Source organism: Canis lupus, chromosome 16, assembly GCF_011100685.1.
Source record: "Canis lupus familiaris isolate Mischka breed German Shepherd chromosome 16, alternate assembly UU_Cfam_GSD_1.0, whole genome shotgun sequence".
NCBI classification, from domain to species: domain Eukaryota; kingdom Metazoa; phylum Chordata; class Mammalia; order Carnivora; family Canidae; genus Canis; species Canis lupus.
Window position 1 is genome coordinate 14447173 of NC_049237.1, and position 139875 is coordinate 14587047.

A 139875-nucleotide genomic window follows, 5' to 3' on the forward strand; every position below is an offset into this window, starting at 1 on the left:
GGCTCCGCCCCGGCCCCGCCCTCACTGGCTCCGCCTTGACTCCGCCCCGCCCTCACTGGCTCCGCCCCGGCCCCGCGCTCACTGGCTCCGCCCCGGCCCCGCCCTCACTGGCCCCCGCCCCGGCCCCGCCCTCACTGGCTCCGCCCCCGCGCTCACTGGCTCCGCCCCGCCCCCGCGCTCACTGCCTCCACCCCGGCCCCGCCCCCGCACTCACTGGCTCCATCCCGGCCCCGCCCGGTTCGCCCCGTTCGCCCCGCGCCCGCGCACTTCCCAGTCCCTCCACGAGTCATTTGCATATAAGGCGCGTCCTCCGGCGCTATTTGCATGGAGCCCGGGCGCCGCGCCGACGGGATCCCGGGGAGCGTGGGCGGGCCCGGAGCGGCCTGATTTGCATGGGGGAGGCCTGCTCGCCGGGACCCTCAGGTGCCGCTTCCCCTTCCAGCGGCCTTCGCCGCCTTTCTTCCGATTTCCGCGTGCCTTTTCCGGCGCCTGCCCGCGGCCGAGACAGGATGCTCCCGAAGCGGCGGCGAGCGCAGGTCGGGGCCCCCGGCGACCCTGCCTCCTCCGAGGCGCGCTTCCCCGGCGTCGCCATCTACCTGGCCGAGCCACACATGGGCCGCAGCCGCCGGGCCTTCCTCACGCGCCTGGCGCTCTCCAAGGGCTTCCGGGTCCTGGATGCCTACAGGTGCGCGCTGGAGGAGAACCTTGCGGCCCCGGGGCGGGAGGCGGGCACCTGCCTGGGGCGTCTTCCGCGGGGGGGGGGGCACCTGGGGGCGGCGCTCACGAGGGACTCTGTGGGTGTGGCCTCACCCGCAGGCCCCACACCCTGGCTGTGGGTTTGAGGGCCTCAGTACAAAGTGCCCTGCTCAGAACTTTGCAAGTTACCAGCCACTTTCACAAGTGGTGTTTCTTTTCAGCTCAGACCATTGAAACCCAAAATGACTCACCTGGCAGCTGACCCCCAGGGCAGAGGGGCACCTGAGACTTTGGAGTCCAAGTTAACCTTGGCACTTCATGCTTCTGTGGCTTTTCTCTCAATACCCTCTTCCATAAAAGTGTGCTAGCGCCTCGGCCAGGAGTGCTCTGTAGGACAAGGAGAGAACCTACCAGAAGCTTCCTGAAGACCGAGACGGGTGTGTGCGGTGGCAGAGGGCCCCCTGGCTCACGGCCTTCTGCCCTGGGTGAACCCGTCTTGCTGCCCTGTTAGCCAAACTGCCCTCTCTCCTCCTGGCTGAGACAGTGGTGGGAGTGAGGCTCCAAGATCGGCAAAAATCAGCCACAGAGACACTGCTGAGGTTAAGGAAATGGGTTCCCTTAGGTTTGAAGGTGAAAGAGCAAACAAACCAGGGGCCAGTGCCCCAGCTGCTCACCCTGCCGCTCATTCGTTCTTTCACTCACTCACTCATTCGTTCAACCATTCCCCATGGTTATACCCGCTTTGAAAAGTTTAGTGTGCTGTGTGCTAAGCCCTTTTGTTTATTAGCTTGTTTAATCATTGTAACCATGCTACACAGTAAAGGTGCTGTTAATCTGCTTTAAAAGGGAGCAAATCAGGGCACAGAGAAGTGACCCGCCCAAGGGCTCACCGCATGTATGTGGCAGAGCTGGGGTTCAAACCCAAGTAGTCTGGGTCCAGCACTCAGATGAAGGTCCCTTGGTCCTGCCCCCTAAGGAACTCCTTTCTCGGGGGCCAGGGGAGAGGAGAACAGACAAGTTAGCAGAAGCATGGGCTGGGCCTGTGATCACAGCTAGAGCAGAGAACCGCAGCTCTGTGGGGGCTGGGATTGCAGGGGTGTCCATCTGCGAGAAGGGGTGCCTGCCAGGCAGAGGGGACAGTAAGTGAAGGCCTGGTGGCACGGAGCAGGGTGGACAGGGACCTCTGGTCTTCACTTCTCTCCCTGCCTAGCTCTGAGGTGACACACGTGGTGATGGAACAGACCTCAGCAGAGGAGGCCAGCCACTGGCAGGAGCACAGGGCGGCCACAGCCTCTCCCCAGCGATGCTCCCGCCCGGCACTGCTGGACATAAGCTGGTTCACAGAAAGCATGGCAGCCGGGCAGCCGGTACCCGTGGAGTGCCGGCACCGCCTGGAGGTAAGCTGGGTGGCTGGGTGCAGGCTGTAGCTCGGTGGGACGGGCGACATGTTGGCTTCAGGTAAGGCGAGGGGTAGGGGTAGTGCAGAGACCACAGGGGCCCTGGGAGGCCAGGCCCTCCTGGTTTCTGCTCCTGTCATTGGTGTAAGCTCCTGGGGTCCACTTGTTTTTAGCATTTTCAGGCCTTTCTTGCTCAAGTAGTGAGACAGTAACCCCAGGTGAGAGAGCGCCAGGACCAGCAGGAGGCTGTCCTCGGAGTGCTGTGGGTCTGTGGCCTCTGCCCCCCGGTCAGCGCTTCCTGGGCATGCAGAGCCAGGGGATGCAGGGGTGGGCTCAGAGTAGGGCTGCCCGCGGTGCCGCCCTGGCTCCGCCTGTGGGCCCCCAGCCCATGTCCCTGTCTGTGAGGTGGGGATGACGTGCACTGCTGGTGCATGATTGGCAGGGTTCCGGAGGTGGAGCGCATGCATTGTGCGCAGGGACAGGGACAGTCCTCTGTGAGAGTCCGCAGGCGGCATCTGTACTGCTCTGGGGGAAGAGCCCCTCCTCAGCCAGCTCGGCAGGGCAGGGCTGCCTCTGTGCTTCCTGTCCCTGTCAGAGGCCAGGGTCTGGGGGCAGCCTCTGAGTGGCCTCTGTATGGCCTGTCCACAGGTGGCTGCGCCCAGGAAAGGGCTGCCCTGCCCAGCGAGGATGCTGCCCTATGCCTGCCAGCGGCCCACACCCCTCACACACCACAACAGCAGCCTCTCTGTGAGCCTTGGGTTCCCAGCATCCCTGGGGTGGGAGCAGGCCCGTGCCAGCCTGGGGACAGGTGGCTGAGAGCTAGAGGGTGGGGAGTGAGGCACCCTTGCCCTTCACTAACAGCCTCTCCCTGCAGGAGGCCCTGGAGATGCTGGCGGAGGCCGCAGGCTTTGAGGGCAGCGAGGGCCGCTTCCTCTCCTTCCGTAGGGCAGCTGCAGTGCTCAAGGCCCTTCCAAGCCCGGTCACGGCCCTGAGCCAGCTGCAGGGGCTGCCGCACTTTGGGGAACACTCCCGCAGGGTCGTCCAGGTAGGTGCTCAGTACAGTTAAGGGGTGGATCAGGAATGCAGGCCAGAGGTGGCCTGGGGTCATGACACAGGTGGTCAGAGGCTGAGTGCCCTATGGAGGCTGGCTTCCAGCTGGGGCCAGCCACCCTCCGAGTCCTCCTCTGTAAGTGCAGCCCACACCCGGTGGCTGGGAGGGACCGGCAGGACTGGGCATCGGCCCCGCCGTCTGCAATGGTGGAGGGAAACCCTGCCTTGGAGCATTTCTTTTTAAAATAGGAAGTATTTAAGGATCCAAGATATGACATCCTTGATGTGTCCTGTGAAGCTAGACCAGCTGATGGCACACTTACCACTTGGGGAGTACATGCAGCCCCAAACAGACTCTTGAAGTCAGCTAAGCTTTTGAATGAAGTCCCATTGAATACACCAGCTATGTCTTGAAAAGCCACGGTTTACACGTCCCAGGCCTGGTCATTTGTGTTCCCCGGGACCCCGGGGCTGTGAGGCCAGGAGCATTGCTGCCTCCCGGGACCCTGCGGGGATGCAGCGCCTGGTCCCAGGGGCCCAGCTCTGGTCTGCAGTCAGGCTGAGACCTGTGCCTTGTCCGTAGGAGCTGCTGGAACAGGGAGTGTGTGAGGAGGTAGAGAGAGTCCGGCTCTCGGAGCGGTACCAAACCATGAAGGTATGTGCAGTGGGGAGCCCAGCAGGGACCTGGAGCCCACTAGCCTCCCCCAGATGACAGCACAGTTCCAACCCTATCCAGGAGGTGAGCAGGGGCGCCCAGGGGTCAGAGGAGGTCTCGCCAAGGAGTGGCAGCTAGGCTGACACCCGATATGCGCGAGGCAGCCAAGCCGGGATGGGCAAGGAGAAGCTGGGGTTTAGACAGGGAATTTTGTCGATCGCTCAGAACCATCTGTTCTCATTGGACCATCAGTGGAATATGCTCCAGTGTATCGTATGCTCCGGCACCTTAAACACAGCCTACCGGACGGAACTTAACCTTCTGGAGGGTCATGGAAACACTTGAGTCTATGGGGTGCTCATCCTTGCCCTGCCTCCCTGTGATCTCACACCCTGCTTGTCGCCCTGCCTGTGTCACAGCACACCTTCCACTGTTCCTGCCGCTGCTGACCTGGTGAGCCAGAGTCTCTGGCCACCTCAGTCACACTGCTCTGACACCTGTCTGGTCAGCCCCCATTGAGGGCGTGGGGCTTCCCTGGCAGGGAGGGTCAGCAGGCTCTGGGAGGTGGCCCAGAATGTCGTGAGGGCCAACAGGGGCTTCAGAGAGGGAGCCACATATGAAGGACGGAGGGTCCCAGGTAGGTGCCTAGCGGGTGCCCAGACCCATAGAGAGGAGATTGAGAGTTAGGAGTTTATTGCCGTCAGCAGCGTGGTTAGGTTGTTCTGAGCATGGTTTCTGTCGGGACCCGAGCTCCTGGTTTAGAGGAGGGAGGCGGCGATGGCCAGCATAGCCCAAGATGGGCAGGGCTCGCGGCCCCCAATGCCACCAGGTTCCTCCTCCTATCTGCACGCTGGCTGCCTCCACCCACAGAGACCTGGCCGTAGGAGGCTCCCCTTCCCTGGGTTATGGCCTCCACCACTGCACAGACCTGACCTTCTGTTTTGCTTCCAAAAATTTCCAGGGAGGGGATTGGCTGGGGCAGGTGCCTACCTCTGACCAATAAGCCGTGGCTGGCGAGGAAAGAGGTGACTTGCTGGCACTGAGGTGTGGGCCCACCCTTTGTGGGAGAGCCGTGTGGGGCCAGCCGCCCTGATGAGAGGTAGCTCCCGTGGTGTGGTTCCCTGTGGCCAGGCAGTGACTCCAGCTCCAGCCTGTGCTTCCTCCTGACCATGCTGTGCTCATCCACCAAACAGCTTTTCATGGGGATCTTCGGCGTTGGGGTAAAGACTGCTGACCGGTGGTACCGGGAAGGGCTGCGGACCCTGGACAGCCTCCAGGAGCAGCCCCAGAGGCTGACCCAGCAGCAGAAAGCAGGTGAGCCTCAGAAAGGATGAGGCCCCGGGGCCCTGGTGGTACGCAGGCCCCTCAGCTGGGCTTCCTGGTTCCCACCTAGTGGGGTCAAGATCCATTGCAGCCTTTTCGTAGTGGACAGGGACAGCACCGTGGCTGCTGAGACCTTCTCACCTCCTGGTTGGACTTGGACCAGGGCCAGGCCTGGGCCTTTTACTCCTGATTCCAGGAAGGGAAGGCTGTGTCTGATCGGCCCGTGCTCTGTGGGGCTGGTGTCCTGGCACGCCTACTGATGGCATAGGGACCTGTGTGACGGGAGAGGTTCAGGACGGGGCCTGCTCATAGCAGGTGGCACCTGAGAGCTTGTCAGCTCTGGGTTGAGGCCTGTCTCAGCCACTTACTAGGCAGGTCGACTTCTCTGAGGCTCAGTTCGCTGTGAAGCACGGGGTCTGTGAGTTTCTCCGTGCGAGCCAGCGGGTAGCAGGTGTTATCGCATTCTGTTCTCTCCACGTGGCCGGGGTTGGGGGCCTGCCCAAGGTGTCCCACAGCCCCGCACCCACCACTTCATCGAGCATCTTCCCTCAGGCTGGAGGGGGTTGAGACTCATGGAATCCTGTGTCCAGTGGAACATCGGGCAATGTCACCACTGGTGGTGAAGAGGGAACTGCCAGCAGCACTTACTGAGAGCCCACACTGCCAAGGGCTGCCAAGGGCTGTGGCTCCCCCTCTCGGGCCTCTCCTAAGTGCGGAAGCAGCCACCCTCAGGCAGGTGCTGAGAGGGCCCAGGGCCCAGTGAGGGGGCTCCCTGAGTGCACAGCTGCCACCTCCACGTCTTTATCACTTTCTGGTCCCTTTTATGGATGGGAAACCGAGGCATTCAAAGGGTGCATTGTGGCTGCATCCCTCTCAGCATCCTGCCAGGCCGGGTGCTGCTGGTGGGAGAAGCCGGACAGGGGCACAGGGGGCCTCTGGCTTTCCCCTCGGCTGCTGCACGTGAATCTACAGGCCCCTCCAAGGGAGAGTTTGCTCTGGAAAAGGGAGGAGGGGCGGTGGAGAGCGCGAGCTGGTGGGGCCTGGAAGGTCAGGAGAGCTGTGCTGTCCTCAGGGCTCCAGCACTACCGGGACCTGAGCACCCCAGTCCAGCGGCCCGACGCCGAGGCGCTGCTGCAGTTGGTGAAGGCAGCTGTGGCGCCCATCCTGCCTGGGGCCACCGTGACGCTGGCTGGTGGCTTCCGGAGGTGAGGGATCTGGTGTCCCCAGCCATGGCCCTGGTCCTCCCCCGCAAAGGCACCAGAGGCCAGCCACGGAGGGAGGGCCTTCCCCACCGGCAGGACTCGGGAGGACACTGAAGCTACAGCCCCGGGGTGGCCCGCAGCTCAGACCGGACCCCCTCAGGGGGAAGTTGCAGGGCCACGACGTGGACTTGCTCCTCAGCCACCCCCAGGAGGGCCGGGAGGCGGGGCTGCTGCCCAAAGTGATGCAGTGTCTGGAGAAGCAGGTGAGGGGCTCCCGGGCCTGTCCCGAGTGTGAGGCCTGGCCCTGGCTCCTGGCCCCCAGCCCCATGCCACGGTGGCTGCCATGCCTGCTGTCCCCGCAGGGCCTCGTCCTGTACCAGCAGCACCACCGAGGTGGCTGCGGACACGCCGAGCCCCCGCCCCGCCAGAGCCACCCCATGGATGCCTTTGAGAGGACTTTCTGCATTCTCGGCCTGCCGCAGCCCTCAGGGGTGCCTGTGGGGAGCACCCAGGGGCCCTGCCCCACCCGGAAGGCTGTGCGGGTGGACCTGGTGGCGGTCCCCATCAGCCGGCTCCCCTTCGCCCTGCTGGGCTGGACAGGCTCCAAGGTAGGGTGCATGCTGCGGAGCGGGCCTGGGGCACATGAGCGGCGCTGCCACTCCTGCTCTCCCCACAGCACTTCCAGAGGGAGCTGCGCCGCTTCTGCCGGAAGGAGAGGGGGCTGTGGCTGAACAGCTGCGGGCTTTTTGATCCAGAGCAGGTGTGTTGGGGGTGGGAGGATGCCTGGGGGAGGAGCCTGCTGGGGGGTAGCCTACTGGGGGAGGATGTGGGGGGAGGAGCCTGCTGGGGGGATGCCTGGGGAGGGATGCCTGGGAGAGGAGCCTGCTGGGTTCCACTGCCCTTCCCCTCCCCCTCCCCTCCCCCTTCCCCTACCCCATCCCCCCACCCTTCTCAAGGAAGCCAGCAGAGTGGGGTGGGGGGCTCCCAGGCATTAACACCCCCACTCCTGTTGCAGAAGATGCTTTTCCACGCAGCTTCGGAGGAAGACATATTCAGGCACCTGGGCCTTGAGTACCTTCCCCCGGAGCAGAGAAATGCCTGAACCTACCCACCGGCCCGCTCTGCTCCTCTGCTCCGCTCAGCTCCAGCAAGCCAGGCCCTGTGGGCTCCAGGGAGAAGAGACCCAGGCCCCCCCCCATGCCCTCTGGCCCCTGACTGGGAGCCCCAGCTATGTGGGGTCCTGCTCCCTGACCCAGGCCCCGTGGGCCCCAAGTCCTGCCCACCTTCCCCCCCCCCACCCCCCTCTCCCTTCTCCCCTCTCCCACTTCCAGTCCGATGAAATGAAATGAGCACGTGGAAGCAACCAAGCTGTGTTCTGAATGTGCCACTGGTGCCTGGGAGAGCGCTGGCTGCTTCTGCCAGAGGCCACCTACCAGGGCCCCAGGCCCCCATAAGCCACAGGGTATCACTGGGCACAGAGGGGGCATCATGGCTGTGTGACCCTGGGCCCGTGGGGACGGGAACAGCACCACGTGTGTGGTGGGCAGGCTGCAGGGCCAGAGGTGGCGTATGGTGGCCTCCCGGACCCGAGAAAGGGGCTGGGACCTGGAGCTCTTTCCCACCAGGAGTCCTTGGGGTCACTGCTGGCATCTGCAGACGGATGGCGGGGCACAGAGGTAGGGAGCTAGGGGTGGGGAGAGGGCTTGCCCCACTGCCCCCACCTCCCAGCCTGGCCTCCTGTCTCTGCGTTGGCTCGTCCAAGGTCCCCTTCCCAGAAGGCAGGTCCCCTGTTCTGGGAATGGCGGGTCACTGGCGTCCCTGTCCCTCCCAGCTCCCGGCACTCCAGCAGTTCCCTACCTGCCTCCGGGGCCCCCAGGGGCCTGGCACTCCTGCCTGCCCCCCTCTGCGACCCTGGGGCTCCTCTGCACTCCCAGTGCTCTGAGCGAGCTGATGCCTCCCAGGGAGGGCCCTCTGCTGCTCACCCCCAGGCATGCCCCGGCTGCCCAGACTCCCAGGTCTCCAGCTGAGGCCTTCCCTGGCCACTCACTGCATTTGAATATATTAAAATAACACAGCGAGGTTGACCCTGGGGCATGCAGTTTGTGTCGACCTATTGAGCGCCACCAGGCCAGCCTTGAGAGCAAAACAGCCGGTCATTGTGCCAACAGACTGGGTTTCTTTGGGAATGGTAGGGCCAGGTGGAAACGCAGGAGGGACTGCTCTGCGTGCAAGTGCAAGTACAAGTCCCAAGGAGGAAGTCAGGCGTCGGCTGGTGCGGGGAGGGAGGACACGGACGCCTCGTGTGGGCAGCAGGGCAGGGTCCTCCCCGAGCCCCCTCCCACCTTCCAGACTCTTCTAGGGGGAGTCTCCTTCCTTCAGTGTGCCTGGTCGCCGTCGGGCTGGCCCGGGCCAACCCGTCCCATCGTGGCCTCGTGCTCGCGGGCCGGCGGTCACTGTGGTTTCGCTGCCAGGGTGTGGTGTAGGAGCAGTGGCCTGTGCGGGCCCCTGGGGGGCTGCTAGGCCTCATCCGCCCTGCGCCGTGTTCCGCGCCACACGGAGCACCTGTTGAGAACAGTGGGCTTGTTCCTCCAGACAGTGGAGGGAACCGCTGTGGACTCGGACGTACAGGTTTTCATGGGAACATAGGTCTTCCTTTCTCTAGGGTAAAGGGTGAGATGCAGGGGTTAGTGCGTGTGCCAGGGTCTAAGACTGGCTAGGTGGCCCTCAGCGGCCACGCCGGCCCCGTGTGCCAGCTCACGCTGGTCCACACCTATTGTGTCCCCAGTGTCAGTTTCACTGCTGTACCGTCGGCATCCCCACTCTGGCGATGTGTCCGAGTTTTTTGTCCATTTCTTTTTTTTTTTTTTAAGATTTTATTTTATTTATTCATAGAGGCAGAGAGAGAGAGAGAGGCAGAGACACAGGCAGAGGGAGAAGCAGGCACCACACAGAGAGCCCGACGTGGGATTCGATCCCAGGTCTCCAGGATCACACCCTGGGCTGCAGGGGGCGCTAAACTGCTGCGCCACCGGGGCTGCCCCTGTCCATTTCTTAAAAACATTGTTTTCTTACTATGAATTTGAAGGCTCTTTGTGGTCTTTGTACACAGGACGCTTGCTGCTGCGACGTGTGGCTGTTCCTGCGTGTGCAGCTTGTGCTTTCCTTTCTTACTGGGGATTTCTCAGAGCAGCCGGTCTGGTTTACCAGTTATCAGTGGGCCGTTTCTCGTTTCTTGTGATTTTGGTTATGTCTCTGACCCTCAAGTCACAAACGTCTTCTTTGTTTTCTTGTGTAGTGTACAACTTACGTTATTTTAAAAAGATTTTATTTTTCATGAGAGACACACAGAGAGAGGCAGAGACACAGGTAGAGGGAGACGCAGGCTCCATGCAGGGAGCCCGATGGGGGACTCGATCCCAGAACCCAGGCATCAGGAAGGAGGGTTGGGTTTCGTCAAATGTTTTTTTTTTTTCATCTTTTGAAGTGATCATGTGTTGTTTCTGTCAAAAAAAATTCTATGATATGATATATTTATTGGCTTTCAGATGCAGACCCCTCACTGTAAATTATGTGGTGTATAGTCCATTTTTATTTGTTGCTAGGTTCTGTGCTGAAGCTTTGTGTTTGTGCATTCACAGCAGGTGGCATCTCCGATGTCTGAGGAGTGATGGGATCTGGGTGATGACGGTGTGGAATGGGCGCTTACCTCTCACTTTAACCAGCATGCGTTATTATATTTAGAGCAAGTGCCTCGAAGCCAGCATGGAATTTGGTGATTTTTAAAAGTCCAAACTAAAAAAAAAAAAAAACAAAACAAAACGTCCAAACTATACCTTGTCTTTAATTCAGTGTGTTTGCCTGTGATATTTTGATGCGGTGAGAAATACAGAAGAGCGCCCAGATGGCTCAGTCGGTTAAGCATCTCTTAAAATGAGTGGTAAAAATCACAGAGGGAGACAGGACATGAGCAACCCCTAACTCTGGGACACAAACAAGGGGCAGTTGAAGGGAGGTGGGGGGGGTGTTGGGGTGACTGGGTGACGGGCACTGACCTGACGCGATGAGCACTGGGGGTTAGACTATGTGTTGGCAAATCGAACTCCAATAAAAAATATACCAAAAAAAGCGCATCTGACTCTTGATTTCGACTCAGATCGTGATCTCTGGATCATGATATTGAGCCCTGCGATTGAGCCCCGCCTTGGGCTCTGTGCTGGGTGTGGAGCCCCCTCACTTGCTTTCTCTAAAAACACAAGACAAAAAACATATTTTGGTCTTTCTGTCCACCTCCTGACCAGAGCTCCTAAATCCTATGAAGTGTCTTGGATGAAAGGAGTTTTTTGTTTGTTTGTTTTTTTCCCAGGGAGGGCCTGTGGACTCTGGGATGGCTCTAAGATGGGGATGGGCACCAGAAAGACCAGGCCATGACTAGGAGCCTCATCCTGAGGGCGGGGGGGCGGGGGGGCTCTCCGGAGACAGTTAACAACTAGTCATGGCCGTGTGATGAAGCCACCAGAAAGATCCCAGGAAGGTGGTTTCGGCCCAGCTCCACAGGGTTGAGGATGAGAGGCAGTGGCACTCAGGACCCTTCAGGACCTCGCCCTGGGGGCCTTGTCATCTGGGTTTCATCGAGTTCCCCTGAGTTCTGTGAGTTGTTCTAGCAAATTATCAAACGCAGCGAGGGGGTGGTGGGAGGCCCAGTTTATAGCTGACCTGTCTGGCATCCGAAGCGGGGCAGTTTCGTGGGACAGAGCCCCTCATCCATGGGGCTGACGCGTCTCCAGGGAGATGGTGTCAGAGCCTAGGTGGTTGGACCCCACTTCTCAGTGGGGAAGACTCAGAGCGGCGGGGTGAGCAGGAGTGCACAGGAGCAGAGACAGCCTCCTTTGCTCTGCTCGGTGTGCAGCACACGCCCATCCCAGGCAAGGCCCTGCACCATGGATGGAAGGGCAGCATGATTTGGGGTTAGGCCCAAGACTTTGTCATTTTTTCTGTTTCTCCTTTCCTGCCCTGCTGCTTTCTTCCTAGATTTCTTTGTATACATGGTATTTAGTGGGTGTAGGAATGATATACACACTTTTCATAGCCTGCTTCGACTTAATATCTTAGCACTTCATGTGGAACATAGCAGCCAACCCACCGTGTAGGTCTCCTTACCCCTCAGGCTGTAGGCGGATCACCTCTGCGTACCTCGGAACCCCCAGCAAACTGTATGGTGATAAATTCTGAATTTAAACTAAGAAATAGGGCAGCCCGGGGGGCTCAGTGGTTGAGTGTCTGCCTTTGGCCCAGGGCGTGACCCCGGGGTCCCGGGATCAAGTCCCGTGTCAGGCTCCCTGCATGGAGCCTGCTTCTCCCTCTGCTTGTGTCTCTGCCTCTCTCTCTCTGTATCTCTCATGAATAAATAAATAAAATCCTTTTTAAAAATAAACTAAGAAATATATTAAGTTTACATGACATTACAGATCTATAACTCTAATTTGGCTCTGTGTAAAAAAAAAAAAAAAAATTGGCTCTGTGTAGCTAGCCTTAACAATAAAAACTGCCAGTTGTTTTACCAGGAACAGATGGATTTTTTCAGGAATAAAAGAACTGCAATCTGAGACCCACATGCTGGCAAAACCTGAGGCGGGCGGGCAGGAGGGGGGGTGCAGGGAAGCATCCGTCAGTCTGTCCAGCAGGGCTCCCACCTCCCAGGCTGGGCCCAGGGGAGGCCGAGCTGGGCTCTTCCAGTGGGGTCCGCGGAGGGCCTCACTGGGAGGGCTGCGAGCGTCCCCTGCTGGAAGGTCCCGCTCTGTCTCCGTTACTGATTTTCACTATATATGGAGGGTCCCCCCTCCCCCAACATTTTAAAAAAAGATTCATTTTAGGAAGAAAGCAAGAGCACAAGCAGAAGGGGCAGAAGGAGAGCGGGAGAGAGCATCCCAAGCCCGACACAGGGCTTGAGATCATGACCCGAGCCGAAACCAGAGTCGGATGCCTAACCAACCGTGCTGCCAGGCGCCCCTCTATACGCGTTTTTACAATTTTTGTTGCTCCTCCTATATTCTTGATGTTCTCAGTTTCCCTATGGTACCATTTCTCTTCTGTCTGAAGAATTTCATTAACATTTTCCTCCAGAGCAGCTGCTCGAGGCATGAATTCTCTTACTTTTCCTTCATCTGGGATTATCTTTATTTCACCGGTGTGCCCAAGGGGCATTTTTGCTGGGTATAGAGTATCAGGCTGCACTTCTTTCAGCAGTTTATGAATATTGTTCGGTTCCTTCTGGCCCTTGTGGTTTCTGGTGAGAAACCCACAGCCTTGAAAAGAGTTGCCCTCCTACATGAAATGAATCATTTTCCTTTGGCTGATTTTGGAATTCTTCTTGGTCTTTTAGTTTTCATGAATTTCATTATGCCGGGTCTGCACAAATCTCAATTCTACAATACAGGGTCATCAGCTGCAATCACGATGCTTTACATTAGATCCTTAGACCTTGTTCATCTGACAGCTGAAAGTCTGTGCCATTTTACCGAACTCTCCCTATGTGCCCCACCCCCAGCTCCTGACAATCACTTTTCTACTCTGTGGTTTATAGACTGTACCTTTTTCTTTTTCTTAAGATCCCCATATAAGTCATACCCTGCAGTATTTGTCTTTATTTGGCTAATTGCACCCAGCATAATGCCCTCAAAATTCATCTATGTTGTTGCAGATGGCACGATTTTCCTTCTCATGACTGAATAATATTCCTGAATCTGTATTAAGGATGTCACATATTATAAATATATATGCACATATGTAACTCAAATGGACATATCATATATATACAAACATGAGTTACAAATGTGTATATATACGAAGCCATAAGTAATCAAAACAGTTACTGGTGTAAACACAGACACATAGAAGAGAGAGCCCAGAAATAAACCCACACGTTGTGGTAAATTAGTTTATGACCAAGGACCAGGAATGTACCGTGGGGAAAGGATAGTCTCTTCAATAAATGGTGTTGGGAAAATTGGACAGCCATATGCAGAAGGGTCCTAGGTATTCTCAATAGTATGTTGAGAGCCTGGATCTTGTTGAAATCCTAAGGAGAAGGTTGACTGTATTGTGTTGCAGGCAGTTAGGTCACCTGTCGCGTGCCAGCTGTAGTTCTCGTGGCCTCACCAGGGCAGCGGGGGGCCCACAGTGTACGTGGACGGCCAGACCCCACAACTGCAGCTCAACAGAGCCCAGAAACTACCTGGATGACTCACCTAATCTCCCTCCTCCCCGCACCTGCCCTGACCCTTCACAGCTCCCGGGGTACTTGGATTCCCCTCCCCGTGGCACAGTTCCTACAGCTGCACCCAGGCCTGGGCCGGGGCTGCCAGGGGCAGAGGGAAGGCGGCAGGTGACTGGGGCACGTGCCTCCGGTTGGAGGGTAGCTCCCCTCTCGGGGTCACGGGGGCCTGCCCGGCTGGCGCTGCCATCACTATGCCACCTGCACGTTATCACCTGGAGCTGGGGTGGGGACGCTGCAGGGCCTTCACTGCTGCTTTCAGACCCTAGGGCTTCTCCACAGCCCTTTCTGTCCACCCTGGGTGCACGTCCAGGCTTTGAGCGGGGCAATCCAGGACGGACAAACCGTGAAGTCGTCAGGGTCCTGTGGAACTTCGAACCTCCTCTCCTCACACCACCTCCCGGCTGCTACTTCTCACACACCAAGTTCCCTCTGCACCCACAGGGGAGAGTGGAGGGGGGCGCGCGCTGCCTCCTCTGCGGTCTCATCCCACAACCCAGCAGGTCAGGTGTCAGGCCGTCTGTCTCCCTTCACGGAGGCACAGGCCCCCACGGCCCGGGCCTCACCACCCCTAGTGCCTGAGCCGCCCGGCACAGCAGATGTGCCCAGCAGGTACCGTGGGCGGTCCGTCGTGCTGCCACCAAGGCCGGGGGCGGGGCAGCCCCGAGGCCCAGCCCTCCCCCAGGCAGCAGCCTCCAGCCGCCTCATTGGCACCCAGCCCAGGCCATGCAGCTTCCTCTTCCCCCAACCCATAGTCGCTGCCTCCCCCAGGGCTCCGCCCCCCCTCTGGCCTCACTTCCCCCCCAGAGGCAAGTGACTAAAAACGCAGCTGTGCCTCCAGTGCCCGCGCAGCCCCTGGTGCCCCCTGCTGCACCCGTGGCTGCGCTGCCCCCCAGGGGCCTGTTGACTCGCTGGTCCCTTCGCCTGGAATGCTCTCCCCAGAGCAGAATCCGCTGCTCTTTGGGGCTCCTCCAAGGCTGCCCCTCTCTTCCCTGTCTCCACCTACTTGTTCCTCGTAGCCTGGGGGGATCCGGAGAGCCTGCGGAGTGGCTGGTACCATCCTCGTCTTGCACTGAACTTGGGCTTTCCGCCTGGCTCCCCACTGGCCCCCAGGCCCGGTCAGTGGTTGGGGCGACAGAGCAGCCACCTACAGGAGATGTCGAGCTCGAGCAGCAAGGCCCACGTGTGGCACTGCTAGGCGGGTGGCCTCCACCTGCCAGCCTTGGGGTGGAGTCTCTGTCCGAGGGCCCCAGAGCTGGGAGGGAGAGATGCCAGGGCTTTGCATGCCCAGGCCCAAGGCTCAGCATGGTAGCTGGCGGTCCGCCATCCACCCTTTTCCATTTTCAGATGTGCGACAGGGTGAGGCTGTGGCTGCTGGGGGGGGGGGGCTGGATATAGGTACCCTGGGCGGGCTCCCTCCTGAGGCCGCAGCTCCTGCCCCAGGGGCCTTCATCCCCCCCCAAATGTGAACGTAGAGGTCTTGGGCTGGCCCCCCAACACCAACCACTTGTGGGTGCTCCTGCTGAGCTGGGCACAAACCCCACAACCAGCGCCTCTGGTTCTGGAGGCCCCTGGAGTGCCTGACTAGGGTTTCTCTTTTTTTTTTTTTAAAGATTTATTTATTTATTTATGATAGACACGGGGGGGGGGGGGCAGAGACACAGGAGGAGGGAGAAGCAGGCTCCATGCCAGGAGCCCGAAGTGGGACTCGATCCTGGAACTCCAGGATTGTGCCCTGGGCCAAAGGCAGGCGCTAAACTGCTGAGCCACCCAGGGATCCCTGGGTTTCTCTTTCTTCTTAAAGGTGGTTTCAGCTGGGAGGGGCCAGCCTGGCTTAAGGGACAGATGTGCCAAGAACAGGGGCATCCTCCGCTCCCCTCTGGCCTGACCCCTCCACCTCCCCGGGGTGTCTTGCCAACAGCTCAGCTCAGCCCCCTGCCCACAGCTCTGCCTCACGCCCCCTCCTGCAGGGACGCACTGCCCTCCCCAGGGCTCCGGCCCCAACCTGCTCCACTGGCTCTGCCGCGGCCACCCGGCCCTTGAGGGACCGGCTAGTGGAGAGGATGTCCCAGCCCCTTCCAGCCTGGCCATGGGCAGAGGCCCCCTCAGGACTCACCCTGTGGGCAGGGCAGAGGGAGCTGGGGAGGAGCCGGATTCCTGGGGGAGCCACAGGCAGCCTACCTGTATGCGTGTGCATACAGACACGTGCGCCCGGGCACACACAGGCAAGTGTGCACCCCCCACCTGACTCCCCGCTGCGTCCCTGAGGCCCCAGAGTAAGCTCGGGAAGGTTTTGTCCCTCTGCCTGATGGCCCCCGCCGGCGTCTCCGCCTCTCGTGGCGGCTCCGAGGCCCTGACGTCTGCCCTTCACACCCCGTGCCACCCGGTGGCCGCCACCAGGCTATTTTAGGTGCTCGGGGCCGCCCTCCCCCAGGCTCTGCTACTGGCCACCTGCCGCCGCCTGTCCGCCTGGAATGCCGCCTGGCAGTTGGCCGGGGTGGGGGTGGGGACGGCCGGTTATAAGGCCGGGCGCCCCGGGAAGGCAGCCGTCCCTTCGCAGCCCGCCTCGTCCCGGCACCATGTCCACCCACCGCCTCGTGATGGTTCGGCACGGCGAGAGCACCTGGAACCAGGAGAACCGCTTCTGCGGCTGGTTCGACGCCGAGCTGAGCGAGAAGGGGGCCCAGGAGGCTGCAAGGGGGGCCCAGGCCATCAAGGACGCCAAGATGGAGTTTGACATCTGCTACACGTCCGTGCTGAAGAGGGCCATCCGCACCCTCTGGACCATCCTGGACGGCACGGACCAGATGTGGCTGCCCGTGGTGCGCACCTGGCGCCTCAACGAGCGCCACTACGGGGGCCTCACCGGCCTCAACAAGGCGGAGACGGCCGCCAAGCACGGGGAGGAGCAGGTGAAGATCTGGAGGCGCTCCTTCGACATCCCGCCACCCCCCATGGATGAGAAGCACCCCTACTACGGCTCCATCAGCAAGGTGAGCTGCCCAGGGCTCCAGGGGAGGGTCCAGGGGCAGCGCCCGGGGAAGGGCGCCCAGGGCCGCGGGAGGCACTGGCTATCTGGGGAGGGAACAGCAGTGTGGATGCCCCCAGGAGCGCCGGTACGCGGGCCTGAAGCCCGGGGAGTTGCCCACTTGCGAGAGCCTGAAGGACACCATCGCGCGGGCCCTCCCCTTCTGGAACGAGGAGATCGCCCCCCAGATCAAGGCTGGCAAGCGAGTGCTCATCGCGGCCCATGGGAACAGCCTGCGGGGCATTGTCAAGCACCTGGAAGGTGAGGCCACCCTCCCGCGGGGCGGGGGCGAGCATGCAAATCCTCATTTCAGCCAAGTGCGCCCTGGCCTGCAGCTCTGCAGACACCAGCACGCATGGGAGGGGTTCACACGGTCAGTGGGTAGGACCGAGAGACCATTCTTTAAAAACACTTTGTAAACTTGTTTCGCTTGTGTATGTCCTGGGACACTGGAAAATGAGTGTCGCGCCGAAGGCTGTGGATGAAAGGGCCCAGGCCCTGTGTAGGGCCTGGGAGGCCTGGGAATGGCCTGGCCTCCCGGACACAAGCCTGGGCAAGCCGCGGGAGGGCCCTGCCCAAGGACACCCAGCCCGGGGAAAGGCGGGGCCGTCTGGTCCACATCCATTTGTTGTGTGACCCTGGTCAAGTCACTTCACTTGCTGGGGCTCAAGCACCTTCTATGGGGTGGCGGGACTGCTCCCAGGACTGCCTATGCCCATCCCTAGGACCCCAGCTCACACCCACACCAGGCAAAGGTAAGACCAGTGAAACCTGGAGTGCAGGTGTGGAGCATTCCTGACCCCTGGCCCTCACTGGGTTCCCACTAAGGAGCACTGGGGGGTGGGTGGGGGACTATACCCTCCCAGCACGGCACACTCCTCCTCCGGGCTTCCTGTGAACGCACTCTACATTGCACAGATGCTCAGGACAGTCTAAGCATCGGAAAGGCCTTGCAACTTGTTGGGACTGTGGGAAGTGGAAGGAGGCAGGTAGGGTGGGGAGCACCAAACCTCCTGCTCTAGGGGTCGACAGGTTGCTGGCCAGAGCAGACAGGTGGCTCCCCGCCAACGGCCTGGCCAGCCCCAGTCCACCTCCCCACAACCACCTTGTGGCCGTCCCTTCCAGGGATAGGTCTGGGAGAGAAGCAAAGAGGCCAGCGACAGTCTCCCACTGTCCGCAGACCTGGGGGGTGGGGTGTCGGAACTGCAAAGGTCGAGCTGCTATTCCAGGCCAGGGGCTGCGGAGGCAGGCAGGGTCAGGTTTCCCCAGGAAACCGTGCCCTTTCCACCCACAGGGCCTCCCCTCCTGGCCACAGGAGGCCCTTCTCGGTGTCCCCTCCACAACCAGCTGTCAGGAGCACCCTTGCTCTGGATAGCCAGAACTTAGGAAGCTCTAAATACCCAACATCCATCAATCTGGCCAGAAGAGACTGATGTCAAGCCGAGGGCCCAGGTCCCAGTGGCTCCAGTTTGGGGGCACGAGGTCCTGGTTTACCACAACTTTCTGCAAGCCACTTGGGTCTCTCATTTCTGGCTGGACCTTCTTCAGCCCCATCTGCACTGTGGCCAGCTGCTGGGGGCGGGAGGGCTGCTGCCTGGCGGACTGGGCTCTGTGGCCCAGAAAGGTCACAGGGCCTGCTTCACGTGAGGGCGGGCAGCTGCCTGGCAGACTGAGGACTGTGTTCCCCGGCCCAGGGATGTCCGACCAGGCCATCATGGAGCTGAACCTACCCACGGGGATCCCCATCGTGTATGAGCTGGACCAGGCGCTGAAGCCCACCAAGCCTATGCGGTTCCTGGGTGACGAGGAAACCGTGCGGAAGGCCATGGAGGCTGTGGCCGCCCAGGGCAAGGCTAAGTGAAGGGTGGGCTTCTGGCAATAAAGGCACCTCCTCCTACCACCTGGAGTCCCATGTGACCGACCCCAGCATGCCCAGCTCCCAAAGCTTTGAGCTTGGGGTTCCACAAACCTGGCCCAAGGGTGCTTGGCCCCTGCTGCCCACCTCCATTAGGTGTGAGGGCCCCAGGAACCAAGGGCAGGGGTCTGGTCCCCAATCTGCGCTATCAGGTAAGTTCTGAGAGGCCCTCTATGGTGATGCCAAAAACTGAATGGCCACCTGGTAACCCTGATCTAGAACCAGGGTGCCTGGGGTGACCCAGCTCTGCCCAGGCAGCAGGGACAGCAACCATGGCCAGTTACCCCCAGATGGGGTGTCCTCTGCTGTCCCTGCAGCCCCAGGGTGAGGGGCAGGGTGCAGGGGTACCAAGCACCACCTCCTGAGAACAAGCCCACAGCAGCCTCAAAGCCTGCAACATGGGACCTGAAACCCCCACAGCTTGGGGGTGGTGGGGAGGAAACAAGATGGGCCACCTGCCAGCATCCAGGCCCAGTGGTCATCTTAGAGTGGCCTTCAGCCCAGGTGCTTCCACTTGGCACCTGCCAGGGCACACAAGGAATGGCCCTGCTGACATTCATGGGGTGCCAGGCACCTCACTCGATGCATACAAGTGCTGCCCTGTGTGGGCAGAGGGTCCCCATGGCATTCAGGAGACTGAAATGCAAGAGGCGGACTTCAGTCACATCTTTACTTTTATGCCTCTCCCAGGAGACCACGGTGGGCCCCAGGTCCGAGGGCGCAGCGTGCACACACACACACACCCCAGACACCCGGGAAGGGATTGGTTTCTACACGGGGGTATTCGGGTCACAAGAGGGCAGTGCTCACTCCAAAAGCAGACATGAATGGGCCAGGACAGACAGGGTGAGACAGCAGGCACAGGCTGCTCTGGTTTCTGAGGCAGAGTCAGGGGAGCGCACACACCAGGGCCAGTAGAAGAGGGCGTGCCACATGGAAGGACACGTTTGCTGATCCTATGCACAGATCGGGGCTTAGTTATTTATCCTGTCCGCACTGCTCACTGTCTGCCACGCAGGCAGGGGGACAGAACTGGGAGCACAGGGCAGGGTCCGGAAAGATCACCTACTGCTGCCCAAACTGTCACGACCCACTGAGACTTTGGTCCTAAACTCTCAGTTCACTGAAGCTGAGCCTCGCTAACAGCTGTAGTCAGCACCCTTTAGAGCCAGGAAAAGGAAAAGGCAAATACCCCTGCGCAGACCGCCCGGCGTGGCAGTGCTGTCCCCCTCAGGCAGAGGCCACGGAAGGGCTGGCCATGGGCAGGGTGTGGCTCCATGTCCTCTGTGGGGTCAAAGGCCAGGCTGGGAGAGCCTGGGAGCTGCGAGACCAAGTGTGGGAATCACAGGATATTGCTGCATCTAGGGTGACAAGAGGCTGAGCACCCAAGTCTGAGGGAGCCCAAGGGCTTGTCTTGTTTGGCGGCGGGGGGGGGGGGGGTCCCATTCCTGGAGGAGCACGGTGTGGCTCTTGTGCCGGGCACGCCACCTCTCCCAGAAGTAAGGAAAGCACATCTGGGTGGGGAAAGGAAGGACGGCCTTGCTGCAGCCAGCAGTGGAGGGTCCTCACTCAATGAGCTCCACGTAGTTGGCAGGAAACATGCCAAAGTGGCCATCTGGCCCGTAGCCACGCCACCAGCCCTCATCGATCACCTCGATGCCTGTGATGAGGTTCTCGGGGTCAAAGGAGATCTCAGTGTCGTCGGCTGTGGGAAGGGGAGTCTGCACTGGGGCTGGTGGTCGGGTGCCGGCCACTACCCCTGGGGCCCCCCACTTCCACACGAGCAGCCTGTTTCCTGAGGCTCCACCCAGGACCACTGGGGGCCCCGTGTCCAGGTCACCCACCTCTCTGGTCACTTGCACTTGCAGGCTCTAGCACAATGCTGGCACCTGGGATTCACGCCAACACATGCTGGGTGGCTGCCCAGAGCACCAGGGGGAGGCCTGGGCTGTGCGGGCCGTCCACCCCATCCTCCCCTCCCCTTTCTATCGCCCTGAAGGAGCCTCTGAAGCCTGTCCCTTGACAGTGTAGCGGTCCCTTGACCGCAGCACGTTACCTGCCTGGTAGTCGTACAGGGCCCGGGCACACAGCCCCTTCCCGCGCAGCCCCGGGTAGGAGTCCACATGCTCAGAACCGGCATCCTGCTGCAGCACCTGCCCCCCGAAGGAGAGAAGGGAAATCTGGGGTCCTAGTTACAGGCTCACTGGCTGCTGCTGCCCACCCCCCATGACCTCCCACAGTACTGCAAGGGACTGCCCCAAGTTACACGAGATAATCCGCATGTAGGGAGCTACTGAAAAGTCAGGCATCCCGTGACTAGCGTGGCTGAGAGAGCATTTCTGGGTACGTGACCCCTTCACAGCCAGGCCCTGCTGTGGGGAACTCACCACTGGGGGCTCCTCATAGAGAGTCTCCTGCTCCGGGGGCTCCTCGTACACAGCCTCCTCTTCCGCCTGCACCACACATGGCGGACCGCTGGACACGGGCTCCTCATGGATATCTGCACAGGAGGATGCAGCCCACTCTGAGCCCGGGAAGGGGATCGCACACCCTTCCTCCCTCCCACTTCCCATCCCCAGCCCCCCAGGGGCGGCCAAATGCCTTGCCTGCCCTGGGCCTGGAGGAGGCCTGGGTGGGCTCCGGGCTGCGATGGGTCTCTGGCTGGGTGAGCTGTTTCTGCAGGAAGGGGCTCCGCAGCTTCCCTGCAAACCAAAGGTAAATGCACCTGCACTGGAGGAGGAGAAGATCTGCATCCTGCAGTGGGACAATGGCTGTCGCACAGGAGGATGGGGGGGCACACAGCAGCTGAAGCGCCAGCGGCGTGCACACCTCAGACACCCAGGGCACAGCGTGGGAGAGGGCAGCAGTGTGGTCCTGCGTTGTGCGTGCTGCACCACGGGTTAATAGGGCCGGGCTGGAGGGTCTCCCCTCTGAAGCCACACATGGCCCTTGCTTTCCAGGTCTCTGCAGGATGAGGCTATGGGCAGGAAAGGGACACCTGAGGCCCAGGCTCCCCTCCAGAAGCCACTCTAAGGAGTGCAAGCTCTCCTTGCTCACTTGCCTGTCTGACGTGTCACTACCTCTGGGGGCCCCACACTGGGATCCTAGGCTCTCGCTCGGCCTGCCCCCACCTCACGGTGAGGTGCAGAGGGAAGACTCACCTGGCTGGGGGCTGGAGATAGAAGTGGTGGACATGGCCCTCTCCTTCTGCTTAAAGATCTCCCGCGGGTGTGCTGGCTGACTGACCGGCTCCTGTGGGGAGTGCATGTGGACCCAGCGGTGAGGGGTCCCGGATATGTGGGAGGGGCTCACGGGCCTCGTCCACACTGGCCGCTTCTGCCCTTCACTCTCCACTGCCACCTCCTGTGTACCCACAGGTCCCAGCTGGCTGCAGGACCTTCTCAGCGGCCCCCTCCCTAGGCCTGCTGGGCTGGGGCCCCGGCATATCAGGGACCCCTCAGGGTGGGAGCACCCACATCTCACCTGCTCTATGTTCCTTGAAGCCACTTCCTGCTGCTCACTCCTGCTGGGGGAGCAGAGGGAGGTGCTGCAGCCCAGCTGCAGCCCATGTGAGACCCTCCCTCTGCCCTCCCTCTGGGGCCTCACCTCTGGGGTCCCTCACTGGCCTGTGCCTCTTGATAGCGCTGCTCCCGGAGGGCTGCCTCCCGCAGCTCCCGTTCCCGGCGCTCCTGCTCCAGTCGCTGCCGCTCCTCCTCTGCCCGCCGCTTCTCTTCCAGCCTGCGATTCTCCTCCTCCTTCTGCAGGGAGAGCCGACCCCGCCTGCCCCACTCAGCAGTTGCACAGCAAGCAGGCGAGCCTCCCTTCCTGCCCCCCCACCCCATGCAAGTGTGGCCTGTGCAGAAGCGTGCTCAAGCGCAGCCACTAATGAGGACACGTGTTCTTTATCATGAGAAACACAGGGACGGCAAGGAAGACACCCTGACACCTGGCACGCATGATCTCCTTGAGGGCTGGCTGTGCTCGACGCACCCGCACAGCACTCACCTCTGCTTTGGCCCAGAAGCTGTCTTTGCCGACCCTTTTGATCTCAGAGATGGCGTTGGTCTTCTGGTACACAGAGCCCTGTGGACGACAGAGGATCCGCTACAGGACCGTCTGCGGGAGCACAGAACGTGAACAATAGTTGTGGGGACCGTGCCTAGCAGTGGCAGTGACACCTGGCCCGGGGCCTCTTCACCAAGATGGCCTGAAGGCCCCAGGAACCACTGGGCAATGCCAAGGGGGTTTTTGGCTGCACTAGGCCCCAATGGATAGAAGCCAAGGAGGTTCTGAGGCTGGCTGCTTCTAGGAGCTGGTCCACTAGCCTCAGACAGCTGGTCACCGTGCCAGTGTCCAGGGAGACTCCACAGACTGCAGCGCTGCTTCGGGGAACTGGGCTCCCCATAACCAGGATGTCTGGTGTCTACCCACAGCTGGAAGGGGCCTGACCATCCAGCACTTAAAGCTCCCCCATGGTGCCCACCATCCAGGGCCGTTCAGGACAGGCTGGACTGTCCTGCAGAGCCTCTGACCACACAAAACAGGTGTAAGAGGCTCCAGAATAGCCAGTGGAACCAGCAGGCAGGGTAGAGGGCTGCTCCTCACGCCCACTAGCACCTGCCTACTAGGAGGCAGCTCCGGCTTCTCTCTGGCCTAGGCTCACCATCTGCACCTAGATCTGCCTCCAGGACCGGAAGCCCTTGAGGGATAAGACACGCTTGGCCCTGGGCAGCACTCACCACTGGGGCCTGAGGGCCTATGTCCTGGAAACGACCACTCTCCTTGTGGAAGGCATAGTTGGCTCCTGAGGCCCTGGCCACTTTCTGCATGATGCACTCAGGCTCCACGTCCTCCTCAGCCCTCGCGTTGATGGTTACATGCGCCCCCTGCAGCAGGACAGCACCTAGGTGTTGCAGCTCCAGGAGAGGACAGGACGCAGCCCCAAGTCTGCAGAGCGCAGACAACTGCTGCCTGGGGTTCGAGGTCAGGAGACCCTGCTGGGGCCCTAGGCACGCTCTCCACAAGACCGACAAACTACCTTGAGGCAGAGAGCCTGTTCTCACCCCAGCACCTTGCCCCTTCCCAAGCTGATTCCCCAGGGCTGTGTGTTCGCTGCTGGAGGCCCAGGCAGGAAATAGTCCTGATTAACGAAATCAACAAATTAACGAAAAGCCAACTTAAAAAAGGATCTGGAAATGCAATTTCTGCAAAGAGCAAACCACTTATTTCTTCTTCCTTTTTTTTTTTTTTTGTCTTATTTATTCAAGTAATCTCTACACTCAACCTGGGACTTGAACTCAGGACCCTGAGATCGAGAGTCGCTCACTCCTCACACGGAGCCAGCTGGGCGCCCCAGGCACCAATTTCTTTTCTTTTCTTTTTTTTTTTTTCAGGCACCAATTTCTTATTGAGAAGTCAGACCCATGACCTCACTCCCTGCTGGTAAACATCCAACAGCTTGGGATCCTCTTTCAGCTCCCAGATGGAGAAACTGAGGCATGTCTGAAAAAGCGTCAGCAGACTAGAAATCAAAGTCCTAGATCTTTCTGCCAGTAACCAAAGAAATGCAGGTTATCTGACAAGCAAACAACAAAGGCTTCTGGAACTAAACGAGGTTCCGCTGCGAGGACTGATGTAAATACACACGTAGGTTGGCTACAAACAGGGTACAGGGAAATGTGCCCGCTGAGGGGGCTGGGCACCTGCACCCTTCCTGCTCCTCCAAATCCTGACAACACGGCTGAATAAACCCTCACAAAACCAACGGAACCCAAGACCTCGCTCCAGATTGGCCTTCCCTGTGCTTGAAAAGGACAATCGCCTGTTCCTCCCCGCTGCTAACACCAGCTTGCTGGTCGCTCTGGCCACAGCATGGCCCTCTGGGTGCTGGCCAAGCAGGAGCGCAGCAGCCTCTGCTCATGTCCTCAAGTCCAAAGAGAGCATCGGGGAGTGGGACCCACTTCCGGTTCTGGCTGTGATTCGCGCTCACGCCCGCCCAAGATCGCAGGAGCCTGGAGACCTGTGTGAGGCCTTCAGGGTGCAGCCCTCACCTTCAGAAAGCTGGCCATGGTGCTGACGTGGTTGGCGCACGCTCCCTTCCGCACATCGTTCACACCTTCGCCTGTCTGCAACATGACACACCCGGCGTGACCTGCCAACTTCCCACCGCCCTGCCTCCCTAGGGACCCAGCAGAGGGACAACTGTGACCCTACAGCAGACCATACGGTAAGCCCCACATCCTTCAAGTCAAGGAGGTTCTTGAGTGCAGGATGACTGCCAGCTTCCACTGGTGGGGGTGGGGGGTTGCCTCAGAACCTCCTGGTCTCCCCAGGCCCTTCGCTCCCTCAGGACGACCCCCTGAAGGGGACAAATGTGTGGGTGTCCTGAACTGTACTGCTGGTTGTGGGAGTGGTTCTGGGCTAGCAGTGCTCCCGCTGTCGTCTGGGGCACAAGGACTTCATCCACCACCTCTGAGCTGCCCCAAAGACAGGTCCTCCTCCGCTCCCACCACGGAAGGCAAAGGAGGAAAGCAGGAAAGGGAGCTTTTCGGGGTCACGCCTGGATGAGAACTCAGAGGCCCCCGGGTTCCACATACCCAGTTGATGAGGACAAACTTGGGCAGGCCAGAGTTGGGGTCCTTCACCCTGCAGAAGGCGTACATCACCTTCCCGCTGTTGAGCTCCTCCACCATCTCCTCCAGGCCCCCCTCTGCAGTGGGCACAGGGAGGGTCAGAGGGTCCCACACCTGCTGCCTGCCCTGGCACAGTGCCCCCCAGGAGAGGAAATCCAATCTGCCTCGGAACCAGGGCTCAGTGCTGCCTGCAGAATCAGACTCCTCATCCTGCCCCCACTAAGTTGCTGCACAGGATCTGTGTCTGTAACAAGCACCTCAGGTGAGATGTTCCACATGCCAACCTAAAAACCATTAGTATAAAACCCAGACAGCTTCAGAAACAAAAATGCAACAAATGTTGACAGTCATGCAACAAAGTGGGCATGAAGCTTCCAAACAGAGGGTCTCTGCAACCATCTTCCTGCTGCCTGGACCCCACAAAGGGCCCTGAGCAGATGGGACCAGTCTGCAGTTGTGCTCAGGCTCAGCTCTCAGACCCTCCACGTAAAGATAAGGGAGTGATGGGCGCACAGGAGTGGGCCCTCTTCAGCTGTTCTTATCAGCACCCCCAAACCCACCCAGGCTATAAGGAGCTGGATCGAGTAATGTAGCTGGAGGGCCCCTACGGGCTTGGGGCAGTGCTGAGCCCCTACCCTGGGCTCTCACAGCAGAGCCCTGTGAGTACCCCTGGGGTGCTGGCAAGAAACACAGGGGCCTGAGACCTCCTTCTAAGCAGATGACCAGCAGGGAGTGAGAGGCAGGTTTTCTAGCCCAGTCAGAACCACTGAGCAGCCAGTGGAGGAGGTACTGGTGAGCACTCGCTGAGTAACAGAGCTGCATGTAGCTCCAACACCGACACTGTGGTGGGGAGCGGTCCTAGCAGCCTCGCCACGTGCTGGGACACCTCTGTGCCTGCAGTCTCCTTGCATTAGCTGTGATGGCCAAGGCTGCCAGGGAGCACCAATGCGTACAACCCGCCCCCCGCCGCCTTCACTGGGACATACTCACCCCCTGTGCCAGCCACACGGATGTCATTGCTGTTACCCTCATAGGTAAAGAGAGCCCTGAAACAAAACAAACAAGCTCTGTGGCCTTTGCCACACCTGCCAGGAGCTGAGCGTGACAGCCACATGGGCCCCACCAGACCCCACGGGCCTCCCAGGTACGAGAACTGGAGAAGACAGAGAATTCCCATGCCTTCCGGAACCAAAGCACCCCAGCAGGTGAGGCAGGAAATGGGAGTGCGCACACTGGACATCTGGGAAGGCAGCCCAACACACACCCAACACCACAGCCTGGTGCCTGTGTGCTCTGCCTCCCGAAAGCCTGAGGAGTTGGTGCAGCAGGTCTCTCTGGGCTTGGGACTCTCCTGGAAAACCCAGAAGCCATATGGGCCATGACTCAGCACGAAGTCAGTCTCCTCATGGGACAGACTTCATGGTTGGGAAAACTCTTTCTGGAGGAGCCTTAAGTCTTCACAGGTGACCCTGGGCTGCACCTAAGAACTCTGGGAAAGATTCATGCCTATGAACCGGGCCCGAGGTGTTCAGGAAATACAGCAAATTTTATTACGTCTAGGGCATGGAAAGTTGCTTGACCAGCACAGAGGTGACCCATGGAAAACTTTCTGGAAGAGGTGGCTTATCCACAGTCCACACAGGACCCAACCATCAATAGCCGCAGTTCAGCTCCAGGTGGCGCTGGCAGACGGAGGGTGGAGGGGGTGGGGTGCTGACCCAGCAGACAGCAGGTCAGAGGCAGAACCTGGACTAGCGGGTCATCCCCCCATGCTCTGAGCACAGGCCTGCCCAGGCCGGCCAGACAGGGGCCACGGGGTAAAGAGCGTGATAGGAACCGGGACGCCTGGTTGGCTCTGTTGGTGGAGCGTGCGACGCTTGATCTCGGGTTGTGGCTTTATGCCCCATGTTGGGTGTAGATATCACTTAAAAATAAAACCTTAAAAAAAAAAGAATCTGATAGGAATGAAATCAGCCTCCACTCAGCATCCCCAAGGCCTTGCTAAGGCCACCAGGCAGAGCTCCGAGTGTCAGAAAGTGGGAAGAAAGGAGCCCCAGGCCTAGCCGGTCTGCCTGGCAGGGGGACAGGCCTCCGAGGAGGAGACACACACTAGAAGGAACACGCCAACAGGGAAAAAATATGGGAGGTGCTGGACGTCCAGACTCTGGGGGCCGGAGTCCTGGCCAGCCTTCCTGCTGGAGGAAAGAAGCCTGTATATCTCGAAGCCACCCAGCCCTGGCTGCAGAAGATGGGGACGCTGGACAAGCTGCAGGGAGCAGAGATACTTCCTACTTCCAAGGGGCCCATGCCTGCTGCCTGCCCTCTATCTTCACTCCCCTCCACTCTGGGCTCCAGCCTAACCCACTTTCTGGAATGCTACTGGCTCAGAGGTTCATTCCCACATTCAACAGACTTCCGTCCATCTTTCAAATCACCGTGGACAAGTGGTGTGCTCACCTGGGCACAGCACACGGAGCATGGTGCACCAAGCACCTGGTAACGCAAGCAACCCTTCCTAAAACACGTACTGAGAACCTACCGCTTGCTGGTCCCTGGCATGAGGCTTCCAATAAACCCCAACAGGCCGGGACCATGAAGCTTACTTTCTAACAGGAGACAAAAAAGAAACCCATCCAGACTAACACCCTGTCAGGCAGCAAAGTAGGTGCAGGAGGTAAACTCACATGCCTCAGTCTAGAACAACCTCGGGAACCAAAGCAAAGACCTGTGATGCAGAGCTGATATGCGCTTGTTCCCCACCCTCCCTAGCTTCAGGCCCCCAACCGGCATAACCTGCTCTGCACCCACCAAGCCAGAGCCCACCTTGTCTTGCTGGTATCCTCTGCCCCATGTTCTGTACCCCTCTAGGTCACTGTCCATGCGAGCCCTGAGGGCACACAGCAGCCTTGCGCTGGGGACAGAGAGGGCCCAGCCTGTGGCGAGGAGAGCAGCGTCTGGCATGTATCTAGGGAAAGTCGCACAGGGCGCCAGGAGTCAAGTAAGGCCTCTCCAAGAAGGCAGTGTGGGGAGACCCCCAGGGTGATGTGGAAGGGTGCTCTAGAATGGGGAAGCAGCAAGAGTGAGAGGGCTCTGAGGAGGAAGCAGCTCACAAGTTTGAGGAAGAGAAAGAAGGCCACGGTGGTGGCAAACAGGTGTGGCCCCAGTGTGGTAAGTGGGAGGGGTGGCCAGAGGGGTCAGGAGCTGGCCACACAGCACCTAGGAGCCCAGGCAAGAGGTCTGAGCTTTATTCCACGTGAAAGAGGAAGCCACTGAAATTCAAGCAGTAACCTGTCTATATACTTGTTCAGTGGATAAGTGGGGACAGGCCACACATTCTCTGTTGGGATGTTTAAGGCTGTGATAATGATGAGGGAAGCCAGGGTCTGTGCCACTGCGTGTATGACCTGCAGTGCTGCAGGAGGCTGGCTGGTCAGATGGAGGTGGGGGGCTCTGACTGGGCGAGGGGACAAAGGGAAGGTAGGGTGGCAGCAGATAGCTGTGAGACGCAGCCCAAGGAATAGCTAGAAACGTGGGAGGCCTGGACTGCCCACTGGGCTGTGGGACCTCCTCCCCAAACCAGTGATGGTCCCTAAGAGTGAAGACTCCCGAAGGAAGGCAGTAGGAGGCCTAGGACTCCGTCAGGTAAGTTAGCAATGGCTATGCTGGACAAGAAAGGGGACGTGAAACAGCAACACCCTAAGCGAGCGGGACTGGAGAGGGACAAACAACACTCCCAGGTTCCAAAGTCAGGTGGCCTCACGTGGATGTGAAATGGGGCACCCAGCGCGGCGGTATGGTGGTTTGGAGGAACAGCAGGGTTCTCTGAGAATGGGAGAGGCAGGACGGGGGTGAGGGTGGTGACACTTGGAAACTCATAGAAAAATGAGAGCCTGATGTGTGCGCGAACTCCCTACAGCATCGTGGGAAGGAGGCGGCACTGAAGCCCTTCCCAACGTGTTCCCCACGAGCTGCTGGCTCCCCGGCAACACCGCGCAGAAGGCCCCCCCGGGGTCCCCTGTGTCCGTAGACCCAGCTAGCCGGTGCTGCGGCGAGCGCGTGTCCCCAGGCCTCGGTGCTGGCTGCAGGGCTCCGCGGCTCTGCCACCCTGAGAGGGACCTGCCCCTGCCCCGGGAAGACGCTCCTTCACAGCCGGTCACCCTTGGTCATCACACTCAGCGTCTTTCTTAGGAAATGCTCACAACTGGTCAGCGAAACTGAAGGCCACCGGGAACGCAGCGGAGGGCCCCGCGCAGCCAGCGGGGCCTGCAGGACCCACAGCCGCCCAGGGCCACCGCACACCGACCGCCCGGGAGGGCGCCGGGGTATACGGGGGACGGGGCGGCCGCGCAGGGCTCACGCCGGAAGGGCTGTTCTGGAAGGAGGGAGACTGAAGCCCACAGGCCCGGAAACCCGGAGCCCCACGCACACCCCTGAGCTCCCGGGCGGCCCGGCGCGGCTTCCATCCCTCGCGGAGGGCTGCGCAGAGCCCCTCGGTGCGGGGGTGTCCTGGGCGGGGCCCCCGGCGGGGAGCGCGGCCGGGGCGCGGCGGGGCCGGGGCCGGGGCGCGGCGGGGGCCCCCACCCCCACCCAGCGGACGGCGGGACCGCGGTGCGGCGGCTCACCTGCGGCCCCCGGGCCCCCCCAACCCCCCCGGGGCCCACCAGTCAGTCGGGGACTTCTCGGTGACCACCCTCACGTAGGCCTCCTGCAGCGCCGGCCCGTTCCGGCTCAGGTTCGCAGCCATCGCCGGCCCCGCGCTCCCCTCGCTACCGCCACCGCCGCCGCTTCCGGGCCCCGCCTACCCCCGCGACCGGAAGCGGAAGCAGGGTGGAACGGCCCTAGGGGAGTGGGCGGGGCCCGGCGCTCCGGGTAGGCTGAGCCGAGGAGCGCGGCGCGGCCCGCCGCGAGTTTGCCTAGTGCTGTCGCAGTGGGCGCCGCGGCCTGGGAACGCGGCTCAGCACCCCAGGCCCTCGCTCCGTGAACGAGGCGCGCGCGCACCGGGGGCACCGGCGGGAACGAGCGCCGCGTGCGGGCCACGGCTTCCTGGGCCTCTGAGCCTCCCCCCCGCCCCTCCCCGCAGGCCCGCGCCCTGGCCCCAGGCTGCCCGGTGCGCCCCGGGGGCCCCCACGCAGGACCGCCCAGGACCCCGCAGGCCAGCGCGCCCCCGTTTCTTGCGAGATCAATCAGCGAAGCGGAGCCTCGGGGCGCCTCCGGGCAGGACCTGCCGAGGTCGGGGTGTCGGCGTCCAGCTGTGCAGACGCGGGCCTGTCACCGCCATCTGGGCGCGTGGGTCACGGGCTCTGTGCGCCCTTGACGTTCGACTGACGGACAGTGGGGGCCGGGAACCCTGCACCCTTCAGGCCCTGCCGCCTGCAGCCCCTCCCGCCCGCAGTCCGCCCTGGGTCTGCCCTCCTGCAGGAGCCGGGTCTCCCCCTTCTCCAGGAATTGCAGGCCTCCCAGCTCCCCCCATCTTTCATTTGTTTATTCTTCGCTAACTCGTCCTCTGTTCTAGTTTTTCCCTCAGGACCCCTTCAGGTGACTTTCTGCTCCTTCCCAGCCGCTCCCGCGGCTCCAAATCCAGGGACGTTCAGCCCTCGGCCTTACTGTTCAGTCTTCTTCTTTTTTGGCTCCAGTGCATCTTTGTTTTTTTTCTTCTTTCTCTGGAACTGGTCTCTATTTAATCACTGCCTAGTTACCAGTTGCTTAGTTCCCCTGGCTGCCAGGCCCCAGCCTAGGGACCCTGGACCCCTGGGAGGTCAACATATTAGCCAACTTGGGGAGAACCCACATTGCCTGAATCAGGCTGTGCAGGCCGAAGAGACAGGTCTCTTGGTTCTGGAAATAGATGAGCTGGGTGTGGTAAGCAGGTGCATCCACGATGGTGAGGGAAAAGCAGGGAGACCCAGGCTCCATGTAGAGAAGGCTCTTAGTGGGGTCCCTGGTGTGGGAGGGTGGGGGCACCAGGGTTTTGCTTTCTGCTCCAGGATGTGGGAGCTTGTTTCCACCTAACAGGCCAGAAGAGGTCTCTCTGGACAGGTAAACCTGGAGCAGAGACTGGCTATGGGGTGGGGAGCATGGCTGTGGAAGATCCAGGAAGAAGTGCTTTGGGCGGAGGGAACAAGATGTGTCGGGGCTCTGAGGTGCGGGGGAGCCAGTCTAATGATGGGCTGATGATGGAGAACAGGGAGAGGGAGAGGAGGGAAGCTGGGTCCCAGGGGACCCTGTAAGTCAGGAAAGGACTTTGCATTTTATTCCAGGTATAATAGAATCCCAGGGAGAAGGGGGCTCTAATTAGAGAGCATTGTGATCTGGTGATATTTTAAAGGGGTCCCTCTGGTTGCTCTGTAGATGCTTCCATGCTTGATCCTCCAAGTGTGGCTTGTCTATGTTCCTGTTTCCTCAACCTATCACTCTTTTTGGTCAGCTACTCAGTTTGAGAATGTGAGATGTCCCCAGAGGTCACCCCAGACTCCTCTGTCTTCTCCTTAACTGATTCCCTACTCTCCAATGAGGGTCCACGTGTTCTTCTTGCACGTGGGTGCACACACAGCTGCTTTACTCCTGGTGGGTTCAGATGGCAGATCTTGGGCACAAAACCGGAGCCAGAGCCAGTGTCCTCTGCACTCTAAGGCAGCTGACCATGTCCTAAAGGCATCCAGGCCAAGTGTGGAGGGAGGATCTTGCCAACAGACTCCCTTTGGCGCCTGCCATGTAGATAGAACTAACAGCGTGAAGAAACAGACCACTACTGCTCAGTCATAAAAAAAGAAGGAAATCCTGTGATTTGCAACACCACGGATAGACCTAGAGGGTCAGTGAGTCAGACAGAGAAAGACAAATAATATGATTTTGCTCATATGTGGAATTTAGGAGAATGAACCAACCAACAAAACAAAACAGAGACAGACTCAGAAATAGAGAACAGACTGGTGGTTGCCAGAGGGAAAGGGGTGGAGGGGTGGGCGATTAAACAGGTGAAGGATAGGAAGGGGTACAAACTGCCAGTCGTGAATGTCACGGGGATGAAAAGTACAGCAGAGGGAATATCGTCAATAATGTGTGTGGTCACTTTGTGCGGTAACTCGTGGTGAGCATTGAGTAATGCACAGAATTGTCCAATCACTGTGTTGTACACCTGAAACCAATATCACACTCTAGATGAAGGATAGTTCAGTTAAAAAATATACATTATCCCCTTGTGAGACATATAGTAACACTGTGTATACACAGTTTTCATAGAAACAATGTACTGAATCAAAACAAGAAAAAACCCTGACAAGCACAGTGTTTGCGTCCATGTGGGCTCCTCTCACAGAGCACCACAGTAAACAATGGAAATTTAGTTTTCACAGGACTGGAGGCGAGAAGGCCAAGATGAAAGGGCTAGTAGTTTCGGTGTCTGGTGAGAGCCTGCTCTCTAGTTAATAGATGCCTGTCTTTCGTGGAGTCCTCACCTGGTGGAAGGGGGTGAGGGGGCTCTGTGGGGTCTCGTTCAAAAGGGCACTAATCCCCCTCATGGAAAAAAAAATCTCCTTCACGAGGGCTCCACCCTTCTGACCTAAAAGTCCCAGCTCCTAGTATCATCACTTCAGGGACTGGGATTTCAGTGTTGAAATTTCGGGGGACACAGTCATTCAGGTCATTGCAACCATTAAGTGGGGATTGCTGCTGATGCAAAGCCTTCATCAAAAGGAGTGTCCATTAGCAGAAAAAACATTTTCTGTTAGCCACCGGGATGACATCTTTCCGCTCCAGCAACACATGGCTGCACTCCTACAGAGTTAGAGAAGTGGGACAATTGCTCTTCCTGTCCTAAACAGAAAACCTTACACTACATGGTAAGTGGAACCCAGTAAACAAATACCTGATTAAAACTACACCGCCACCTTCCTAGTGGAGTCCCTATGATGATGTAAGCGGAGAGTAAGAAGTCAATGGCAGGGAGGTGGGCGAGCTGCCTTCCTGACCCTGGCTGGGGACTCTGGCCCTGGGGCAGGGGGGTACCTGCAGGGCATTAAAGTCTCGGCTCTGAGGGGTGGCCCATGGCAAGGACAAAGCATCCTCCTGCAGCAGGAGGATTGCTCTCCTGACACCCCAACTGTTTACAGAGGCCATGCTTGCTGTGAGTGTCTCAGGCTCGCGCAGCCCCACAGCCACCCCAGCAGCCATGCCTCCATCCCCATCCTGGCTTTGGGAGCTGGTGGGCCCTTTGGCCTCTGGTCATTCCTGGCTTTCCTGTGCTCTGGCCAGGCTGCGATTATTCCTGAGAACAAACTCAGAGGCAAGGCTGGTCCAAGCCCCAGAGGGCACTTCTTTCATTTCTTCACATGAATAGAGGGACGGAGGCAGCTGGTGCCTGTGTTTGTGCTACTGAGAGGTCTATGCTCCGATGACAGTGACTGTTTCCCTAGGGGTCCAGGGTGTGAAATGGTCACAAGCTAGCTTACGTGAATTGTGCCGTTCACTTCCCAGGAACACCCATATTCATCTTGCCAGTCCTCAGTGATGCTTCCCTGACTCCATTTACCTCAATGCTCCCTGTGGCTCCCTGACGGCCCCAGGGCCCCAGTTTGGGAACAGCCATGTGAGAGAGCGTCCCCAAGTGCCATGCCAGCAACCAGAATGTGCTGTGAGCCCTCCGGGGCCTAGTGTGGGCAGAGCTGCTCCCTCTGCCTGTGGAGTCTTCCTCCCTGTCCATGCTTCTCCACCCTGTGGCCTCCTCAGTGGGCTACCAGAAGGCACACAGCATGCTTTCTTTTTCTAATTCTCTTTCCCTTCCTTCCACAGCTTGCACACTGTAATCATGGAATCAATGCTTGCCTAAAGCCTTGATAGCATTAGGAAGTGATTAGGAGGGCTAGCCAGCAGTGACAACCTGCTCCTATGAGCAGCCCCAGGCACCATTATGGGGGGGCAGGGGGCAGGCGGGGGCAGCGGAGGTGAAAGGCAGGCTCCGAGGGGCCAGCTCTATCATTGCCCCCCAAAGCGGAGCCCGGCCCAGCCCCTGCATTTGGAAGAAGGCCTGTTGCAGATAGTCTGTGGGCCTCTCTGCGGGGCGTTGAGAGGGGGCCTGGGACAAGCAGGGAGGGTAGGGACGGAAGGAGACATTTTTCAGTGAACTCAAGAAATTGCTGTCTGGTCTGATAGTTTTTATGGATTCTCTATAGCTGTTTGGTTTTGTGACTGATAAAATCTGTCAACAGAGAGAAACTGGTGTGATGGGGATGACGAGGCCAGCAGACTGGCCAAGAAGAATGATAGGTACTTCTGTCACCAGCAGGCAGCACCACCTGGCACTAGGCTGCTGTCCCAGGGAATGGCAGCCATATCCTCCATTTGTCACAGGACCAGCCTTTACTCAGCACTGCTGGGGAGGAAGCATGTGTCACAGTGAGAATGGCCAGTGGAGAACAGAGGCAGAGGACAAGGAGGGGGTGGTGAGGGCCCATGGTGACCTCGAGGCTCTTTCTCAGCACCACCTCTCCCTGGGTACGAGGGACAGACCTCAGGCAGAGAGATCTGCAGACCAGTCCCCCAAGCACGTCTCTGCCCCCTCCTTCTTTTTAAAGATTTTATTTATTCATTTGACACACAGAGAGAGAGAGAGAGAGACAGAGAGAGAAGAGAGGGAGTGCAAGCAGGGGGAATGGCAGGGAACTACAGAGGGAGAAGCAGATTCCCCACTGAGCAGGGAGCCTGACGTGGAACCAGATCCCAGGACCCTGAGATCGTGACCTGAGCCGAAGGCAGACGCCTCACCCACTGAGCCCCCCCCCCCAGGTGCCCCTTGCTGTTTTCTGGCCCCCGAAGAGACTCAGTCTTGACTTGCAAAGACAGAAGCCTGCCCATCCTCGGGCATTTGCAGTGAGGTGGTGTGGAATCCATGGCATTGACATCATGCTCAGCTGTGAGCTGCTAAGACTGCTGGACATGTGCATCCCAGCATTTTGATCCCTTGTCAGGATATTTTGACCCTGTGCCACATTCTTGGAACTCCCGGGTCTTCCCAGAGCCTGACAAAGGACCAGATCTCAGCACCATCCAGCAAACCCAGATACCTGTGGTCGGGGTCAATAGTTATCTGACTGAGCACACACATCATACCCCCAGGTGGGTTTTTGGATCTGCTGTCCAGTTGCTAACCTAGGACTTGCCTTGGAAACACGTGTCTGAGCATGGGTGACACAGGAGCTGCAGGCAGCACAGTGAATTTTAAAATAAGGCTTTGACCTTAGAAACCTGTTCTTGGGGCTGACCTGAGGCCTGGAAGGCATGACATGCAGGCGAGTTCCCTGGGGGAGAGAGTCTGGGGGTGTGCAGAGTCAGGCCTGAGGAGCAGCACCGCAGGGACCCATCCCAGGGGTCTGGTGGGTACGTGGAGGAGTTCAGGCTTCCAAGGTGATAATGCACAGCGTGGCCTCTGAAGGGCTGGCTGCATTCTCTCCGCTCCGTCTCTTCAGCACAGCGTACAGGCTGGGGGACATTTTCAATGGACTCAGAAAGGTCACCAGCCCCCCGGGTCATAAGCTGTAGTGCTTGAAAGGCTCAGCATGGCACCCGCAGTCTCAACGCCAACCTGGGCCTAGATATTCCCTCTCTGAGGGATTTGTCTCTAAAATGTGAAAATGCCCCACCATACTGTGCTTTGTGATGCTTGGCTGCAAGGTATGAGGTGACCACTGTCTGAAGTGGCAAAGCCAAACGCATAAACTTCCCAGGGACTATGGTGATGATGGCATTCTTCCCATCTGGTAAGATTTATCTTCTTGCTTAAGTGAAGACCAAAGGGATAGCAAAACAAAACAAAACAAAACAAAACACAAAAATGTAAAAGCCAATCCTCACCATGGTGAGGAAGAGAATGGGGCCCGTGGAATCCTAATGATAGCCTTCTGGTAACAGAGGGTCCTCCATGGGGACCCCACAAAGGGATCAGACCAAGGCTCACACTGCTGCCAGTTTTGCTAAGAAGTGATGTGAACCTCAGGAAACTCTCTGGAAAGCGTCAGCAGTGAACTTGTGCTATAATTTGAGAGTTTCTGGAGGAAAGCAACCTCCTGTGATCCCCAGGTCCAAGGTCTGGAGGCTTCCTTCCAAACTCTGCAGACCTTTCCTTCTCTGCCCCCTGCCCTTGCTCATCCAGCACGACGTCCATGGCTGTTCTGGGAGTGGACCAGCCTTGGAACCCACTTAGAGAAGACCATTTAGAGACCCTCAATTTTCCTCCATCTGTGAGGGTTCAAGGAGAATAACTCCTCTCTTGCCCTTCTCCCAGGGAACCTGATCTCAAACCTCAGAGCTCGAAGGGCAACCCTGAGAACCTGTTGCATCAGAAACGGAAGAGTGAAGGCCAGTCACTCAGCAGGGATCATGTCACTCATGAAGAACATGTTGAAAGTTTGCTGTTCTGAAAGCTTCCTGGAAGAAAAAAAAGTAGACATAAATGTCAGCTATCGCTTAGGGTGATGAGTGAATTATGTTTTAATTTATCCTTAATAAAAGTCTGCTCTGCTCCGCTCCCTGTGTTCTGGTCTGTGAATGGCTCACACTTGGACCTACTGGAGGTTCCATGTAGGAACACAACCCAAATCTCTCTAGGTTTCACAATTTTGCTCTTGCTTCTAAAAAGACTGTCATCTCTGATGGAGCGTTATGTGTTTTATGTCCTGGCATTCTATTGGCTGCTTCTCAGTGTGAGGGGAGAGCGGCAGCACTCAGGGTTAGAGAGAATGCCCAGTAGGAGCCACAGGGCAAGGCCCCCACTTCCCAGGGAGGCTGAACTGAGAACCCAGGTCCAAGGTCTGGAAGCTTCCTTCCAAACTCTGTAGGCCTGTAAAGGCCCCATCTGGCCTTTGAGTGTAGGCCTTTAGTGTTCCCAATTCCCACGGAGGCTCACGGCCTAAGCCGAGCCTTCCCAAGACGGGGCTCTTCAGCAGATGGGATGGGAGGTAAGCCTGCACAGTCTGCCTTGGACACCCCAAATGCACTGAGTTCTAAAAGGCAAAAAGCTCATGGTGAGGGGCAAGGTTGAGGCTCCTGTCTGGCACAGTAGTGAGTGATGCTACCCTTAGTGAGGCTGGAAAGGGGACACGTGGGGCACTGTACCCCCAGGAGATCGGTAGTGGGTCCAGTGGCGGAGCTGTTTCTGTGAAGCTAGGGAGGCTGGAGATCATAACCGTGTCTGCTGATTTGGCATCAGGAAGCGCAGTGGCTGAGAGTGGCTCAGCATCTGGGGCAGCTTCTCTCTCTCTCTAAATAGGCTTCATGTCTCATGTGGGCTTGAACTTATGACCCTGAGATCAAGGGTCACCTGCTCTACTGACTGAGCCAGCCAGGTGCCCAGGGGCCAGCCTCTCCCGCACAGTGTTTCTGTGCCCATGCTCTCACTAGTCCGTGGTACCCAAAAGGAAAGAGGGGGTGGCACTATTACCCGAACTGTTCACTTCCTTCTTGTGAGAGTGGAGAACACACCGAATGCAGAAGAGATGGTGCTGCTTCTTGTCGAACACTTGGGGCTGATGAGTGAGGGAAATAAAGGGTGGTGGTCATAGTGGAAGTGAGTGTGGCCAGGGGTTTCCTGGTTGCTCAGTTGACTAGCTGCTGTGGGAGCTGCTTCTGTGGCAGAGCTGCTCCCTTCCTCTGGCCCCGATCTATAACATGGGGGCATGGGGCTGGGGACAGGTGCACAGAGACCCCTGGGGGCTAGTTCCAGGCTGTCCAGCACCAGGCCACAGGCTTTGGAGCCTGGCCACTGGGAGTATCCTCGCCACCCTGGGCAGGTGTGGGGCAGGCACTGGCACAGGGCCAGTGAGCCTGGGCATTTATCCTTGTGCTCAGAACAAGACCTGGTGCCAGGAGAATGTAAGTAAAAGAGATTTGTCATCAGAGGAGGCAATGAAGAAAATCATGTTTGGTAGGCCTAAAAAATCTCCTAATAAGTGTTAAATAAATACAAACAGTTTTGTTAAATAAATACAAACAGTTTAAACTCTAGTCAATTAAAATCTCTGTCATTCAGGAAAACTCAGTGAGGGAAATAATGAGATCTATAAAGATTTCAAGAAAAATATGTTGGAAAAACAGCATTTCATTTTAACCTCTTCAGACGGAAGAGAAGAAATAAACCAAGAGATTCAGTGGAGATGTTCTTGGAAAGACCCAGCAATCCCTGCTGGCCCCGGGCCCCATCCACTGAGATGCAGCTCAGCTCCCAGGACCACTGCACCTTTTTCGCCACGGCGTCCATGCAGGTGACCACCTGGGAGGATGAGTCTCTGCCTGTACCTGCGTCACCAACCCTGGCCAGGCCCCACGCTCTAGTGCATGGCGTTGTGCCTGCCAGATGGGCCACAATTCTTTACTTCTGGGTCGGGTGATTGCTGTTTAGAGTATTGGCAGTGAGGCTCTGTCAGTAGCAACAACACACTGCTGACTTCTGAGCCTCAATCAGCAAACCGACCTCAGCGGTGTTTCCTGCCTCCACCGGCCTTGGCCTCACCCTCATATATCTGAGCAGACACAGCCTCATCTCATGCTACTAACCTCAGACTTTAGTCCGGAGTTGTCTTGCCATCATTCTCCTGAGTTCATTCCTGGTTGACCATTGATGCTGGTGGGCTCACAGGCACTACTATTTTAGGGTTCAGTTGCAGCAGCTGGTGAGTTGCCCAGGAGGGCGAGCTGCTTCTACCACCTTCTCCGTCGTCAGAGTAGGAGGATATGTTCACGAGAGGGACGGGGGTCTGAGGGCATGCACACGCTGTGAGAACCTGCTTCATCAAGAAGCGGCACCTTGGGATGGGGCCCCAGGGGCAACCAGATACGACACACACTTCTCTCTGCTGGCCTTGTAGGTGTGACCTCCTCTGGCAGCAGAGGGCCAGTGGGGCTGAGGTCCCAGGGCAGGCAACTGAAGGGTAAGTGCCCTGGGTCAGCTGCAGCCATGAGACTGCCAGGTGGGCCTGGGTCCGGGGAGCCCTCCACGAATAGAGCAAGTCTTCCCTTCAATACCCATCTGAACTGTTCTGCTTGATGTTCCAGGCGTCACAGAAATTTGCTCTGCCCACGGACTGGCTGAGCAGTGCCAGATACGGCTGCTCCAGGGCCTAGTTCCCTGCTCTGCTGAAAGCCACTGTCTTTGGCCACACACCATGCATCTCTGTGGCCTGGTCCTAGGCCCCACTCACCAAGAAGGAAGTGGAAACTTGGAGCATTGCAGTCCAATGCTATCTGTCCAGAGTCACAGGGAGAGAGAAGAGTGCTCAGTGAAGAGCAGGGCGGGCATGCTGCATGCCTCTACCTCTTCTGACACCCTCTGTACCATGGGACGTGCAGCACATCCCTGGGCTCTGAGGGGGAGATAAGGACATCTGAGCCCGTCTTCCGAGGGGAGGGTGAACTCCAGAGTATGAGCTTCATGCACGAACCTGGCTGACTGCATTCCTCCTTCCATGTTTCGGCCTGAAACAGACCTCTCTCATGAGCCCACCTTGTGTCTCTGGGCATGTGGACCATGCTAGTAACCCCCACCTCTCCGGTCATCCCCCAGCACCCCAAATATAGTTAGCCACGGGGAGTGTTTGCACCACAGAAGCCAGCAAGCATGAAACTGAGGGCCACGTTTCACCCCACGGGGTTGGTTTTCAAACACGTACCCCAACTCCACCACGGGGGAGTGCTCGGCATCCAGTGTGTCTAAATGCCTGATGCATGCGTGCTCAGCGCTCAGGAAGCAGCAGTACGGTTGTCAGGGCCACGGTGGACTTGGGGAAGTAAGGTCATGGGAGGTGCCAGAGGACACATTCAGATGTGCAGTGTGCCTCCCGACTCTTGTGCGGGGGTCACATCGTCTGCGATGCCACATGAATGAATGAGCCCCTGGGTGGAAGGTCTGGAGAGGCCGTGGGAAGCACAGGGGGCAGGAGAAGCTGGCAGCACCAGCTGAGTCTCTGACACCCCCGGCCCACTGGGCTTCTCCCCAGCACAGGCTGTCCCCTGGCCTGAGAACACACGTCCCTCTTGATTGGGGTGCTGAATGAGCACTAAGACCGAGCATGCCCTGAAAGGCCAGAAGTGGTCTCCACTGAGACACTCCAACCAAGGAGTTTCAAATGCCAACTGGCATTTCCAAGAAGCACAGTATGATTCGAAAGCAACCATTCCACTCGAGCATTGCACTTCTGTGCCTGCCCAGGGTGGTTGGAAGACAGGTCTGAGTCCCAGTTCTATGACTCGGAGGTCTTTGGGCCTCAGCATAACCATCTGGTTTGTTGTGATGACAGCACTTGCTACATAATTTGCAACATGAAAATGTAGGAGCTCTTGTTCAGTAATTATTAAGAATTTTAGGCTGGTGACTGCACAGCATTAATCCAGGGGCAGGACTCATCACAAGGGCCCATTACCTGTAGTAATGAAATGTATGGGTGTGGCTGTCACAGGGAGGTGGGATACAGCTCAGGCAAGGCACTAATCATTCCCAGCCTCCTGTCCCACAGGTTTGTGTAGAAAGTTAAACGAGATGGTACATGTTTAGCAAGTGCCTGGCATGTTCCAAGCACTCAGTATGAGTTAACTGCCATTGATACTGCAAATTCCTCATAAAGTGAATAAATGCCTGGATGAGCACTGTTGTGCAGTGAGCTTACATTTGATTGCCAGAAATGGAATTACAGGGTCTCTATGGGTATGACTCATTTTTTTTTATAAGTAGTTCTCCAAAAAGGAATGTTTTTGGCAAATTATTCTCTAAAAGGGGTCATCTGTCACCCTAGGACTCCAAAGCAGGTGAGTCACAAGTTGCGATCTGTGTTATAAAAAGTTGTGGCTGCAACGTGGCTGGAGCGGGAGGCCCTGTAGAGCTGGCTCAAGTTAATGCCTCTGTGGGATGGACACGAAAGCAGGAGCAGGACTTGGATGGCAGGGCAGAAGTTAGGACCCATGGGACTTGAGGACTGCACGCCACCCCCACCCCATCCCCCACCCGTGAAAGTAAGAGGGAGGGGCCGCGTGGGCAGCTAGGGGGCGGTGGTGTCATTGCCTAGGGACCCGCACATGGTGCGGCGGTTAGCAGGGCTGATTTGAACTTGCGGTTTGGAACATGCAGGCTGATGAGATCTGTAAACGGGGAACTGGTTGGAATCAGTTTGGACGTGAGGACGACGTGGGACCCGCAGATCCAGGTCGTGGAAGTCACCGGGCCATTGGGAACTTCCCTGAAAGAAAGCCTTAGAGGAAGACACAGAGCTGTCTTTGCGGGGGTGTGCCCTGACCAAGGAAGGCCTCGCTCGGTGACTGCATGTCAGGGTCAAGTAGGCGACCGCTCAGCTCAGGTGCTTTGGAGTGTTAACCCTAGCATTGAGTTACGGGTGCGCCTTCACCACACAGGGAACGGCCACGTTTGACGCTGTGAGAGAAGCGAGATACAGAGTACAGCACAGCTAGTTTTCGGCAGGTGGACGATCTGGACATGCCTCCTTCCACCGTCGTGCAGGCTCCGGACGCTGGCGATCTCACGAGGACTGCCGGCTAACCGCCGTGACCCAGGCCCGCCAACCCGTGCCCATCCCCGGCACCGCCACCCGCCGCCGTCCCTGCTCCGCCCCCAGGGCTGCCCGCGCTGGGGAGCGTGCGAGTCCCTTTCTGCACCGGCAAATTCCCACGTGTCCCCGGGCCCCAGCTCCAATCTCCAGGCCTCTGGCAGCGCTGCAGAGACCTCGACGAGGGCGAGCGCTCCTGGCTCGGGGACTCCCCCCCCACCCCCGGGCCGCCCCGCACTCCTGGGGACTCCTGGGCAGGACCCCAGGCTCCGCAGGCGAGAGGCCCCACCCACCGCCCACCTGCCCCCGCCCCCTGACTCCCGCCTACCAGGCCCCACCCCCGGTTCCCCATCGCCCACCCGCCCCACATGGCCCCGCCTTCTGCCCTCCAGGCCCCGCCCACCTGGCCCGCCTGGCCCCGCCTTCCAGGCCCTCGCCCATCTGACCGCAGGCCCCCCTAGGCCCCGCCCCCACGTGACGCGAGCCCCACGTGACGCCGGCGCTGCGCCTGCCCTTTTAAGGCGGCTCCGCGGCGGCTGCGCGGGGTCCTTCCCGGGTGTCTGCCTGCGGAGTGGCCTGGTGCGCGTGCGCGGCGCGGGGCACCGTGGGGCCGGCGCCGGCGAGCGGGGCGCGACCTGCGGGGGGCGCAGCGGCCGGGGGGCTCCGTCCGCCGCGTGGGGCAGCCCCGAGGGCCGTGCTTCTCGGCGGTGCTCCGTAGGTACTGCGGCCCGCGCGCTCGCCGGCGGCCGTGGGCCTGGGGGCACAGGGCCTGGAGCCCCTGGACCCCAGCTTCGCTCCTGCAGGCGGGCCTCCACCTGCGAGCGGCCTCTCGAGGGCGTGGCCCCCAGCAGCGCGCACCCTTCGCGGAGCTCCTCCGGGACGCCCCACGGCATCCGCCGCCGGCCGGGGCGCTCCGGAATCCAGCGTGCTCCAGCCCGGCCTGCCGTCCGCGGCCCCGCAGCGCCCCGCGACTTTCGTGCCCCGGTCCCTGCCCTGGAGCAGAGCCGTCACCCGGCGCCCCGCAGCGGCCCTCTCGGGCTCATCCCACCGACCACACGGTCCTGAGGGTTCCTAGTCACACATTTGTGTAAGACCAGAACGTCCACCACCTGTCCGAATGGTGAGTTTGCTCATGATCTCAATGCCGAAATTTCAGCAGAGGATTTACATCACTTTGTATAATTGGGAAAAAGAAAAGAAACAGTTGTGTCGAGTAGCAGATGAAGAGAAATCCATGTCTCCCCCTTGTTGGTAATGTAGTGCGCAGGATTCTAGACGCTTTACATAAATTTGTACACATAGTTTTTTATTTTACTGTTTTGTGCATGGTCTTTTTATTTTGATCGTTTTCTGTCTTGTACAGCCTTCGATGTGCACAGGTGTTGCAAATGTAGTGAAAGACTTGATGGATAAGTTGGGCTTCATAAAAATCTAAACTTTTTGTATCGCAAAAAAAAAAAAAACAAACCTTTTGTATCGCAAATAGCATCATCAGACTCAGAAATACCTGAGTCTTTTTCAAGCAAAAAGGCAACCCACAGAATAAGAGAAAATATTTTTGAAGCTCATATTCGATCAGGGTCTAGTATTCAGAACATGTAAGAACTCTTATAACTATAAAAAAGACGAACTAGAGACTGGGCAAAGGATTGTAATACACATTTCCTTGAAGAAAATAAAGAAATGACCGATAAGCACGTACAGCAAAAAAGCTGTGTATCATGAGAGAAATGTAGGGTTGCAGATACAGTGAGTTAGCACCTTCACACCCTCTAGGATGGCTCTGGTCAAAAGAACAGACAGGAACAAATGTTGGAGAGGATGTGGAGAGGTTGGAACCCTCCTACCATCCTGGTAGGAGTGTAAGCTGGTGCTACTGCTTTCGAAAACAGTTTGGCAATTCCTTAAAAAGTTAAACATAGAATTATGATCTAGCAATTCCTTTCTGAGGTGTATATACAGGTTGAATTAAAGGAAATAAGTAATGCCCACGTAGAAACTGTTACACAGATGTTTGTAATAGTATTGTTCACACTAGCCCAAAGGTGAAAACAACCCAAATGTTGAAGGGATAAACAAAATGTGATATATCCACGCCACGGAATACTTTTGGCAATAAAAAGGAATGAAGTACTGTTGTGTGCTACAACGTGGGCATATTAGATTGCCAGGGTTGCTGTGACAAAGCACCACAAACTGGGCAGCTGAACAGAATTTATTGTCTCACAGTTTTGGAGGCGAGGAGTCTAAAACCAAGGCATTGGCAGGGTTGGTTCCTTCTTAGGACTCCTCTAGCTTCTGGTAGCCTCAGGCATTCTTGGCCTCTAGGTGGTATTCTCCTGTGTCTTCACATTGTCTTCCCTCTACCTGAGTCTCTGTGTCCAAATTTCTCCTTCCTAGGAGTCCATTAGCTTAGGGCCCACTCTACAGACCTCATCATACCTTGACATCTGCAGAGACCCAATTTTCAAATAAGTCACATTCACAGGAACTGGGGGTTAGGACTTCCATGTTTTGTGGGGGGATACAATTCAAGACAACAATGGATGAACCTTGGAAACGTGGTAAATGAAAGAGACCATTCACAAGAGACTACCCACTGGACGGTGCCACTACATCAAGTGTCCAGACAGACAGCTCTGTAGAGAAAGCAGATTAGTGGTTGCTCAGGGTTGAGGGAGGGGGAATAGAGAGTGATTGTTAGAATGTATGTAAATTATATGTAGGTGGGTGGTGAATTGTAGGTCTGTAAAGCTGCTTAAAGTACAGTAACAACAATACACAGTTCTTGTATACTCATCCAGCTTCCCTTAATGTTAGCATATTACATAACTAATATTATTCTAATACATTAGCGAATCCAGAAAATTAATATCTGTACAGAACAATTAGCTGATTTACAGACTTCATTCAAATTTCATCTCTTAAAAAAAAAAAAAAAAAAAAAAACAAATTTCATCTCTTGTCTAATATTGTTTGATAGGATAAATGCAACATGACATTTGTTTATTCTGTCTCCTAACCTTCTGCAGAAATTCTAGTCTATTTTTGTCTTCTGATGACCTTCTTATTTTTGAAAACTATAGTAAAGTTATTTTGTAGAATGTCCCTCAGTTTGGATTTTCTGATTGGTAAGATTCAGGTTATACATTTTTGGGAAGACTACTGAAGAAGTGATGCTGTGTCCTCAGTGTGTTATATCAGAGGGTACATAACATTGATAAGTGTTACTACTAATTTAAGTCTGATCAGTTTGTTAGGCTGATATTTTAACTAAAGTTAATTTTTTTTCTTTTTAAATTAACAAGTAGTTTGTGGGGAGAAATGCTGAGACTGTGTGGAAGTATATTTACCTACTTCCATCCACTAATTTTAGATTACAGTCTTGCCTACAGCAGTTATTACTGTGGTGTTTACCTATGCTTTTAGTTCTAGTTCTCTTTCTACATTTATTAAGTGGAATGCTGCTGTAAGGAAGAGCTGTCTTTTCTCCTCCGGTTTTACTATTTATTTACTTATTATTTTCTAAATGCTTTTTTTAATTTTAAAGTAATTCCTACACCCAGCATGGGGCTTAAACTCATGACCCTGAGATCAAGAGTTGTATGCTTCACTGACTGAGCCAGCCAGGCACCCCTTTTGTCCCCAGTGTTTAAATTTATGTTTTCAGATTTTTGTTTATATCAGTATGGACTCATAGATTTTTATTCTATTGGCTTCACCCGTTAGTGTCATTACGTTGCTCAAAATGTCCCTGATTTGGCCATTGAGAGCTTGTTGTAGGGAGTTGGTAAATGGCCCCTAACAAGTCCCACCTCCTGGTATTCAGGCCCGTGTGTAATCTCCTCTCCTTGAGTGTGAGCCAGATTTAGTGATGTTTCTAATGAACAGGAAAGGTGATGGGATGTCATTTCTGAGATTAGGGTAAAAAAAAAAAGACTGGTTTCCATCTTGGGCAACCTCTCTTGCTGTCTCCTCTTGCTTCCTTGCTTCCTCACTCTGACGGAAGTCAGCTGCCATATTGTGCGGTGCCCTATGGACAGGCCCCTGTGCGAAGGAACTGAGAGAGGCCTTTTGGCAACAGCTAGTGAAAAACTAAGCCCCTCAGTCCAGGACCCCCCTCCCCAAGATCATCCTATAACCTCACTACTATCCAATGTTGTACTGGATGTTCTAGCCATTTCTATAAAGGAGGAAAAGAAATAAAATGCAGATGGTGGGGACACCTGGGTAGCACAGTGGTTGAGCATCTGCCTTTGGCTCAGGGCATGATCCTGAGGTTTGGGATTGAGTCCCATGTCGGGTTCCCTGTGGGGTGTCTGCTTCTCAACCTTTGCCTATGTCTCTGTCTCTCTCTGTGTGTCTCTCACGAGTAAATAAATAAAATCTTTAAAAAAATGCAGACAGTGGAAAGAAATGTTTGTATTCACAGATGACATGCTTGTCTGTACAGGAAATCTGAGGGAGATTACAAAAAGCGTCTATTAACACTTTACAGAACTATTTTTACAGTTTACAGAACTGTTAATATTAACACTTCATCTGTTATGGATGCAAAATCATATAAAGACGTTAATTGTATTTCTAAGTGCTAGGAACAAACGATCAGAAATTGAAAAAACCTTTTAATGCCATATACATTAAATGCTTCTAAATAAAATTGAGAAGACATTTGGAAGACTTTTACACTGAAAACTACCAAACATTGCTCAGAGAAATTAAAGATCAAAGTAATGGCAAGATAGACTGTGTTCATGGGTTGGAAGACTTAATGTTGTTAAGATACCAGTTGTTCCTAAGTTAGTATATTCAGTGCAATCAAAATCAAAGTCCTAGCTGGGGCGCCTGGGTGGCTCAATGGGTTAAGTGTCTGCCTTTGGCTCAAGTTGTGATCCCAGGACCCCCACAAAAACCCAGTCATCTATAAATTAGGGAGTGGATTCTAGCAGATACTGAATCTGCTGGTGCCATCATCTTGGACTTCACAACCTCTGGAACTGTGAGAAATAAATCTGTTGTTTATAAGCTCCCCAGTCTATGGTACTCTATTATGGCAACAGAACAAACTAAGATGTGCATCAGACCAATTCAATGGAGAACGGCTGTGGAACAATTAGGTAGCCATATGCGTAAAGAATAACCTCAACTTTACCTCACATAAAAATGGATCATAAACCTAATTATTAAATTAGAACCATAAAACTTGGGATGCCTGGGTGGCTCAGTGGTTGAGTGCCTGCCTTCGGCTCAGGGCGTGATCCCAGAGTCCTGGGAACGAATCCCACATCGGGCTCCCTGCAGGGAGCCTGCTTCTCCCTCTGCCTGTGTCTGCCTCTTTTTCTGTGTCTCTAATGAATAGATAAATTAAATATTAAAAAAATAACTATAAAACTTCTAGAAAAAAGCCAGAAAATCTCTGTGACCTTGGGTTTAACAAAGGTTTTAACTATAACTTAGGTATGAGCTATAAAAAGAAAAAAAAATCATTAAATTGGGCTTTATCAAACCGTAAGAAAACTCTGAAATGTGGAGAGAAGATGGCAGATTTGGGAAGGGATCTTGGGATCTGAAAATGACATGACGGTGAGTTCTCTTTGCTCAATATATCCCAGATTTGGTGCTGGGGAACCCAACAACCTGGAAATACCAGTAATAGGTGGGATGGGGAAGCCCCAACAGAAGCCTGTTCTCTTTCACCCAAGGACCAGAAAAGGGGCAATTTAGCAAGACAGAAAACTCATAGTCAATAACTGCTTTACTATAGCCAAACACCATGGAACAAAATGGGGCCCCATCCCCATTAGCAAAGGTTAGGTGGGGAGACTGGCCTTTGATGATAGCCATGTTGTAAAGAGGCAGTCCTCTTTCCTTCCTGGGGTGATGTCAGAGAAGCCCCGGAGGAGCTGGGATTAACCATCACATTCTTGCAGCCAGAAGGGTGAACTTTCATCTTCACTTGGCTGTAATAAGGTAAGGTCTTCCTTCTTTTGCTTCAGTAATGTTAGAGGAGGCTGGAAATGCAAGATTTAAATAGGACCCAGAGTCTCATAACAGGATACCTAAAATGTCCAGGGTACATTTGAAAATCACTCATCATAGCAAGAACCAAGATTATCTCAATGAGTAAGATAAGACAATTATCAGATTCCAAAGCAGAAATGCCACAGAGGGTGAAGGTATCTGACAGATTTTATTTATTTTTTTGTTTTTATTTTTTTTAAATTTTTATTTATTTATGATAGTCACACAGAGAGAGAGAGAGAGAGAGAGGCAGAGACACAGGCAGAGGGAGAAGCAGGCTCCATGCACCGGGAGCCCGACATGGGATTCAATCCCGGGTCTCCAGGATCACGCCCTGGGCCAAAGGCAGGCACTAAACCACTGCGCCACCCAGGGATCCCCGGTATCTGACAGATTTTATTTTATTTTATTTTATTTTTTTTAATTTTTTTTTTTTATTTATTCATGATAGGCACACAGTGAGAGAGAGAGAGGCAGAGACACAGGCAGAGGGAGAAGCAGGCTCCATTCACCGGGAGCCTGACGTGGGATTCGATCCCGGGTCTCCAGGATCACGCCCTGGGCCAAAGGCAGGCGCCAAACCGCTGCGCCACCCAGGGATCCCTCTGACAGATTTTAAAGCAGGCATCATAAATATACTTTGAGAACAATTAGGAAAATGTTTGAAACAAAGAAAAACTACAAAGTCTTAGCAAAGACATACAAAACATAATGAACAAATGGAAATTTTTGAATGGAAAAACAAAATAAAGGAAATAATAAACTCATTAGATAGACTCAACAGTGGAATGGAGATGATAGAGGAAAGGATCGGTGAAATTAAAGATTAAACAATAGAAATTAACAGCAACGGGGATCCCTGGGTGGCGCAGCGGTTTGGCGCCTGCCTTTGGCCCAGGGCGCGATCCTGGAGAGCCAGGATCGAATCCCACATCAGGCTCCCGGTGCATGGAGCCTGCTTCTCCCTCTGCCTGTGTCTCTGCCTCTCTCTCTCTCTCTCTGTGACTATCATAAATAAATAAAAATTAAAAAAAAAAATTAAAAAAAAAAAGAAATTAACAGCAACAATGAAAAAAAATAGATTGGGGGAAAAATGGAGCCCCAGGGACCTGTGGGACAAATAATCTAACATTGCATTTCATCTGAGTCCCCAAGAGTGACAAGAAAGAAGTTGGAGCTGAAAAAGTATTTGAATAAATAACAGCTGGGAAAAAAAAAAAAAAAAATCCCCCAAATTGGCAAGACATAAACCTAAAGATTCAAGGAACTAAATTAATCCCAAATACGATATACCTCAATAAAGACTATGCCAAGACTCATCATAGTCAAAATTCTGAAAACCAAAGACAAAATATCTTGAAAAAATAATATATGTTACTGTGCGGTAGTGTCTAAGACGGCAGCTGTGGTGGTGGCTGAGGCAGTGACCGAGGAAACAGAAGATAGCAGATTTTTTTAAAGGACTGCTTGTCTACAGCAAAACCAATTTTAGTCGATTTCATGCTGACTCTGTGCAAAGCTTTGAACCGGTGCCCTTCAGTCTACCTGCCCACCCGGGAGTACCCATCTGAACAGATCATCGGGACAGCAAAGACAAATATCCTTTTAGGCCACCTACATTAGCAATGGGACAAAAAGAACGTGGCCAAGAAGAGAGACCAGGAGCACATGGACTTTGAGGGTGAGAGCTCTGCACTCCCCCACCGAAGGTCGCACCGACAGACAGCCCACACGTGCACAAGGACACTTAAGACTCTTACTGCTCCACTGGCACCTCCTGTCTTGTCTGCTCCTCGCCTGCCCACCTTGTGTAAGCGCCCTCCACACTGTACCCACCAGCTCACCCACACAACCATCCATACCACTTCCAACCTCATAGGAGCCACGTATTTATTTCCCTTGAGTTTTTATTTATGCTGTAAAAATGTACCAAGCGATGGTTAAAGGGGATGTCAGACCCAGTCGTGTGATGTTGGTAGATACTTTTTAAAAAACATTGTTATTCACAAACCCCCCCCCCCATCCAGAACCCCTTTACCCCTCCCCCCATACCCCAGTTCTCCTCCAGAAAAAGCAGAGCGTGTCTGCAGGGGTCTAGAGCCCGGGCCTTGATGTGGCCCAGCAGCATGGATGGGAGCCCCTCTCCCTGCTCCTACTCTCCAGTCCGGGCCTTAAAGCCTCCTGGCTTTGCTCTGAATGTGAGCCAGGGGGAGAAGTCGGCATTTCTCGATCTTTCTCTTAAGTCATTTTATCATGGACTAGTGTCTACCCCAATAAAAGGATCTTTCCGAAAAAAAAAAAAAAAAAAAGGAAAGAAAGAAAGAAAAGAATATGTGGAAAACAATCCAAATTACAGCAGAATTATTACCAGAAACAAGGAGGCCAGAAGAAAGTGGCATGGCATTTTCAAGTGTGAAAACAGAACTGTAACTCAGAATTCTCTAGTGAAAATTTTCTTCTGGAATAAAGTAGAAACCAAGACCTTCTCCAATGAAGGAAAGCGAAGATTTGTCACCAGCAGATCTACCCATAAAAAAAAAAGAAAAAAAAAAGAAAAAGCTAAAGGAGTTTTTTTCAGTTGGAAAGGAAATAACAGCGGGAATTTTGAAACATCAGGAAGGGATCTAGAACAATAGAGACAAAATGGAATTTTTTCTCTTGTTGAGTTTTCTAAACTATATTTGATGGTTCAGGCAAAAATTGTAACATTGTCTGATATGGATCTCAAAGCATGCAGGGGGAATCTTTAGGACAACTGACCTTTTTTTTTTTTTTTTTATGATAGTCACACAGAGAGAGAGAGGCAGAGACACAGGCAGAGGGAGAAGCAGGCTCCATGCACCGGGAGCCCGACGTGGGATTCGATCCTGGGTCTCCAAGATCGCGCCCCGGGCCAAAGGCAGGCGCCAAACCGCTGCGCCACCCAGGGATCCCGACAACTGACTTTTAAATGACCGAGGGTAAAGGAACCTAAAGGATTGGAAATTTTTTTTTTTTTTTTTTTTTTTTTTTTTTTTTTTTACATTTCATGGGAACTGGTAAAATGTCAAAATCAGAGTGCTGTGAAAAGTTATGTGTATGTAATATAAAACCTAGAGAGCAATCACTAAATATTTATTGAAAGAGATAACTTCAAAAGCACTACTGATAGAACAAAATGGAATTCTAATGAAGGGTACAAGGAAGGCAGAAAAGGAAAACAGACAAATGAAGAACAGAGGAAAGAAACAAAACAAAATGAAACAAAAACTCCACAGAAGTCCGAGTATGTCAATAATTACATTAAATGTAAAAATATGCCGATTAAAAGAGAGGGGCAGAGTGAATAAAAATACATAGTTCCCATAAGAAAACTCAGTTCAAAAGTAATGGTATAGGTAGGTTGAAAGTGAAAAGGTGGAAAAAGATATGCAACAGACACTAATAATAAGAAGGCAGTAGTATTAATGTCAGGTAGATTCCAGAGCAAAGAAAATTACAGGGACAGAAGAGGAGCATTTCATAATGATAAAAAGGGTCAGGCTATCCAGACATAGCAATCCTAAGTTTGTTTGCACAAAACAACAGAGCTGCAACATATGTAAAGCAAAAATAGAACTGAGAGGAAAAATAGACTAACCGATGATTATATTGGAGACATCCACACCCCTCTTCCACCAATTGATTAAACTACCCAGAAAATCAGCAAGGTACCATCAATCAACAGGATCCAACACACATAATACAATAACAGCAGAATAGGCATTCAAGTTCTCATGGACAGTTTACCAGGACAGACTATTTACCACAATAGGGCCATAAAATAAGCTTCAACATATTGAAAGTAATTGAAATTGTACTGTGTATGTTCTCACCACAATGGAATCAAACTGGAAATCAGTAACAGAAAGATAACAGGAAAACCTTGGAACAATTGGAAACTAAATGACAATTTGCTAACTAATCTGTGGGTTAAAGAAGACGATGTCTCAAAGCATAATAAAAACAATTTATTGGACTGAATGAAAACGAAAGCAAAACATACCAAAATATGTGGGCTATAGCAAATGTAGTGTTATCAGGAGATTTTATAGTGTCAAATTCTTATATTAGAAAAGAGGGAAAGTCTCAGGAAAATAATCTAGCCTTTCAGTTTAAGATCCTATAAAAAGAAGAACAAGATAAATCTAGAGGTTGCAGAAGGAAGATGAGAAGAAATCCGTGAAATTAAAAAGATGAAAACAATAGAAAAAATAAAAGATGGTTCTTTAAAAAAAATCAGTATTGGCAAACCTTTGATAAAGAAAAAAGATGATGCAAATTATCAGTCAGGAATGAAATGAGCTATCACCTCATGGACATCAAAAGTATAATAAGGAAATACAACTATACATATATAAATTTGACAAATGGGGGATCCCTGGGTGGCGCAGCGGTTTGGCGCCTGCCTTTGGCCCAGGGCGCGATCCTGGAGACCCGGGATCAAATCCCACGTCGGGCTCCCGGTGCATGGAGCCTGCTTCTCCCTCTGCCTGTGTCTCTGCCTCATTCTCTCTCTCTCTCTGTGACTATCACAAATAAATAAAAATTAAAAAAAAATAATAAATTTGACAAATGGACTAATTTCTAGAAGTCATCCAATATGAAAGATAATTTGTATAGTTCTGTAAATATTAAAGAAATTGAATTTTTAATATTAAAATGTCCAAACAAGCATCAAATGTTTTCAGTGGAGAATTCCACCAAATATAACAGAGCAAATTCTAAACATCTGACAGAAAAAGGAAAAGGAGGGATTTCCCAACTGATTTTATGAGGCCAGGATTCTACTGATACCCGAACCATACAAAGTCCATCCAAAAAAGGAAAATGGCAAAATAATATAGCTCATGAATTCAGATGCAGAAGTCCTCAGTGAAACATTAGTAAGTGGAATTCAGTGATAGAAAAAGAGTGATGAGATTTGAGGAAGATAACAGAGTAGAAAGCACCAGAAATCTGTCTTCTGCTTAGACAATTGTCTTGGCAGAATCTGATTGATTTAATTATGTTGGAACTCTGTGTAGTTTATTCAAAGACTTGCAACTTCCTGAAGAAGACTTGAATGGGAAAATGCAGTTAGTTTTGGTCAGTTTCAGCAGTGGTTACCTATCCCCCATCTTCAACTCAATGACAGTCAGTTATGCATTTGTTCCAGGAGCAGCTAAAAAGCTAGTTGAGCCAAGGTGAGGAATAAAGACCCTGTTCTCCAAAGATCAGGACTCTGTTTTCTGCTTGCTGCTTCTGAAAGTACAGACACAGGAGCAGCCTCCGTTGGTGCACCTCTCCCATTGTTTCAAGCCCTTTGCCCTACAGCTGAAGTGGCTTCCAGGAGATTTAAGGAGCTGGCACTCCCTTCCCCCTTTATCTCTTTTCCTCATTTTGAGATTCAGACATTTAAGGACTAGGTCATTCAAAAGTGACCACACATACAAGGGAATTTAGAAAGTCATTGTGCGTGCCTAGGGAGCAGCTCAGCCTCAGAAAGACCTGGGAAGACATGAAGTTTACACCTCAGGCTGAGGTCTGGTACAGAGACACTTTATAACAATAAAACAAAGGCAAATACCCCCCCCCCAAAAAAAAAAAAAAAGATAATCTTAGGGAAAGGGGACAATCTGATTTCCAGGCTTAATACATTATTAGATTCAAACATCCAAGTTTTTAGGAAAAAAAATCACAAGACACAAGGAAACAGGAAAGCATGACATACTTTCTTTGAAAGTATTCAAAGAAAAAGACAACAGAAAATGTCCAGTGACAAAGGCCAGATGGCAAATTTTCTAGAAAATGACTTTGTAAAAACTGCCTTAAAGATGTTCAAAAAGCTAAAGGACACAGAGGAAGTCAAGAAAATGATGTATGGGCAAAGTGGAAATATCAACACATCACAAAGAAATTCTGGAGCTGAGAAGTAGAAGAACTTAAGTGAAAAATTTGCTAGAGAGATTCAAAGGCAGATTTGAGCATACAGAAGAATCAGTGAACTAGAAAAGATAATTGGAATGATCAAGTGTGAGGAAAGGAAAGAATAAAGATTGAAGAAAAACAAACAAAGCCAAGGAACCCGTGGGACACCTTCTAGAGGATTAATGTTCATTATAGAAGTTCCAGAAGAAGGGAGGCAGAGAAATTATTTGAAGAAATAATGCCTGAAAACCTCCCAAATTTGAAGAAAGACTTGAATATAAACATCCAAGAACCCTAACAAACTCAAAATAAGATGAATTCAAGGAGATCCACATGGAGGCACATAAATTGTTGAAAACAAAAACACAGAGAATATTGAAAGCAGCAAGAGAGAAGTGACTCATTACCTGAAAGGGATGTTCAATAAGACTCATCAGATTCTTCACCTGAAACTTTGGAGGCCAGAAGTCAGTAGGCTAGCATATTCAAAGTGGTGAAAGAAAAAAAAAATCTGTTAGCCAAGAATGCTATGTTCACCAAAATTGTCCTTCAGAAGTGGAGAAATTAAACCCAAAGCAAGGAGAAAAAAATAGTAAAGATCAGAGATGAACAAAATATAGAATAGAAAACAAGTTTTTGAATTTTTTTCTTGAAAAGACCACCACAACCAAAAGACTAAGGAGGATTCTAGGAAGTTGGTAGAATCAAAAGCATCAGGAATCCGTTTCCTTGTGTGGACAACATACAGTGCAGAATCATGTGATGTAACTATTTTGGAACTGTGGAGTCTGTTGAAAGCTTGCAACTTTCAGGGGAAGGCTTGGCCAGTCAGTTTTACTCGATTTCAATTCTAGGATGGTAGTAGCTATAGATTGCCAACCCCCAGCCACTTGACAGGCAGCCACGTTCCTGGTCCAGCTTGCACACACCTTGTGGGAGCCACGCAGGCAAGGAGGATTCTGTCCTCCGAATATCAGGGATCTTTCCTCTGATCCCTGATTGCTGCTTCTGACCATAGAGGTGCAGAGAGGCAGGGAGCCATCATTATTGCACCTCCCCATTGGGCTCAAGTGTCTTATAGGCTATATTAAAGGGCCAGTGCCCTTTCCTCCTTTTCATCCCTTCATTTTTTGCTGTGTGTGTGTGTGTGTGTGTGTGTGTGTGTGTGTGGAGTGGGGAACTGGGCATTAAAGACTGAGGTATTCAGAAACTCCTGCAGATATAGGGAAAATTTGAAAGTGATTGTGCGTGCCCAGGGAAGAGAAATAAGAAGATGTCAAATCTATACTTGGGCTGATCCTGGGCACAGATTGGGTATAACAATCAAAAAGAAACAAAAACAACAAAACCTAGAAAACCTTGGGGAAGGGGAAGAATCTGACTTTCAGAGTTATCACATTATTAGATTCAAATGTCCAGTGTTCAACAAAATGTCACAAGGCTAAGAGACAGGAAAGTATGGCTCATCCAAAGGAAAAAAATATACAACAGAATCTGTTCCTGTAAAGACTAATTGGATGATATATTAGGCAAAGACTTTAATGGTCTTAAAGATGCTAAAAGGACTAGAGGAAGATGTGGAGAAAGTCAAGGAAACAATGTGAGAACAAAGTGCAGGTATCCATTAAGAGATGGAAAATCTAAAAAGAACCTAAAATGAAATTCTGAAGCTGAAAAGTACAATAACTGAAGTAAAAAAATCACGAGGAGTCAAAGGCAGATTTGAGTTGGCAAAAGGTAAATCAGTACTTTAAGATAAGACGATGGAAATTATTGAGGTTCAGGATCAGAAAAAGATGGAAAATAGCAAATAACAGCCTGTGTCTATGGGAAACCATCCAAAGCACCAACATATGCACTGTGGGAGTCTCAAAGAAGAAAGAAAGGGGCAGAGAGAATATTTGATGAAATGGTGTCTGAAAGCTTCCCAGATTTGAAGAAAGACAGGACTATAAACAGCCAAGAAGCTCAACAAATTCCAAGTAAGATGAACTCAAAAAGACTCACTCCAAGACACATTATAATCAAACTTTCAAAAGCCAAAGAAAAAGCAGCAAGAGAAAAGACAATTGTCACAAACAAGTGATCCTCAGAGATCAGCTGCAGGGTTTTTTTTTTTTTGTTTTTTTTTTGTTTTTTTTTTTTTAAATCAGAAACTTTGGAAGCTAGAAGACAATGGGCAGGTATATTTTAAGTGCTCAAAGGAAAAAAAAAAACCTCTCAACCAAGAATCCTATATTCAGCAAAATGGTCCTTTAAAAGTGAGGGAGAAGTCCAGACATTAGTAGATCAAACAAAAGTTGAGGGAGTTTGTGACCACTAGACCTGCCCTGCAAGAAATGCATGAGAGAGTCCTGCAAAATGAGAGAACACTACACATTTAACCTGAAGTCATGAAGAAACATAAAGATCCCAGTAAAAATAAATACACGGACAATTATAAAAGCTGGGATTATTGTAATAGCTTGTAACTGTAGTTTTTCTTTTCTATGGGATTTATGGTACCAATGCATTTAAATGAAAAAAAAAAAACACAACAAACCCTGATTACTAATGTAATTATTACTGTAACTTTGATTTGTAACTCCAAATCATATTTTCTATATAATTTAAGAGACTAATGCATTTAAAATAGTAATTTATGTTTTGGAGTATACAATGTATAAAGATGTGATTTTGTGAATTTAACAACCAAAAGGGTTGGAGGACATTGTAAAGGAACGGCTGTTTTGTATATTATTGAAATTAAGCTGCTATAAATTCAGTTTAGAATGTTACAACTTTAGGATATTAAGTGTTAATTGCCATGGCAGCCACAAGAAAATAGCTATAGAATATACTCAAAAGGAAAGTAATAAGGAACTTAAACATTTTGCTACCAAAAAAAAAAAAAAAAAAATCAACTGAACACAAAAGATGATAGGATACAGGAAGTGAGGGACAAAAAAGCAATAGGACATAAAGAAAACAACACAATGACATAAGTAAGTCCCTTCATATCAGTAATTACTTTAAATGTAAATGGATTCAACTTTCCAATTAAAAAGCAGAGATTGGCAGAATGGATGAAAGCACATAATCAAACTATATGTCTGTTTACAAGAGACTTACTTGAGATCGAAAGATACAGACCACTTGAAAATGAATATAGATATTCCATGCAAATAAGTAACCAAAAGAGAGCACTATTCTAATTGCAGAAAAAATAGACTTTAAATCAACAAAGCTTACAAGAGAAAAGAAAGACATTACATGTTAACAAACATTTTAACAGCAAGAAGATATAGTGATTATAAACATTTATGCACTAATGACAGACCATCAAAATACATGAAGCAAAAAGTGACAGAATTGAAGGGAGAAATAGTTTTACAATAACAGTGGGAGACTTCAGTACCCTACTTAAAATAATAGAATAATGAGACAGAAGACAAAGGAAAAAAGACTTAATCAATACAATAATCCAACTAGTTCTAATAGACACATACAGAGCACTCCACGTAACTACACAGCATACACCTGCTTCTAAGTGGACATGGGAAATTTTCCAGGATAGACCATATGGATGGCCATAAATTAACTCAAAAGATTTTAAGAGTTAGTTGTAATCCAAAGTGTCTTCTCCGACCACAATGGGTAAAGTTAGAAGCCAATAACAAACTAAAAAACACAAAATTGTGGACACTAAAAAACACTTTTAAACAACAGATGAAGATGAAATCACAAGGGAAATTTGAAAATACTTAGACAAATTAGAACAAAAACACGACATACAAAACTCATGGGGTGCATTGAAAGTGGTGCTAAGAGGGAAATTTATAGCTAAAAAGTCTACATTAGAAACAAGAAAGATCTCAAAACAACAAGGATTTTCAATGTGAGGAACTAGAAAAAGAATATGCTAAAGCCACAGCTAGCAAAAGGAAAGAAATAATAAAGATTAGAGCAGAGGTCAATGAAATAGAGAATAGGAAAATGGCAGAGAAAATGAAACCAAAAGTTGGTTCTTTGAAATGATCAACCAAATAGACAAACTTTTAGTTAGGTGGATTAAGAGAAAAGGAAGTCTCAAGTTACTAAAATTAGAAACGAAGTGAGGACATTAATAGTGATTCTACAGAAATAGAAGATGATTTAAGAGAGCACATGGACAATTGTATGCTGAAAAATTGGATAATCTAGATGAAATGGACAAATTTCTAGAAGCACAAAATCTGCCAAGACTAAATCATAAAGAAATAATCTAAAAAGACCTGTTATTAGTAAGGAGATTGAATCAGTAATAAAAAAATCTAGGGATCCCTGGGTGGCGCGGCAGTTTGGTGCCTGCCTTTGGCCCGGAGCGCGATCCTGGAGACCCGGGGTCGAGTCCCACGTCGGGCTCCCTGCATGGAGCCTGCTTCTCCCTCTGCCTGTGCCTCTGCCTCTCTGTCTCTCTCTGTGTGACTATCATGAATAAATAAATTTTAAAAAATCTTAAAAAAAAAAAAAATCTCCCAGCAAAAAAAAAAAAGTGCTAGTCCTGATGGTTTCACTGGTGAATTCTATCAAAAAATTTAGAAGAATAACTTTTTAAAAAGTTTTTAAAAGATTTTATTTATATATTCATGAGAGACACACAGAGAGAGGCAGAGACACAGGCAGAGGGAGAAACAGGTTTCCTCCTGGGAGCCTGATGCAGGACTGGATCCTAGGACCCCAGGTCATGACCTGAGCTGAGGCAGACATTCAACCACTGAGCCATCCAGGCACCCCAAGAAGAATAACTTTTGAAACATTTCCAAAAAATTGAAGAGAACACTTTGTAACTCATTCTATGAGACTGGCATTACTCTAATGGCCAAACCCTGACAAAAACTACAGAAAATTACAATGTTCCTTTTGAACATTGATGCAGAAATCCTCAACACAATTCTAGTAAACAATTCAGCATTTTAAAAGGATTTTATAATCATGACCAAGAGAGATTAATTCTTGGTATGCACAGTGGTTCAAATTATGCAAATCAATCAATATGGTGCAATACATCAATAAAATGAAGGGAAAAACACATGATCATCTCATTTGATGCAGGGAAGGCATGTGTCAAATTCAACATTCTTGTATGAAAGAAAAACATTCTTGTATGATAAACGCAACAAACTAGAAATAATAGGAAACTACTTCCATGTAATAAAAGCTGTACATGAAAAACATAGCAAACTTAACACTCAATGGTGAAAGACTGAGGCAAGGATGCCCACTGATCTATCTAGAACAGTTAGGCAAGAAAAATAAAGGCATCCAAAGTGGAAAGAAAAAAGTAAAATCTCTGCAGATGATACGATCTTAGATGAAGATCCTAAAGATGCTGCAAAACTATTTAATAAGTGAATTCAGCAAAGGAACAAGATAACAAAATTAATACAGAAACCAGTTGCAATTCCATCCACTAACAATGAGCAAACTGAAAAGGAAATTATGAAAACAGTTCTTGGGGTGCCTGGGTTGCTCAGTTAGTTAGTTAAGCATCTGACTCAGGCCATGATCTCAGGGTTATGAGATACAGCCTGTGTCAGGCTCTGCACTGAGCATGGAGCCTGTTTGGGATTCTCTCTCCCTCTCCCTCTGCCCTTCCCCACCACTCCTGTACTCTCTGAATAAATGAATCAATAAATACAAAAACATTTCTATTTATAATAGCATAAAAAGAATGAAGTATTTAAGAATTAACCAAGAAGATGAAAGACATACAATGAAAACTTCAGAATATTGCTGAAAGAAATAAAAGAAATATAAATAAATGGAAATACATCCCATGTTCGTGGACTGGAAGACAATATCATTAAGATGTATTACCCAAGTGAACTACATATTCAGTGCAATCCTGTCAAAATCCTAGTGATTTTTTTCCCTCAATCCATTCTAAAATTTATACAGAATCTCAGGAACAGTGAATAACTAAAACAATCTTGAAAAAAAGATCAAATCTGGAGGACTTACAGTTCCTGATTTCAAAACTTACTACAAAGCTACTGTAGTCAAAATGGTGTGGTGTTGGTATCTGATAGCCATTTAGACAGATGGAATAGATTAGCTCAGAAATAAACCTGTACATCCCTGATGATAACTGATGATGAATGTCTTTTCATGTGTCTGTTAGCCATCTGTCTATTTCCTTTGAAGAAATGTCTGTTCATATTTTCTGGTTACTTTTAAAATTGGATAATTTGGGGGGGTGTTGAGTTGTGTAAGTTCTTTATATATTGTGGATACTAACCCTTTATTGAAATAAGTCAGTCAGAGAAAGACAAATACCATATGATTCCACTCATATGTGGAATTTAAGGAACAAAGGAGAGAGAGAGAAATCAAGAAATTGACTTTGATATACAGAACAAACTGATGGTTGTCAGAGGGGAAGGGAGTGGGGATGTGTTACATGTGCACTTGAAAGAATGCTTTTTCTATAGATGTTGAGTATAATATTCTATATATGTATGTTAGATCAAGTTCTTTTTTTCATGTATTCTTTATGCTTATAGGTTTTTGTGTGTGTGTGTGTGTGTGTGTGTGTGTGTGTGCTTCTCAAGCATTGGATGATGGCAAAGAAAAATTACAGTTGCAGATGGAATTAAGGTTAGTAATTGGCTGCATTTAATATGAAGTAATTATCTGGATTAGGGGAAGGGGCAATGTCATTACCAGGGTCTGTGAAGGTAGACAGAGGCAGAAGAAAAGATGAGATGAAGGCTGCTGGATTTAAAGAATGAGGAAGGGGCTATGAGATAGGATCAACAGGCCACCTCTAGAAATTGGGAAAGGTAAGGGAACAGTTCTCCCCAGGGGGCTAAGGCAAGGAGAATAGCCTTGCCAACACCTTCTAACCTACAGAACTGGAAGATGGTGAATTTGGGCTGTTTTGCCATGTGACATGACGTATTCATAGGCGATGGGGATTAGGATGTGGGCATCTTTGGGAGACCATTACTTTTCCTACAACTCTTGCTTCAGAGTTGTTTTTATTTTTTATTTATTTTTTTAAAGATTTATTTATTTATTTATTTATTTATTTATTTATTTATTTATTTATTTATTAAACAGAGAGAGAGAGTGAGAGAGAGGCAGAGACACAGGCAGAGGGAGAAGCAGGCTCCATGCAGGAGCCTGACATGGGACTCGATCCCGGGTCTCCAGGATCACGCCCTGGACTGCAGGCAGCGCCAAACCACTGTGCCATCGGGGCTGCCCTTCAAAGTTGTTTTTAATATAACACAATATATTATTGTTTTTAAAGCCAATGTTTGTTTAAATTACTATTTCCTGTGCTCTTGATTACTTCATGCAGCCCTGATCTTCCATCTGCCAATTTCCTCTGCCTAAAGTACATCCTCTTGATTTTATGCATTTCACTCTTATGTAACCAGGTGTGGATTTCTTTTTATTTGTCCCTCTTTTTTAAAAAAAAAAATATTTTATTTATTTATTCATAGAGGCACACACAGAGAGAGAAGCAGAGACACAGGCAGAGGGAGAAGCAGGCTCCATGCAGGGAGCCCGACTTGGGACTTGATCCAGGGTCTTCAGGATCATCCCCTGGATTGAAGGTGGCGCTAAACCGCCGAGCCAACAGGACTGCCCTTATTTGTCCCTCTTGAGATTTGTTTAGCCCTTTGAATCTGTAAGGTTGCATCTTTCATCAGTTCTGGAAAATTCTTAGTTACTATCTTTTCAGATATTGCTTCTCTGTTTTCCCTCTTTTACCATCTGGGTCCTTAATTATATATATGTTAGACCTTCTGATTTTATCTTCTGTGTTTCTTAACCCTTCTTCATATTTTCCTTCTCTTTGACTTTTTGCTCCATTACTGATAATTTTTTCAGTTCTATTTTCCATTTCACTAATATCAGTATGTCTAATTTGCTATTAAATCCATCCATTACATTGTAATTTCAATTCTATTTTATTTAAATTTTGATTGTTTTTCAAAGCGCATCCTCTTTTGTGTATATTTCAAGATTATCTTTTACCTGTTTTAAAGTATTAAACATAGTTATGGTAAAGTCTGTGTCTAATAATTCCATTAATAGAGATTCTTAAAAGTCTGTTCCAGTTTTTTTCTGATTCATGGTGTCTTGTTTCTGTTTGTGTTATTTTTTGACTCAAAATTTATTTGGATTTTTTCTTTGGAATTTTATTTCATAAATTTTCTATGTCCAGAATGAATGTGGATCCTTCCAAAGGAAATTTGTGTTTGTTTCTTCCAGGCTCTGGAAGCACTCCCAACCCAGAATCACTCCAAAGTTGCTTCTCAATTTTCAGATTACCCAGGTGGTGTGAATTCAGGCTGCACAGCCATGTAAGGGCCACTTGTGGTTTCCATATTCTCAGAAGTAATCCTTTCCTAAACCAAATTGGAGACACTCAACTCTCCTCTGGGGTGGAGGCCAATTATTTCTATTTCACTGTTAAAACTGTAGGTATGACCCTTTGGAGTCCCAGCCTTAGGGATGGAGGCTGCTCTTTTACAGTCCCTGCCTTGCATGGGTCCTGAGAGTTGTCTTCTGTTCCTCAGACACCTGAAGCCGTGAAATTCCAAATGCAGATTCTCTGGTCTGGTGAAGGCCTCCAAGAGAAGGAAGCTGTTATCACTTTCTAGGCTCTCCTCTTTGCTTCTGACCTGACCAGAGGATTCACAGCTTTCTTACCAATTCATTTTTTAATTTAAAATTAGAATAATTTTCCAGAGTTTTACATTGTTTTTAGGAAATCTAATCTTTCAGACCTTTCTTTCAACAATATATTTCTTAAATTTCTGAGATTTTCAGATAGATTCTCTTCAGTTTTTTTTTTTTTTTTTGGCAAAATATATACAACATAAAACTTACCATTGTAATCATTTTAAGTGTATGGTTCTGTGGCATTCATTACATTCCCAATGTTGTCCAAACATGACATCACTATTTCTAAAACTTTATCATTCTAGAGACTCTGTAACTACCAGGCAGTAACTCCCATTCCCCCATCTCTGGCCCCTGGCAACCCCTAATTCACTTTCTGTATCTGTTTGTTAGTTTGCTTCTAGGTTCCTCATATAAGTGGAGTCCCACAGTATCCTTTTGTGTCTGACTTATTTCACATAGCTTGTTTTCTAGGTTTATCCATGTTTTAGCATGTATCAGAATTCCACTTCTTATGAATGAATAATATTCCATTTTATGTTAATACCATATTTTGTTTATCCATTCAGTTGTTAGGGGCATTCAGGTTGTTTTCACTCTTTCACCATTGTGAACACCTACTACTGTGAACCATGTATAAGTGTCTGAGTTCCTTCTTTCACTTCTTTGGGATATATACCCAGAAGCAGAATTGCTGGATAATATGCTATTTCTATGTTTAGCATTTTTAGCAACTGTCAAACTGTTTTCCACAGTAGTTGAACTATTTTTCATTCCCACCAACAAAGTACTAGGGTCCCAATTTCTCCACAGCATCATCAACACTTGATATTTTCCATTGTTTGGTGATAGCCATTTTAGTATGTGGGAGGTGGTATTTCACTGTGTTTTTTTTATTTGCATTTCTTTAATGACTAAAGATGTTGAACATATTTCACTTGCCATTAAGTATATCTTCCTTGGAGAAATGTCAATTCAAGCCCTTTGCCTGTTTTTTTAATTGGGTTGTTTGGAGTTTTTTTGTGGTTGAGTTGTAGGGATACCTTATATATTTTGGATATTAATCCCTTATCAGGTATATAATTTGCAAATATCTTCTCCCATTCTATGGGTTATCTTTTCACTCTTTTGATAATGTCCTTTGATGCACAAAAATTTTAAATTTTGATGAAGTCTAGTTGATCAAGGTTTTTCTTTTGTTGCCTGTGCTTTTGATGTCATATCCAAAAGAATTATTGCTAAATACAATGTCATGAAGCTTTGCCCCTTTGTTTTTTCCAAGAGTTTTATTGTTTTAACTTGTATGTTTAGTTTTCTTTTTCTACCAATTCTGAGTAATTTTTTTTTTTTTTTTTTTTATAGAAAGTGATTCTTGCCTTCAGAAAAGGAAGGGTCTGGTACTTTTTTTTTTTTTTTTTAATTTATTTTTATTTATGATAGAGAGAGAGAGAGAAGGGCAGAGGGAGAAGCAGGCTCCATGCAGGGAGCCCGATGTGGAACTTGATCCCCGGACCCTGGGATCATGCTTTGAACCAAAGGCAGACAGTCAATTGCTGAGCCACCCAGGCATCCCAATGTTATATTTTTTAAATGTTTTATAGAATTAACCATTGAAACCATCTGGTCCATGGTTTTCCTTGTTGGGAGGTTTTTTGATTACTACTTCCATGTCTTGTTATAGATATACTCAGATTTTCTATTTCTTCATTATTCAGTTGATCATGTTTCCAGGAAATTAGTTTTTTCATTTAGGTTATACAATTTGTTGGTATACAACCATTTGTAGTATTCTCTTATAATACTTTTGATTTCTGTAAAATCAGTAGTAATGTCTCTACTTTCATTTCTGATTTTAGTGATTTATGTCTTCTCCCCTTTGTGAATTTAGCTAAAAGTTTGTTAATTTTGATCTTTACAAAGAATCAGCTTGTTATTTCATTGGTTTCTATTTTTCTATTATTTTTTCTTTTCTAGTCTTTATTATTTCCTTCTTTTTGCTAAGCTTTGCGGATGGTGTACTCATTTTCCCCTCCTTGATGCATAGTGTTAGGTTACTGATTTGCGATTTTTCTTCTTTCATAACAGATATTTACATGCATAAAATTCCCTCTTAGCACTATTTTTGCTGTATCACATGTTTGGATATGTTGTGTTTTTATTTTTGTCTAGGTATTTCCTAGTTTCCCTTGTGACTTATCATTTGTCAGTTGTTTATGGGTATGTTAATTTCCACATATTTGTGAATTTTCCCATTTTGTACTTTTGATGTTTAGTTTCATCCCACTGTGATAAGAAAAGATATTTTTAATGATGTATTTTTTTAAAAACTTATTAAGACTTGTTTTGTGACCTGACATGTCAGGTCTTTTCTGGAGAATGTTCCACATACACTTGAGAAGAATGTGTGTTATGCTGGCGCTGAATGTGGTGTTCTGTATGTGTCTGTGGGACACAACTGATTTGTATGCTCCAGATCCTCTATATTCTTCTTGATCTTCTCTCTGGTTTTTCTATCTACTGTGGAAAATGACGATTGAAATATCCACGTGTTATTATAGAACTAGTTTTCCCTTCAATTCTGTGATATTTGCTTCATATAATTTGGGGCTCTTTATTTGGTGCATATATGTTTATAATTGTTATGTCTTGGTGAATTGATTATTTTTTAAAATATATAAGATCTTCCTTTATCTTTTATAACAGTTTTTTTTTTAAGATTTATTTATTTATTTATTCAGAGAGAGCGAGAGAGAGGCAGAGACACAGGCAGAGGGAGAAGCAGGCTCCATGCAGGGAGCCCAACGTGGGACTCGATCCCGGGTGTCCAGGATCACACCCCGGGCTACAGGCGGCGCTAAACCGCTGCACCACCGGGGCTGCCCTCTTATAACAGTTTTATTTTTTTTTTTTTAATTTTTTTATTTTTATTTATTTATTTTTTTATTTATTTATGATAGTCTCACAGAGAGAGAGAGAGAGAGGCAGAGACACAGGCAGAGGGAGAAGCAGGCTCCATGCACCGGGAGCCCGACGTGGGATTCGATCCCGGGTCTCCAGGATCGCGCCCTGGGCCAAAGGCAGGCGCCAAACCGCTGCGCCACCCAGGGATCCCTTATAACAGTTTTAATCTAAAGTCTATTTTATCTAAGTAGCTTACCCAACTTTCTTGGTTACTATTTGTATGAACATCTTTTACCATTCTTTCACTTCCAGTCTTTTTCTATCTTGAGACTCAAGGTGAGTCTCTCATACCCAGTATATGTTTGGATTGTTTTTTTTTTTTTTAATCCATTCTGCCAATCTCTGCCTTTTGATTGGACAATTTAATCCATTCACATTTGAAATAATTGCTGATGAGGAATTTACTACTGCCATTTTGTCTTATTTTTATTTATTTATTTTTCATTTTGTCTTTTTAAAAATTATTATTGTTTTGCCTTATAGCTTTGTCTCTCTTCTATTAGTGCCTTATTTCTGGTCAGCTGATTTTTTGTAATGACACGTTTTGATTGCCTTCAGTATATACTCTTCTGTATATTCTATAGATTTTTTCTTGGGGATCCTTGGATGGCTCAGCGGTTTAGTGTTTGCCTTCAGCCCAGGGCGTGATCTTGGGAGTCCCAGGATCGAGTCCCGCATCGGGTTCCCTGCATGGAGCCTGCTTCTACCTCTGCCTGTGTCTCTACCTCTCTCTCTCTCTCTCTCTCTCTGTGTCTCTCATGAATGAATAAATAAAATCTTAAAAAAAAAAAAAAGATATTTTCTTTGTGGATACCATGGGAATTACATAAAACATCCTAAATTTATAAAATCTAATTTTAATGAACACCTCAACTGCATACAAAAACTCTATACTTTACACTTATTTCTCCTTTAAGTTATTAATATCACAAATTACATTTAAAAAATTTTTATTTATTTGATAGAGAGCAGGAGAGATCACAGAGGGAGAGGAAGAAAGAGAAGCAGACTTCCCACTGAGCAGGGAGCCCAACACAGGCCTTGATCCCAGGACCCTGGGATCATGACGTGAGCTGAAGACAGATGCTTTACCGACTGAGCCACACAGGTGCCCCCACAAATTACATTTTTATACACTGTGCCTAGTAACATATAATTATAACAATGATTTTTATGCATGTGTCTTTTAAGTCCTATTGAAAATAAAAAGTGGAGTTACTACCAAAATTAAAATTTTGATTTTTGTATTTGCCTGTAAATTTATCTTTATAAGAGATCTTTACACCTTCATACTGCTGTGAATTATGATTTACCATTCTATCATTTCACTGTGAGGGACTCCCTTTACCATTTGCTCCATGGTAGTATGCAGACCAGGCCCGTCCAAGGCAATAAGTGTGTGGGTACTGGGAAACAGGGATGCTCAAGGCCAAGCCCACTGCTACCTAGGGAAGGAGTGGGAGCAACTACAAAATGAGTTCAGACAGTTTCAGGTTTTCTTCACTTTTCTGTGGAGAAATGAGAGCTTGCAACTTCCTAGTCTGCCATTTTGCCAAAAATACTAGTTTTTAATCTATCAAGTTGGCAACAAGAGAAATTGTTAAATTTATAGAGCAAGTTTTAGGAAACTGGCACTCTCATCAGTGTTGGTGGCCGCTGGGAGAGTAATCTGTGTGTGTCTATGTGCATATAGATGAATGTGTGTACATGTAAGTGTATGTATATTTGTGTATCTGTGTGTATGTATGTGTATTATATATGTATCTGAAAAGACTTAATGCTGATATCATCTGACCTAGAAATTCAACTCCTAGAAACTTGGCTTAAGGAAATAATCATGGGTGGAGATATTTATTGTCCATATTTCTTATACTAATGAATACTGGCAGCAGTATTTATGTTCATGAGTAGGGGTTGGTTAAAACATGATCATTCACCAGGCAGTGAAATGGCACATACTCCCTAAAATTCATGTTGAGGAAGAATATTTCAGTGAACTTATATTTAGTTATTACTTTAGAAAATATATGAATATATAAAAATATTTGTATTTTTATTTTTTTTTAATTTTTTTTTAATTTTTTTATTTATTTATGATAGTCACAGAGAGAGAAATAGAGAGAGGCAGAGACACAGGCAGAGGGAGAAGCAGGCTCCATGCACAGGGGACCCGATGTGGGATTCGATCCCGGGTCTCCAGGATCGCGCCCTGGGCCAAAGGCAGGCGCCAAACCGCTGCGCCACCCAGGGATCCCTGTATTTTTAAATCAAATAAGTTTTTTTAAAAAAAATTATCTGCCCTCCCTCACTACCTTGAATCAGACCATTTAGCAGTTGCCTCCTCCTCAGTCTTTGTAATCCTGGTCTTCTTGGATTTATTCCCAATTTGCGACTCATAGCTCTTATGGCTTTACTTAGCTAACTTTACAGAGCATTAATTACCTTCTAATTTAAGGTAGCAATTTCTTGACCTTCCATCTTTCCTGGGAACAAAGATGCTCAAAACGGATGGATTCTCAGGAAGGGAAAGAGACCATGTACTAGCCAAAGTATTACTCACTTTACAAATTCTAACTCATTCAACCCTCAGAGAGAGGAAGGCCAATTTTTACCCCATTTTTCCAATAAGAAAACTCCAGCCCTGAGAAGGTTCTCTGTTGCTGGGATTGCAGAGTTGCTTATGGGTGGAGTCCAGATTTCAACCCCTGCCTTAGGCTCCTGTCTTTGCTCTTACTCTTATTAGCAGTAGAAATAGAATAATTATTGATGTAGGAAGCAAAGACAGAAGAGAAATTATTAAATTTCCTTACTTCCTGCAGCCCACAGACACATCCTCGAACCAGGCAGAGGGACCTTCCTCTAGGTAATCAGCTGCCTTGATGTGGATACTCTGCTAAGGGCAAAGACAACCTTAGCCCGACCCCAGGACCCTGTGAGTCTCCTCTAACATATAAAAGTTCCTTTAGAAACTTCCTTCATCTCTAAAGCCCCCAAGATACATGTTGGCATCCCCTCCCAAGCATATGGTCCACCATGTCTATCTGAAGGGACTCAGGACTCAGGTTTATTAGATGGTAATAAATGACCTTATCCTAACCACAGCTAGCCCCCTCAGGGTCCTGGAAACTTGGCTTCCAAATTCCTTAGAGGGGCACCTGGGTAGCTCTGGGTGAAGTGGCTACCTTCAGCTCAAGTCAGGACCCTGATCCCAGGATCGTGGGCCAGACTCCCTGCTCCATGGGGACACTGCTTGTCCCTCTTGCTGCTATTCCCCCTTGCTTGTGTTTGCTCACTCTCTGTCAAATAAGTAAATAAAATCTTAAAAAAAAATTCCTTAGAGACTTATGCCATCCCAACTGCCTTCCAACTTGAAAGTATAAAATGGGTCCCTCCTCATGACCCCGAGCCGCTCTTTCTGCCCAGGGTGGCGACCTCGTGATTTAATAAAACTACGCTTTTGTACCAAAAACGGCTCAAGAATTTTGTTGGCCCTGGCTTGGAACTCTCAGGTCTTTCCCACGTCAAATATCAGTAATGTCTACTAGAACACAGAAATGTGGTCAACAGTGGTTGACATTTTCCAAAGCTTTTGTTAAGCGTTTTCACTTACAAGAGCTCATTTATTTCTCAAAATTTTGTGCTGGAACAGGAACTGAGGCTCAAGCACTCCTGGGGTGCCTGTGAAACCCTCTGTAGTATCCTCAGACTCGTGGTTGTTATCGCTTCCTAACACAAGGTAAGGGGATGGTCACAGTGCTCCACAGTCCTTAGGGCTGAACACAAGGGGTAACTGGCTCAGAGAGGCCGACAACTTGTGCAAGACAGCACAGCAAGGGGCAGCCAGGGTGGCTCAGCAGTTTAGTGCCGCCTTCAGCCCAGGGCCTGATCCTGGAGACCCGGTCGAGTCCCACGTCGGGCTCCCTGCATGGAGCCTGCTTCTTCCTCTGCCTGTGCCTCTGCCTGTGCCTCTGCCTCCCTCTCTCTCTCTGTGTCTCTCATGAATAAATAAATAAAATCTTTAAAAAAAAAAGCACAGCAATTAATAGGTTACTGCTTGCTAATAGTCGTAACAGCACCTTGCTCTCCTGGGTGAAGGAAAAGGCTTTTACGGAGGAAATCCAATCCTGTGGTCGGGAGGTGTCCACCTCACCTGGTCCGGCAGTTGCTTCGTGGCCCCGGGGCAGATTTTCGGCAGGTTTGGCCCCGTCTTTCCCCCTCCAGGAATCCTGGCCTGCTGGCACCAGGGCAGGTGGGCGGTGGGCGGGTCAAAGCTGCACCCAGTTGGTCTGGGTGCCAAGTCTGTGCTGCCTACCCCCACCACCAACTTCGGCCTTTGGGGGCGACTGCAGGACCCTCCCATGACCCCCTGCTATCTGAGGCCCCCGCCCCCCACCTCCCACCCCCTGCTGCCCCGAGCCCCCTCCCAGAGGGCCCTTGCCTCCCGTCCCGCCGCCCCGGGTCCCTCCTAGAGCTCCCCCTCCCAGAGCCCCCGGCCCCCTCCCCGCCCCCTTCCCTGCGCCCCCGGCCCCTTCCCCGAGCACGGCACCCCCCAGCACCCCCGGGCCCCCTTCCCAAGCCCCAGGCCCCCTCCCCGCCGGCCCCGTCCCCGTCCCGAGCGCGGCCCCCTCCCCGCGCCCCTGCCCCCCCCCCCACCGCCGCGGGCCCCCTCCCCGCGCCCCCGCAGCCCAGAGCGGCCCGGGCGGGCGGCCGTGGCCGGCGTGAGGCCCCTCCCCGGCGGAGGCGCTCGGGTGGAGGAAGCGGAGGCGGCGGCAGCGCCGAGACCTCGCTGCGCTGATGGCGTCGCCCGGGTGAGTGCGGCGCTCGGGCCCGCCGGAGAGGGGGAGAGGGGGCCGCGGCCGCGGGGAGGGGGCTCCGGTGCAGGTGCGAGCGCCCGCGGCCTTCCGCGGCCTTCCGCGTCCCCCGCCTGCCGGGCCAGCGGCCCTCCCAGGCCCTCCTGCCGACCTTGGGCGGGCGCAGCTGGGCAGGGCAGGGCAGGGGAGGGGGGGGCCGCGGGCCTCCCGGTGGGGGCCCAGGTCGGGGTTGGCGGGGAGGTGGGGAGGACGTGCATGGCCCCGGAGCCTGGGAGTGCCCCCCCACCCCCCCACCCCCGCAGCTGCTTCCCACTGGCTCGGTGGGGGCGGGCGCTGGGCTGGCCCGCGGGGCGCAGCCGAGGGGCCCGAAGGTCGTGGCTGAGTCCCGGGGCGCGGGCGGGCCTTGCGGGCCCTGCTGGGGTGGCAGCCCCTGTTCTGACATCACCGCCTGGCCTTGCCTCCCTGCTAAAACGCTTTTTCTCTCCGGAAACATGGTGACACACACCAACTGTAATTTTTGAAAAAATCCTGACGAAATAAAACCTCAGCCATTAATTACAATTAGTTTCTGCCTCCATAGTCTAACTAGTCGTGAAAGCTGGACACGACAACCCAGTACCTTCACAGAGGAGGAAAATTAGTCTCAAGGTCATTGGTTTAGTTGGTGAAATTCTTAAGGTGACGACTGTCCACATTCAGAGGGTCTTAGGCCCAGTGGCAGTGACAGCAGTCCCTCGGGGGTAGAGGTACTGTCAGGCTGGTGACAGGTGAACTGTCCCTGCCCGAGGCCTGCAGGGAGCCTTGGATTTGCTGGCAGGGCAGCCGAGTCATGGGCACTCTCCAGCTACCTGCTGGCCTTCCTGCTTTGGGGAGCTTTGGTGACACAGTAGCTAGTACTTTGAGCTCATAATAGGCTAAACACCTGGCCCATCCCTCAGAAGGCCGGTTGGATTGAACCAGAGTTCAAGGTCCCACCATGTCCCTGCCCCTCTTGTCAGATAACAGTGAGGTGGGGTGGCCTGCCAGCAGCAGCATGATGTCCAGGCCTGTGTGGGGCTGCCGTGAGGCCTTTCCAACCTGATGGCACATTTGGTGTCCAGACGCACCCCTTTGTAGGCCTGGGTCAGAGGTGGACTTAACTGTGGGCTGGTGTGGTGTCCCTGTGGGGGAGGCAGTAGCATAGATTTGATTCCATACTCTCATGAGTGACCCTATGAGTCTGCAGGGAGCGCTAATCTGTAATGTTCTGATGCATACTCCTCGGAAAGCCAAGGCCCCGAAACTTTCAGCATCCTTTGCTGGATTTCATAGAGAGAGCTACGCACTGTGGCTCGTTAGTATGGTGCATATGCACTGGGAACAGTCCACGCCTCCAGATTAACCTCGAGGTGTCTATTCTACAGGTTTCACTGGTAGGGAGAGTCCACCCAGGAAGACCTGACTTCCGGGGACTTTCTGGCCTGGCTTGGTCAGCTGACCAGCAGAGACCCCGCCTGCTGGACTTGTACCGTGGGAACAAGCCCAGAGCTTCAGGGCCAATGTGGGAAGGGACCTCTTATTCCTCCTGGGCTATGGAATGTATGGAGGGGCCTCTGACTCTGGTGTTCTTTCCTCAGCGAATCACTATAAGACAGCTGGGAAGGAAAGAGGAGGCCCTGATGGATGTGCTGGGGATTATGCAGAAGGGAATGGCCAGAAGCAAGGCAACAGAGGAAAAGACACATTTGGGATGAGCCACAGCCCAGTGAGTTTGGGGCTATGTAGAGACAAGATTGCTGGGTCAGGCTGTGGGACTTGGCCTCATCTGTGGGCTCACTGAGGGGCAGTCCACATGACAGCAGTGTGGAGGGGGCAGGACAGATGGAGCTTGGGGACCTGCCTCCATCCACTCCCTCCTGCGGGCGTCAAGGCTTGTCTCTGCACTCACAGCTGGTGGCTTTGCCATCAGCACCCCTTGGGCTCTGTCCTCCATCTGTGCTGATCCCAGCACGTGTTCTCTGCCAGACAGCATCCCTTCCTGGGGCCTTAGATGTCGTCTAAGTCACAGGTTCTTAGCCTGGGGTCCATGGTTCACTGGTGGGTGTCTGGAGTCCATGTGTTCCCTGAAATCAGTGCGTGCATTGCTGGGACCAGGTCTCTAGCCTCGCTGTCCACAGCCCGTTTCTAAGGGGCTCTACCCCAGCAGCACTATGACCACCTGTCTACACCCACCTGGAGGGCAGCAAGCCTGGATTACTTGGGCTAAATAAATATATGGTTCAGGTTTTTGTTTTTAAAGATTTATTTATTTATTTATTTACTGAGTGAGATATGGGGGGGGGCAAGCAAGGGTGAGGGACAGAGGGAGACGGAGAAGCAGACTCCCCACTGAGCTGGGAGCCCCACACGGGGCTCAATCCGGGGACCCTGAGATCACGCCCTGAGCCAAAGGCAGATGCTGAACCAATTGAGCCACCCAGGTGCCCGCTAGTTTTCAGATTGTTAATGGTAGATAATTCAAAAAACCAAAAATCCTAAAACAAAATGAAAATCAAATGTAATCTGAATTTCCATAGTTCACCACTTTTACAATTTTGGTGTGTTTTTAATTAGGCTATATTTAATTAGGCTGTGATTCTTATCAGAGAGATGGCCTTCCAGATACAACTGGGGTGCCCCCCCAACTCACTAGGCAAGCATCCTGACATTGTCCTTTGCGTTTACATGTTATGTTTGTTCTTTGCTCTGTCCCCTCAGCCCAATTTTCTTTTTATTGTGGTAGATTATATATAACAAGATTTGCTATCTGGCCCATGTACTGGCTCTGTTTTTACTTGACTGCTCTCATATAGTCCTGCAGCTTACGTTGTTCACCTGGCAGTATGGTGTACACTTCTCCCCGTGTCAGAACAGGATCGGGTCTACCTGAATTTTAGCGTTTATATGATATTGTGCAGCATGGTCATGTTATATAGATAAGGGGTTTCCGGTTCTCCCTGTAAGATAATGCTGCACATCGCATCTCCCCCCTGGACATGCAGAAATGTTTTTCTAGAGTAGATTCACAGAATTGGACGTTGTGGTCAGAGGACCTGTATTTTATTTTATTTTATTTATTTTTAAAAATATTTTTTATTTATTCATGAGAGACACAGAGAGAAAGGCAGAGACATAGGCAGACGGAGAAGTAGGCTCCATGCAGGGAGTCTAATGCGGGACTCGATCCCCAGACCCCAGGATAATGCCCTGAGCCAAAGGCAGACACTCACCCATTGAGCCACCCGGTCGTCCCTATTTTATTTTATTTTTAAAGATTTTATTTATTCATGAGAGACACAGAGAGAGCCAGAGACACAGGCAGAGGGAGAAGGAGGCTCCCTACAGAGAGCCCGATGTGGGACTCGATCCCGGGACCCAGGGTCATGCCCTGAGCTGAAGGCAGATGCTCAACCGCTGAGCCACCCAGGCGTTCCGAAGGCCTGTCTTTTTAAATTGATCCTCCTGAAGTGTCCTCATGAGCCGTGGAACTGCCTTCCCCTTCCCACCGCTGGACTTCAGGGGTCTCTGTGCCTCCCAGTAGATGACATGAGACTTTAAAATTTCTGCCTGTGTGATGCGCAATCATCGAGTAGGAACTAGGAAGCGACGGGTATCTTCACTGGCCGAGTCTTTAAAGATAGAAACTCCCTGCCTGGCCTGTGAACATGTTGCCAGTCTCTATCAAGCGCAGGGAAGAGCCTCTTACCCAGAACCACCAGTGTCCGGGGTCGGGGTGGGGGAGTGTCTTTTATTTATTTATTTATTTTGAAGGATTTTACTTATTTATTTACGAGAGACACAGCAAGAGAGGTAGAGACCCAGGCAGAGGGACAAGCAGGCTCCACGCAGGGAGCCCCATGCGGGACTCGATCCTGGGACCCCGGGGTCCCGCCCTGAGCCCAAGGCAGACGCTCCACTGCTGAGCCCCCCAGGCGCCCCCGGAGTTGTTCTTTTAAATGTACATTCTGCTCACTTCTCAGAAGAGTGTCGTCGGGCCCCCTCCACCTGCCTTTGCCTGTGTTAACCTAGGCCATTGTCCCCACCGTCCTGACAGACCAGGGAACCGAGGCTCAGCTACACTGTTTAAGTAAAAACCTGATGCAAAATCGCCCCACTAGTGTCGCCTGCAGTCGCCTGCAGTCGCTTGCAGTCTAGTTCCCGAGGCACAAACAAAAGTCTTGGTTCTATGTTTCATCCCGCAGAGCACGTGTGGCATGTCCCTGGCCGCTCTGGACGCAGCGGGAGCAGGGATGTGCTCACGAGGCTCAGTGGGGGAGGAAGCGGCGTGACCAGAACGGCTGTGGCTTGGATGCCGGTTTTACAAAAGAGGCCCGAGAGTGGCAGTGGCTCAGAAGCCCCTGTGGCTAAGTGATAGGCTCCCACTTGGGGCCCTGCTTCCAGAACCACCTGCCTGGCAAGGAGGCCTCAGGTTCTGGTTCTGGGTCGGCTGCTGTGTTGTGATGTTTCAGGTGATTCTCAGTTGCCTTCTTCTTAAAAACAAATAACACACCTGTGGTTTGCATTTCACAAGGCCTACAAGAGCCTTTGGGGGGGATGCAGGTGTGTCCCGCCCAGGGCAGAGGAGACCTGTGGACTCCTTGTTTTGTTTTAAACACTAAAGTGTGTTTGGGTGATGTCCTTTCTCACTTTTGTTTCTCTTTGGATCCTTGGCTTTTTCTCACAGCTTTGTAGTTCCTTGTATGTGGACAAAACCAGCCCTTTGTGTCACAAACACATTTCCCCAGTCCATCGTTTGCCTTGTGACTTTATGAAGCCTTCCCGACCTGGAGTTTTTTTTTTTTTTTTTTTTTTTTTTTTAAGATTTTGCTTATTTATTTGAGAGAGAGCACAAGCAGGGGGAGCAGCAGAGGGAGAGGGAGAAACAGACTCCCCTCGAAGCAGGGAGCCTGATGTGGGGCTCAATCCTGGACCCTGAGATCATGACCTGAGCTGAAGGCAGATGCTTCACCTACTGAGCCCCCTAGGCGCCCCTCCAACTTTGGGTTTTAAGGCTTTAATATTTCCTTTCAGTGCATTTTTTGTTTCATTTTCCAGTTTAAATCTTAAATGTAGTTGATACTCATTTTGGAGAAGGGAATGGTCAGGATTTGCTGTTACTCTTCCAGGTTCTCAGGCCTGAATGACCCCAGACACTCTGAGCTCCCAGGGCAGGGGTGAGGTTCCTGGCCGGTGGGGGTTTGTCCCCAGGCCACCCATGACTGGGCTGTCCTCTCACCCACCGGGCCTGCAGCCTTCATTTCTGGTGGCTGGTCCTGTGGTTTCCTCTCTGGTGGGCTTTGTTCTCTTTTATTACTGTTCTTTTTTAGAATTTCCCTGATTGTCATTATAAACATTTCTCCATAGAATCAGTTTATCTGTTTTTTGACCTAGATGCTAGTTTAGCAAGTATTGACTTAAAAGGCACATTAAGGGGATCCCTGGGTGGCGCAGCGGTTTGGCGCCTGTCTTTGGCCCAGGGAGCGATCCTGGAGACCCGGGATCGAATCCTACCTCGGGCTCCCGGTGCGCATGGAGCCTGCTTCTCCCTCGGCCTGTGTCTCTGCCTCTCTCTCTCTCTCTCTGTGTGACTATCATAAATAAATAAAAATTAAAAAAAAAAGGCACATTAAGGGGCACCTGGGTGACTCAGCGGTTGGGCGTCTGCCTTCGGCCCAGGGCGTGACCCCGGGGTCCTAGGATCCAGTACGGCATCGGGCTCCCTGCATGGAGCCTGCTTCTCCCTCTGCCTGTGTCTCTGCCTCTCTGTCTCTCAGGAATAAATAAATAAAATCTTTAAAAAAGATAAGTCACATTAAGCCTTGTTTTCTCAGTTAGGACCTGCCTTTTCGTTTGTTCAAATCTTTTGTATTCTTCTTTAGTATTTAAAAATTCTCATACGGACGCTGCATGTTCATTACGTATATTCTTAATCTCTCTCTTGTTGATATGGCTGGTGGGTAAGAGTTTTCCCCTCTTATCTCTACCCTTCTGCTTGTCTACAGCATAGCAGTTGGGTTTTGATTTTTATTTGCAAATAGATCTGGAAAACTGCCGGCCACAGTGAGAGAATTCAGGAAGGTGGGAAGACATGAAGAGTTTCTTTACCACTGGTCCCAGGCCAGCCTCGTAGTGCCAGCCTGCTGAGGTCTGGTCAGCCTGTCTGTCTGTCCATCTTCTCACACACTTGCTCACCACCACCTAGGTCTGACCTGTGTCACCCCTCCTCTGTTCACAGCAGCAGACAGGCACGGCCCCTGCAGTCAGAGCACGGTCCAGAGTGTGTCCTGTCCACTCTCTGCCCAGAGGTAGCCGCTGCCTGGGGCCCCCGCCACCCTGGCCCCTGCTGCCCCAGGGCCCCCGCCTGCCCTTCTACCCACAGCTCCCTGCTCCCCAGTGCAGGCCCTGTCCATCTTCCTTTTTTTTTTTTTTTAAGATTTATTTATTTATTCATGAGAGACATAGACTGAGAGAGAGAGAGGCAGAGACATAGGCAGAGGAAAAAGCAGGCTCCTCACAGGGAGCCTAATGTGGGACTCGATCCTGGATCCCAGGATCATGACCTGAGCTGAAGGCAGGCGCCCAACCACTGAGCCACCCAGGTGTCCCCCTGTCCATCTTCCAGCGCACCCTCAACATAAAACTTTGAGAAGTGTGACTTGCTGATCTCGCTGAGCTAGGAGCAGGGATAGTGGATATTTGGGTCCCAATCTCCGAGGGAAGTTCCCAGCAGTAATTAAGTGTGAGGGTAGATCCCGGACAACCTGGCCCCATAGGAACCGGCTTCCCAGCTATGAATATCTCTCTGCACCCTCGTGGCGGCCTAAGCAGATGTGCAGGGCAGGGCTGGGCTGGCAGCCGAAGCTCATAGGTCTGTACATGTGTGATTTGTGGGGTGTGACCAGCTCTTGAGTAAGCTGCCAGAGGATCTGGGCTTTAGGGCTGCTTCCTCCTGCTGGGGGACCCGCGTGGCAGGCACCCAGGACAGAGCCTTGCTGTGTCACACACCGTGTCTCTCCTGTTAACGTTCTTTTTTTTTTTTTTAAATTTTTTTAAAAATTTTTTTATTTATGATAGTCACACAGAGAGAGAGAGAGAGGCAGAGACATAGGCAGAGGGAGAAGCAGGCTCCATACACTGGGAGCCCGACGTGGGATTCGATCCTGGGTCTCCAGGATCGCGCCCTGGGCCAAAGGCAGGCACCAAACCGCTGCGTCACCCAGGGATCCCTTTTTTTTTTTTTTTTTTTAAGATTTTATTTATTCATGAGAGACACAGAGAGAGAGGCAGAGACACAGGCAAAGGGAGAAGCAGGCTCCATTCAGGGAGCCTGATGTGGGACTTGATCCTGGGTCTCCAGGATCACACCCTGGGCTGAAGGCTGCGCTAAACCACTGAGCCACCCGGGCTGCCGTCCCGGGAACATTCTTAGCTTGGGATGTGGCGCTGACGGTGGGCCTAGGGCCCGCGGAGGTGGCAGGAGCAGCAGCCAGGACAGTTGCCTGCCATGTGCCTGTGCAGCTACCCTGCCCCGGGAGAGCGCCAGGTGCCCAAGAGCTGGAGGGCAGCAAAGGGCCTGTCTGTCATGCTCCCCGCACGCTCCAGCACAGTTTGGGGACTTCACTGCCAGGCTGCACAGTGCTGGCCTCTTTTCTGTGTCATCACATCCTGCGTTAAGTTGTGTCGCCCCAGCCCCACCTCCATGCCACACGATGGAGCCTGGTCACCCGTGTTTTCTCAGTCCCTGCCACTGCACGGTGAGACCCTGCAAAGGTGGGACAGCCTCTGGTTCGGGCTTGGATATTGTCAGAGGTTGAATCGTGTCCCCTCCCAAACATATATTGAAGTCCTAACCCTACTCCCTGTGAGTGGACCATTTTTGGAAACAGGCTTCTTGCCTGTGATTAGTTAAAATGGGGTCCTACTGGGTTCAGAGGGCCCTCATCCAGTGAGTGGTGTCTTTACGGGAAGCAGAGAAGAGACATACCAGGAGAAGGCCATGTGCAGACAACGGCAGGAGTCACACAGGCCACATCCGTCTCCTGGGGACATTGTCACAAAGTGCCACAGGCTGGGTGGCGTGATGAAGAGGACATATCCTCTCTCAGCTCTGGATGCTGGGAGTCTTCAACAGGGGTGCCTTCCGGAGGCTCTGTGGGAGGGTGTCCCCCCCCACACCTGCCTCCCTCCTGGCATCTGGTGGCTGCTGGTAATCCCGGGCTTGTGGACACGGCAACACCACTGTCCCGTGTTCTTCTCCCTGCGAATGTGTCCACACCATCCTCTTCCAGCCATACCACCTGCTGGGTCAGGGACCCATCCTTCCTGGTGTGACCTGGTCGTCCTTTAACTAATTTCATCTGCAAAGACCTTATTTCTTAATAAGACCTTGTGCACCATGCTGCGGTTAGGACTTGAACATATCTTTTTGGGGGAGACATTTCAACCCACAACATACACCACGCTGGGTTAAAAAGGTTTATTACTAGTTTAATGAGGCTTTCTGGGCAGCAGTTGGCTTTGGGTTTTGTTTCAGGGGTGGTGATGGGCTGAGGGGTCCAGCCAGTGCCAGAGGAAGGCATCTCCGGGCTTTCTTGTCCGCTGGCCCAGGTGCGGGCCAGGAGGGGAAGGCAGGTCTCAAAAGCTGTCAGCATCAAACAGCAAGCACTGAATCAGACTTTGCTATCGAAAGCAATTAGTAATACGTTGTTGGCTGCGTTAGGGTGAGTAACGCACCTCTGTGTATCCAGCATCCTCTTGTTCCTAATGGTTTTCTCTTTCGTCTTGTTTTATTGGCACCACCTGGTGAAGGAGCTGGGTTTCTGGGTGGAGCTCGCCCTGCTTTGGGTTCTGGGCATTGAGGGACCCTGTCTGAGGAGTGGGCGTCCCTGGGATCTCTGGTGTCAGAGCAGGTCAGCGAGCATTGAAGGCTGTGCTGTCTGGAGTCAGAAACTCCAGGTGTTAAGTAGAAAAGTTCTGCAGATCCATCTGCTGGGCATTTGGAAAAAGGGAGGAAAGGGATGAGGGAAGCGTGCGTGGCCACGTCGCCTCGGAGAGACGGCCAGCGAGGCAGCCAGCGCTGGTTTGTCCAGGGCCTCACTGTGCTGCCAGACTCAAAGGGAGCAAACCGGAATATCTGCTTCCGCCTTAGTGAGGAGGAGCTACTGGTGCACTGGGCTCCTGGGGCCGCGGTCAGGTCACCCTTGTCTGAGTCATGTCAGCCCACCTTGGGCCTCTACGCTCTCAGCTCCGGCAGGGCCTGAGCTGGGTCCCATGTTGGGCACCCCAATGGGGCCTCAGGAGAAGCAGAGCCCTTGGGTTGGATCCGGCCTCACAGAAGCAGCAGGAGCCACAGCAACGTGGATAGATGACGTGGCGACAGGATTCGTTCATTTGTTGAGGACTTCTCAAAAGGGCAAAGGTATTTTCTTGATACTTTTCTGGATTTTATCTTGTCTTATGGGGAACCAGAAGAAGATAGTAATGCTATTAGTAACTTTCCAAACCTGCTTTGCAGAAAGCCCCCCTTGTCTATGTCTGGGCCTTGGGGATGCAGTGGGGTCCCGCCGTCTTGGCCGCAGGACACCTAGTAGGGCTCTTGCTCAGAACAGGGCTGTACTTGGAATTGGCAGATGGGCTGGTTTTTATGATTCTTGTAGTTACAAACTATAATATAAGTCACCTAAAATCTGAGTTGTAAAGAGAGTGAGCCCAAGGGGGACCGGGAGACTCCTCTGTGGGTCAAGCTGTGTTTGCTGGCTGTGGGAGGGCATATCTTGGAGTATTGTTTCCACTTTGCAGATTGGGGGCTTCCGTTTGCCTGTCAGGGTGTCGTCACGAGGCTCACAGGCCAGGCAACTTCATCAGCACATGCTAGTTTCTCACCGTCCTCGCCATCTGGACATCCTGGTGGCAGCTTGGTAGGCTTTGGGTTCTCCTGAGGCCTCCCTCCTGGGCTTGTCGACAGCTGCCCTCTCACTGTGTGCTCATGTGGCCGCTTCCGTGCAACTGCAGAAAGAGCCAGCTCCCCGGCATCTCCTCCTGTAGGACACTGGTCCTTCAGAGAGGAGCCCCACTCTTAGGACCTTGTTTCACTGCGATCACCCCCGAGATGGTCTTCTCGCCCCGATACTAATGTTGGGGGTTCCCCCCCACAGAGAATTCAGACACACCAGCAGGGGGTCTGACTCCATCCACCTGGACAGCATCAATCCCACAGGTTTGGAGTTCAGTCCCCACCCTCAGCCCCACTTGAGATGCCTCAGGCCAGGGCCATTGCTATGCCTATGACTGACGGGCTGTAGACTGGGGGTCCCATGAACCCTCCTCGGGTTCAGGGAATGTGCTGGAATGGCTCATGGAACTCAGGGAAATATTTTATGTACCAGATGATCCATTTCCTATAAAGGATGTACTTCAGGAAGAGCCAGATGGAGGTGGTACACAAGGCAAGGTGTGCAGAAGGGACAGGGAGCCTCCAGGCCCTTTCAAGCCCGCCTTCTCCCCAGATCTTGTGCTCACCAACCTGGAGGCTCTCAGAGACCTGTCCCTCTGGGGTGTTATGGGGGCTTCGTTACACAGGCATGCTTGGGTGACTCATTGGCTGTCGGTGATTGGTTCAGCCTTCAGCCCCTCTCCCCTCTCTGGACTGGAACTTTCCACCCTGTGGGGACATGGAGGGTTCCCCAGGCAACCTACCCCCCATCCTTAGGAGCTCCATGCCAGAAAGGGAGATGAAGACCAGTGGGGTTGGGGCCCAGGTCAGGCTGTGTGGGTGTTGAAAGTGGGGCGTGAAAGAAAAAGTAAGAGGCAAAGCTGAGCTGTCGTTTTCCCCCAGGTAGGGCTCTGCCTGCAGCTTGCAGCGCTATGTTGACAATGGTGAGGGGCAGGATTCCATGCACGTTTTCACAAACTGGCACAGGCTCAGGTCATCTACATGTGGCCTGCTTTCCTGTGTGGGAAGGAGTGGGTTGGGGTTCAGCTCCTGCCCTGGGAGCCCATCTTCCGTGGGAGGAGCCTGGCCCCCCAGATCCTAGGCGCCGTGTGTGCGTGGCCGCTGCCAGGCTAGGCCTGCTTCTACTGGGGACTAGTTTTAACCTGTTGCGGTGGTGTCTGTTTTTAAGGTTACTTTCTTTTCCTTACTACAAAAGCAATGAAAACTTATTTTTTTGTCAGCGTCAGGGTCCGAGCATTGCTTAGTGCCCAGTGACCACTGTGGCTACCAGGACTCTTCACAGAGGGCAGAGGATGAGAAACCCAGAGAATGTGTCGGAAGAGCAACCGGGGGTTCTGGAGTTTCCTCTGGGAGGGTGGATTTGATGTGTTTTGCTGGAGAATTGAGGGGAGCTGGATTGCTCTGTGTGTGGGGTCCTTGCACAGAGCTCAATGTCTATGTGCTGTTGGAAGAGGCTGCGGAGACTCTGGTCTCCTTGGGGACCCGCATGTCTTAACTCTGACCCAGACCCTGCTCGCCTCATCATTTTTATAGGTCTTTTATCCTTTTTAAATCAATATATAATTCTGCTTAAAGAAATACAAATAAGACAAAATAAATTCATGTCCCTGCCACCCAGTGGGAAGTAACCACTATTAAAGTTTTACATTTTTGGGATCCCTGGGTGGCACAGCGGTTTGGCGCCTGCCTTTGGCCCAGGGCGTGATCCTGGAGACCTGGGATTAAATCCCACGTCGGGCTCCCGGTGCATGGAGCCTGCTTCTCCCTCTGCCTATGTCTCTGCCTCTCTCTCTCTCTCTCTCTCTCTCTGTGACTATCATAAATAAATAAAAATTTAAAAAAAAATAAAGTTTTACATTTTTTAGTGAAATAATTTGTACCTAGAGCTAAATTATAAAAATAAAAGGCCCCTTATCTCGAGTCTGCTTTTCAGTGTTTGCACTCACTTACATTCTCATTTCGCATTCCCTCTGTCTCTGTTTGTGTTTCTGTCCCCTCAAAGACACTCGTGTGTCATGTCCCTCTTAGCCACTAGAGAGTATGTTGCACACATTGCCGTGTCCACATCCACCAGTGTTCTCCTACGTGGCACCCACGGCCCAGTTCTGCCCGTGGGCCCCAAGGTGTCCCCTTCCAGTGTGGGATCCGTGCGGGCGCAGGTGTGGGGCCACCTGAGTCTGGAACACTTCCCTCACCTTGCACTTTGAGATACTGCAGTCCTCCCTCCCCCGCACCCCCATGTAGCTGCATTTTGCATTTGTCCCTGTGATCCGCCCAGGGCCAAGTGATGCTGTACCCTCTCTCAGGTGGGACAAGTGGGGTGCGTGGTGACCTCCTGCCCCACCCGCCCGCTGACTGGAGCCCTCAGGGGTCTGTGCTATAAGTACCAGGTCTTTCCTTCCTGGCATGCTTCTCGGATGCATGCAAGGAGCGATGTTGAAACTGGGCAGACATCTTGCTCCCTATCAACATTTTCTTCTCAAGAGCTGGCGTTTGTTGGTGTTTTTGGCTTGAACCAATGATCCCTGAGGTTGAGGTGGTTGCAGAATGATACAGCGCTCCTACCCTTCAGATGGTTGTAAGCAAGAGCCGTCTACCCGCCCTCCCCGTTTGCTTATATATTACCCGTATGGACTCATTCATTCCTAAATCTTAGTGGTTTTTCACTCATCACTGTATGTGTTAAGTCCATGCTCAGATTGCCCGGGCTTGCCAGCTGGCTCCTGAGTTCGGAGCGCTTCCTTATTTTCTGAAATAAGACACTCCGACTCCTCTTGTTCTTTCCCTGCTGTGGCCCTGGCATCAGCCATCTCTCCAAGGAGACCTGGTGTCCTTTAGTACAGCACGATATTACAGGGTGTGCTCAGTGCTGCTAGATAGTATCTTTGCTTTTTGTGCCTCTCAGTGGCCAGAGCTAGGAAAGGTAGGCATATAGACAGAAACGTGCATGTACACAGGCCCACGAGTATGCGTGTGGATATCATGTGTTCATGCTACACCTCTGGTTCCAGTGTACGCACCGGCCGGGGGAGGAGCAGAGGCAGAGGGAGAAGCAGGCTCCCTGCTGAGCCTGCTTCTGGGGATGGGGGGCTCTCCATCCAGGACCCTAGGATCGCGATCTGAGCCGAAGGCAGACACACAACCAACCAGCCACCCAGGTGCCCCACTTTTTTCCATATTTGTATGTCCCTTCAACAATAGAACTCTGGCTCCCGACAAAAGCAACATATTTACTCATTCTTATAATAAACCTAAAATAGTTTATTCTTAAATGGACTACATTTACCAAATCTACTTAAAAGAATTCAGGATCACCCCCCCTGCCCATACTGTTAACTTTTGATGAACATTCTTCTAGATCTCCTTATATACCTGTAGATAAATACATAAATACACTCAATTTCACTAAAACTAATATTCCTACTGTAAATATGAATATTCATATATTTCCTCCCATTAGCATATACATCATTAACATCACTCCATAACATCATTCAACATCATTTTGTCCACAGAACGAGATCCATACAATGTTTTCTGGTAACTACAGAATGAGCCTGTACCATACTTTTCTGTAATTAGACTTTGATTTTAAAAGGCATCCAGTTTTTCGCTATTATATGTAAGCTGGCATCAACATCTTTATAACTAAATCTTAATTATTTCCTTAGGCTAGAAGTGGAATTACTGGTCAAAGGGTATGTATATTTTTATGTCTTTTTGAATGACGATTTACACTCTGGCCTGCAGTCGTGGAGAGCGCTTCTCGGCGCTTCTCGGTGGTGGCTGCACACTAGAACCATCAAGGGTACTCTGTAAAGCAACGACACCCTGGCCCAACCCCCAGGTCTGGTTTCGGTGGCCTGGGGTGTGGCCAGGATTGGTAGTTTTAAAAGGCTCCCTAAGAGATGATTCTGATATGCAGCCAACTTGATAAGTAGATTTAAATTGTATTACTTCATTATTTTAATTATTGTTTTTACTTTGGAATTGTTTCAGACGTTCAGATTTGGGAGAAGTGGCCCCAGAAATAAAAGCATCCGAGAGACGAACAGCTGTGGCCATTGGAGGTAATGTCAGCCTGGTGGCCGTCCTGGGTTCTGGCAGCGCCGTGGGCAGGGAGCATAGACCTTAAATATACACAGGCCTCGGGCTCTTGTTTTTCCTTTTACAAAAAGATTCCATTTAAGGGTCTTTTATTAAAAGTCTTTCATATATTTGAAATAGGATTCAGTTTCAAACTGGTGATTATCCCCAGTTTACCAGGAACATATTATTGCAGTCGAGCATGTCACAGGTGCCACCCTGAGACTGGCTCATGGTGACTGCCTAGTTTCTGACCTGGGCGCTTCTGAGTGTTTTGTTGGGACCACAGCTATAAACTGGAACCGTCTCAGGCAAACTGGGGCTTGTGGTCTTCCTGGTCGTGGCTCGCATGGCTCAATCTCTTTCTCTGTGGATTTGGAGGCTGGGTCAATGGCTGTCCCTCAGGACTTCAGCGTTAAGGTGTGATGGCCACACTCCAGACATCTTTGCTCCTAGAAAGTCATTTTGGGTCTATCATTAATTTAGTGCTTCTCAAAATACATATGTCCTATTGGATTTAATGGTGTCATGCAAAGATAACCCCACAAAAAACCCAGAGGTGATCTCAGAGGATGAGGTGAATTTGACAAATATTTAAAGAACTACTTCTCAAACTGTTTCAAACAATTGAAGGGCAGGAGAACTTCCTAACTCATTCTTGAGGCCAGCATAAGCCCAAATCAAAGCCAAAGACCCTATATGAAAAAGAAACTATACACCAGTATCCCTTAGGATTATTTTTAAAATTTTATTTAAATTTTTTTTTCATGAGAGACACAGAAAGAGAGAGAGAGGCAGAGACACAGGGAGAAGCAGGCTCCATGCAGGGAGCCCGATGTGGGACTCGATCCCAGGACTCCAGGTGGGAGGCAGGCGCTAAGCCGCTGAGCCACCCAGGGATCCCTCCCTTAGGATTATTGATGCAAAAAATCCTCAGCAAGACACCAAATGGAATATACTAGCATATTCAAGGGGTGATGTACCGTGGCCAGCTGGGATTTATTCCTGGAGTGCAAGGGTGATATCAACAAAATGAAGGGTAAAATGATCATCTCAATTGACGTGGAAAAAGCATTTGATGAAATTCTCTGTTTCTTGAGAAAAACGCTCTACAAAGTAGGAGTAGATGGAAACCACCTCCACGTGATAAAAACCATACTTGGACAACCCCCAGCAAATGTCACACTCAGGGGTGTGAGATAGGGAGGCCCATGTCACCACTCCCATCCAGCCAGGGACTAGAAGCCACAGCCAGAGCAGCTGTGGGGGAGAAGAAGAAATAAAAGGCATCCCGACTGGAAAGGAAGAAGCAAAATGCTCTCTCTTTGCAGATGATGTCATCTTATGTGTAGAAAATGCTAAAAATTTACAAAAAGCTGTTAGAACTAATAAAGTCAGCCAAGCAGGATACAAAGCCAATACACAAAAATCAGTCACATTTCTATACACTGGTAGTGAGCACACCGAAGAGAAAAATCACAAAAACCGTTCCGTTTACAGTAGTGTCAAAAAGAATACAATACTTAGGAATTAACCAAGGAGGTGAAAGAATTGTACAATAAAACTACAAAACACTGCTGCAGAAATGAAAGAAGATATAAATAAATGGAAACACTTCCCATGTTCATGGATTGGGAGACGTAACATGGGTAAAATGTCAGTATCACCCAAAGTGATGTGCAGATTGGTTGCAGTCCCAATCAAGAAAGCCAATGACATTTTGTGGAAAAGGAAAACCCCATCCTTTGTGTGGAATCTTAGGGGCCAGTGAATAGCCCGGACAGTCTTGAGAAAGAACAGAACTGGAGGACTCACAGTTCCTGATGTGAAAACCAACCACAAAGTACAGTAAACAGTATGGTCCTGGTATCAAGACACACACCTAAAAAAAAAAAAAAAAAAAAAAGACACACACCTAGACCTGTGAAATAGCCCAGAAAGAAACCCTCATGTATTTGGTCAGGTGGTTTTTGACAAGGGTGCCAGGAACATTCACTGGGTACAGGGCAGTGTTTTCAACACATGGTGCTGGGAAAACTGGACGTTCACATGTGAAATAATGAAGTCAGACCTTCACCCAAAACTGAATACAAAAGTTAATCAGTGGATCAGTGTAATCCTAAATGTAAGATCTAATAAAACAGTCAAACACTTGGAAGAAAACACTGAGCATTTGAATGTGGCAGTGATTCCCTGCAGGTGACACCAAAGACAAAGACAACAGGAGAAATACGAGACAGTCTGGACCACGTGAAAAGTTAAACATTTTGTGCATCAGATGACACTACCCACAGAGTATAAAGGGAACCCACAGAATGGGAGAAGAAATTTGCAAACCTTGTGTCTGCCAAGGGATTACTATCCTGAACATCTGGAGACCTCCTCAAACTCAACAACCAAAAGCAACATGATTTAAAAATGGGCAAAGGGGGGGCAGTCCTGGTGGCTTAGCGGTTTAGCGCCACCTTTAGCCCAGGGTGTGATCCTGGAGACCCAGGATAGAGTCCCACGTCGGGCTCCCTGCATGGGTCCTGCTTCTCCCTCTGCCTGTACTGTATCTCTGCCTTTCTCTCTCTGTGTCTCTCATGAATAAATAAATAAAATCTTAAAAAAAAAAAAAAAAAAGGCCAAAGGGGGACGCCTGGGTGGCTCAGTGGTTTACCACCTGCCTTCAGCCCAGGGTGTGATCCTGGAGTCCCCGGATCAAGTCCCACATCAGGCTCCCTGCATAGAGCCTGCTTCTCCCTCTGCCTATGTCTCTGCCTCTCTCTCTCTCTCTCAAATAAATAAAATCTTTAAAAAAAATAAAAAAGGGCAAAGGACCCGCATGGGCATTTCTCCAAAGAAAACGTCTGAGTGGACAGTGAGCACTTGCAAAGATGTTCAGCCTCACTAGTCACTGGGAACATGCAAATAAAAACCTCAGTGAGACAGCCCCACTCACACCCACAGCATGGATGCACTGTCACAGAGACAGGGAGACAGAGAGATGGGCGTATGTGCCAGCGAGGGTGCGTCTGCTGTGTCCCTGCCTGGAAGTCCACTGCCCCCTCTTCCTCCTCGCTGAGCTCTGCTGCTGACCGTTGCTTATTGGGGCTCCCAGCCGTCTCTGCCTGTGGACCACTAGGCTCTCCTGCCCGCAGTTGCAGAGGCTGACCCACTGGCCGCTTTGGGCCTCTTTGCTGTCGTCCGCCCATCATCTGTCCAGTCTGAATCAGAGCTGTGGCCTACCCTTTGTGGGTGTGGGGTTTACTCCCCGACCCCTGCTTACGGCTGCTCTAGAGCCACCTCTAGCCCACCTCGGGCTTCTCTGCGTCCTGTCCCCTCCTGTAACTGCTGTGTTTTCTCAGAGGGCATTTTGAATTCCTTGGAAAATTCTTCTGATGTGTTTTCTCTACTTTGGATAAAATAATCTTTTGATTGCTCAGCATTGTGGTTTGATATGTGTGAATCATCTGTCTTCCATACTCATGATTTCTCTGACAGCCTTTCCTGTTTTCTTCTGATGTGTTTTCTCTACTTTGGATAAAATAATCTTTTGATTGCTCAGCATTGTGGTTTGATATGTGTGAATCATCTGTCTTCCATACTCATGATTTCTCTGACAGCCTTTCCTGTTTCTCTTTCCTGCTTTTCATGTCTGTCTCCAGAGATACCGTCAAAGAAGACTGTTTGAAATGTCTTGTTTATCTACCTGACTACGAAAATCATGAGATGAATTAATATGAAAATATCAGAATCTTTTTCAATTCATAAGCTTTAAAGACTGTAATTTTAATTTGGATTAGATGATACTTTTATTTGGATCAAAACTCAGAACATTAAAAAAGTGCACAGTGGGGCACCTGGGGGCTCAGTGGGTGAAGTGTCTGCCTTCAGCTCAGGTCATTATCTCAGGGTGCTGGGATGGAGTGGTGGGGGGGGAGCGTCCCTGCTCAGCAGGGAGTCTGATTCTCCCTCTGCCCCTCCCCTGCTTCTGCTCTCTCTCTCTCTCTTTTTTTAAGATTTTATTTATTTATTCATGAGAGACACAGAGAGGCAGAGACACAGGCAGAGGGAAAAGCAGGCCCCATGCAGGTAGCCTGACATGGGACTCGATCCCAGGTCTCCAGGATCAGGCTCTGGGCTGAAGGCAGTGCTAAACCGCTGAGCCACCTGGGCTACCCTCTCTCTCTCTTTCGAATGAATAAATAAGTAACCTTTTAAAAAAATCTGGGGATCCCTGGGTGGCTTAGTGGTTTAGCGCCTGCCTTTGGCCCAGGGCGTGATCCTGGAGACCCAGGATCGAGTCCCACGTCAGGCTCCTGGCATGGAGCCTGCTTCTCCCTCCTCCTGTGTCTCTTCCTCTCTCTCTCTCTCTCTATCATAAATAAATAAATAAATAATAAATAAATAAATAAATAAATAAATAAATAAATAAATAAATCTTTTTAAAAAAAATCTTGTTTGTAGGACGTACTCGTGAAATTGAGCCAGGAATTTACATTGACTTATGTTTGAAATAGTTTCTAAAATAAAAGATTAATCTATATAAGTTTCGTGAGCTTATTCATATTTTATTTTCAGAAAGTTCAGTAAATTGTTACAGGAATATGTTCTCGAGCAAATCACTGTCTTGTATGAGCTCTCACTACTGTGTTGTATTTGGGGCTGGAAAATAGAAATTTACGTAGGAAGAACTGGAGCCAAGGCTAGCATTAAAAATAAACATGAGCCACCACATTCTCACTGAGACTTTTTGGTAGAAAGGTCCTAACTTGCTGATGAAAGTCAACGTATGTGTGCTTTCTTCCAGATTTGGAATGGAGAGACATGGACGCAGATGACTGTGAGTTTTATTGTGGAAGTGGAGAGGCGGGTTTGGATCACCTGGGGATGGGCAGGTAGAGCAGGGCAGAGCTGGGACGTTAGACTGTGAACGGTTAGGAGCAGTTGCTGTCTTAGTGAGAAGAAGGAGATTCTGAGTTAGGCTAACTTTGTCCATCTGAGGCGCTGATTTGATTGACACCTCATTTTCCTTTGCTTTTTTAGATGGTACAAATGAGGCTCAGGACAGTGACTTTCCAGCAGGTACACATTTTCTCTGCTCTGGCTCCCTGTCCTGTCGCAGGAGGACCCCGTCTAGGCACACCCAACCGTGGGAGAGTCCCCTCCAGCCCCTGGCCCTGAGTGCCCCCACGCACCTGCTGGGGAGCCGTGGCCCTGTACGGAGACTGAGACTGAGACTAGCATCTTCGCAGGGAGAAGCACAGGGATCTTACACTTGACAAGTTCCCAGAGTGGTTCTTTTTTTTTTTTTTTTTTTTTTTTCCCAGAGTGGTTCTAAAGCCCAGGCAGGTTTGGGAATCCATGGGCTGTTCCAGTGATTTCATTTCCTCCACAGGCCCCACACTGGGCACCAGTGCATATGAGGTTTCTTGCTCTGGCTCTTGCCCAGCAGATTTCATTGCCTGCTGCTGGAGAGGTGAAACCAGACCCCAATCCACGTCCCAGCTTCTTTGAGGCAACACCCAGAAACCTGAGCAGTGCGTACAAAGGGTTTCTGCCCGGGTGTCCAGGGCAGCCTTTTTGTTTCTGCAGCCCTGAGTCTAGTACGCGCTGCCCGTGGGTGACCCCTGTGGGGGAAGGGGACACCTGTGCCCCAGGGCTGAGTCCTCAGGAAACAGGAGGGCTGCGCCTCCTCTCTTGTTGATGGGAACACAGACACAGTTTCATAATGGAGAAAATCCTGGAGCTCAGTGGGATTTGCATTTTCAAGTTTTGTTCACTTAACACTGAAAGTGTACTACTTCTGTGCAGTATGACAATTGGTGAGATGCCACAGCCAAGAACAGGGGTAGGGGTGAAGCTTAGTGCTCATGAGAATTCATATTGTGTTGGGCGAGACTTGCCGGTCTGAACAAGTAAGTGCAGACTTCCGATCATCTCTACCAAATATGTCACCATGGTAATACTGAAAACCACCATTGGCCTCACGTTTGCAAATGGTTGCGTAGCTATGGTTTCTGTGACTCCGTATCCAGGAAGAACTTCCTGTTCCCTTTAAAAATTTTCCCAACTTACTTGTCAAAGGAAGGGAACGTTACCTAGAAAATCGAGTGACTCAGCGATGGTGTCCTCCTGTGGGAAATTCCCAGTGATGGTGTGAGGGAACCCACTGCTGGGCCCGGCACATGGGGACAGGCCACGGGGTCACAGGGAGAGGCTGCACACTCCATGCAGCTACATCTGGCCCAGCGTACCTGGGAGAAACCAGATGTGTAGACCTTTTCACGTCATCTCCTAATCCTTACACGCAGCCCCTGGGGGGTCCTCTCTCCTTTGTCAACGTCCCGCGTGTCTGGCTGCATTTGCCTCTGTTGGTCTCAGGCAGGCCCCGGGGTGCCCACAGCCTGCTTTCTGAAGGAGGTCATCTCCCACTCCACCTCTGACCCCGGGCCTCTGACACATGGGTGAGCACTGATGTCTTCCTCTCTCCCCACAGCGGAGAGGAGCAGGCTGCAGGAAATGCTGTCGCTTTTGGGGCTGGAGACCTATCAGGCCCAGAAGCTCAGCCTCCCGGACTCTCTGCAAATCAGCAGTGAGAGCATGAAGAACTGGGCGCCTCAGGCTCCCAAGGACTTGCCCTGGAATTTCCTCAGGAAGCTGCAGGCCCTCAACGCTGAAGCCAGGAACACCACCATGGTGCTGGACGTGCCCCCAGATGCCAGGCCCGCGGAGAAGGAGAGCCAGATGGAGGAGGAGATTATCTACTGGGATGCAGCCGATGACATCGCCGCAGACATCTATTCCTTCTCTGAGTTGCCGACGCCCGACACCCCTGTGAACCCCTTGGACCTTCTCTGTGCCCTTCTGCTGTCCTCAGATAGTTTCCTGCAGCAAGAGATCGTGCAAAAAATGTCTCTGTGCCAGTTTGCACTCCCCCTCGTTTTGCCCGACTCAGAGAACCACTACCACACGTTTCTGCTGTGGGCCTTGAGGGGTGTCATGCGGACGTGGTGGGCACAGCCCCCACGGGGGGTGGGCAGCCTCAGAGAAGACAGCGCCGTCCTGTCGCGGGCACCCGCCTTCGCCTTCGTGCGCATGGAGGTCAGCAGCAACTCCAAGTCCCAGCTGCTCAATGCTGTGCTCAGCGCAGGCCACAGGCCACGGGACTGCTTCTGGCACCGCGACCTGAACGTGGGCACCAACCCTCGGGAGATCGCAGACGGGCTGGTGGAAGTGTCCTGGTTCCTTCCCAGTGGCAGGGAGGACCTGGACGTCTTCCCTGAGCCCATGGCCTTTCTGAACCTGCGGGGCGACATCGGGTCTCACTGGCTGCAGTTTAAGCTCTTGACAGAAGTGTCCTCGGCCGTGTTCATCTTGACCGACAACATCAGCAAGAAGGAGTACAAGCTACTCTCCTCCATGAAGGGCTCGGCCACGAAATACTACTTCATCCTGAGCCCGTACCGTGGGAAGCGGAACACGAACCTGCGATTTCTCAACAGGCTCATCCCGGTGCTGAAGATGGACCACTCGCACGTCCTGGTGAAGGTGAGCAGCACGGACAGTGTGGGCTTCGTGCGCCGGGTCCGCTCCATTGTGGCGCACGTGGCCCGGTCCCCCTGCCGCAGGCTGTCTGTGGAGGAAATGGCCCATGCAGCCCGCAGGCTGGGGCTTAGGGTGGATGAGGACTGTGAGGAGTGTCAGCGGGCTAAGGACCGGATGGAGCGCATCACCAGGAAAATCAAAGACTCTGATGCCTACCGAAGGGATGAGCTGAGGCTGCAGGGGGAGCCGTGGAGGAAGGCGGCCCAGGTGGAGAAGGAGCTGTGCCAGGCCCAGTGGGCCGGGGACCCCCCGGACAAGGGCAGGGCCGAGCTCAGACACCGGCTGCTGGAGCTCCGAGCACAGCAGAACGGCCACGAGCCCACCTGGGGAGTGCAGGAGTTCGTTGCTGGCATCAGTGGCCCCTCCCTGGGGGAGAAGCAGTACTTCCTGAGGTGGATGGAGTGGGGGCTGGCCCGGGTGGCCCCGCCAAGGCCAAGACAGCCTCCAGAGACCATTGTGACCCTGAGAGCAAAACACTGTGGGGTCGTGGACCTGAGTGAGCTGCTGTGGCCCGAGCCCCTGGGGGTGGAGGACTTCCTGCGGGAGATGGGACAGTTTTACGAGGCCGAGAGCTGCCTCGTGGAGGCAGGGAGGCTGCCGGCAGGCCAGCGGCGCTTTGCCCACTTCCCAGGCTTGGCCTTGGAGCTGCTGCTGCTGGGGCTTCCCTTGGAGCTGATCGATGGGAGCACGCTGAGCACTCCCCTGCGCTGGGTCACCGGGCTCCTCAAGGAGCTGCACATCCGCCTGGAGCGGAGGTCGCGACTGGTGGTCCTGTCGGTGCTGGGTGTGCCAGGCACGGGCAAATCCACGCTTCTCAACACCATGTTTGGGCTGCGCTTTGCCACAGGGCAGGGCTGCGGTCCCCGAGGGGCCTTCATGCAGCTGGTCACGGTGGCTGAGAGCTTCAGCCCGGACCTGGGCTGTGACCACATCTTGGTGATAGACTCAGGGGGCCTGATCGGCGGGGCACTGGCCACGGCCGGGGAGAGGTTTGAGCTGGAGGCCTCCCTGGCCACTCTGCTCATGGGGCTGAGCAATGTCACTGTGGTCAGCTTAGCCGAGACCAGGGACGTACCCCCGGCCATTCTGCACGCGTTTCTGAGGCTGGAAAAAACGGGGCACATGCCCAACTATCAGTTTGTGTACCAGAATCTTCATGATGTGTGTGCGCCTGGCCCCAGGCCACGAGACAGGAGGCAGCTCCCAGATCTGCCCGGGGACGCGAGCAGATCTGCGGCGCAAATGGAGAAACAGGGCGGTGGCATCCGGACGCTGGCTGACCTGGCCTTCTGTGACCCTGAGAAGCAGCACGTTTGGCACATCCCGGGCCTGTGGCATGGGATACCTCCCATGGCCGCTGTGAGTTTGGGGTACAGCGAGGCCATTTTCGAGTTAAAGAGATGCCTCCTGGAAAACATAAGGAATGGCCTGTCCAACCAAAACAAAAACATCCAGCAGCTCATTGAGCTGGTCAGACGGCTCTGAGTGACCAGACAGGTGGCTTGTTCCAGCAGCGGTGGCCTCATGGGGCTGTGCCCAGTGCCTGAGGCTGGCACCCAGCCTGCGTGAGAGCAGAGAGGAGCATAAGCCAGGAGGTCTGGGGTTTCCTACACAGGTGTTGAGAAAGGAGGTGACCTCGCAGACCAGGTCAGAGATGCCCTCAGGAGCATAGTGGCCCTGGGGTGCGGCGTGGGGATTCCACGGTGATCCCTTCTGTGTCAAGCTCCCTCTCAGTCGCCCCTGGAGCACAGCAGGACTCAGGAAGAGGGCTGGGACACCATCCCAAGGAGGGAGGGCGACTCTGTCCTGCTGGTCCCACTGACCCAGGACGCCCCCTTGCTGCTCCGCTGAGAGTCCCTGCTCGCTCTGTCACCCACAGCTGTCTGTTTACACGCCTGCCATGCTCAGCACAGCACCTCCCTTCTGCCCTGCTCCGGCATTTGCCCTGCCCCCGACTGTGAGCTCCTTGAGGGCAGGGCTGTGTGTTACCCAACTCTGTCCCTCAGGGCCTGGCACGGGGCCTGGCACACTGTAGGCACTTAATAAATGTTTGTTAAAAGAATGCAATGCATGAATGTGTGATGGTAAAGGCAGGTACCTTGATTTACTTGTTTCCTCCAAGAGGATCACTGTGTCTGAGGGAGGGTGTGTGATGGGTTGTCAGGAGCGGCGGATTCCTGGGAGAAGTGTCCCACGAATGCCCTGCTCTGCTGCGGCTTCAAGCAGAGCCCTGTCCTGCAGGCTGTTGCTGGGAGTGGGACTCAGTGTCTTCGTGGTAATGCCAGGGCGTGGCCGTGGCCATCCCATCCTCTAGGTGAGAAGGGGGGCCTAGAGCAAGTGAAGCCCTTGCCCACACAGTTCGGAGGGTGGGGGGTACTGACGAGCGGACTGTGGCTCATCCCCATACCCCACCCCAGCCGGCCCCTGGCCTGCCCTTCGTTGCATTTCACGCCTGTGGGGCGGGCTCCCTCCAGACAGCCTCCATGGCCATGGGCCACGCACCAGCTCCTCCACTGTGGAGGCCAGTTGAGGGGGGGAACCCTACGATCCCCGGAGCCCAACCCCAGCTCTGAGCTCTGAAAGCCTGCAGCTCAGGCCTTGGGGTCTCCTTCCCTCTGTAGGTTGTCATTTTGGGGGAAATGCCCATGCCATCCCCCCCCCGCCCCCCCACCCAGTGACCAGGAGCTCCTCTGTGTGCCTTGGTGAGGCATCCCTCTGGACTGGAACCCTTTCTTGAGCTGCAAGCCCCCCAACGTCACACCTGCCACTCCCCTGATGTCTGAGGGTTGTACCTGCGTCCGGGGAGCGGGATGCACAAGGTGAGGGCGGAAAGCCTGACCTCTTGCTGATTAATTTAGGGAAACCTTTTCCCTTCTGAAATGCAGACAGGATCTCTAACACTCTGGCACTGGAAACTCCTCTCTTCCGGGTTATTAACACAAATGTTAAGAGGTTGGTTCACCAGGAAATAGCAAAGATTCTCCCGTCTTCCTGCCTGCAGAGCCATGGGGCCACCCTCCGGGATGACCCAGGATGACCAGGGTCCCTGCCGCTGCGAGCTCCCGAGCTCCCGAGCGGCGAGACCTGACCTCTGCACCGCCCCGTGCCAGACCTGAACCACCTGGCAGGCGGAGAAGTGCACCGCTAGGCGTTGCTGGGCAGCGGGGGCAGCGGGAAGCCCAGCTCCCTGCACCGCACGGCCTCTCGCAGCGAGTCTCCAACTGCGTAGCCGCCGGCTCCGCCCCGGCAGGCAGGCCCCGCCCGGACTCCCCCGGCTGCGCCCCGGCCCCACAGCCAAGCCCCGCTCTGGTACAGACTGTGCCTGCTGCGGCCCCGCCCCCAAGGAAGGCCCCGCCCCCAGGCCCGCCCACACGCCCTCCAGTCCTGACGGAGGGGCCGCCCTGCCGCCGCCGCCGCCGCCACCGCCACCGCGCTCCCCGACTCCCCGCGCCCCCGGCCTCTCCCCGGCCGAGCGACTTACCGCCCCCCCCCCCCCCGTTCCGATTTGGTCTCCTCCGCGGCTTCCCGGGGGTTGACCTTTACCCTGGGGCCGCCCCGCCTCCTCTCCCCTGCTGCGCCGCGGTACGTCGGGCGCGCGACGCGGAACTCAAGATGGCGGCGCCCGTGTGCTGCGGGGCGCTCGGGCCCCGGGTGAGTAGGTGACGCTGGCGGGCCCCGGGGCCCTGGTGGGGGCCTGAGTCTCCGTCTCACCTCCCCCTTCTCTCACAGATGTTGTCCTGGAGCCGAGAGCTGCGGTGCTCCTGGCGCGCCCTGCACCTGTCCGCGGTCTGCGCCAAGGTGAGCGGGGGCGGGGGGGGGGTGCGGGGAGCGGGGGACCTGGGGACCTGGGGACAGACGGAGGCGCCGGGGATGGTGGGGCGCGGGGGCGGGGAGGCTGGGGATCGAGGGGCGGGGCCGGGGACCGGGACTGAAGGGCTGGGACCGCAAGGCCAGGACCCGAAGATCAAGGATCGGAGTCCTGGGGTCTGGGCGCCCGGGGCAGTGGGGCGGGGGGCACGGTGAGGGGAACGTAGCTTGGGTCGCGGACCCGCAGAGTCACGGCCCTTCTGGCTCCTAGAACCGGGCGGCCCGAGTCCGAGTAGGCAAAGGGGACAAGCCGGTGACCTATGAGGAGGCGCACGCACCGCACTTCATCGCCCACCGCAAGGGCTGGCTGTCGCTGCACACAGGTGAGGGAGGGGCCCCTGCCGGGCGGGCGGAAAAACCCTTCTCAGCGAGTCGCGGCCTCCCCACAAACGGGAGATAAATACCTGAGAGACGCTTGCTTCCACTCCTCCGTATTCAGAGGTTTTATTCTCGGATTTCATACTTGGAGTCCCCGTGGACGGGCCCGAGCACCGCCCTGCACACACCTTCCCCGCCAGGGCTCTGCCTTCTTGTTCCCACTCATGCTGCAAACAAGTGTTCTTTTCCCGATGGATTAGTGCCGCATGTTCACAGTTCTGTGCTTTTGGTGGGTGATTCCGCTGCCTTAAAGTAGCCCTAATGCTGACATGTGAAGCTCGGGAAGGGTGTGAGGTACACACAGAGAAAATAGGCAAGGTAGGTAAGCTTCCTTCAGAGGCCAGGTATAATGCTGTTGGCAGAGTTCAGCGTTAATCCATCATGTGTATTACACGGGGGTCTCTAAGCGGAAACGCAAATGAAACAAGATTATATATTGAGGTGTTGACCACACTGGCCTAACCCTGTGTTTCTCCTGGGAGCGATGGTTCAATTCCCTAATCCATCGTTCATGGGGACTACATAGAACATAACTATTGGGAACTAATGAGAATCAGATGTGTTTGTTTTGTATGAGACTTGTCAACCTGGATGTTTCACAATTCATCTGGCTAGAGAAGTTAAAATACAGATTCCTGTGCCCCACCCTTTTCAGGTTTTGGATCTATAAGGCCTGGGGATGGGTGTAGGAGGTTGTAGGAGTTTCAGGATCTACACTGAAAATCCAGTGGTGGAGGTCATGGCCCTGGCTGGTGAGAGAACTTGTGTCCCTAGTCTCAGAAGCAGCTGGTGGCTGCTTCAGCCCAGAGATGGCCAGGGCTTCTATAAGTGGTCCAGAAAGAGTGGGAAAGGGCTAGACAGGAAAGGATCCTCTGAATGTTGTGCCCTGCTAAGGCGTCAGTCTTCCATTTTGTAGAACGAGGATAACCGATAATACCTACTTCACAGGATTTGTTTGGGAATGTAATGAAATAACGCACTTTGAACTTTAAAGTGGTGTTCATTTTATTCCACTTGTTGAAGAGAAGAGAGGAAGCCAGGGTGGGGGGTAGAATTGAGTGCCCAGTGCTCTTGGATGTTAGTGCTGGAGTTTTCACTGACTCTTCGAGGTGCCCTGCTCCTTTCAGGTAACCTGGATGGTGAGGAACATGCTGCAGAACGAACAGTGGAGGATGTCTTCCTTCGGAAGTTCATGCTGGGCACCTTCCCAGGGTGTCTGGCCGACCAGCTGATCCTAAAGCGCCGGGCTAATCAGTTGCAAATCTGTGCTCTGGTCCTGAGGCAGCTACCTGCACACAAGTTCTACTTCCTGGTGGGCTACAGTGAGACTCTGCTGTCCCACTTTTACAAATGTCCTGTCCGTCTGCACCTCCAAACTGTGCCCTCCAAGGTCGTGTATAAGTACATCTAAGACAATCACCTTTTTGCATCAGGCTCTATCCTGGGAAGGACAGAAATGTCTGGGAAAGGAGTGAAGTAGAAATGGGGAAATGTATCTCCTCAGTGTATAGAGGATTCCTTTTTAAAGCTGCTGTTGAATAAATAGACCTTCCATGTTTTATTGCCTCTTGGTTTGTCTCTCCTCCTCAGAGAACTAGAATAGGGTTTCTTCAAGGATGCTCCGAGGCTCCCCCAAATGTTGCCAGGTATTCTAGGTTTGGATAATAGCTACAATGCGATGAGTATCTTGTGCCAGTCACTTTATCAGGAACTTTACCTGGTTTTCTCTCATAGTGTTTTCTCTCATTTTTGGTGATTATAAAGTAATGTTAATTTTTTAAAATATGAAACAATATGGACTGTGTCCAGTTAACCATAATAGTTTCTTATAATTCTTCCACAGACAGAACTACTGTAAATAGTTTTTTTCCAGATGTTCTCTTTTTCTCCAGAAATACCTAAATGGTTACGACTTGCTTTGGAAGGAGCAGGGAAGCTCAGGAAGGGTGTGAGGTACACACAGAGAAAATAGGCAAGGTAGGTAAGCTTCCTTCAGAGGCCAGGTATAATGCTGTTGGCAGAGTTCAGCGTTAATCCATCATGTGTATTACATGAAGGATCTTTAAGCAGAAACACGCAGGAAACAAGATTATATATTGAGGTGTTGACCACACTGTCCTAACCCTGTGTTTCTCCTGGGAGCGATGGTTCAATTCCCTAATCCATCATTTGTGGGGATACATAGAACATAACTATTGGGAACTAATGAGAATCAGATGTGTTTGTTCTGTATGAGACTTGTCAACCTGGATGTTTCACAATCCATCTGGCTAGAGAAGTTAAAATACAGATTCCTGTGCCCCACCCTTTTCAGGTTTTGGATCTATAAGGCCTGGGGATGAGTGTAGGAGGTTGTAGGAGTTTCAGGATCTACACTGAAAATCCAGTGGTGGAGGTCATGGCCCTGGCTGGTGAGATAACTTGTGTCCCTAGTCTCAGAAGCAGCTGGTGACCTCCTCTCTCTGGGCCCAGAGATGGCCTAATGACTTCAGCAGTTGAGCGTCTGCCTTTGGCTCAGGGCCTGATCCTGGGATCCGGGATCGAGTCCCCCATCAGACTTCCTGCATGGAGCCTGCTTCTCCCTCTACGTAGGTCTCTGCCTCTCTCACTCTGTCACTCTCATGAATAAATAAATAAAAATCTTTAAATAAAAACAAAACAATTTAGCTTAGTCTGACTCTGGTGTGGACAACTGAGTGAGGGCATAGAGCAAGCACAGGGGGACAAAACGCAGGATGGTGGTTCTCAGGGAGAAAAGTGGGCCAGCCCAGGGAGGATTCAAAAAGGAAACCAAATCTGGATTGACTGGGGGTCAGGGGTAGAGCTGGTCAGGGAGGCCTACCCTAGGATGGGCTGAGTGGCAAGGGTACCATGGTCGCATTCACAGATCTGGGGGCACTAGAGGAGACCAGATGTGAGTTCAGGCTGAGATATGCTCATATTGAAACAGAATTGTTTTGAGATAACCCTTCAAGGTATCATGCAGGCCACAGGCTCTGTAAGTGGGGAACAGAGAAGTGACCTGCGCTGCAATTGCAGACGGAGTTCTCTGAGGATGTAGGTTAGGCTCAAACCCACAAGAATCCTTGGAGCCACAATGTCCAATCACCCAGGGGAAATGCTCCCACTGAAAGAGAAGACGGCCAAGGCCGGTATCCTCAGAGATACCAGGACAGAAGCAGGTAGGCCTGAGAAGCAGGAGGAGAGTCCACACAGGCTGAAAGGCCAGGACTAGATGGGTCAAGGGACGGTGACAAGTGCCAAAGCTGCCCACAGGCCCTGCTGGACGTTCTCTATGGGGCCGGCACGGAGGAAGAAAAGACCCTCTCATCTGAGACCTGCTGCTTCCAAGGCCACTCTGAAGGGTCCTGGGGGTTAAGAGGCCCTCCATTGTTTAAGTAAATGCAACTAAATCCTGACTTGGATCCTCTGCCACGGAAAGGAAATGGGGGAGACCAGCAGGCCAGTCTGAATAAACCCTGTAGATGTTAGGGCTTTCGTTTTCCTGTTCTGTTCCATTAGATGTCCATTACACCTGGGGAGTCTAAGTGCACAGAACGTGACAATCAATACTTTGTACCAGTTTCTGAACTTTTTTCATCCTTACATTATTTCAAAAATATTTTTTTAAATATGACATTTGATAACTGTAAATGCCTCAAAGTTGAGCCATTTGCACAATGGCTCTGGGGCGGGGGATAAGAGCCCTGGTGAGACCCGGAACCCCACCCCCCCACCTCCCACATCACAACATCAAGGTGATAGAAGGCAGAGAAAAACGTCCACAATCACAGAAGCAGGCAGAGGCGCCAGAGGTGCACCGCACCCTGCCCGCCCCACACCCCCCCCTCCATGAGCCCGCGTGGACGCGACGTGCCCCGCAGCAGGCCTCACCGCAGCCCCGCCGCCTCCGGGTGCAGGTCCGACCACTCCTCCCCTCGCATCCCAGCACCCTGGCTGCCCCGAGGGTCTCTGCCCGCCTCCCCCCCTCCCTGTGGCGGCGCCTCCCGCGGCCCCAGAAGCCCCCCGTCCCCGTCCCCGTCCCCGTCCCCGTCCCTCCCGCGCAGCCTCCGCGCCACAGCGAGGACCAACGCCTCGAGCACCGTTGAGAAAACGCAACGCCAGGCCCGGCCTCTCGCACAGCCAAACCGGCCTGTCCCCGCTCGGGGGCCCACACGTACCTGCGCGCCGGGCCGAGGTCTGCGGAGCCGGCTGCGAGGAGCCCGAGCGCCCGGAAGCCCCGGCCTGAAGCGTCGCGGCCACGCAACGTCCGGCACCAATGGGCTCCCCGCGCCTGGGCTCCTTCTGCGGCCCCGCCCCGCCCGCCCCGGCCCCAGCGACCACCGAGAGGCCCGGCCTCCGCGGAGCCTAGAGGGACCCGCGAGGGCCTCCGCCCGCCGTGCGCACGCCGGGCGCCGCGGCACTGCACCCCGGCTCAGCCCCGAGGAGCGGAGCGCGGACGCCCGTGGCTCCTGCTCCCCGGGGCGCGAAGCCTCTCCCCGCCCCACGGCGGGGGCTCGGGCAAGAGGCGGCCTTCGCCTTCCCAGCACAGGGACAGTCGTCGCGGGCCCCCGGGCACCTGGGAAAGAGGCGAGAACCGCGGCGCGGGCAGCTGCGCCCTCAGCTGCGGGCCCAGCACCCGGGCAGGCCCCGCGGCCCCCGCCCGCCCCGAGCTCGCCCTCGGGCAAAGCCGGCTGGGAACCCGCAGGGCCTGGCCGCCGGGCCGGGATCGCGGTCGTGGGCGCCTGAGACCTCCAGATAAAATACACGCGGACCTGTTCTCCTCGATGTTCAGGCAAACCACGGGGCCAGCTTCACATTCATACGTGCCTGGGAGCTCCGTGTTTTGTCTGGAGACGCACCCCCGTGCACCCACGGCGCTAAATAAAACATTCAGCTGCGCTTCAAGATCTCACTGACCTTTGTGCACTGGCAGCATCGGACGTAGCCAAGGAGTTTATCCGAGGCGCGAGTATCGCGAAAGATCTAACCGACTTTATTAAACGATTCACAAATCAGGTCACATCCCATCTAGCAAATAGAAGAAGCTGCGAGGAATGGTACTACCTGGAAGGTGCTGACAGCCGGACGCTGGGGCAAGCAACTCGTTAGCAAACGGAAAGGATTGTTCCGGGAAAGACCACTTTGCCTTGGGGGAGAGGCAAGCGGTCTTATCTGCTCGGGACTCCCTCCCTGCCCAAGGGGAAGACTGGCACTAACAACAACAGCAACAAAAAGCCTGACTACTGGTAAAGACTACTTTTCTGGAGAAATTCGAAACTGCAATTATTTGTTTAATATTTTTGCTTACAATTTCTTTTTTTTACACATTTTATTTTTTTAAGTAAACTCCACACCCAGTGTGGGGCTGGAACCCACAACCATAAGATCAAGAGTTACACACTTTACTCAGCTAGCCAGGTGCCCCTAAATTGGAATTAGATTAATATTAATCCACAATTTAGGAACTCAATGGAATTGATATCATTCTCGGGGTCTATGGTTTTCTTTTTAACACTGGGGCAGCAAAATCCCCCCTCCACCCCAACCCACCCTTACTGTCATACCTTGAGAATCACTGCTTTATAAGATACATGGGACAGCAGACTTCACTGAAGAAGATGACTTGGCCTCTAAACACAAATACTCCTGGGAACAAACTGTCAAGCATTCAAGAGAGCCAAGTAGCAAAGGTTTTGTATTTTGCTTCTCTACCCTGGCAATTCTCCACAAGGTGTTTGTTTATTTTTGTCACTGTTCATTGTTTTGAGATTTTATGTAGATGAATTTATTTATTTACCTTTTAAAGATTTTATTTGACACAGAAAGAGACAGAGAGAGCACCAGGTGGGGGAGTGGGAGAGGGAGAAGCAGGCTTCCCCACTGAGCAGGGATCCTGTTGCAGGGCTCCATCCAGGACCCAGGGATCATAGAGCCCAGGGATCATGACCTGAGCCCGAAGACAGGTGCTTCACCACCTGAGCCCCCCAGGTGCCTCAATGTTTTTGTCACCGTTGTTAAAAAGAAAATCACAGCCTGAAAATGATGTCACTTAGGTTAAGGCCTCAAGTCAGTAAAGCAGCACTTAATGCTTCACCTAACTGCATCAGCCCCACAGAAATGTAGCCTTCAACTAGTCAACATGGAGATTTCCTGGTCAGCACTAGGAAGCTGACTAATAGACCCCTTCATCCCTCTTAGAAGGGAAACCTAGCCTAAAACAATGGGTTCTTGGCTAATCGTTTCCTTTCTTCCACTGCTTCTTCATGTTTAAAAACACTTCCTTTTCTGTAGCCCTTTGATGCTTCCCTCTACTTGCTAGATGGGATCCTGCCTGACTCATGAATCAGTTAATAAAGCAAATTAGATTTTTAAAATTTACTTTGTTGAGTTTTTGTTATTTAACAGGTTTGGTACAGTGTTTCGGATTTATTTATTTATTTGTTTATTAACTTATTTTTGCTTATCTTTATATTTTCTTCATTGCAGGGTGACTATTTTGTGCCAAGGGAAATGTTACTTTAAAAACAGCTAAAAAAGTGAAGGTAGCAAAATGTGTATTAATATTAACCAGCTTTTTGTTATACTCGATCAAAATCAAAACGCTCTTGGACTCCTAAGGTTCCATTGACAACTAACTTGCACAGCATGGCCATGATTGAGGTTTCTTTTTTTAATAGCAAGTAGAACAGAATAGCAAGTAGAATGGAAAGTAGAACAGAAGAGAGTAGAAGCAACTACATTACAAATAAAAGCAGAACTTCATTAAAAGGAAGAAGATGCAGGCTGTGAAAAATCATAAACCTAAATAAATGGTGGTCAGAAAAACTAAGATAAATGTGATTTAAAAAAATAAAAGAAGAATAGGGTGTAGAAAATGTAAGCACCGGAGACATGATGATGGAGACCAGTAAGTGCTGGGACAGGCCGCTCTGCCCAGAGTGTCAGCATCACCAGCCAAGTGCACAGTGTGCAGCAGCTAGCCCCGTGTGCCTGGTGTTGCTCCTTAGGGATTCCCCTGGCCTTTCCCTCACAGCCAGGGAGGGCGCCACATACCCAGACCTCACTGCCACAGCCACTCCAGCTTTAAACCTGCTGTGTCAGGGACCGGTCTGTCCACCGTGGATGCTTCCAAAAATCAGATACGTGTGCCTACTTTGCCAGAACAGTGACGAGCTCCCTGCCTTATGTAGCTTACTTCCCAACTGAAATTCTATCAGACAGATTTGCCTGGTGGAGCTAGGACTCTAGTTCTGTATTCTTTAGAGTTCTCCTTTACCCTTGTGTTAGGGAAGCACATTTTCCCAGATAAAATTCAACTATTAAATTGGCCCTGTTTTTGCAGGGGTAGTTCAATATTTGCAAATCAAACTATGTGATATAGCTCATTATTAAAAGGATAGGAAGCACGTGAACCTCTCCAGAGATGCACGAAAAGCATTTCACAAAATAAATACAGCAGCCTTATTTGATTAAAAACCCTCAACAAAGGAGGGAGAGATGGCATATACCTCAACATCGGAAAGGCCATGTCAAAAGACCCACAGCTAATATCATCTTCTTTTCCGAATGGTCAGAAAGAACACGGGGATGTTCACTCTCACAATTACTATTGATCATAGGACTAGAAGTTGTAGCCTCAGCAATCAGACAACTAAAAGAAATAGAAGGCATCCAAAACAGTAAGGAGGAAGTCAAACTCTCACTCTTTGCAGATGATATGATACTGTATGTAGAAAATGCAAAAGACTCCACCCAAAAATCGCTAGGCTGATACAAGAACTCATCAATGTCCCAGGATATAAAATCAATACACAGAAGTCTGTTGCATTTCTAAACTCTAACAACGAAGCACAAGGAAGTGAAATCAAGAATCATTCCCATTTACAATTGCACCAAAATCTAGGAATACACCTAACCAAAGAGGTAAAAAATCTCTACTGTGAAAACAACAGAACACTTAGGAAATTAATTGAATAAGATAAAAAGAAATGGAAACACATTCCAATCTCAGGAACAGGAAGAACAAATATTGTGATAATGTCTAGGCTACCTGAGGCTATCTACGCATTCAATGCGATTCCTTTTAAAACACCACAAGCAGGGATCCCTAGGTGGCGCAGCGGTTTGGCGCCTGCCTTCGGCCTAGGGCGCGATCCTGGAGACCCGGGATTGAATCCCACATCGGGCTCCCAGTGCATGGAGCCTGCTTCTCCCTCTGCCTGTGTCTCTGCCTCTCTCTCTCTCTGTGACTATCATAAATAAATAAAAATTAAAAAAAAAAAAAAAGTAGTGTCCCTTCCCATGCTCTGCTAAAAAAAAAAAAAAAAAAAAAAAAACACCACAAGCAGGGCCCTTGGGTGGCTCAGTGGTTGAGTGTCTGCCTTTGATTCAGGGTATGATTCTGGGGTCCTGGGATCATGTTCCATAACAGGCACCCCAGAGCAAGCCTGCTTCTCCCTCTGCCTATGTCCGTCTCACCCTCTCCCTCTCTCTCTGTCTCTCATGAATAAATAAGTAAAATCTTTTTTTTTTTTTAAATACTACATACAATGGAAAATTCCTCAGCCATTAGAAACGACAAACACCCACCATTTGCTTCAACGTGGATGGAACTGGAGGGTATTATGCTGAGTGAAATAAGTCAATCGGAGAAGGACAAACATTATATGGTCTCATTCATTTGGGGAATATAAAAAATAGTGAAAGGGAACAAAGGGGAAAGGAGAGAAAATGAGTGGGAAATATCAGAAAGGGAGACAGAACATGAAAGACTCCTAACTCTGGGAAACGAACTAGGGGTGGTGGAAGGGAAGGTGGGCGGTGGGTGGGGGTGACTGGGTGATGGGCACTGAGGGGGGCACTTGACAGGATGAGCACTGGGTATTGTTCTACGTGTTGGCAAATTGAACACCAATAAAAAATAAATTTATAAAAATAATAAACCAAACAAAACAAAACCACAACGAGATACCACCTCACACCGGGGAGAACAGTCAACATTAACAAGACAGGAAACAGCAAACATTGGAGAGGATGTGGAGAAAGGGGAACCCTCCTGCACTGTTGGTGGGAATGTGAACTGGTGCAGCCACTCTGGAAAACTGTGTGGAGGTTCCTCAAAGAGTTAAAAATAGATCTGCCCTATGACCCAGCAATTGCACTGGTGGAGATGTACCCCAACGATACAGATGCAGGGAAACGCTGGGACACCCGCACCCCGAGGTTTAGAGCGGCAACGCCCACGATAGCCACACTGCGGTGTCCATCAAAAGATGAATGGAAAGATGATGTATGATCTTACATCATAAACGCCATCTATAGAAAGCCCACAGTGAATACCATTCTCAGTGGGGAAAAACTAAGAGTTTTCCCTAATGTCAGGAACAGAACAGGGATGCCCACTCTCACCACTATTGTTCTAGTATTTCACTAGAAATCCTAGGCTCAGCAGTCAGAAAACAAAAAGAAATAAAAGGCATTCAAATTGGCAAAGAAGAAGTCAAACTGTCACTCTTTCCAGATGACATGATACTTTATGTGAAAAGCCCAAAAGACTCCACTTCAAAATTGCTGGAACTTATACAGGAATTCAGCAATGTGGCAGGATACAAAATCAATGTACAGAATTCTGTTGCATTTCTATACACTAACAATGAGACAGAAGAAAGAGAAATTAAGGAATCGATCCCATTTACAATGCACCAAAAACCATAAGATACCTAGGAAGAAACCTAACCAAAGAGTTAGTAAAGGATCTGTACTCTAAAAACTACAGATACTTAAGAACAAAATTGAAGACACACAAAAATGGAAAAACATTCCATGCTCATGGATTGGAAATATTGTGAAAATGTCTATGCTACCCAGAGCAATCTGCACATTCAATGCAATCCCTATCAAAATACCTTTGACATTTTTCACAAACCTGGAACAAATAATCCTAAAATGTGTATAGAATCAGAAAAGACCCCAAATAGCCAGAAAAATGTTGAAAAAGGAAATAAAAGCTTGAGGTCTCACAATGCCGGACTTGAAGCTCTCTTACAAAGCTGTGATCATCAAGACAGTATGGTACTAGTGCAAAAGCAGACACATAGATCAATGGGACAGAATAGAGAACCCAGAAATGGACCCTCAACTCTGTGGTCAACTAATCTCTGACAAAGCAAGAAAGAATATCCAAAAGAAAAGGACAGTCTCTTCAATAAATGGTGCTGAAAAAATTGGACAGCCACATGCAAAAGAATGAAGCTAGACCATTCTCTTATACCATACACAAAGATAAACTCAAAATGGATGAAAGAGGGATGCCTGCGTTGCTCAGTGGTTGAGCATCTGCCTTTGGTTCAGATCATGATCCCGGGGTCCCACATCGGGTTCCCTACAGGGAGCCTGCTTCTCCCTCTGCCTGTGTCTCTGCCTTTCTCTCTGTGTCTCTCATGAGTGAATAAATAAAACATATTTTTTAAATGGATGAAATACCTAAATGTGAGACAGGAATCCATCAAAATCCCACAGAAGAGTATATAGGCAGCAACTTCTGTGACCTTGGCTACAGCATCTTCTTGCTAGACACATCTCCAAAGGCAAGGGAAACAAAAGCAAAAATGAAATATTGGGACTTCAAGATAAAAAACTTCTACACAGCAAAGGAAATAGTCAACAAAACTAAAAGGCAGCCTACAGAATGGGAGAAGATATTTAAAAATGGCATATTAGATAAGGCGTAGTCCCCAAGATCTTAAAAGAACTTACCTAACTCAACGCCTAAAAAATGAAGAATCCAGTCAAGAAATGGGCAGAAGACATGAATAGACATGGCCAACAGGCATGAAAAAATGCTCAATATCCCTTAGCATGAGGGATATACAAATTATTATTTTTTATTTTTTTTTATTTATGGTAGTCACAGAGAGAGAGAGAGAGAGAGGCAGAGACATAGGCAGAGGGAGAAGCAGGCTCCATGCACCGGGAGCCCGATGTGGGATTCGATCCCGGGTCTCCAGGATCGCGCCCTGGGCCAAAGGCAGGCGCTAAACCGCTGCGCCACCCAGGGATCCCAGGATATACAAATTAAAACCACAATGAGAAACCTCCTCACACAAGTCAGAATGACTAAAATTAACAAGATGGGAAGCAAATGTTGATGAGGATGTGGAAAAGGGGGAACCCTCTTTAGACTGCTGGTGGGAATGCAAGCTGGTACAGCCACTCTGGAAAACAGGTTGGAAGTTCTTCAAAAATTAAAAATACAACTACCCTACCACCCAGCAATTACACTACTAGGTATTTACTCCAAAGATAAAAATGTAATGATCCAAAGGGGCACCTGCACCCCAATGTTCATAGCAGCAATGTCCACAATAGCCAAAGTGTGGAAAGAGCCAAGATGTTCATTGACAGATGAATGGATAAAGATGTGTTGTATAGGGATCCCTGGGTGGTGCAGCGGTTTGGCGCCTGCCTTTGGCCCAGGGCGCGATCCTGGAGACCCGGGATCAAATCCCACGTCGGGCTCCCGGTGCATGGAGCCTGCTTCTCCCTCTGCCTGTGTCTCTGCCTCTCTCTCTCTCTCTCTGTGTGACTATCATAAAAAAAAAAAAAAAAGATGTGTTGTATATATGCAATGCAGTATTACTCAGCCATCAGAAGATGAATATCTACCATTTATATCAACCTGGATGGGATGGAACTGGCAGTACTATGCTGAGTGAATGAAGTCAGTCAGAGAAAAACAATTATATGGTTTCACTCATATGTGGAATATTAGAAATAGCACAGAGGATCACAGGAGAAGAGAGGGTAAAAATGAATGAGAAGTCATCAGAGAGGGAGAAAAAGCATGAGAGACCCTTAACTATAGGAAACAGACTGAGGGTCACTGGAGGGGAGATGGGTGGGGGAGTAGGGTAATTGGGGGATGGGCATTAAAGAGGGCACATGATGTGATGAGCACAGGTTGATATACACAACTGATAAATTATTGAACACTACATCTGAAACTAATGATGTACTATATGCTGGCTAGTTGAATTTAAATTTAAAAAATGAAAAAAAGGGATGCCTGGGTGGCTCAGTGGTTGAGTCTCTGCCTTCAGCTCAGGATATGATCCTGCAGGGCCTGGGATCAAGTCCCACATCAGCTCCCTTGCAGGGAGCCTGCTTCTTCTTCTCCCTATGTCTCTGCCTCTCTCTCTCTCTGTGTCTCATGCATAAATAAATAAAATATTCATTTAAAAAATAAGGGATCCCTGGGTGGCGCAGCGGTTTGGCGCCTGCCTTTGGCCCAGGGCGCGATCCTGGAGACCCAGGATCGAATCCCACATCGGGCTCCCGGTGCATGGGGCCTGCTTCTCCCTCTGCCTGTGTCTCTGCCTCTCTCTCTCTGTGACTATCATAAATTTAAAAAAATAAAAATAAAAATGAAAAAAACAACAATAACTTCAGCTTTGTTCTTTTTTCTCAAGATTTCTTTGGCTATTCAGGGTCTTTTGTGGTTCTTTTATTTTTATTTTATTTATTTATTTATTTACTTATTTATTTATTTATTTATTTATTTTTTCTTTTGTGGTTCTATACAAATTGTAGGATTGTTTATCCTAGCTCCATGAAAAATACTATTGATATTTTAATAGGGATTGCATTAAGTCTGTAGATTACTTTGGGGAGTGTGGACATTTTGACAATATTAATTCTTTCAACCCATGAACATGGCACATCTTTCCATTTGTTTGTGTCATCTTCAGTCCCTTTCATCAATGTCTTACAGTTTTTGAATAGAGGTCTTTCACCTCCTTAGTTAAGTTTTTATCTAGATATCTTACTCTTTTTGATGCTACTGCTAATGAGATTGTTTACTTAATTTCTCTTTCTGCCACCTTGTTATAAGTGTAAAGAGATGAAGAAACAATTTCCCAATATTTATCCAGGCTCCAGGCCAGACTTTCTTTCTACTCCATCAATCTCCTTTTAGGAAAAAATTAAGTTTAAGTAAGTCTAATAAACCCAGTGGAAACAAAACATCTTCTGAGAAACTTTAAGTATTCATCTAATCAGTTGACTATCAATTAATATTCTGATGAACTTTATTTACCTAAGCATTATTTTTTTCTCTTGTCTAATCTAAGGAGATTCAGAATGGTTTGTTTAATTCTTCTCTTGTAGAATCTCACTGCTAAGAGTAAATCTTTGGTATATTGAAGTTACTTCTTTTATGACAAATGTAAATAAAAACTTCACAGCTACATATACTAAATTATCAGGAAAAATTAATAAAAGCAAACCTAAATTAGGTCAAAAGAAGCAAATAAAGATGAAACAGATTTTAATTTGTTAAAGATTTTAAAAATTAAGGTAATAATAAAGTGGTTAAATCCAAAAGCTTATAATTTGGAGAAAAAGAGAAAAATACTAAACCTGATAGCTCCAGAATTCTTTAGTTAAAATAGAATTCACTCAGAAAGGAGTACATAGGAAGAGACTCATGTTCTCTTTTACATGAAATTCTAGTGCTAGGAATATACCCTTTTAAAAAATGAGAGGTGTCAAAAAGATTGATGTACAAGAATATACATTTCAATATTATTTATAAAAAATAGTGAAAAATTGGAAGAAAATAAAATGTTTCACAGGAGTGTGATTCATTTTTTATCAATAAATATTTTTAGGGGATCCCTGGGTGGCTCAGCAGTTTAACGCCTGCCTTTGGCTCGGGGCATGATCCCAGAGTTCCAGGATCGAGTCCCACATTGGGCTCCCTGCATGGAGCCTGCTTCTCCCTCTGCCTGTGTCTCTGCCTCTCTCTCTGTGTGTCTTTCAGGGATAAATGAATAAAATATTTAAAAATAAATAAATACACAAATAAATATTTTTAATATTTATTGTGTATTGGAAAATGCTAGGTATGGAAATTGTCAAGTAAATGCATTATGGTAAATGATTGAGCCTATTATCCAATCATTAAAATTGATTTACCAATCAATATATACTAAAAATGAATATTTTGCTTTACTCAACAATTCTATTTTTTTTTAGAAATGTTATTTACATAAGTAATCTCTGCATCCAACATGGGGCTCCAACATACTACCTTGAAATCAAGAGTCACATGCTCTTCCAACAAAGCCAGCCAGGTGCCCCCCCAAGAATTCCATTTGAAAAATATATCTCAAAGAAACAATCAGAAATGAATACAAATATTTATATTAAAAAATCTTTACTTATACTTGTAAAATCTTATACGTTTTACTTATTGGTGTAAAAATGTGCCTATGATAAGGGATTATGTGATACTTCCCTAAACAAAAATAGATTTTTTTAATGGTGTGTAATTCATTTTGTGTTAATTTTTTATATGGTATAAGGGAGTTCAAATTCATTTGATTGTATGTGAATGTCCAATTGTCCCAGCACCATTTTGAAAAACCTGTTTTCTACAATAGATTATTTGGCACCCTTTTTGAAAATTAATTGATCATCATTGTATAAATTTATATCTGGACTCTCAGTTCTAGTACATTTATCTACATGTCTATCCTTATGGCAGTACCACACTGTCTTGGCTGTCAGTCTAAATATAAGAACTAAAACTGTAAAACTGTTAGAAGAAAACCTATGGATATGTTTTTGTGATCTTGGATTAGGCAAATCCTTTTCAGATATGACACTAAAATTACCAGCAACAACAACAAAAAATATGTAAATTCTTCAAAACTGAAAACATTTCTGCTGCAATGGACACATCAAGAAAGGGAAAAGATAAGTCACAGAATGAGAAAAGATATTTGTAAGTCATACATCATATAAAGCCTTGTATCCAGAATATATAAAAAGAAACTGCTATAACTCAATAATAAAGACAAATAATCCAGTTAAAAATGGGCAAAAGTATCTGAGAGACATTTTTTCCAATGGATATATACAAATGGCCAAAAAGCACCTGAAAAGATGCTCAGCATCATTATTTCTAGGGAAATGTAAATCAAAACCATTCACTCCCACTAAGATGGCTATAACAAAAGTGAGAGATCGTAAGAAGTTTTGGGAAGGATGTGGAGAAACTAAATCCCTCATACATTGTTGGTGTAAATGTAAAATGGTTGAATTCCTTTGGATGATGGTCTGTTAGTTCTTCAAATTGTTAAACACAGAGTTACCACATGACCCAGCAATTTTACTCTTATATGTCTATCAAGATAAATGAAAATATACATCCACACAAAAACTTACCCACAAATATTCATATCAGCATTGTTCTTAACAGCCAAAAAATGGAAACCTAAATGTGTGTCAATGAGTGGATAAATAAAATATGGTATGTCCATACAATGGAATATTGTTTGCCAATGAGAAGAAATGAAGTATAGCTACAATGTAAATAAACTTCAAAAATATGCTAAATGAAAGAAGTCAGTCACAAAGAGACCATGTTATATATAATTCCATTTATATGAAAGGTCCAGACTAGGCAAACCCATAGACACAAAAAAAGTAGATTAGTTACTGCGTAGATCTGGTGGGGTAAATGGTCATAAAGGAACAAAAACTGGACTGAGCTTTGGTAGCCTTCTCCATTCCTACTAATTTGACTTGGTGTATAATTTTTTACTGTCCCAGCTACATATTGTTAAATATATCAACAACAACAACAAAAAAGGCTAGAAAGTAATGTAGAAGAATGTTCACAGTGATGGTAACTCTGGATAATGGAGTCATTCTTTCTACATTTTCCTGATTATCCATTTTTAGCAGCACGTATTTTTTTCATAACCAGTAAAAACATATAAAGTTATTTCAAAATTTCATAATAGGAGACAGCAGAATTTGTCATCATTTCCTGAGGAAGTTTTCTGTATCTATGAAGCCAAGAGAGCAATCTTTCAATGTTCCTATCACAAATATTGAACCTGGCCATCTGCATGGGCTGTCTTGACCTGAAGCAGTCACCTCAAAATAAAAGCTACTTTGCCCTGAGGATTATTTTGAGAATGAGAATCAACAAGTATGGGAAGAGTTCTCTACCCCCTTTATCTGCCTGAATGCAGTACACAAATTTCCTTTTGAGGAAGGTGGCTCCAACCTTCACCAAGTAGGCTCTTACTATTGAAGACAGGAAGTCATCAGCACGATGAGTTTGCATAAACAGCTCTAAAATAGCCCTTATGTTCCATTAGTTCCACCATATATTTCCTAGTCATTTTCCTACCATTTATCATCACTTTAAGCCCACAACGTTTTTCCTTTGTTAAAGGGGTATATGAGTTGATGACCACTTCTAACCACTTCTAACCACTCTAACCACTTCTTTGAGTTTCATATCTTTCCTATGAACATCTGTGCATGTAAATATTAATAAAAATTGTGCACCTTTATGCCTATTAATCTGTCTTTTGTTAGTTCAATTTGCAAGTTTCCAGAAATAAATTTAAAAAGGTAGAGGAAAAGTTTTTCCTTTTAGGAAGTCCCTTGGGTTTTTAAATTTTTGTATATATTTAGTTTTATTTGCATAAAAATATTTTAAGAACTAAAATTTCATCGACACTGGTTTTTATGACTTTCATTTATCTAGTCTTGCATACAATTCATTGCATTTTTATGTGTGCTGTTTCTCCATCAACTAGATTCCAAGCTTGAATCTTGGAAATCTTGGAAAAGATGCTCAGCATCATTATTTCTAGGGAAATGTAAATCAAATGTACAAGCTTGAGGGAAAGATTATGTCATAAAATAATATGGATGCTCTAATTCCCCTAAAATAGTCCTTTACACAGTGCAGGTAATCAATAAGCAATTTTTAGACCCTTCTATTATAAAACCTTTTTTAGTAGCAAAAAAGCATGCATTGAAAGTTTTTTTACATAAGTATCTTTACCAATTATTTGGTTCTATAGCTCATTTTTCCTGTGGTATATCACTGTTAATAAATCATTGTTTTGTTTTTATAGCTTATTTTTAAATTGCTTTTGAAGTTTTGTTTTTTTATAAAAATCATCCTATATTCTACAAAAAAAATGATACACTTAAAGTGCAAATGTGTTTTCATTTATGGTACATCTTTCTTGTATCTTATCTTTCCATATCTCATTTATCCAAGCTTGGATTTGAGTAGATTTTTCTAATGTCTTTAGCAGAATTTTACAGCTATTAAAATCAAAAGGATATTGTCCTTTTTAACTTAACAATGTCTATATGGTATGTATTTAATAGTAATCAAATATCTTTAAGCAAACATGCCCAATAATTAAAATGTGCTTGGGCAAACCCCCGCCCCCCGCATATGAAAAAGATGATCTTTCATTCTATCTTCACACTGATTATTTGATGAGAGGAGGGTCCATGAGAAGTAATCCTACACTCTATCACTTGGCTAATAGAAAGGTCAACTCTCACAGATTTCTTGTGAACTATCAGATCCAGATATAGTGGAATATTTCTATCATCCCTTTCCCACTTCCTTCTCCTTGCTTTTCTTTCTCGCTCCATCCACCAGTCTGTCTCCATTCATCCCTTCTTTCAAACTATCACCAGATCAAAAGTCAATCAGAACTTCTCTGTACAAATGTTTTTAATGGATTATCGGTTGCTGGACAAAGTCCACTGTGAAAATGAAAGAAGAGGATGTTGTATGTAGTGAAGAAGAGGATATGGACTGGCAACTGGCTTGTCAAGGTGCTATTTGCCTTGCTGCTGTCATCACTCTCATGATGGACCTTCATATGAATTAATTTTGTCCATTTGCCCAAAGTCCAGGCTCACTAAAGTAACAGAAGGTATGTAAGCAACATTATCAATGTATTTAACTACAATGAGAAATTGTACAGGCAAGAGGATGGGCTATTCTGACCAGTCCAGTCCTGAATTCTTAGAGAGAAATGTGCAAGAAACTATTTTAATTGAAATTATGACACTTAGAATCAGGGCAAGAAGTGGTATGTTTTTGATACCTGTTGGCAGTAGGCTCAATAATTCAGTAACAGACTCATACTGCAATTCTTATACTGCCTAATGGATCACTCAGTAGCCATACTTCAAACAGACCCATTCTTTCTTTATATATGCCAATATTATTGATAAGATAAGAGACATATTCTTACTTTACTTGCTTCTGCACTAGGAAAAATTTTATCTCTAAGACATCTCTGGCATGCCTCTCATATCTTACATCTGACCTCATTTCATCATTTTACATTCCCAATCTCAGATTCATTTGGTTTTGTTCAGGCTACAAATATATGATATGATATGATAGCAAAAAGATTGTATATAATTAGTACCGGCTATGTACTAATTGGGCTCACTGCAAAATGAAAATGTGGAGACTCTTGTTTAAAAATTATTAATTTCAAGACAGTGACAGCAGAGCATCACACCAGGGCAGGACCCTTCTGAGCTCAGAGTCCTGAGCCACTGCTGAGGTCACACAAAAATGAAGTCAACCTACATACAAGAATCCTCAGATACAAGAGTCATAAACAATGAAATCCAGCTGCTCCCAATTTCTGTAAGTAAAGTTGTGTTAGAATGTAACTATGCCAGGATGCCTTGGGTGGCTCAGCAGTTGAGCATCTGCCTTTGGCTCAGGTCATGATCCCGTGGTCTTGGGATTGAGTCCTGCATCGGGCTCCCTGCATGGGACCTGCTTCTCCTTCTGCCTGTTTCTCTGCTTCTCTCTGTCTCTCATGAATAAATAAATAAAATCTTAAAAAAAAAAAAAAAGAATGTAACCATGCCCATTGGTATTGTCTGTGGTTGTTTTTGCTCTATAATAGCAGAGTTATTTATTTATTTATTTATTCATTCATTCATTCATTCATTCATTCATTCATTCATTCATTCGAATAGCATAGTTCTATACTCGCTACAGAGATTGTATGGCCCACAAAGACTAAAATATTCACTATCTGTTCTTTAAGAAAAAGTTTGCCAATTCCTGCTCTAGTATCTGGTGATAAACTCCTGTTTCATATTTGCTATTCAAACTGAGCACTCAGCAATCTACAGTTTGATCCACTCTCCTAAGAAACCATGTAGGGCCCATGTAGAGCCTGCAGCTATAAATCAGAAGGATCTACAAACTGAAATGCTAACAATTTCTATGGCACTGTAGGACAGCAACACCCCCTGATTCTTCATGGGGGAAGCCTGCAAAACTACCTGCTCTCTTCTATTCAGGTTTCTTGGGTACATAGGATTTCTCAACATAGAAACCCCAAGACTACATACCACTGCCAAATTCCAGTTAGGAAACTGGCACTTGCCTAGAGTCTTGTGGTTCCCTTGCATGAAGGATTGGACTTAAGAACTGCTGCTCTTCTTTGGCTTGAAATGAAAACTCTGAAATCCTTTGGCTCCATATCTGGCACTTCCACCCCACACATCAGTTCTCCAGCATTAGGTGCCCACATAATCTTAATACTTGGGCTTGGGTCCCTATCAAGAACTTTAGAGGATCTGAGATTTTGCTGTACATGATATCTAGTTAGCCTGCCATAGTTTCATGGATACTGGTAGAAGATATGAAACTCATGGGTAGGAAATGAAGGACAGTCTAGTACTCATGGCTAGCCCAGGAGTCAGGATAATAGCATTTTTGCACCATTTCCTCATATCCCAATTCCCACAGGGTGACACAAAGTTCACCTGACTAATGACACCTACATACACAGTGCATTCTTTTACAGGAAAGTTACCTTGAATTGGAAATAAGAAATTTTTTTTACAAAGCATTATAGGATCGTAAACACATGTGTCCTTTGCTATAGTAGCAAACATTTTTACTACACTAGACAGTAAGCCAACTTGCTCTTTGCTCTGAAGGGACACTATCTGTATCTTCAAAGGTAATTTGCTATATAAACATCACTGAAAGTACAGTTCAGAACAAAAGACAATCAGTGTCCTGGTTGCAAGTTGTGTAGAAATCCAGAAACTCTCTCCCACACATCCCCATTGCTATGAGTCCCCCTTTTCCTGTGAGTGAGTTGAATCTTTGCTATGAGTGACCCCAGCTTTGATTCCTTCTCTTCTAGTTCACAGCTGTAGAGCTGGCATTTCAGAGAAATATACCTTACCCATCCTATTGCCCCAACGCCAACACAGAACTCCATTGTCTCTCTTGTTTTGTAACTTTTCAAGTAGACTTTTATCAGTCGTTGTTGTCTGTACAAAGCTGCACAACTCAAGTACATCACTATGTTTAAAGCACTTAGTCACTCCCCCAATCCACCGTGTTCTTCTCAGTTTCCTGAAAGTTTATGTGTGTGTTGGTACACAAAAATGATGATATTAAGGTCAAGTGCCAGAGTATTCTAGCCATCATACCAAAATGTCGGGATGGCTGTTAGAATCATGCTTAGCATGATCTGTGCAAGTAGTCTACAGTGCAAACAAGAGCGGATGAAAGGGAACAGGAAGAAGAATCAGGAACTGACTCCAAACAAAAACGCCATCCGGAGGAAACAGGATAAGCCTGTCCAGACACTGGAAACTACAATGAGGAAGGAAAAGCAATTACCAGAACAGATGGGTGGAAATGGGGCAACTAACAGAGGTGGAGCCATGTTTCTTTGTGTCCTGAGATTTGGGGTGCAGAATTTGTGCTCATTTTCCATAGCCCATGGATCTATGATGATACTAGGGGTAGATACTGAAGACATGCCTGTAAACAATTAAGGTGTTTCTTTTTTTTTTTTTTTTAAAGATTTTATTTATTTATTTATTCATGAAAGACTGAGAGACAGAGAGAGCCAGAAACAAAGGCAGAGGGAGAAGCAGGCTCCATGCACCGGGAGCCCGATGTGGGATTCGATCCCGGGTCTCCAGGATCGCGCCCTGGGCCAAAGGCAGGCGCCAAACCGCTGCGCCACCCAGGGATCCCAATTAAGGTGTTTCTCAAGCCTGTAATTCTCTGTCACTTGTGACTTCCTGCCTTTTCTTGTTGGTGTATGTTTTTATTTCAATGGGTACTAACTTGATTTATTCACTTCCCACTTGCCAAAATATTTAAAATATTTGAATTCCTAGAGAATCGTACAAATTTATGGAGATGATTGGAAAGGATATTAAAACCAGGTCTGTCCTAGAAAATACGGGACAGATGGTTGCAGGGCACTAAAAAAGAGAATTGGTAAACCAACAACACAGTATCTTATTGTCTGCTGTAGTTTTTAAAAGCTTGCAGAGCGAGGCATATGTTATTGTTTCATCTCTTTTGATACAACTCAATTCCTTCAAACACATACAATTAAAAAATAATCCACTCGAGTAAATTGCATGTACGTGAATAAAAATGCAATCCCTTTTAGATGAATTTTGTGTTTCCCAGCTGTCCATGAGATTATTATGTATAATAAATTATATACTCTGTACTCCACATTCCATCAGAACTACAAATGAAAAGATTTGGCCACTTTTTAAATTCCCTATTGAAGTATAGCCCTCACTAATTATTCATCAGCTATAAAAACTTTATAACCACTAAATATCTTGAGGTGTTTGGGAGCATACTAACCCTGATTTTAATAGCTTATGCACCTAATTGCCTTAACAAAGAGCACCTCTTTCATTCATACTCTAAATATCAACTAGAATCATTGAAATTTAAAGTTGAGGAATATTTGAATATTAAATATTTAATTTTAATTTCAATATTTAAATTTCTCAGAGTAAATAAGAAACTGAGACTCTGTGACTGCCCAAGCATTAAATTCCCAAAAGATCCACTCAGCTAGGGATGCCTGGGTTGCTCAGTGGTTGAGCATCTGCCTTTGGCTCAGGGCATGATCCCAGAGCCCTGGGATTGAGTCCCATATCAGGCTCCCCACAGGGACCCTGCTTCTCTCTCTGCCCTGTCTCTGCCTCTCTCTGTGTGTGTCTCTCATGAGAGACACACACAGAGAGAGGCAGAGACAGGGCAGAGACAGGGCAGAGACACAGGCAGAGGGAGAATCAGGCTCCCTGAATAAAAAATATATATAAAAAAAGATCCACTCAGGGATCCCTGGGTGGCGCAGCGGTTTGGCGCCTGCCTTTGGCCCAGGGCGCGATCCTGGAGACCCGGGATCGAATCCCACATCGGGCTCCCGGTGCATGGAGCCTGCTTCTCCCTCTGCCTGTGTCTCTGCCTCTCTCTCTCTCTCTCTCTGTGACTACCATAAATAAATAAAAATTAAAAAAAAAAAAAAAAAGATCCACTCAGCTAGAAGTGCATTAAAACCACGTGTTCAGGCACTTGAGGGCACATGCTATTTCTACAACATGCAGACTTTTCTGTGATTCTCATAAGGAGTTGCTTTTAAATGTATTCAGTTAAATAGTGCCTGAACTTATTTTTGTATATCTCTCATCATCTGACCAGTGGACATTTCTTTTTTACTCAATTCTTTTCATTACTCAATTTTTTTTATTCTATATGAGTATGCATTGCAAAATGATCACCACAATAATTCTAGTTAACAACCATCACCATAGTTATAATTTTTTTCTTGTAATAAGAACGTCTAAGATCTACTCTATTAGCATCTTTCAAATATATAATACATTATCAACTATAGTCACCATGCCATACATTACAGCCCCATGAATTATTTTTCTATAACTAGAAGTTTGTACCTTTTGATCCCCTTCGCCTGTTTCACTCATCCCTCACACCCCAACTCCCCACCTCCGGCAGCCATGGATCTATTGTCTGTATCTATTACATCGGTTTTGTTTTTTGGTCTGTTTGTTTAGGTACTACATGTTTGTGAGATCATATGGTATTTGTCTTTCTCTGTCTGACTTACTTAGGAGAACGCCCTCAAAGTCGATCCATGTTGTCACAAATGGGAAGATTTCCTTCTTTTCTTATGATTAAATAATATCCCATTGTATGTATGTACTACATTTAGTTATTCTAGGATTTTATTTGGTATTACTATTTCAGATGAATATTTTAACTTTTAATCATTCTTATAGTAAGAAATAGCCTTTTTTTCTTTGGGGGTAAGTCTGTTTTTCAAGTCAAAATGTGGGAAGCTGAAGCACCAAATTGAACATAAGTTAAAACTTAAATTTTACCATACTATGTTATGTGGCCAAAGACCTCTGATGGCTTTTCAAGGTCTTCATGGACGTTGGTGAAAAAAACCTCCATAGCAAATGAATTTTATTACTTATCTTTATAATGTCTTCGCTTAGGGTGTTTCTGGAATGCTCATGAGCCTGAAATACTTAGAAATGTCCATCTGGGGATCCCTGGGTGGCCAGAGGTTTGGCGCCTGCCTTTGGCCCAGGGCGCGATCCTGGAGACCCGGGATCGAATCCCACGTCGGGCTCTCGGTGCATGGAGCCTGCTTCTCCCTCTGCCTGTGTCTCTGCCTCTCTCTCTCTCTCTCTGTGACTATCATAAATAAATAAAAAAAAAATGTCCATCTGGTTATGTTTTATCATATTTTCCTCTTTTTATTATTCTTATTAAATTAAGTGCCCTGGATATCTTATTGTTGGTTCTGTTGTTTTTAGGATCACAAATCCCTCTGTGGAATCTTTTGCAAATAAAATCTCTTCTTTATGTAGAAGGAATTCTAACAGGAGGAAAGTCTCAGCTCCTCTGTATTGACAGCTTTCTTTGTTGCCAAGCCAGGCTTTGCTGCCACTTTCAACGTGTGAGCTTTTCCCTAAGGATTCCACTATGCATATTTTCAAGTACTACTCTGTGCTCATATTGCTATTATAAAGTGCAATTGTGTCTGTCTTCCATTAGCGGTTTTTTGTTTTTGTTTTGTTTTGAGGAAACTCCATACTGTTTTCCATAGAGGCTGCACTAGTTTACATTCCTACCAATAGTGTAAAGTGTTCCCTTTTCCCCACATTCTCAAAAACTCCTATTATTGTTCGTTATTTGGTTTTTTTTTTTTTTGCTTTTGTTTTGTTTTGATAACAGCCATCCCAATGTATGAGGTAATATTTCATTATGGTTTTGATTTGAGTTTCCCTGATCATTGATTACGTGAGGACGTTTTCATATACCTGTTGGCCATCTGTATCTCTCTTTGAAGAAATATCTAGTCAATTCCTTTGTCCATTTTTAAAATCATTTATTTGATTTTGTTTTTGCTATATTTTGAATATTAATCCTTTACCACATATATGGGTTTGGAAATACTTTCTCCTGTTCTGAGGTTTTTATTTGTATTGATTTTTATTTGTATTAATTGTTTTTATTTGTATTGTTTTATTTGTATTGTTTCCTTTGCCATGTAGAAAATTTTTAGTTTGTATTGTTTATTTTGTATTTGTATTTTATTTGTATTAATTGTTTCCTTTGCCATACAGAAACTTTTAGTTTGTGACACCTAGGTGGCTCAGTGGTTGAGCATCTGGCATTGTCTCAGGTCATGATCCTGGGGTCCCAGGACTGAGTCCCGCATTGGGCTCCCTGCATGGAGCTCTCTCTGTGTCTCTCATGAATAAATAAATAAAATCTTTTAAAAAATGTTTTCATTTGATGTCATTCCACTTAATCCATTTTTGCTTTTGTTGCCTGTGTTTTCATGGCATATCCAGAAATCAAGGCCATGGCTATTGCCAAGAAGTCTTTTCTCTGTGTTTTCTCCTAGGGTTTTATGTTTAAGTCTTTAATCCAATTTGAGTTGATTTTTGTGTGTATGGAGTAAGATAAGGATCCAGTTGTTTTCTATTAGCATTTTCTCTGTGGTCCTTAAACTAAAAATTATTGTTATAATGGCCCTAAGTAAGCTGTGGGATATTATATTGATATTATTTATAGATGATCTTTCCTCCAAAGCCATTTGCTCTTCATCAGATTTTTTTATGCTAGTTACATTTTTGTGTCAGTTGGTTCATATTAAATATTTATACATTTACCCTTCTTTTCTCTTTCCAAATATTTCCTTATTATCATATAAGCTAAGATCAGGTGTTATTTTTTCTTTATAAGTCATGCAATTTTTTTTAAAAGTCAAATATATAGAGAGTCTTTGATAAAACTTTGCATTAATTTTGGTTAATAACCAAAACAATCATGGTGAAACAGACATAAGATTTACCATTTTATTCATTTTTTTAAAAAGATTTACTTATTTATTTTAGAGAGGTGGGGAGGGGCAGAGAGAGAGGGAGACAGAGTCTTAAGCAGACTCCATTCTGAGGGCAGAGCCCAGCATGGGCTGAGATCACAATCTGAGATAAAACCAAGTCAGATGTTTAACCAACTGCACCACCCAGGTGCCCCACGATTTCATTCATTTTTAAGCATACAATTCAGAGACAACAAGTACATTCACAATGTTGTACAACCATCACTGATTAACTTTTAAAAAGATAATAGTGATACCATTTGTTGAACTTCTTCCATATGTACTTATTTCACTCATATTTCAAAATCCCTATGAAATCATAATTGGTCACCTGCCTAAGGTTATGTGATTTGAAGATGGCAGAATGGGTTCTAGCCCATGTCTTTCTGACTGGTTCAAAATCCTGTTTTTTTTTAAATTTGTATGTGTATAAGTTTAAATTTTGTATTAATGTGGGAGATAAACATTAAAGAGCTCACTTGATGTAATGAGCATTGGGTGTTATATGCATCGATGAATCACTAAATTCTACCCCAAAATTAATAATACACTATGTTAATTAACTTGAATTTAAATAAAACCAATAAATAAATAAATAAACTTGTATTAATGTAATGCAAGCACACAGTTGAAAAATCAAATAAAAAAGAAAATGATAAATTTTTTTAGTTTTCTTTTTTTTGTGAAGATTTTATTTATTTATTCATGAGAGACACAGAGAGAGAGAGAGAAAGAGGCAGAGACAGAGGCAGGGGGAGAAGCAGGCTCCATGCAGGGAGCCTGACATGGGACTCAATCCTGGGTCTCCAGGATCAGGCTCTGTGCTGAAGGTGGTGCCAAACCACTGAGCCACCTGGGCTGCCCAGGAAATGATAATATTTTTTTTTAATTTTTATTTATTTATGATAGTCACAGAGAGAGAGAGAGAGAGAGGCAGAGACACAGGCAGAGGGAGAAGCAGGCTCCATGCACCGAGAGCCCGACGTGGGATTCGATCCCAAGTCTCCAGGATCACGCCCTGGGCCAAAGGCAGGCGCTAAACCCCTGTGCCACCCAGAGATCCCGAAAATGATAATATTAATGGAGAAAATAAACGGAATAATTTGTTGATAGCCTAAAGTAAGAAAAGATGTTCCTCTTAAATAAGATACAAAAGCAAAGGACAAAAAAAGTGATATACTGATAAATCTGACTACACTAAAAATTTTTAATTTCTGTATGATTAAAAAAAATACCAGAAACAAAGCTAAAGAAATAGAAAATGTTGTACTGTATATAACCAGTAAAGGTTTATAAGCCAGAATATATATATTCATATATGTATATATGTATGAATATGTTTATATGAATATATATGTATTCCTTTACATCAATAGGAAAAAGAAAAACAACTTAATTAGAAAGTAAGCAAATGATATGAACAAATAATTCATAGGAGATAAGATACAAATAGTCAATAAACATATGAGAATATTTTAAACCTCACTGGTAATCAGGGAAACATATGAAATGTATTCTTAACACAAGAATGAAATGTCATCTTCTTTTTTTTTAATATTTTTTATTTATTTATGGTAGTCACAGAGAGAGAGAGAGGCAGAGACATAGGCAGAGGGAGAAGCAGGCTCCATGCATCGGGAGCCCGACGTGGGATTCGATCCCGGGTCTCCAGGATCGCGCCCTGGGCCAAAGGCAGGCGCTAAACCGCTGCGCCACCCAGGGATCCCGAAATGTCATCTTCTATCAGCATATTGGTAAACATTACGAAGTTGACCATATCAGTTTTGGTGAGGTTATAGCAAAGTGGGTATTCTCCTGCACTGATGGTGAAGGTGAAATTGGTCAGTCAATTTTGAGTGTAATTTGAAAATTCATATACCACATGACCCAGCAGTTCCATTTCTATGTATGTAGGCTAGAAAAGCACTAACACACATGTGGGAAAACTCCTAAAAAGCCAATCATTGTGGGATGCCTGGGTGGCTCAGTTGATTAAGCATCCGACTCCTGATTTAGGCTCAGGTCATGATCTCAGGGTTGTGAAATCAAGCCTCACTCGGCTGCACACTGGGTGTGGAACTTGCTTAAGATTCTCTGCCGCTCCCTCTGCCTCTCCTTTAAAAAAAAAAAAAAGCAATTGTATCATTTTTACAATAAAGCATGAAAAACAAGTAACATCTCCACTGAAAGAGGAATGACTAAATAAACTGTAGCTGTATTATGCAATATTATGCAGCATTTAAAAAGAAGGTAGTTTTGGAGCACCTGGGTGGCTCAGTAGGTTGAACATCTGACTCTTAATTTTTGGTTCATGTCATGATCTCAGGGTCATGGGATTGGCCTCACATCAGGTCCCACCCTCAGCCCAGAGTCTGCTTGTTCCTCTCCTTTGCTCCTCCCTGCACTTGTGCTCTCTCTCTCTAAAATAAATAAATAAAATCTTTAAAAATAAAAATAAAAAGGAGGTAGTTTTATATATATTAGGCAGCATTCATCCCAGTTTACCCAGGATAGCCCCAGTTTATACTGAATCTCCTAAAATTTCCTCATTGGATAGATCTCCAAACTATTTTTTGGATGGGGGAAGAAAAAAAAAACAAACAGGAAACCTAAAAACACAGAATAGTGGATTGGTTTTACAACAAACTGGGTGGCCTAAAATGACACAAATTTATTGTCTTGTAGTTCTAGGGACTAGAAGTTCAAAATCAAGATGTGAGCAAAGTCATGCTCCTTCTGAAAACTATAAGGGAATCCTACTTCCTCCTAGGAGAATACTCTTCCTAACTTTTGGCAGCTCCAGGTGTTCTTTTGCCCTGGCAGCATGACTTCTGTCCTCCATTTTCACATGACATTCTCCCCATGTCTGTGCAAATTTCCCTCTTTATAAATACACCATTCATACTTCAATAAAAAAAATAAACATTTCTACCTCTTAGTTCCATTTCCAGAGGAAACCACTTTTTCACTGTTAGGTCTTTCTCTTACTACTTACATTTGCTGATTTAAATAACATGCTTAAAGGAGATAGATTAATTTCTACCTTGTAACATCATTGAGAGGAGCAAGTGAATTATTACATGTCAAGAACTTAGAACTCTGCGTGGCACATTAATACTTAATATAGGTTGGCTATTAGTATTTTCATTATACCATTGTTTTGTCATTTATCAATTTTAGACATTACTTATTGACTTCAGCAGTGATAAATGAGGATGTAGAGCTCTTATACCACCCCTCTCTTCTCTCTCATCATCTCAATTGCTTAATCTTTTCAACCACTGATTAACTCAGTTTGAAGATTTCCAAGTTGATCTAATTTTCCCTTTGTTTTGGCTTCAAACTCACCAGTGTCTAACAGGCTCTTGTCAGAATTACTGCCCTAAAATTTGAAAGAGAATCTGGTTGCCTTGATTGTGGAGAAGTGGTTTTTCATTTCCTGCTGAAGCTTGCTCTTTTTTGGCCTTTTCTTTCACAAACTGAACTAGGCTATTCCTGGGCTTCTATTGTTTCCCTTCAGCTTCTAAAGATCTAGTTACAGAGTACCAACCTAGATGATACTGTCAATAATACATATTTGTTACATAGGGAATATAATCAATAACACTGTAATAACTTTGTATGGTGATGGGTAGTACCTAGGCTTATTGTGGGAATCATACCAAAATGTATAAAAATATGGAATCACTATGATGCACCCCTGAAACTAATAAGATTATATGTCAATTATACTTCAATTTAAAAAGTAAATATTTGTTGATGGGCTGCAGGCTCTTCTATTATTGTTTTGTAATGTATGTACTGTAATGACATATTTTAGTTTTACCAAGTTAAAACTGAATTCAGAGAAAACCTACTCAGAAGACACATATCATTTTTTTTAAAGATTTATTTATTTATTCATGGAGACACATAGAGAGAGACAGAGACACAGGCAGAGGGAGAAGCAGGCTCCATGCAGGGAGCCTGACATGGGACTTAATCCCAAATCTCCAGGATCACACCCTGAGCTGAAGGTGGCACTAAACTGCTAAGCCACTGGGGCTGCCCCCACATATCATTTCATCTTCCTATTAGCTTCTGAATGAATTTGGTGCCATCAAATTAAATGTTTTTTTTATAGATTTTATTTATTTATTTATTCATAAAAGACACAGAAAAAGAGGCAGAGACATAGGCAGAGGGAAAAGCAGGCTCCCTGTGGGTAGCCTGATGCAGGACTTGATCCCAGGACCCTGGGATCACCACATGAGCCAATGTCAGATGCTCAACCACTGAGCCACCCAGGTGCCCCTTTTGGGTTATAACTTTACATATGACTTTATTTACAACTACCATAATCCTGTCAGGACTACTCTGCTTCCATGTTAAATTTCTGGATCAAGAATGGACAAAAGCCCTTTCTGGTTACCGTCAAATAGAGTTGAAAAGGATTAAAATTTTTTAAATGATTTACACAAAGGAAATAAACATAGAATACAAGGAAGATCAAAGATCTGGCTGGCAGAGAAGAAATGTCATATTTTGCAAGCCACAGTTTCATATTCATTTTGCCTCCCATCTGAAAGATTGATTTTCCCCTAAATGAACAGAATTGAGTTACCTTATAACAGCCTCTCATACATGAAGTAATCTTGCCCGTACTAAAGTTCTAGTAATATAATGTTACAATGTGTGATAATATAATGATCACATATAGAATGACCTACAAAGAGTAAGAGGAAGATTGTTCTTTCACTGTGCATATCTCAAGTCAAATGAACAGCACCAAGCTAAGAAAGATACACAGGATGATGAAGAGACTTTGCTTTCTGTGGGGCTGAAATCACTGACATCTTCCTCCACCAAACAAAGAAGTGAGGGTAGGGGAGAAGGAGTTGGTGCAGAAGAAATAGCACTTGACTAAGTGCTACATTACCTGGGTTTGACTAGACAGTCTTTGAATTTTTCAAGAACTCTTTCTCCTTCAGAAAGTCAACTTTTCGGAATCTCAGTTTCCTTATCTGAAAAATAGGCGTGCTAATATTTTACCTCTCAGGGTTGTTCAAATAATTGGCAAGGCAACAGCTTATTGCAAGCATAGTCAAAGTTACCTTCAGTCTTGCTCAAGTCACTGGGTGATATGCTATACGTTGGCAAATTGAACTCCAATAAAAAAAAAATTAAAAAAAACCTTGCTCAAGAGAATTTGAAGAAGGTCAGTTCATAGATTTCTTTCATAGACAGTTTTTTCTAACAAGAATAGGTGGGTAGATAACCTTTTTAGACTAAGTACAGGAAAATATCTGGACACAAGTTATTACACTTCTCATGTGCAAGTTACTCTTTACAACACCATGTGGGAAAATCTAATGTTTATAAGAGCTCCTTATTTTAAAACATTTTATTGTGGTTTAAGTATATACAAAATAAGAGAGAATAATATAATGACCTAGTACCTATCACCTTGATTCAAAAGGTATCAACATATCACCAATCTTATTCATATATACTCCTGTATACTCCCCCTTCCAAACTGGGTTGCTTATTTATTTATTTATTTATTTATTTTACTAATTTCTTTCAAACTGATCATTTTAAAGTAAATTCCAAATTTCATCTATGGATATATAGAAGATCAGAATATGCCACCCAAAATATGCCACTCTTGGCATAAGGATTATTTTGAGCTGAAGGCAATGGAGAAAAAGCAGACACAGGATGAGCTTTCTGCTATCCCCCTACCTTCCTGAAATGATCATAAATCCTCTTTTTGGAAGGTGCATGCCCCTTTCCCATACCAGAAAGAGAATAACAACCTTGTGACATGAGAGGAGAGGGCACCAAGAAAGAGTTTACACAAACTTTGCTAACTAGCCTTTATTTACCACTAGTTCCCTCCATATGCTTGCCTTCCTACAATTTGCCACCTCTTGAAGCTCAAAGTCTCTTTCCTGAATCTTGTCACTCTTTTAATTTTTCCTCTTGTGCCAAAATGGTATAAATGTCTCCAAGCCTCTCTTCTATGAAGTCCCCTCATGCTGTGCAAATCTCTTAATATCAAATAAATGTGTGTGCTTTTTGTCATGTTAATCTGTCTGTTGTCAGTTTATTTTGCAGATCCAGCTGGAGAATCTAAGAGCATAGAGGGAAATTATCCACCCCTACAGAACTTGAGTTTGTATTTCTAAGATCTCTTCTCTCTCTCTCTCTCTCCCCTTCAATATCACTAAGAAACATTTACAATACTTCTTTAATATCATTAAGTAATATAATATCCAGCCAGGTTCCAATTTATCTCATCATGTTTGATTTTTACAATTGTTTTGTTCTACAGGATACAAACAAGTTCTTCCCATTGCACATGATTGACATATTTCTTAGGTTTCTTTTAACTATAGTCTCCTCTCTGTCACGTTGTTGTAGATGTTGAAGAATCCAGGTTATTTGTATTTTTTTTAAGATTTTATTTATCCATGAGAGACACACAGAGAGAGGCAGAGACATAGGCAGAGGAAGAAGCAGGCTCCCTAAAGGATCCTGGAATCACCACCTGAGCCCAAGGCAGATGCTCAACCACTGAGCCACCCAGGTGTCCCGGTTATTTGTATTTGTATAAAATTTCCCATTTTCTGAATTTTGCCAGTTGCATCTCCCCTCTCTCCTCCCTGCAATGTTCTTCAATTCTCTGAATTTCCAGTAAACTGGTAGTTAGACATAAGGGCTTGATCATACTCAAGTCTAAATTTTTTTCTAATAGTTTATTGGTGGTAATGTACACTTTCTATTACATCAGGAAGCATGTAATATACTTAATGCTCTCTCTTTCATGATGTTAAGATTGATCTTTGGTTTCTGTTGCTGTTGGCCTGATATTTTCATTATATAGTTTCCCACCTAGTGATTTTCACAGCCATTGATGATCATTTCCTAGATTTATTATTTCATTAAGGGATGTGTGGTGATGTTGTAATTGCATTAATTCCTCTATATTTATAATCTGGAATTCTTCCATAAGGAAGAATTTTCCTGCATGATTTACATGTAGGAGAAGGCACAGTTTTTATGGAGAGGTGGGATAACTTATGTTAGTGGGCAAATGGGTTGGTCCTCTGGCATGCTCCAAAGATGATCAGTGGTTTATTGTTAACTACATGAGAATACTTGAACTTTCACACATGGTGATATAAACATATACATATATACATATAAACATAAACAATGAATTAAACAATTCATTGTGGTTATCATTCTTCTGTTTAATGTTCAAATTATCACTTTGGTCAATGGGAGTCTCTTCAAGTTGGTTCCTGTATCCTTTTGATGTGACTATAGTAGTCTTTCGCAGTTTCTTTGCCTTCTGGTTAGGACAAGATGTTCTAGTTTCAGCTTATACATCTCCCGCTCCTAATCTGAGATCAGTCATTTCTCAAGGAGCCCTGGTTTAAAAAGGTAATCAAAGTCTATCAGAAAATTGCTTAGAAATTCTTAGAAATCCTAGATTAAAAAAAAAAAAAGAAATCCTAGATATTTCCCAGAAGGTGGTTTAATTATCATATCACAACAAAGTTCTGCTCTAAATAACTTTTTCCCAAATTTGAGACACTTGAGTTCGATCGGTAGGGGGCGCGGAGAGCGGACCCCAGAGAGCCCTAAGCAGCCCCCTGGCCGCCGCCGGCCTAGTTACCATCACAGCCCGGGAGGAGCGCAGCTGCCGCAGCCGGCCTCGGTCACCGTCCTCGTCACCGCAACCAGGAGCAGCGAGGCCGAGACCCAGCAGCCACCCCCACCCCCACCCCCGCCCTCAGCGCCGCCGACCCCAAGGCCTGCACCAGGGGCAGCCTCACATCGGCGGCGCCTGCCAGCGGGGACAACAAGGTCATCGCAACGAAGGTTTTGGGAACAGTAAAATGGTTCAATGTAAGAAACGGATATGGTTTCATCAACAGGAATGACACCAGGAAGATGTATTTGTCCACCAGACTGCCATAAAGAAGGATAAGCCCAGGAAGTACCTTGGCAGTGTCGGAGATGGAGAGACTGTGGACTTGGATGTGGTTGAGGGAGAAGAGGGTGCGGAGGCAGCCGCTGGCACGGGCCCTGGTGGAGTTCCAGGGCAGGCAGTTGATAGGCAGCAGCCCGCAACCGTGATAGGCGCTCTCCGCGGCGCAGGGGTCCTCCACGCAACCGCCAGAGAATTACCAGAATAATGAGTGGGGAAAAGGAGGAGGGATCCCCGAGCTCCCGCAGGCCCGCCCCACCGCGCCGGCCCTACCGCAGGCGGCGGCTCCCACCTCAGCACAGCGGAGGCCCCCGGCGTCCACCACGGTGTTCCAACCCTCCTGGGCAGGGACAAGGGAGGAAAGGTGCTGACAACCGGGGTGCAGGAGAGCAAGGTGGCCCAGTGAGACCCAGCATGTGTGAGGTTATAGACCACGATTCCGTAGGGGTCCTCCTCGCCAAAGACAGCCTGGACAGGATGGAAAGGAGGAAGATTCGGACAATCAAGGAGAGGAGACCCAAGGTCCGCAGCCACCGCAAGGTCGGTACCGCCGCAACTTCGATTACGGACGCAGACGCCCAGAAAACCCTAAACCACAAGGTGGCAAAGAGACGAAAGCGGCCGATCCACCAGCTGAGAATTGGTCCGCGAGGCTGAGCGGGCCGGGGCTGAGTACGTGCCGGCTTACCGTCTCTACCGCCCTCCGGGTTAGTCATCCGACGTGGAGAAATGAAGATGAAATTCCAGCAGTAAGAAATGAACGAAAGAGGGATCCCTGGGTGGCGCAGCGGTTTGGCGCCTGCCTTTGGCCCGGGGCGCGATCCTGGAGACCCGGGATCGAATCCCGCGTCGGGCTCCCGGTGCATGGAGCCTGCTTCTCCCTCTGCCTATGTCTCTGCCTCTCTCTCTCTGTGACTATCATAAATAAATAAAAATTAAAAAAAAAAAAGAAATGAACGAAAGATTGGAGCTGAAGACCTTAAGTGCTTGCTTTTTGCCCATTGACCAGATAAATAGAACTATCTGCATTATCTATGCAGCGTGGAGTTTTTTTTATTATTTTTACCTAAAGACGTCTCTTTTTGGTAATGATAAACGTGTTAAAAAAAAAAAAAAAAAAAAAAAGCCGGGATCCCTGGGTGGCGCAGCGGTTTGGCGCCTGCCTTTGGCCCAGGGCGCGATCCTGGAGACCCGGGATTGAATCCCGCGTCGGGCTCCCGGTGCATGGAGCCTGCTTCTCCCTCTGCCTGTGTCTCTGCCTCTCTCTCTCTCTGTGTGACTATCATAAATAAATAAAAAATTAAAAAAAAAAAAAAGAAATGAATGAAAGATTGGAGCTGAAGACCTTAAGTGCTTGCTTTTTGCCCATTGACCAGATAAATAGAACTATCTGCATTATCTATGCAGCGTGGAGTTTTTTTATTATTTTTACCTAAAGACGTCTCTTTTTGGTAATGATAAACGTGTTAAAAAAAAAAAAAAAAAAAAAAAGCCGGGATCCCTGGGTGGCGCAGCGGTTTGGCGCCTGCCTTTGGCCCAGGGCGTGATCCTGGAGACCCAGGATTGAATCTCACGTCGGGCTCCTGGTGCTTCTCCCTCTGCCTCTCTCTCTCTGTGACTATCATAAATAAATAAAAATTAAAAAAAAAAAGCCTGTTTTTTCTCAATACACCTTTAAAGGTTTTTAAAATTGTTTCATATCTGGTCAAGTTGAGATTTTTAAGAACCTCATTTTTAATTTGTGATAAAAGTTTACAACTTGATTTTTTCAAAAAAGTCAACAAAGGGCAAGCACCCTTAAATAAAAAAAAATTTTGAGACAGTTTTACTTCTCTTAAATAGTAAAATGTTTCATAAATTATTTAAAGAACCATATAGAAGGTAAACTTATAGCTATGCATAGTTCCAATGTTTTAAAGAAGATATAATTCAGAGAGAAGAGACAAGCAGGATAGAGATGATTAACAAAATCAGGTTAGTTACTGGATCCATTACTTTACCCAACACCAGTACTAATGCTTTGACTTCCTCCTCTTTTATTCCTTATTTATTTATTTATTTATTTATTTATATTTATTTTAATAAACTTCCATTTTTAGAGCAGTCTTAGGTTCACAGCAAAATTGAGTGGAGTGTACAGAGATTTCCCATATACTCCCTACTCTCACACATATATAGCTTCTCCCACTATCACCACTCCCTACCGGAGTGGTACATTTATTACAACTGATGAACCTGTAATGACACAGCATTATCATTCAAAGTCCATAGTTGACATTAGGGGATGCTCTGGGTTGCTTTGCATTTTTACATAGAAAATCTGTTGCCTAGTATTGTCTAGAGTCTTAGAAAAGCAGAAAAACACCTAGAAGAAAATGAAAATCACCTGCACTCTCACTCAGGAAAAAAACAGTGAAATATAAACTTCTGGTATATAGACTTTCAGGTCTTTCCTTCCTTCCTTCTTTCCTTCTTCCTCTTTTTGTCTTCTGAAACTTAGTATTTCACCTATTGACAAGAGAATATTTAAAGGCTACATAGCATTTTATTACATGATCACAACACATTTTACTTAAGCAAACTTAGTACTGGTTTATGGGTTATTTCTACTTGTTTGGCTATCATAACTACTGCTATGATTTTTTTTTAAAAAACTGTGCATATGCAATTATTTAAATTTGTGCATACTTTTCCATAAAATAAAGTTTAAGAGTAGAATTTTGAGGTCAAACGTCTACATGCAATTAAAATTTTTGCTGTGGGGTGCCTGGCTAGCTCAGTCAGAAAAGTATGTGACTCTTAACCTCAGGGCCATGAGTTTGAGTCCCACATCAGATATAGACATTACTTAAGTAAATAAATAAATGAATAACTTAACAAAAGGATTTTTGCTACATATTTCAAATTGAACTGGTTTATACTTTCACCAGCACACTCATACTTTTATAGTACTACGCTTTTATAAAAAGAAATGGCAGATAGCACCTTCTGGTCATGCAGTCTAGAGAAGCTAAATGAATATACTTTTCCAATTCTAAGGAACAAATGCTTACCAGTATGAGGGTCAACCTGGATTTGTTCATTGTACAGTTTAGAACAAGAGTACACTTGAAGCTCTGAAAAGTTCTGAAATCAACTATTCTGATAGAAAGCAAGACTTCAAATTGCATATTTTATTACCAAATCTCATTTGGAGTGATTCCATTCAAATATTTACGAGGAATGAATAATGAATTGAATGTAATAAATAGTTTTTTCTCTTAATGATTGATACGTACATGAAAGAAGGAAAATATTATCGGGGATGAAGTGTGGTCGGACCTCAGGATTTCAACATTATTTTTTTTTCCTATGCAACAAATTGTAGGAAATCATGGTTTTAAGAGAAATTTTTCTCTTTTTACCTTGAGATAGGAGCAGTGTTGGGGAGGAAGTCTGAAATAATGGAAAAGTCTTTAAACAGATTTCCAAAGATAAACAATAACTCCAGGTATAGAAGCATTCAACTCATGGCTACCCTGTTCAAGGTCCTATGCTAGGCAAGTGGGTGTAGTAAGATGATTAAGCTGAGCTTCTGACCCTTACAATATAATGAGGAGACAATTAATCATAATACAAAATAAGTGACATTGAAGTTCTGAAAAGGAGAATGAATTCTCCTTGAGAGGCAAGAATGAGAGGGGCAGGGGCTACTCCAGGAAGACCTCACAACCTTCTAGGGCATCCGGTCATAGAGTCTGTAACAAGCAATATTTTACTATGATTCTAACGTTAAAACAGGGCAGAGACAGTATTCCTATGAGATTACTTTTCAGCCTTGTGAGGGGTTAGGAATACATATAACCACAGAGCTATGGACTGATGTTATCTTTTTTTTTTTTTTTTTAAGGATTTCATTTATTTATTCATGAGAGACACAGAGAGAGAGAGAAGAGGCAGAGACAGAGGCAGAGGGAGAAGGAGGCTCCATGCAGGGAGCCCAATGTGGGACTCCATCTGGGACCCTGGGATCATGCCCTGTGCTGAAGGTAGATGCTCAACCGCTGAGCCACCCAGGCACCCTGATGTTATCTTTTTAAAAATCAAGTGAATCTAGAAACAATTTCAGGATTGATAATAATTTTTCTTTATAATTCTTTTTTAAATAATAAATTTATTTTTTACTGGTGTTCAATTTGCCAACACACAGAATAACACCCAGTGCTCACCCCATCAAGTGCCTCCCTCAGTGCCCGCCACCCATTCACCCCCACCCCCTGCCCTCCTCCCCTTCCACCACCCCTAGTTCGTTTCCCAGAGTTAGGAGTCTTCATGTTCTGTCTCCCTTTCTGATATTTCCTACCCATTTCTTCTCCCTTCCCTTCTGTTCCCTTTCGCTATTATTTATATTCCCCAAATGAATGAAACCATATAATGTTTGTCCTTCTCCAATTGACTTATTTCACTCAGCATAATACCCTCCATCCAGTTCCATCCACATCGAAGCAAATGGTGGGTATTTGTTGTTTCTAATGGCTGAGTAATATTCCATTGTATACATAAACCACATCTTTATCCATTCATCTTTCAATGGACACTGAGACTCCTTCCACAGTTTGGCTATTGTGGACATTGCTGCTATAAACATTGGGGTGCAGGTGTCCTGCCATTTCACTGCATCTGTGAGGCCCTCAGGAGGCTGTGGGAGGCCCGGGTGATGGACGGTGACTGAGGCCCTCTGTGTCAGTGCGGTGGGAGAGAGCCGTTCCTGCTGGGGGCGCTGAGATGGGGGGGGATCAAGCCCCAGCCCCCAAGCCTGGGCGCCTCCACAGGGAGGTTCCTGCAGCAGTCTTGCACTGCCCTGGTGTGCGGAGCTCTGGGATGTAACCATGTGCTTTGGGGACCCTGTGGCACCAGGCTGGCCCGGCCTGAGAGCACCCAGGAGCGCCCTGACTGGACAGTTGAAATATGGGGTACTGCCTTTCCCCAGGAGGGGTGCCTGCTGCTGTGCTCAGCTCTGGCAGAAGGAGTTTAGGGACAGAGTCAGTCTCATCCCCCCTCCCCAGCCCCCAGGAGGAGCCTTGTAAATATCAGCCAGACTGGGTCCATTTCCTGTCCCCCTCCCCCCTCCCCATTGTATCTAAACACAGCGCAGAAATTCATTCCAGCAACGTGGGGGAACCAACCTGTTGCAGAACCCTTGAGGCCTGCTCAGGGGCAGGGCTTGGGGGGGTCTAGGACGTGGGGGCGGTGGTGGGGGGAAGAGGAAGACATCACAGGTGTGATCCCTGCTCCCTTGGGGTGGGTGGCACTTGGGACCTTGAGGGGTACAGCTTGAGGAGGGAGTGGCTGTGTTTGGGGACAGGGGTGCAGTGGTGGGGAAGTAGGGTTAGTGTGCGTGTCCAGGTCCTGGCCTTGGAGTGGTGGCTGGGGCAGCGGGCTTTGTCTGCAGAGGAGCAGCAGGGGGGTCTCTGCCCACCCCTGCCTTGGGTTGTCCCCGTAGGGGCACCAGCCTCCTCCCTTCCTCCAGCTTCCTCCCCTGCGGCCTCAACCCCCAGGGCCCCAAATGACCACTTGTTGGCCAGGGGGGAGCAAGAGCCTGGGTTTTCCTGCACGCGTCCAGGGCCCACTGCCGTGTGCAGAATGGCCTTGTTCGGTGGCCTGTCAGTGGGGGTGACATGTACTTCGTGTCCCCCTGTCCCGGGTGCTGGGCCGCGGGCAGGACAGGACAAGGCACCCTGACCCTGGAAGTGAGGTTTGGCGGTTCCCGGCTCCTCGGTCGCCTGAGCTCTGCGGGGAGCTCCGGTGCTGCAGCGGAGGGGGGGGCGGCCTTGTCCCCGCCCTCAGGGCCCGGAGCCCTGGCGACCTGCTGCGCACCGAAGGGCCCGTGCCCACGTGTGCCCAGGTGTGCGCCGCGGGACCCTCTGGGAGCCCGCCCGAGCCGCGACTCCCCCTCCCGCTGCAGGCCGCCCCGCCCTCCACCGCAGCTCGGCCCGACCCCCGCCCCCATCCCGGGCCTCCCTGACCCCCGTCGGCCCCCGCCCCCATACCAGGACCCCACCCCCCGCCCCGGTCCCGGGCCCCTCCCCTGCCCCCCCTCCTGGCCTCCGGACCCCTCCCCCTGCCTCCTCTAGGTCCCCGCCCCCCGCCCCGTCCCGGGCCCCTCCCCTGCCCCCCGGCCCCTCCCCTGGCCTCCGGACCCCTCCCCCTGCCTCCTCTAGGTCCCCCGCCCCTCCCCCCACAGGCCCCGCCCCTGCCGCCCTGCGCCCCCGCAGCCGAGCGCTTTACCAGCCGGGCCCCTCCCGCCACAGGGACGCGCGTCCTCCTGCTCCATCTCCCTGGGCCTCCTCACCTCGTTGGCTCACCTGCTGGCGCCTCCACCTGCCGCGGCGGACAGGTGCTGCTGGGTGCGGGCTGGAAGGGGGAGGGAGGCGGGGGGTGGGGTCCCCTGGCTCCGGGGCAGTTGGGGGCGGGGAGTGCGGTTCTCCGCCTAAGAGGAGCTGAGGAGGGAGCCCGCAGGCAGCCTCCTGGGTCTCGACCCCCTGTCCCTAGGCCTGTGGTCCTGGGCAGGGCTCAGCCTCCCATCACTGCATACTCGCAGCCCAGACGCTCCCCGAGGCCCGGGAGGTGTCGGGGTGTCCTCCAGGCTTCCAGGGCCGTGTCCAGCGGGCATCCCACCAGGACACCTGATTCCTCACAGGCGACACTCCCACACCTGCCCTGTTGGTCCTCGGGTCCCCTCCCCAGGATCTGGTCTGCTGTCCTCCCTCCAGGGCGGCTGGCCCTGACCTGAAGCAGCCCGGGAATGGCCCGGGCCAGGGCAGCAGGAATTGGGCAGGTGGCCCCCACGCTGAGGGGACACATCCTGGCCTCAGGCCAGGGACTGTTTCTTGCTGCCCCAGCAGGTGCCAGGTATGGGTCCTGGGACTGGGACAAGCCCCAGGGACTGTGAGGGCTGGAGTCTGGCCCCACCTGGGGACCTGGTGGGGGCGCAGGGGACAGGCTGGGCAGACAGCTGTGACGACTCGGTACTTGTCCCGGTTGTGCCGCCTTCCCTGGGAAGCTCTGTGACCCACGCTTGGGTGCCAGGCCTCGGGCTAGGGGCTGGGGGCCCAGTGGGAACGAGATCCCCTGCCCTCTAGCAACTTACTGTCTGTGGGGGGACGCTGGCCTGTGCTGGGGAGCCTGTGACCTTCAGAGGTGCGTGAAGGGGACGGGGCGGGCGGAGGGCTCAGGGCGGCTTCCTGAGGCCCGTGTGCTCCAGGCTGGACGGATGAGGCCCAGGGCAGCCTTCGGGGCCTGGGGTCAGGCTCAGCCCAGGGGGTGGGCGAGCCAGAAAGGGCAGGTGAGGGCTGCAGGGCACGTGGAGCAGCTTTAGTTTCTTTGGAAAGCCCTGTCGAGGCGCTGCCAGCCTCTTTATTTATTTTTTATTTTTAAGTTTATTTTTATTTATTTTTGTTATATTTTATTGGAGTTCAAATTGCCAACATATAGCATAACACCCAGTGCCCATCCCATCAAGTGCCCCCCTCAGTGCCCGTCACCCAGTCACCCCACCCCCCGCCCACCTCCCTTTCCACCACTCTGCCAGCCTTTTTAGCAGAGTGGTCTGATCGGGTTTCTGTTTGGGGATTCCTGGGATGCAGTGGGGAGCAGGGATCACACGAGTGGACATGGGTGCTGTGCCTGGCTCAGACCAGAGCGACATCCTTGGGGCCGTGTCTGCTTGCCACTGCCCCCGCCTGCCCAGAGGCGATTGTTCTTGGGCGATGCCCGTCTCCTGTCCCCTCTCCCAGGTCCCCAGGGCCAGGGCTCATCTCCCAGGGGGACAGACAATCCGTGCTGTGTCCCTGCAGATTCAGCCCTTAACGTCCTCATCCCGTTTCCCGATACAGACGGCGTGGCGGGCCGGTGTGCAGGGGTGCTGGAGCTCCTGGCTGTGGGTACTTCCCCCGTGCCTCGGTTTCTTCTGGGGTGGCTCCGGGGCTTTGTAGGAGCGCGTGCAGCTTCTTGTGCCCTAGGTGTGGGGCCAGCGCTCGGCCAGGTGAGAGCCGCCTCTTGTTACTGCTCGGGGCCTGTGACCCGCCAGCTTTCTCTGACTCAGTGCCCCCGTGTCTGGGCTTGGTCGAGTGACGCCCCCGTTGGCTGGTGGTGGCCAGACTGTGCAGACTGTGTCCTCCGGCTGTGCTGTCGCCGCTCTCCCCCTCCTTCAGTGCGGCCAGGGTGCCCCGCGGTGGCAGCCACACGGAGGCCTGTGTCCGTGGCCTCAGGGCTTAGGTGGTCCACTTGCCCGCCAGGCAGGGGGCTCGGGTCGGGGCAAGAGGGACAGACCCCACGTTGCCTGGCTCCAGGTGCCTCGGTTCACACCGCGGGGCTGGACAGGCAGGCAGGAAGGACCCGCTTAGTAGGGCTGGGCACGTGCGGCCCCCCTTGTGGCCCGTGTACACGCATGCACACATGCACTGACGCCTCCCACAGATGCACCTGCAGACACATCCACGCCCTCACGCTTCACGCGCACCTCCTCACACTTGTCCACCTTCACACCCCCCCACATACACACACAGGCACGTGCTGCGCGCCCCACACATCGTTCCCGTGTTGACGTCGCCGCGTTCTTACCTGAAGTATACGGGACCCGGGCCCTCCAGCTTCGTGACCCTGAGCGGCCTCAGAGACGGCCCAGAAAGTGAACCAGCCTGGGCTTCGTCTGGGGGGGGCTGGGTTGCAGAACGTGGGTCAGCGACAAGGGCCGGGACCCCTGCCCAGCCTGGTACCGTGCCCCTGAAGCTCCCACCCTCTGCTCCCCGATGTGTGGGCCGAGGGGGCGGCAGGCTGTCCCTCGCTCCCGCCTCAGGACCCTCCCTGGATCCTCCTGTGTTCCTGGCCCCTGGAGCCTGTGCTCTGGGACTGCGGGTGGCGGGACCTGCTGTGGTCTCTGAGCTGCTGGTGTCCGGGCTGCCTCCTGCCCTCAGGCCCGGAGGAAGGCTCCCTGCTGATCAGAGAAGGGCTCGTTGCTCCCCGGTGCTGTCCCTGTGAGGCCGCTGCGTGCACAAGTGCGTGTGTTGGTAGCATTCGGAGCCCTGAGGCCCACCAGGACCTGCAGGTCTGGATGTCTGGGTCTGAGGCTGCTCACTCTCTCTCAGCACCCAGGACCCATTTTGCTCTGGGCTTGTTGCAGTGTCTGTGGCCCGAGAGCTTGGGTGGAGGGACCGCAGTATGGCTGTCCTGGGTCTAGGTCTGCAGTTAGGGGCACTTCCCTTGGTGGGGAGCAGGGCTGTACGGGGAGCCTGACCAGGTTGGAGCGGCCCACGGTGACGGTGACTGTGTGGGCAGTGTGGCTGCTCAGGCCCAGCGTCCTGATCGAGCTGCTCAGGGATCCCCAGGGAGGAGATCCCAGAGAAGGAGACAAGGGGACAGAGTGCCCATGGAGGGACCCGGGGGCCGGGGGGGACAGGGTGTCCATGGAGGGATCTGGGGGTGGAGGGGGAATGGGGCACCCATGGAGGGAACCGGGGGCGGGGGAGACGGGGTGCCCATGGAGGGACCTGGAGGTGGAGGGGGGATGGGGCGCCCATGGAGGGAACCGGGGGCGGGGGAGACGGGGCACCCTTAGAGGGACCCGGGGACTGGGGGGACAGGGTGCCCATGGAGGGATTTGGGGTTGGAGGGGGGATGGGGTACCCATGGAGGGACCCAGGAGTGGAGGGGGGGACGGGGCACCCATGGAGGGACCTGGGGTGGAGGGAGGATGGGGTGCCCATGGAGAGACCCAGGGGTGGAGGGGTGATGGGGCACCCATGGAGGGACCCAGGGGTGGAGGGACACGGGGGTGGAACGGGGACGGGGCACCCATGGAAGGACCCGGGGGGGACGGGCGCCCATGGAAGGACCTGTTGGGTGGGAGGACAGGACGTCTGTGAGAGGATCCCCTGCACACAGGCACAGGGTGTCCATCCAGGCGGGGGACCTGAGGACAGGGGCCGTGGCCCGGGGCGAGGCGGGGTCACAGGAAGGGTTGGGAGCCCTCCTCCTCCTGGCGTCATGCAGCAGAGCAGGTGTGCGTGGGCGTGCGTTCCTGGGCATGCAGTGGCACCGGTGGTGCTTCTGCGGGGCCAAGCGGGCGTCTCCTCAGGTGACGCGGACCCCGGTCTCCAGGAGCGAGGCCACCTCCGAGGCACGGACCAGCCTCTTGGTTGGCACCGTGTGCCCCAGTGTGCGGACGTGAGGCCCGACAACCGGGAGAGGAGAGTGTGGCCGGCAGCCAGGCCTGCGTCCTGCCCTGGCCCTCTGGCGCCCATGGCCTCGGGGGGCCGCCCCCCAGCAGTCTCCCTAGGGCCCTGTGTCCGCGTGACCATGGGACACGGCGAAGCGGGCGGCCATCTGGGAGCTTCCTTCCCGGGTCCCCGCCCCACTGTAAAGCCCGAGTGCGGCCCCCGGGGAGGCTGGGCTGGTCATGTGCGTGGCCCCTGTCGTCCGTGGCGGCACCCGGGGCCCCTTCTGAAGCAGCCTGGGGCTCCCCGGGCTGGGCTCTTCCCCTCGGACACGGCCCTTCAATCCGGATGGCGTCTCACTCACCTGTCCTGAGAGCCCACCTGGTGACCTCGGCCCTTGCCGCCTCTCCCCGTGTGCGAACAGCTCGTCCCCGTCCCCGTGGGCACAGGGGCCGGGCCTCTTGGGAAGGGGCCCAGCGCGGGACCTCGGCCAGTGACGCCTCCCCGTCTCCCACCCCTGACCCTGCAGCCTGTGGTCACCTTCATCTCTGGGAAGCTCACGGCAGCTGCAGCCCACCCCCCTCCTGGTGGGTGCCGGCCCCAGCTCCCTCCACCCACGCTGAGCTTCTCCAGACCTCAT

The 139875-nt window shown here is 49.5% G+C and overlaps 5 protein-coding genes, 2 long non-coding RNA genes and 2 pseudogenes across 28 annotated transcripts; 7 read left to right on the forward strand and 2 right to left on the reverse strand.

The window, feature by feature from the left end:
• Positions 1-225: 225 nt before the first annotated feature.
• Positions 226-7565, forward strand: POLM (DNA polymerase mu). Of its 5 annotated transcripts, none has more exons than XM_038559581.1 (11): positions 229-685; positions 1907-2093; positions 2742-2840; positions 2968-3138; positions 3727-3798; positions 4992-5112; positions 6194-6326; positions 6484-6586; positions 6686-6931; positions 7000-7083; positions 7339-7565. In XM_038559581.1, exons 1-11 carry the CDS (start codon positions 393-395, stop codon positions 7423-7425), a joined length of 1596 nt encoding a protein of 531 aa, XP_038415509.1. In that variant the 5' UTR covers positions 229-392; the 3' UTR covers positions 7426-7565. The 5 variants fall into 5 exon arrangements, with proteins under 5 accessions (XP_038415513.1, XP_038415510.1, XP_038415509.1 ...); XM_038559584.1 differs by lacking the exon at positions 229-685 and adding an exon at positions 773-1133; XM_038559585.1 differs by lacking the exon at positions 6484-6586 and having other exon boundaries at positions 226-685; positions 6202-6326.
• Positions 7566-16064: 8499 nt separating this feature from the next.
• Positions 16065-18521, forward strand: PGAM2 (phosphoglycerate mutase 2). Its single transcript, XM_038559590.1, has 3 exons — positions 16065-16586; positions 16702-16882; positions 18316-18521. Exons 1-3 carry the CDS (start codon positions 16068-16070, stop codon positions 18480-18482), a joined length of 867 nt encoding a protein of 288 aa, XP_038415518.1. The 5' UTR covers positions 16065-16067; the 3' UTR covers positions 18483-18521.
• A 666-nt stretch (positions 18522-19187) lies between these two features.
• Positions 19188-29984, reverse strand: DBNL (drebrin like). Of its 4 annotated transcripts, none has more exons than XM_038559587.1 (13): positions 29830-29984; positions 26159-26214; positions 25133-25245; positions 24587-24661; positions 23276-23422; positions 22542-22619; positions 22143-22294; positions 22020-22059; positions 21698-21788; positions 21143-21238; positions 20924-21036; positions 20593-20689; positions 19188-20241 (listed from the first exon to the last, which is right to left on the reverse strand). In XM_038559587.1, exons 1-13 carry the CDS (start codon positions 29910-29912, stop codon positions 20102-20104), a joined length of 1281 nt encoding a protein of 426 aa, XP_038415515.1. In that variant the 5' UTR covers positions 29913-29984; the 3' UTR covers positions 19188-20101. The 4 variants fall into 4 exon arrangements, with proteins under 4 accessions (XP_038415515.1, XP_038415514.1, XP_038415517.1 ...); XM_038559586.1 differs by having other exon boundaries at positions 22020-22062; XM_038559589.1 differs by having other exon boundaries at positions 22020-22062; positions 29865-29969.
• Positions 22107-36685, forward strand: LOC119869516. The gene is made up of 2 exons (XR_005371295.1): positions 22107-24762; positions 36444-36685. It is a non-coding gene; the product is annotated as an uncharacterized LOC119869516 (long non-coding RNA).
• Positions 34909-41907, reverse strand: LOC111095007. Its single transcript, XR_005371296.1, has 4 exons — positions 41222-41907; positions 38711-41047; positions 37599-37683; positions 34909-36586 (listed from the first exon to the last, which is right to left on the reverse strand). It is a non-coding gene; the product is annotated as an uncharacterized LOC111095007 (long non-coding RNA).
• Positions 41908-42578: 671 nt separating this feature from the next.
• On the forward strand, positions 42579-93799 carry LOC610578 (up-regulator of cell proliferation). 15 transcript variants are annotated; one of them, XM_038559596.1, is made up of 8 exons: positions 69964-70085; positions 71705-71832; positions 79351-79524; positions 83730-83756; positions 84058-84128; positions 88940-88972; positions 89176-89214; positions 90629-93799. In XM_038559596.1, the coding sequence occupies exons 6-8, from the start codon at positions 88957-88959 to the stop codon at positions 93220-93222; spliced, it is 2649 nt and encodes an 882-aa protein (XP_038415524.1). In that variant the 5' UTR covers positions 69964-70085; positions 71705-71832; positions 79351-79524; positions 83730-83756; positions 84058-84128; positions 88940-88956; the 3' UTR covers positions 93223-93799. The 15 variants fall into 15 exon arrangements, with proteins under 15 accessions (XP_038415533.1, XP_038415526.1, XP_038415530.1 ...); XM_038559599.1 differs by lacking the exons at positions 69964-70085; positions 71705-71832; positions 79351-79524 and adding exons at positions 68097-68209; positions 68927-69013; XM_038559595.1 differs by lacking the exon at positions 79351-79524.
• Positions 47284-50045, forward strand: LOC102154835 (annotated as a pseudogene).
• Positions 93800-95146: 1347 nt separating the features above from the next.
• On the forward strand, positions 95147-97541 carry MRPS24 (mitochondrial ribosomal protein S24). The gene is made up of 4 exons (XM_038559606.1): positions 95147-95388; positions 95467-95535; positions 95816-95927; positions 97110-97541. Exons 1-4 carry the CDS (start codon positions 95350-95352, stop codon positions 97391-97393), a joined length of 504 nt encoding a protein of 167 aa, XP_038415534.1. The 5' UTR covers positions 95147-95349; the 3' UTR covers positions 97394-97541.
• A 28220-nt stretch (positions 97542-125761) lies between these two features.
• LOC119877059 lies at positions 125762-130167 on the forward strand (annotated as a pseudogene).
• Positions 130168-139875: the final 9708 nt, after the last annotated feature.

Bases quoted from the DNA above. Each gene is read 5' to 3' on its own strand.
- DBNL (XM_038559586.1), bottom strand. From the start codon at position 29,912: ATGGCTGCGAACCTGAGCCGGAACGGGCCGGCGCTGCAGGAGGCCTAC. The intron at 25,246-26,158 runs GTGAGTATGTCC...TGCCCACTGCAG, and splicing joins CCGTGTGGCTGGCACAGGGG to AGGGGGGCCTGGAGGAGATG. The intron at 20,242-20,592 runs GTAACGTGCTGC...CCCTTCCCACAG, and splicing joins CCTGTACGACTACCAGGCAG to CCGACGACACTGAGATCTCC.
- POLM (XM_038559581.1), top strand. From the start codon at position 393: ATGGGGGAGGCCTGCTCGCCGGGACCCTCAGGTGCCGCTTCCCCTTCC. The intron at 2,094-2,741 runs GTAAGCTGGGTG...GCCTGTCCACAG, and splicing joins AGTGCCGGCACCGCCTGGAG to GTGGCTGCGCCCAGGAAAGG. The intron at 3,139-3,726 runs GTAGGTGCTCAG...CCTTGTCCGTAG, and splicing joins ACTCCCGCAGGGTCGTCCAG to GAGCTGCTGGAACAGGGAGT.
- LOC610578 (XM_038559591.1), top strand. The intron at 88,973-89,175 runs GTGAGTTTTATT...TTGCTTTTTTAG, and splicing joins AGACATGGACGCAGATGACT to ATGGTACAAATGAGGCTCAG. The intron at 89,215-90,628 runs GTACACATTTTC...CTCTCCCCACAG, and splicing joins GGACAGTGACTTTCCAGCAG to CGGAGAGGAGCAGGCTGCAG.
- MRPS24 (XM_038559606.1), top strand. From the start codon at position 95,350: ATGGCGGCGCCCGTGTGCTGCGGGGCGCTCGGGCCCCGG. The intron at 95,536-95,815 runs GTGAGCGGGGGC...TCTGGCTCCTAG, and splicing joins TGTCCGCGGTCTGCGCCAAG to AACCGGGCGGCCCGAGTCCG. The intron at 95,928-97,109 runs GTGAGGGAGGGG...TGCTCCTTTCAG, and splicing joins CTGGCTGTCGCTGCACACAG to GTAACCTGGATGGTGAGGAA.
- PGAM2 (XM_038559590.1), top strand. From the start codon at position 16,068: ATGCCGCCTGGCAGTTGGCCGGGGTGGGGGTGGGGACGGCCGGTTATA. The intron at 16,587-16,701 runs GTGAGCTGCCCA...GGATGCCCCCAG, and splicing joins ACTACGGCTCCATCAGCAAG to GAGCGCCGGTACGCGGGCCT. The intron at 16,883-18,315 runs GTGAGGCCACCC...TCCCCGGCCCAG, and splicing joins CATTGTCAAGCACCTGGAAG to GGATGTCCGACCAGGCCATC.